This window comes from Anolis sagrei, chromosome 2, assembly GCF_037176765.1.
Source record: "Anolis sagrei isolate rAnoSag1 chromosome 2, rAnoSag1.mat, whole genome shotgun sequence".
Lineage (NCBI taxonomy): Eukaryota > Metazoa > Chordata > Lepidosauria > Squamata > Dactyloidae > Anolis > Anolis sagrei.
The window spans coordinates 75,755,179-75,899,357 of record NC_090022.1 but is presented as its reverse complement, the minus strand read 5'-3'; the positions used below and the strand labels follow the sequence as shown (position 1 = coordinate 75,899,357).

The 144,179-nt window shown below is 41.2% G+C and overlaps 1 protein-coding gene and 1 long non-coding RNA gene across 3 annotated transcripts; one reads left to right on the top strand and one right to left on the bottom strand.

Moving 5' to 3' along the window:
* Positions 1-5,344: 5,344 nt before the first annotated feature.
* LOC137096394 (uncharacterized) lies at positions 5,345-34,383 on the bottom strand. Its single transcript, XR_010909431.1, has 3 exons — positions 34,272-34,383; positions 6,696-6,825; positions 5,345-5,478 (listed from the first exon to the last, which is right to left on the bottom strand). It is a non-coding gene; the product is annotated as an uncharacterized lncRNA (long non-coding RNA).
* Positions 34,384-50,136: 15,753 nt separating this feature from the next.
* DAG1 (dystroglycan 1) lies at positions 50,137-135,798 on the top strand. Of its 2 annotated transcripts, none has more exons than XM_067463641.1 (3): positions 50,137-50,361; positions 100,261-100,663; positions 130,852-135,798. In XM_067463641.1, the coding sequence occupies exons 2-3, from the start codon at positions 100,385-100,387 to the stop codon at positions 133,234-133,236; spliced, it is 2,664 nt and encodes an 887-aa protein (XP_067319742.1). In that variant the 5' UTR covers positions 50,137-50,361; positions 100,261-100,384; the 3' UTR covers positions 133,237-135,798. The 2 variants fall into 2 exon arrangements, with proteins under 2 accessions (XP_067319742.1, XP_060621691.1); XM_060765708.2 differs by lacking the exon at positions 50,137-50,361 and adding an exon at positions 50,393-50,536.
* The last annotated feature ends 8,381 nt before the right edge of the window (positions 135,799-144,179 follow it).

Sequence of the window (144,179 nt, the reverse complement as noted above, 5' to 3'; positions counted from 1 at the left end):
AAGAAATCTTTGTTAGAATACCATATTTTCCTTGTGATTGTATCCACCCACCACTAAGGGAAAGTCCAGGAATACTTTAATTCAAAGACATTGTAAGCAAGAGTATGAATATCCAAGTATTAAATAGATTTTGTTGACTCCATTGGAAAGAACGAAACTTCTTAAAACATACAGGGTAAGCAATCATCTGAAATGTATAAAGGTATAACTACATTCTTCTGAAGGTCTTAGTGCCATAGATTTGGAAGCCATCGAGTCTGATTGAGTACAAAATACAGGATTGGCAAGGAAGGATGGGAACTCTAGTATCCCTGATTGGGAACTGCCCAACCTCTGAGGGCCTGTCCACACAGCCATATATAACCCAGAATATCAAGGCAGAAAATCCCACAATATCTGCTTTGAACTGAGTTATCGGAGTCCACACTGCCATATATTCCAGTTTAAAGTAGAAAATATGGGATTTGATTCAGCTGTGTGCGATACCTCCACTATTAAAAGGCCATGGGAGATATCATGTTGTCTTTAATGATCCAGAGACCATTGAGGGGTATATTCCACAGCATAAGTCATCTCAGTTGGAACAACATGGCTCTGCCTTACTCCAAGTTCTGCTGCTTACTCAGAAGAGAATTTTGAGCTGGCCCTTAAGATGCCGAACACCTTGAAACATACAGAAGTTTATATAGAAAGTACTGCTGTGTCAAGGAAATTAACCTTTTACAGATTGCCATAAATCTATTATTTGCTGTCACTCTGCATTGTCTAAATGACTTCTAATCAGCAAGTCAAAGAGACCCTCTATCGAAAAATCTCCCTTGCAACAAACTTGGCATGTGCTCTGGATCACAAGATTTTGCCCACATAGGCAGCGTGAAACCAAGTAAGTTGGCCTGGCTTTTTTCTTTTTGGAATTGGCATGTTCCATCATTCTTTCTGTTTCATATTTTCCCAAATAAGATGTTTTTAACACCTACTCTTTAGCTGTATTGTTTTTTTTTTTAAAAAAATAGCATTTCTCCCAAGAACATTTCTTGTGGACTGCATCCTTACAGAAATAGTGTACGTGTCTTAGGATTTCTCCCAAACAAGATTCAGCAGATGTTTGGATTTGTAGCTATGACTATTTATTATTTATTTATTTACAGCATTTATATTCTGCCCCTCTCACCCCGAAGGGGACTCAGATAGAGGTATTATGTCAGAATTTTCCTCAACTTCGACATCCTGGAGGTTGTGCTCAATTCCAGCTGCGGGAGGTGCTGTCGCTCCATCTTCTATGACAAAGAGCCTTGGTCACAAACTTCCTCCTTCCTTTGATCACTGACATTTTGTGGTATTTCTTTTATGGTGCTGTAAAATACCTCCCCGCTTAAACAGTGCCTAATTTATCTACTCTCAGCTGTTTTTGAACTGCTTAGGTGGACAGTAAGTTAGGCTGAAGGTTGGGTGCTCACCCTGACCCAGGTTTTGAATTGCCAACTTTTCAAATAATAAGATCTATTGCTGCTGGTGATTAACCAGCTGTGTTAAAGCCTTGCCTGCCATTTGACTAGTACTTGGGAGAGAGACAGACAGGGAGTGCAGGGTGCTCCAGAATAGCAAGCCACCTTATTTAAGTAATCTCTGTGAAATTAATGGGATGATTATAAGTCAACAGGTGACTTGAAAGCACTTACTCCAAACATACATTTGTTTGCTAAATGTGTATTGGCTAGTTTGTAGTGAGGTGTACCTTTCATATTTGTTGGTAAAGGTAAAAGTTTTCCCCTGACATTAAGTCCAGTCGTGTCTGACTCGGAGGGTAATGTTCATCTCAATTTCTAAGCCAAAGAGCCAGTGTTGTATGTAGACACCTCCAAGGTCATGTGGCCAGCATGACTCCATGCTGTTACCTTCCCTCCGGAGCGGTACCTATTGATCTACTCACATTTGCATGTTTTTGAACTGCTAGGTTGGCAGAAGCTGGGGCTAAGAGTGGGCGCTCACCTTGCTCCCCAGATTAGAACAGCCAACCTTTTGGTCAGCAAGTTCAGTAGTTCAGCACTTTAACCCACTGCCCTACCATGGTGGGATTAAATCTGCTCCCATCTTGGCTTGATTTCCCTACATTCTCTTGCCTGAAGATGTGTTTTTCTATCTTAGACACGGTTTGATCACCAGAAATGAACTGTTTTGTTGTGAGAGTCTTCAAACTACAAAGCACATGGGGTTAAGGCATTGGATGGGTTTCAGTCCTGTTTCCATGCCCTACTTAGTGGTAAAACAGGCCCACGATCCCCTATTCAGAAGAAGACAATGGCAAAACAGCCCTGGGTATTCTTTGCCTAAGAAAACATTGTAAAATACACGGTGTCACCCGAAGTCAATGAGTGGTACATTCTTTTTCCTCCCTAGTGCTGGCCTGAAGGGAGAGGTACTTGGCAAAGGGGCTGGAATTCCTCAGCTGGAGTTCAGGTGAGGAGTCTCCTGTAATGACAGTTTATCAGTAATTCCTTGTCAGAGGACCAGATAAAGAAAAGATCCACTAGTTGGAACAGGCGTCACTGCCTCCAGCCCCATAATAATCCTCCTTTGTGCTGGCAGGCTGGAAAGCAGTTGGTGTTATACCATTTTTGGGGAAAAAATGATCAAGGAGGTACCAGGAAATTACAAACATTTGGTTCAACTTCTGCTCTGGTAAAAATGGTATAAATCAGTTATAGAGGGAAATGCCTTGTTGAAGAAGAGTCAATCTGTTTGTAGATGTCTCCAAGTCAACAGTAACTTGTTTACATAGAGTTCAAAAATCATACTCACTTTGTAGGCACCGTGATCATGACACACAAATTCTGGGTTGTGGAGTTGTGGAGAAGAGATAGTTGTGACAGGGCAGGTTGGTAGGAGGTGACTATAGGCCAAAATGCCAAGGGGTTTCAACAGTTTACTTTTTGCTTATGATTTGCAATACCATAGTATCATATTATTCATTATACATATAGAAAAGACTACATTACATGTAAAAAAATATATCAAATTTTGTAAATAATGTCTAATACTACAGTATATACAGGAAATACATTTTAGGAAGTGATCTAGGAGCCCCCAGTGGCGCAATGGGTTAAACCCTTGGGCTGGGAGGACCGTTGACTGAAAGATCAGCCATTTTTTTGTTGTGTCAGGAGCGACTTGAGAGACTGCAAGTTGCTACTGGTGTGAGAGAATTGGCCGGCTGCAAGGACATTGCCCAGGCGATGCCCAGATGATTTGATGGTTTTTTTAAATCATCTTTGTGGGAGACTTCTCTCCTGTCCCCGCATGAGGAGCTAGAGCTGATAGAGGGAGCTCATCCGCCTCTCCCCGGATTTGAACTTGCGACCTGTTGGTGTTCAGTCCTGCTGGCACAGGGGTTTAACCCATTGCACCACCGGGGGCTCCATTCAAATCTAGGGAGCTGGGTGAATTCCCATCTGTCAGCTCCAGCTTCTCGTGCGGGACATGAGAGAAGCCTCCCACAGTATGGTAAAACATCTGGGCATCCCCTGGGCAATGTCCTTGCAGACGGCCAATTCTCTCACACCAGAAGTGACTTGCAGTTTCTCAAGTTGTTCCTTACTAACACACAAAAAAGGTAGGAGGTGATAAATTATTCTTTCCCAAGTTGAATTTTAATTTTTTTAAAAAAGGTTTGCAAGTTTGGATATTTCCATATCTGTATCAGTGTGCACCCCAACTTAAAAGAATATACATATTTTCACATGCATGACAGGTGGAAAGCATGTGTCTGAAATTAATAGAAATATATATTGTCCCCTAATAGTGAGGTGAATTTGCCAAGGGAAAATGTGTGGCTGGTTATGGCATCACACCACTATGTATGTGATGTATGGTGTGTTGGTGGGCCCACTGCAGGGTCAATGCAGACCAGGAAAATGTGCCAAACAGATTTCCCCCCAAATCAGTGTTCACGAGTTTTTACAGCCACTCTATCTTAGGGTTTTATTGGCAAGATTAGATATTGCCTTCTCCTGAGGCTTAGAGGGTGTGATTTAGTATGGAGTGTTCAGTATGGCGATTCCAAATCTGGTTTGCCCGGAATCCTAGTCCTACACTTATTAACTCCTCTGAGTGTTTGAAGAGTTTCAACAGTCATGGACAAGAATGTGAATAAGCATATAGTTTAAAATTCTTCTTAAGTAAGCTCACTAGGTTTCCAGAAGACACGAAATCAGAGGTGCAGCTACCAGAGATGGGGGCCAGGGCTTTGTGGCTATAGCTAACAATTCTGTCCCACGCATGAAATTACCACTCACTCCCCAAAATGCAGAAAATGAAGCACTGAATTGGCTCACACTCTTATATTGTCTGCCTTTATATTCCCTTGGTAGTTTTGCCTCCCCCTTTACTTTGGATGCCTCGACTATATTGATTTGGGTAACAAAATGGCATATGTGATTCGATCTAAGTAAGTGCCAAGTGAGGTACATTAGGGCAAAAATTCCTGACTGTCGATATACAATGATCTGATAGGCCAGAGCTGACCAGAAAAGAAATTTGAAGCAATTGTAAATAATATTGAGTTGAGATGGGATGGCAACCTTCCCTTGGGAGTGGTATTACTGTTGTTGTTATTATTAATATTATATATTGCTTTTTCTCTCCATACGGAGACTCAAAGCAACTCACAACTAAAAGCATTACAATACAACTTCAAATATACAAATATACAAGTATGCCCCTGTTATGCCAGCTCTACTGGATGCCAAATCTGCTGCCAATCACAATTCAAAGTGCTGGTTTGAGTCTATAAAGCCCTAGACGGTTCTGGCCTAGCTTACCTGCCCAAATGTATCTCCCTCTATGAACCACCTCGAAGGCTAAGATCTTCTGGGCTCTGCTCTCGGTCCCACCTCCTTCACAGGTGCGACTGGTGAGCACGAGGGACAGGGCCTTTTCAGGGGTGGCCCCTCGGCTGTGGTACTCCCTTTCCAGTGAAACTAGATCAGCTCCCTCCCTTCTGACCTTTAGAAAGAAACTATAAACCTGGCTCTGGAACCAAGCTTTCGGAGAGTAGCACAGTACAATAGGCAGCCATGAAATGATTGTAATATGATTGGAACGGCAGGTTCATATGGGCAGGTTCAGTCAGCCAAACAGCCTGGAACTCATCCATTTAGGGCTTTAAAGGTCTTAACCAGCACTTTGAACTGTTCCCGGTAACAGACTAGTAAAATATATATACATTGCCAAAAATGGGGCAAGTGAGAATAAAAACAAGCCCAGTTCTAGTTTTTCTGGGGAAAACACTAAGCAGCCTGGGTGGTTCAGTGATTTATTTGAAAAGCAAATATTCACTTATGGGGGCTTCCAGGACAGCAGTTCACCAGACAAAGGCCAGATCAATGGAGCCTGGGTGGATCAGGGTTTCAAAAAGAGCCTGAGGTCTTTTGTGGCTGTAGGACCACCTTTGGATTACAATGTAGACTCAGTGTGGGGCATCTGTGGAAAAAAGAGAGGCAAATTCCATGCTGAAGGTCATTTAGAAAAGGCATGAAAATAAAGTCATAAATAAAGTTAGTACTTATTTACTTAAAAACAGGAAGGGCAGCAAAGGAATTACATATTTTGCATATTTCCCATATAAGACAACAACAAAGTCTCTGCAAATACATCTCTCTGGAAGATGGAGAGCTTTAATCTGATGGGTCAAGAGGAGGCTGAGCTTGAAGGGACAAAAGGGGATCATATGTCACTGGATCACATTTCATTTCAAACCTTATACTGCAGATGCACCCTCCTTGCCTCACCCTGATCTTTGGAGACAGGAGGAGAGATAAGAGAGCATCAGACGCCTACGTAGAGAACTTTTGGGGCTTTTTGCATTTAGAAGATTATTTAGGGGAAGTAGGATTTATGTTAGGGGATTGTGAAACCTTGCCTTTGGTCATCCTTCCAGTTTGAGCAAGTAAGAGATAAGAAACCTGGGTCACCTGCAGTCAACAGACGGCCGACTGGAGTCAGTACTTGCCCTGTCTCCTTTTCAGAGGACAAAATACAGCATACACATGTTTAAAAATTTGATGGCAGCTACTTAGAAATAATAAGTACATACAATTACTAAGATGTAGCTACATTTTATTATACATGATATTATTATTGTAACTTGATGAGGAACCTTTATTGTATAATTGTAACTGATTTAGTGGTATTATAATATGCATATGAGGCCTCACCATTTCTACCACAAATTAATGATTTTGAAAAAATGATAAAGTAATTAAAATAATTAAACACTGTGTGAGAAATTGCTCCTCACACAATGACTTGGAAAGTTTGGACAATTATATGTTAAGATAAACATTGCACATCTTGGAGGAGAATGGAGCTATAGAAACACAAATGCCCTACTTAATTTTGTGATTTTTATCACATGTAATTATTCATGAAACTGTTTATGTCCTAAGAGCATAAGTAACCACCTGTGAAATGACAACACAAGTGCCACTTTGCATTCCCAAAGTATTAAAGTACAGAGTAATGAGCGACTGTGTGGCGTAATGTAAAATAAACAAGGTGTAGTTCACGTTTGATCAGCCCACACACTGCCTTGCCAGAGAAAGAAAATACGCCACGCAGATGAACAATAAAGAACAGGTAGTTTACTCTTTGTAGTTCAGAACAACATAAGTACAATGTGATCAGTTGCATCAACTCACATAATGTTCTTTCATGAGAGATTTAAAGTGGTCTTTCTTTGTCCATGTGGCTAAACGCCTTCAGCAGCTCATGAAGTGAGAGCACACTTCAAAATCTGTCTCTCTGTGCTTCTCTTTTCTTCTCCCTAGACTGAACAAAAATATAACAGTAACCAAAAGTCCCAGGCTCAGCCTGCTCCCTGGGAATTGCCTGACCAATCAGCTTCATACATCTTATTTTACACTTGACACACACACGCTCACTGATTTTGTGATCTTTATCACATGTAATTATTAATGAAACTGTTTCTATCCTAAGAGCATAAGATCTCAGTAACCACCTGTGAAATGCCAACAAAGGTGCCACTTTGCATTCTCAAAGGATTAAAGTACAGAGTAATGAGTGACTGTATACAAATCAAATTATAAATAGAGCATGGTGGGACTCCTGTAACCCATTAGCATCATGTGGCCCTGGAGGAAATTGGTCTGCCCTGCACCCCAAAGTCTCCAATACAGCACCAATTTTAGCTTACAATAGCATTCAGTTTGAGGTATTCACCCTAAACAGAAAATGCTCCTAAATGCCCTGAAAAGTCAATTTGGGGGGCAACATAGTATCATTTCTGATTGCTAAAACGGTAGCTTCAACAGTATGTCTGCAGCACAATTGAATTAAAGCAAGAACAACATGAGGATGGTGAAACCCAGCATGCCCATCTTTGAAACAGAGGCATCTGGAGGCAGTGCTGCTCTTCCACTTCCAGTGTATCCACTAAAATAGAAACAATGCATGCTCTACATAACGTACAAAGCCTTTGAAACTCCAACCAATATGTTACTGGTTAAGATGGGAGTTGTAGTCTACATCTGTCTTTGACTAGAATCGATCTGTAGAATCTTCTCATAGATTGACAGGCAAAGCTGGAGTATAGTGTGGTGTTGCAGAGAGAAGACCATGATGGAAAATCCCACTTTTGGGGAGTTTTCTCACTTCCTGAAGGATACTTCCTGGCAGATATCCAACCTAGAACAAGGGATGGCACTGTGCAGCCTTCCAAATATCTTTGGATTTGTACCTTTGTCCAGCTTTACCCAGCATAGTCAACAGCAATGAATACTGGGGGTTGTAGTCATTAGGAAGAATTTCCTGACTGTGAGAGTTGTTCAGCAGTAGAACTCTCTGCCCCGGAGTGTGGTGGAGGCTCCTTCTTTGGAGGCTTTTAAACAGAGGCTGGATGGCCATCTATCAGGGGTGCTTTGAATGCAATTTTCCTGCTTCTTGGCAGGAAGTTGGACTGGATGGCCCACAAGGTCTCTTCCAACTCTAGGATTCTATTCTAGTCCAACAGCATATGGAGGACTGCATATTTTCAGCCCTGCATTGCAGGAACAGAATTGCACAGCTTATTTCCTTCAGTCATCCAATGATTACTCCATATCGCTTGCAATTGCTTTAAATTGTATACACATTAAGGTCTTGACTGGATTGCTTGTTCCATTTTCCAAGGGATCGAGAGAGCTTTTAAGTTATAGACCGTGGAGATACGAGCTCTCAGTCAATGTCCAGGAAAAGTAATAGACTGGATGAGGACCAAGAAACTAAATGTCAATGATGGGAAGAACTATTGATGGGAATTCATCTGCCCATGCTGGTCTATATGAGATTTCAATCTGCCCAAACTACAGGATTAAAAGTTTGGGAGTGTGTCTGCTTTTAAACTCAGGTTTGCCGCAATAGACTTAGTGACCTCAGTGGTATTTTTCTTTAAGTGGGACTTCTGAATGTAGATAGTATGGCTAGGTTTATCCATGATGCGCAATCTCTATGCTAGGCTGACAGATGGAAAAATAGTATTTCCAACTTTTATGACTTTTGCATGTATAGTTGGTCTGCTGTATCATAGGCTCTGTACCTGTGGATATAACCAAGCACAAATTGAAAATATTCACAAAAACAAACCTCTGTTTTGCTGCATGTTGAGCACTATGCCAATGTGTCAGCATACCTTGCTGTAGCCTCCCCTCCATTTTACACTCGTTTGAGTGATTTGCCATTTTATATAAGGGACACAATTTATTATAGCATTGTATGGATGGAATGGGATGTGAGAATCTGTGGAGTTTGGTATCTACAGGGGGTCCTGGAATCAAACCGCAGCAGATACCAAGGCCACATTGTATACACTTACGGAAATAGGGCAGAACTGGCTTATATTATTCTGCAACATTGCTTTAAATGTGCATTTAAATGGTTGTCATAAAACATATCACCTCTAAAAAAATTCTATCACTTCATCTGTTTTTAAAATCCTGTTTTGAGCCAAGAACTGGGTCAGAACATTTGGAGACGGTGAAAGTGAGTGGATAATGTCTCAGAATGAATGCATATCAAACTCCTTAAGCACTCTGTAGCTAAACTGCTGCAACTCAGTGCATGTAAAGATCCAAAGATTCCTTAGACAATATCATTACTAGATATTATTGCTACTTGATTAGCTCAGATCAAGATAAAGAGATATTGCTCATTTCCTCCCCGTGTTGTTGCTTATGTTCAGAATCTGGCAAGTGGATACCGGCAGGAACATTTCTCTCCGTGTCAATGTACTTGCATGCCCTGATTTTCTCTGCCAGCTCTCCTCAAAGTATGCCCATCACAGAATGCCAGGCAAATGGACAGCAAGTGAAAGAGTCTGTTTTGTGGGGACAGCCTGCCTCTGGAATGGGATTTTCCTCCACATGAAGCTCTCCTCATACCCATGTGCCTTCCTCGACGGCAACTGAAAGCCTCTGTTTTTTCCCCCTGGATTTAATATCTTTGGAATTCATAATGTCAATTCTAACATTTTTGTTGGGGGTGGGGGTTAGGGTTAGGGGGGTATTGCTTTTGTTTTCCTCTCAGGTTGAGAGTGTGACTTTCCCCAAGGTCACCCAATTGCTTTCCATGGCTGAGTGTTGATTCAAACCTTTGGGTTTCAGAGTCACTGAAAGCACTACATTGGCTCTCTAAACAATTTAATGCAGTGAGACTACCCCTTATCCACTAGATATATGTTCCTGGTTGGATCATGATTCTCTAAAATTGTGGGTATGACTGAACGACATTAAATTAGCTAATTTCTGGTCCCAGTGTATCATAGAGTTGCACTGGAGGACCTAAAGATTCCTAAAGAGGTTTCCTCTCTGGGAATTTGCTATGTTCTCCAACACAATTCTATGGTAACTTACGGAAGAAATATGCTGGTCTTCTATGGTGAACTTCTCTAATAATTTCTCTTGAAAGTTTTATTAGTTTAAACTACATGCATGAGCACACACCTGCAACTGTTTATGGAATAAATGCTAGTTCTTTACATTCCCTTAATTTTGCCGATACACTGAAAGTGAGTGGAGACAAGACTAGTAAGTAATTTTTGGAGCCTGGAAGTCTGCAAAATATACTTCCATTTAAAAGTGCATAATAGGTCTGAAACTTACTTTGAATATTTAGTGTGTCCCTATGCACTCTCTCCCACGCTCTGTGATCAGTTCCCAGCGCTGTTCTCCATCAACAGATTCATTTCAAATCAAACAACATGTGCTGAGTTTAAATTCAGCTGGATTATGTAATGAGGACAAGGTATTATTTTGCAAGTACCTTTATAAATGCTTACAGGTTTATCTGTTTTGCATCCTTGGGGGCAAATTATCTACCTCTCTTTAGCTCCCAGTACCTTTCCAACTCACTACTGAACGAGGCCAGGAAGACCATAGGAAAAGCCAAGTGAACTGGACATGCTTAGGCAACACACATGTCGTCAGTGTCAGGATTTGTAAAGAGATGCCATGATGTGGTGGGTTAACTGGAAAGACATGTGTCGGCAACTGATTGGCTGAGCATGCCAGGAGCCAGAGTTCTAATTGGCTGCTGTCTCTGTCTTACTGCTGAGACAAACAGTTTTAACTGCCACTTTCACTTTGGAGATTGAAGAGAGTGCTGACTGGAGATAGCCAGGAAGGAAATGGCTGCCAACTCTCTATAGCCTGATTACTTCTAAGGCATGAAGCATATTTTAAAGACTGTTTAAAAAGGACTGTTTATTCCCTCTGTTCTCTGTGTGAATTCAGAGAGACTGCTGTATATATTGTTACTCTGTTTGATCTTTTGAACTGAAGTAAATATAATGTTACTTGTTACACAAGCCTGAGTGACACTTTATTATACTGCAGGGTATATCTTGGTTCAGAAACTGTGGTAAAGCTTCTTTTAATTTATATTTACAACCACCAACAGTCAGAACAAGTTAACTTCCGTAGGACTTATAGAGTTTTCTTCATGACCTTGCCAGTATTTCTAAAGAGGACAGATTGCCAAGGAAACAGAGGTGCCAGGGATGCTCACCATTATGAAAAAGGAGAAAGAAGAGGTTTATAGGAACTGGTGCTATACGTAATAGTGATTGAACTGAGTCAGTCAGACTTTGGGAGCCGCGAGGAAGAAGTTAAAATGCAACAAGGCCATTTCCAAATGTGTACAACTCTGAGGGTTTGGGTTTTTTTTAGTTACAAGTGTAACACTATAATTTTTGAATACTTGCATATACATAATGGGATATCTTGGGAATGGGCTCAAAGGTGCATCTACACTTTAGAATGAATGCAGTTCGACACCATTATAACTGCCATGGCTCAATGCAATGGGATCCTGGTAGTTGTAGTTTTACATGGTCTTTAGGCTTCTCCGCCAAAGAGTGCTGGTGCCTCAACAAACTGCAACACCCAGGATTCCAAAGTATTGAGCCATCCAAGTAATTAAAGTGGGGATGAACTGAATTCATTCTAAAGTGTAGATACACCCCAAGCCAAACATGGGATTTGTTTATGATTCATATACAACTTACAAACTTACATGAAGGTTATATTTGTGCATGAAACAAAGTTTGTGTCTAGTGTACACAAAAGTATCACATTCTCAGCTGTCCTTCTGGACAACTTTGACATTCGTGATAAGGAAGACCCAACCTGTACAACACATGTGTGAGTGAAATACAATGGAAATGCAAAATATGTTAGAGCAGTGATAGGTATCAATGTAACAGTGGACATAAAAATAAGTTAAAAGGACAGAGATTTCACTCGGGGTTTGCATACAAGCTGAAATAAAGAGACAAACATATACGTGCAATATGAAAACTCATAGTTTTCATATTGCAAGCATGAGGAGTATCTTATTGTGTCTGTGACTGTGCTGAAAACTAGTCTATTAATATATGTAATGTGCCAAGAACCCATTGGCTCCATTCAAACCATTGCCACTGGACTAGAATATGTGAATACAGTATATCCCAATTCACCTGTTTCTCTGTCCAATTGCCCTTTAATTTTGTTGACAATGAAGAACTAATATTTCATGACCTGAGACAGAATGTTCAAGTGCTTTGCAATTGGTTTTGCAGAGCACTTGAACTCCCATTTCTAATTTTAGTTTTGTATCTGTTTATCTTCTCGCAGAGGAATGGGCAAACTTTGGCCTTCCAGGTGTTTTGGACTTCACTTCCCACGATCCCTAATAACTGGAAAACTGTCTGGGATTTCTGAAGGTTGAAGTCCAAAACACCCGGAGGGCCAAAGTTTGCCCATGCCTGTTCTAGCAGGATGACTGTTCTGTTTGTCCGAAATAGAATGAAGAGGTACATTAATGGCATAGGATGGCATATGTGGCTATATATGGTGGGGTCTTCCAGACATTTTTGGATGGCAGCTCCCAGCAACCATGTCCAGAACAGCCAATGATTAAAAAATGCCAGGAGTTGCAGTGTCACACATGAAGAATTGCATTATTCTCACTGCTCTGGTACAAGTCAATTTAAAACTGCATTTTTAAATCTGTTGTAGAGTGGCAGCAAAATGCTTTAAGTAGCATTCATGGAATTCATCTCAGAAGAGGAGAATGGGAAAAAATGAATGCCTTCCTGACATCTTGTAAAGAATGTAAAGTACTTTGGCAGGATGGTGTGGATTCTGCTTGGGACGCAAAGGCAAGAGGCCTGTATCAAGAAGAAAAGGGGTAACAAACATCTCCTCTCCTCTAATAACACATTCCTGCACTGCTCAGGCTGAAAGGCTGGGTGACGACGACGTTAACTGGAAGCATCTCTGTGTTTGCTGGCAGGTGAGAGAAGACCGGGAAGCTCATTCTCAGCAGGTCTGGGCAAAGTTGGAGAATGCAGTTGCTTATCTCCCCTCACCCATAAACATTCCTTCAGAGCCATTCATTTGTTTGCCAGATAAAGCCATGGCATTTGAATCACAAGAAGAGCAGGAATGGACAGGAAGGACAGACACCACTGACCAGCCCTCCAATCCCAAAAGGTGGGGAAGGAGAGAGAGGGATATTTGCTCTCTTGTTGCTGGGCTCATCTTAGGAAATGAAGCTTTTTTTTTTAAAAAAAAAAAAGGTTAAGAAATGCAGGCAGTTGAGAACGTGTAAGCCCTCAGGTTTATGAAATCTTTTACCTAGGCCAGTGTTTTTCCAACCTTTCTAATGCTGTGACCCTTTAATACAGTTCCTCATGTTGCGGTGACCCCCAACTACAAAATTATTATCGTTGCTACTTCATAGCTGTAATTTCGCTACTGTTATGGATCGTGATGTAAATATCTGATATATAAACTATATTTTCATTCATTTGACCAAATCTGGCACAAATACCCGATACGCGCAAATTTGAATACTGGAGGGGTTGGATGGAGGGATTTATTTTATTTTGTCATTTGGGAGTTGTAGTTGCTGGGATTTCTAGTTGACCTATAATCAAAGAGCATTCTGAACTCCACCAATGATGGAATTGAACTTGGCACACAGAACTCCTATGACCAACAGAAAATATTGGAAGGGCATTGACCTTGAGTTTTGGAGTTGTAGTTCACCTACATCCAGAGAGCACTGTGGACTCAAACAATGATGGATCTGGACCAAACTTGGCACAGATACTCAATATGCCCAAATGTGAACACTGGTATAGTTTGGGGAAAATAGAAATTGACATTTGGGAGTTGTAGTTGCTGGGATTTATAGTTCACCTACAATCAAAGAGCATTCTGAACCCCACTTCCCACAGAGAAATCCCATGACCAACAGAAAATACTGTGTTTCCTGATGGTCTTTGGTGACCCCTCTGACACCCCCTCATGACCGCCCTAGGAGTCCCCACCCCCAGGTTGAGAAACACTGTCTTAAGTGAACCACTATCACCATCTTTCTGAACCACAAAAATAACAGGGTTCTCTCTGTGGCGACCCCTCTGACACCCCCTCGTGACCCCCCCCCCCCAAGGGTCTTGATCCCCAGGTTGAGAAAAACTGACCTAGACTATCACATTGAAGCTGTAAAAAAAGAGTAGGAGGAAGGAGGGAAAGGAGTCTTGTGACATCTTAAGAATTAATTATTTTATTTTAACATAGATTATGTCCCGTTTCTTCAGGTCCAAGCAGCATTCTTCTTTTGTACTTAGATCTCTTTCAGTTCATTTTCTCTTATAGGCCGTCAGCTTCCATGCTTATTGCACAAAATCTTTATGAGAGGATGGGAATTTGGCAAACATCCAGATGTTGCTGGACTGTTGCAACTCCCAGCATTCTTTATCATTGGACATGCTCAATAGGCCTGCTGGGACTTGCAATCCAGCAACACCTGGAAGAATGCATGGCTCTTCCTCTTGCTTTATATATATTCAAATAGGTGATTTAGATACAAATCGCTTGACAAATTGTGCATATATTCTAGAAATTTTATGGATGGAAAGATGCATATATATATATATATATATAGAGAGAGAGAGAGAGAGAGAGAGAGAGAGAGATATATTATTATGGTTTTAACAGGGACATAGGCAGCAAGATTAAATCATGAGAGAAGAAATTACCAAGACATCACTAATGTATTATTTCTGTTAACTAGAATGTCTCGAAACAGCGAACAACCTTTCAAAAGCTCCAGAATTCTGCCGTATTTCAGATGTTAAACAAAAAAAGGATACGAAAAGGAAAAATTGGGTGGGAGGTAAAAGTATACACTACCCTTTATGAACCTAAAGCATTGGATTACAGCTTTCATCATCCCCAGGCAGTGTGGATATATGGTAGATAGGTAGGTGGAAATGAAGGTAAGGCAATGGAAGGATTTCACGCCTATGTCTCCATGCCCTACTTAGTGGCAAAAACAAGCCCATCCCTAGGACCACAGGTACTTACATTTGGTTTGCTGAAAGGTCCCAAGGCAAGCATACTGAAGTGAGTCACACTGTGTTGTTACACAGATTCACAAATTGCTGCTTTTAGAGGACCAGAACCTTTTTTCTTCTTCTTCGGGTTTTAGGACAGATGGGAATAATTTTAGGCAATCTGAATTACAGTAGTTTAGAATAATAATGCACCCTCTGATATTTTATAGATTAAAATGAAGGTATATGTGGCCAAAGGGGTGTTCAAGATGACAATTGGGTTGCTATGAGTTTTCTGGGCTGGGTGGCCTTGTTCCAGAAGCACTCTCTCCTGACGTTTCACCCACATCTATGGTAGGCATCCTCAGAGGTTGAGGGATCTGTTGGAAACTTGGCAAATGAAGTTTATATATCTGTGGAATGTCTAGAGTGAGAGAAAGAAGTCTTGTCTGCTTGAGGCAAGTGTGAATGTTGCAATTGGCCACCTTGATTAGCATGTAATGACCTTGCAGCTTCAAAGCCTTTCTGGTTGCTACCTGATGGAATCCTTTGTTGGGAGGCATTAGCTGGCCCTGATTGATTCTTGTCTGGAATTTCCCTGCTTTTTGAGTGTTGCTCTTTATTTACTGCCCTGATTTTAGAGGGTTTTTTTTTTTAAAAAAAAATACTGGTAGCCAGATATTATTCATTTTCATGGTTTCTTCCTTTTTGTTGAAATTGTCTACATGCTTGTGGAGTTCAATGGCTTCTCTGTATAGCCTGACATGGTAGTTGTGAGAGTGGTCCAGCATTTCAGTGTTCTCAAATAATATGCTGTGTCTAGGTTGGTTCATCAGGTGCTCTGCTATGGCTGACTTCTCTGGTTGAAGTAGTCTGCAGTGCCTTTCATGTTCCTTGGTTCGTGTTTGGGCAATGCTGCATTTGTTGGTTCCTATGTAGACTTGTCCACAGCTGCATGGTGTACGGTAGACTCCTGCAGAAGCGAGAGGATCCCTCTTGTCCTTTGCTGAACGTAGCATTTGTTGGATTTTTTTAGTGGGTCTGAAGATCATTTTAATGTTGTGTTTCCTCATCAGCTTCCCTATGCTGTCAGTGGTTCCCTTGATGTATGGCAAGAACACTTTTCCTCTGGGTGGATCTTTGTCTTTACTCTCGTGGCTTGTTCTCGGTCTTGCAGCTCTTCTGATGTCTGAGGTGGAGTATTCATTGGCCTGTAGAGCCCAGTTTAGGTGGTTCAGTTTACCTTGAAGGAGGTGGGGTACGCAGATTCGTTTTATAGGGTCTGCCAGGGCTTTAATTGTGCTTCGTTTTTAGACTTTGGAGTTTTTATGTAATTGTTATTAATGAAGAAGAACAAACAAGCTAGAAGATGGTGCAGCAGTGTGCTTTTTCCTGAGTCCATTGGGGAGGGTAAGAGTCTGCGTCCTCTCCTCAGCTCTCTCTCTCTCTCATGTATATACACTTTAATTAATTGAGAATACTTTGAATTCAGTTCACAGCAATGGAAGTAACTGATGTGTGCCTGTGCCCTCAAGTAGTTTCCAATTTATGGGGTCCATAAAATAAATCTATTATGGGATTTTCTTGGCAATATTTGTTCAGAGTGGCTTTGTCATTGTGTTCCTTTAAGGCTGAGACCTCTTCTACGCTGCCATATAATCCAGATTATCAAAGTGGATAATCCGCATTATCACCTTTGAACTAGATAATATGACTCTACATTGCCATATAATCCAGTTCTATGCAGATAATCTGGGTTTTATATGGCAGTGTAAAAGGGGCCTGAGAAAGTTTGACCTTTCCAGTTAATTTCCAGTTAATTGTGGGTATCCACAATTAACTGGAAATTTGAATTCTGACCTCCAGAATCCTATTCCAACACTTAGGCCACTGCACCATGCTAATTCTGCCAAACTTAAATGACCCATACAAACATAAACACATCGTATAAATTTATCGCTGGGCAAAAACATCTAGAGACTAATAAATAAAACCTTATAGAGAGATTAGATGATTTGCCACAACTAGCAGGCTGAAGTTAATTCCAATATCTAGACAAGATTTAACATATCTAAGCAAGGATGTAAGTTGGGACGTGTCAATCTTCCTCTTCTCCACATTCCAGGGTGCATAGCAATTGTTGAAGGCGAGAAGAGAGAGGGCAGTTTTTAGTTCTTTTGGGAAGGAGCAATCACGGAGAAGGCCCCATCTCTCATTCCCACCAGCCGTGCTTGAAACGGGGGTGGGACCAAGAGCAGGTCCTCCTCTGCAGATTGCAACGCTCGATCTGGTTAGTATACAGAGATGCGGTTCTGCACATAGTCTGGGCCCGAGCCATTTAGGACTGCACTTTGTATTTAGCCCAGAAGAAGATCGGCAGCCAGTGGAGCTGCCGCAACATGAGAGTCGTCCTCTCATGATACGATGCTCCAGTTTATAACCTGGCCACCTGTAGGTTTGTTAATCCTTTTTCAAAAATTCTTGTTAGGAGGGCTCCAGTTGCAGAGGTCACAGAGTTGTGTCTGATCTGCCTTTGACTTATTTTTTATTTTCTATTTAATCCTTTGCTTTCCTTTAATGATACAGCGGGCAACAGCTGCCTCCAAGTGCTAACACGTTCAAGAGATCATGATCTAGAATCCAGCCTCAGGGTTCAAAATCTTGTGCATTGTGTGTGAGCCTTGCCTCGTGTGACCCTTAATGGTGCTCTCCCTTCTTTCTAGTGGAAAACCATCCTCAGATTTCATTGCAAATGCAGGACCCTGCCTGGGTTTTTATAGTGATGGATAAAAATAGAAAAGTTGAGGATAGGAATGAGGGTAACTTTGAAGAAAAACCGTGCTCGTAGTAAATGTTTCAAGTGGGATGCATTGGTGAAGGCAGCATAATACAAGCTATGGTAATGAAATTGTGGGAAATGACATTTCTCTTCAATGGTGAGGGGTCATGGCATAACAGAAGAACTCATTTTGCTTCAGACGACTCTTAGCTTCGGTCTGTGAGGTTTCCCATTAAAAGACTCTTGAGAATGCTGGCCTTGGAGAATAGCTGCCAGTCAGAGTAAACCATACTGTTCTAATACTCCTGATGACAGGATCAGAATTGAAAATGACTGTAAGAGATTAGAGAGCAGAGCTGAAAGTAATGAAATGAATTTCAATAGGGAGAACTATAAGGTACAACACCGAGGCAGAAAAAATGAAATGCACCAATATGAATGACATCTGGCTTGACAACAGTACATGCCAAAGGAATGTAGGAATGTGTTGTTGAAGGGTTGTGTTCATGTCAAAGTACATGTCAAAGGAATGTAGGAATGTGTTGTCCACAAATATATAAACCCCATTTTCCTAGTTTCCAACAGACCTACAACCTCAGAGGATGCCTGCCATAGATGCAGGCAAAACGTCAGGAGAGAATGCTTCTGGAACATGGTCATACAGCCTAAAAAAGTTACAGCAACTGAATGTATGAATCTTAGAAGACCACAAGCTGAACATGAGCCACCAGTGTGATGCAACAGCTAAAAAAGCCACTGCAAGTCTCAAATGCATCAATACAAGTAGAGCAGTGGTTCTCAACGTGTTGGTCGCCAGGTATTTTGGCCTACTACTCCTAGAAATCCCAGCCAGTTTACCAGCTGTTAGGATTTCTGGGAATTGAAGGCCAAAACATCTGGGGACCCACAGGTTGAGAACCACTGCTCTAGAACAAAGGAAGTAAAAGCACTACTCTGTTCTGTTTTCATCATACCTCGCCTGGAATATTGTATACAGTTCTGGGTTCCACAGTTCAAGAAAGTTATGAACAAGCTGGAACAAAATAGTAAAAGGTCTGGTTAAGATAACATTAAGCAGTGACATGCTAGACATGTTTAAATGTGTAAAAGGATGTCATATTGAGTAAGGGGAAAAAATTGTTTTCTACTTTTACAGAGCCTAGACCATGGAGCAATGGATTCGAAATACAGGAAAAGAGATTCCATCAAAAAATTAGGAAGAAAGCCTTTTTGACAGGGAAATATGAGACTGCAATGGAGTCTCCTTCTCTGAAGATTTTTAGGCAGGGGTTGGATAGCTATTTGTCAGGAGTGCTTTGATTTTGTTTTTCTGCATCACACGGGGTTGGATTAGATGGCCAAGATACCTATCTGACCGCATGTTGGCCTACGAGCCCACCAGGACTTTGAGATCGTCCGGGGAGGCCCTGCTCTCGATCCCGCCTGCCTCACAGGCACGCCTGGCGGGGATGGGAGACAGGGCCTTCTCGGTGGTGGCTCCTCGGCTGTGGAACACCCTTCCCGTGGACATCAGACTGGCTCCTTCCCTGATGATATTCTACAGGAAATTAAAGACTTGGCTGTTCAAGAAGGCGTTCGAACAAGAAGTGCAATAATTGGTAATGACGACAGGAATGGAACAACGGAAAATGATACTGGATTGTGGTTTAAACGATGAGACGACGCGAATGGCTTTTTGTATTTTGATATTGTTGATGTTTTTGATGATGATGTTTTTTGATTATTGCTAGATTGATATTTTAGATTGTGTTGAATTTTGAACCTTGTTCCTTCTATGTTGTACACCGCTGTGAGTCGCCCTTGGGCTGAGAACAGCGGTATATAAGCAAAATAAATAAATAAATAAATAAATTGTGGTTTCTTACAATTCTGTGATCGGGGACAAGAGCAAGTCTGACTACACTGGTCAGACTTGTTCCTGCTCTAGATAATGTGCAGGAGATCCCATACTTTACGTTGTACTGCCCATGGCATTCCCACTTGTGGCATGTTGCTATGTCGTTTTACATGTGTTGTTGAAGGCTTTCATGGCCGGAATCACTGGGTTGCTGTGAGTTTTCCGGGCTGTATGGCCATGTTCCAGAAGCATTCTCTCCTGATGTTTTGCCCACATTATGGCAGGCATCCTCAGAGGTTGTGAGGTCTGTTGGAAACTTAGGCAAATGAGGTTTATATATCTGTGGAATGTCCAGGGTGGGAGAAGGACCTCTTGTCTGGTTGAGGCATGTGTGAATGTTGCAATTGGCCACCTTGATTAGCACTGAATGGCCTTGCAGCTTCAAAACCCGGCTGCTTCCTGCCTGGGAGAATCCTTTGTTGGGAGGTGTTACTGTTTGAGAACAGAGAAATGCTGGACCACTCCTAACAATCACTACACAGAGAAGCCATTGAAATCCACAAGCAATGTGGACAATTTCAACAGAAAGAAGGAAACCATGAAAATGAACAAAATCTGGCTACCAGTATTTAAAAAACTCTAAAATTAGGACAACAAATAAAGAGCAACACCCAAAAAAAGGGGGGAATCCAGACAGGAAAAATCAGGGCCAGCTAACACCTCCCAACAAAGGATTCTCCCAGGCAGGAAGCAGCTAGGCTTTGAAGCTGCAAGGCCATTCAATGCTAATCAAGCTGACCAAATGCAATATTCACACCTTCCTTAAACAGACAAGAGTTCTTTCTCCCACCTTGGACATTCCACATATATATAAACTTCACTTGTCTAGTTTCCAACAAACCTCACAATCTCTGAGGGTGCCTGCCATAGATGTGGGCGAAACATCAGGAGAGAATGCTTCTGGAACAAGGCCATACAACTTGGAACACTCACAGCAACTTAGTTCAACGTGCATAAACCCAGAAGCCTCTATCATCACTGGAGAAGAGGTACTGTTGGAGTTGCAGTCTAAATACACTTGAAGGGCCCTAGTTCCCACCCCTGTTGGCACAACATTCTGACGCTATACCTATAGCTTCATGTTTTAAATACAGCTGCCTGTGTCCAAAGATAAGTAAAAGCCAGTGAAAGGTCAGTGTCTTTGCCTGCCATTCCCCACTGACTCAGAAAGGAGAATGAAAGGAGGGGGTTGGCTTTTCCTTTCTTCTAGGTTGCTTGGTCACTCGGTGCCCTAGTAAAAGTGGCATGGCTTCTCAGCAGCATGGGGTAAGCAGTAGAAATTGTGTGGCAGATTCTTATCCCCCATTTTCTGGAAACTACACTCATCCTATAAATATGCACACATTGCAAAAGCGGCATGTGGCCAGATGTTGCACTTCACCTCTGTGACCGGAGGCAGCAGGTACACTGTTTGAACGGTTAGACTCTTAAATGCCATGCCATTGTTCCATTACTGGGGAGCCTTTGTTAACACTCTGCCCTCTTTTGTGTGGCAGGATGTGGGGTGGGTCCTGAGCCAGGCCCGGAGATGTCTCTTAATGACTCAGAACAATGACCCTCTGAGTATAAACTGGTTGGGCCAGTTCGTGGCTGGGCTGCTGTGTGAGGGTTCAAAGGCCCCATCACATCTTAAAAGGAAATACAACCTGGCCACAAAACATATCTCAGTGCCTTCCAGCTATAACTGTGCTTTCTAAAACACAAAACAGTGTAACTTCTGGCTTCCTTTGTGTTGAGCTGGTTACATGGGGGTTTGGAGAGAAGAATCAGGTTCTCAGGTGTGCTCATTTTTTGTCCTGGAACAAAGTATGGGTCAGGGCCATTCCACAAAGCCATAAAACCCAGAATATCAAGGCAGAAAATCCCACAATATCTGCTTTGAACTGGGTTATCTGAGTGCACATTGCCATATGTTCCAGTTCAAAGCCAAAATGTGGGATTTTATTCAGCTGCGTGGAAGGGGCCTCAGTCTTAAACCCCTCTACACTGTCACATAAAATCCAGATTATCTGCCTTGCACTGGATTATATGGCAGTGTAGACTAATATAATCCAGTTCAAAGCAGATAATGTGGATTTTCTGCTTTGATAATCTGGATTTTATGGCAGTGAAGAAGGGGCCTTACATACTGAGAAGTACTGGATTTAGAAGGCTTGAAGACTGTCTGCTTATCCATAGTAGGGTATTGCTCACACAAACAAAAGCCATCTTAACATTACAGAGTTATATCACTTTGATACCAATTTAACTGCCATGGAATTCTGGGGCTTGAAATTTCTGAATGAGAGTTCGAAATATGTTTCTTTACACTGAATCTTAGGTGCCTTCTACACTGCCATATAATCCAGATTATCGAAGTAGATAAGCCACATTATCTGCTTTGAACTGGATTGCATGAGTCTGCACTGCCACAGAATTCAGTTAAAAGCAGATAATCTGGTTTTTATATAGCTGGGTAGAAGGGGCTTTAGGATTGTGTAGGATGCTGCAGTTGCAGTTAAAGTGGGATTATAGCACTAACAGTGGGTGGTTTGTACGCAACTCAAATGGCATGTTTCTTGTGCGCAGCCAGGGCCGGCCCTAGGTAATTTTCAATGGTAAGCAAACATTATTTTGGCGCCCGCCCCCCCCCCCCAAAAAAAAACCAATCACTGAAAAAAAAAGGTAGAGGTGAATAAAGAGTTACCTTAAAACCAGAAGGTTACTTACATTATGTTCATATAATTACATTACATAGAATTAACACAAATTAATGTTTTTTAAATGCAAATATTTTTGTTGTTATTTTTGATCTACAAGTACGACACAAAGGTTTCACAGAAAATACAAGATCTTTGCATTATGACAATTCCGCTGAGACAATTGAAGACAGAACAGCCCTTAATACATACACATACATATACATACACATACACACATACATGCACACAGACACACAGACACATATATTATTTTATTTGGAATTGCAAATTGCAATACATTCCATCACACACACATTTAAATAAATATTGTGTGTTTACGGAACGAACGGCTTCCTTTCTGCAAGGACTTCTTCTAGAATGCATAGCAATTCCAAAGAAAATAAAATATTTTGGACCACGACAAGTAAGTCCACTGAGATGACTAAAGATAGAATAACCTTATCTATATAAATAAAAATATAATGTTCGTTTGTGGGATTAACATAACTCAAAACCCGCTGGACAAATTGGCACCAAATTTGGCAGCAAAACACATACTAATCCAATCTATGTCTGTCAAACAAAAAAATCTCTGGCTGCTTCTCATTACTTTATTTTGCATACGACCACACTACCCCAAGGTGCTGCTGCTATTATTATTATTATTATTATTATTATTATTATTGAGAGTCTAAATGGCCATCTATCAGGAGTGTTTAATTGTGCTTTTCACTTATGCCAGAAGGAAGTTGGATTGGATGGACCTTGGAGGTATCCCTACTTTATGATTCTATTACTATTATTAATAATAGTATTATTATTAAGCAGAATCTCTATGGCCATCTGTTAGGAGTGCTTGGATTGTGTTTTTCCCTTATGGCAGAAGGAGGTTGGACTGGATGGCCCTTGGAGGTCTCTTGCAACACTAGGATCCTATTACTGTGAATTCCTCCCAAACCCCTCCAGTGTTTTCTGCTGGTCATGGAGGTTCTGTGTGCCAAGTTTGGTTCAGATCTGTCATTAATGGGACTTTTAATGGTCTGTGGAAGTCTGAGCTGAATCAGTTGAAGGTACTCCAAATCCCATCAGCTTGATTAGCATTCAATGGCCTTGCAGACTAGAGTCAATCAAGGCCAGCTAATATGTCTCAACAATGGATTCCCCCGGGCAGGAAGCAGCCAGGCTTTGAAGCTGCAAGGTTATTTGCTGCATCAGAAGCAAACCAAGGGTAAATTTGTAATATATATAGAAAACACAAAGTTTAAAAACTTGGCATCCAGCTGCAAGGTCATTCAGTGCTAATCAAGGTGGCCAATGTCAACACTCACACTTGCCTCAAGCAGGCAAGAGTTCTTCTTCCCACCCTGGACATCATTCCACAGGGATATACATAAACCCCACTTGCCTAGTTTCCAACAGAGTTCCCAACCTCTGAAGATGCCTGCCATTTATAACACATAACAATCTAATAAATATAAATAATTCATGATAAAAATAATAACGTAATAATTGTAAATAGAATAATAAATATAATCTATATATATAAATTTGTTAGGGGCATCCAACGAGGAAACAAAACTCAAAAACCCCCCAACGAAACTGTACCAAAATTGCCATACCCATAACACAACCCACAAGGTACAAACATATCTACTCAAAATGAAAAACAACACAACAACACACTCACAAAACGGCAAAACAACAAAACTCAAAAAAACCCAACGAAACTTAACCAAAATTGCCATGCCCATAACACAACCCACAAGGTACAAACATATCTACTCAAAATGAAAAACAACACAACAACACACTCACAAAACGGCAAAACAACAAAACTCAAAAAAAACCAACGAAACTTAACCAAAATTGCCATGCCCATAACACAACCCACAAGGTACAAACATATCTACTCAAAATGAAAAACAACACAACAACACACTCACAAAACGGCAAAACAACAAAACTCAAAAAAACCCAACGAAACTTAACCAAAATTGCCATGCCCATAACACAACCCACAAGGTACAAACATATCTACTCAAAATGAAAAACAACACAACAACACACTCACAAAACGGCAAATCAACAAAACTCACAAACCCCCCAACGAAACTTAACCAAAATTCCCATGCCCATAACACAACCCATAAGGTACAAACATATCTACTCAAAATGAAAAACAACACAACAACACACTCACAAAACGGCAAAACAACTGAGCATGCGCATTGGTGCCCAGCCGCAAGTTCCCTGGCGCGCGCACACAGTTCCCTCTGCGGAAGCCATGCCCACTCCAAGCCCCGCCGCGCCGCTTCCCGCACACACACACACCCGCCGCACGCACACACACACACAACCCCACGCTCCATCACTCCCCCCGCCGCACACACACACGCAACCCCACGCTCCATCACTCCCCCACCGCCACACACACACGCGCAACCCCACTCCCCCCCGCTGCCGCACACACACACGCAACCCCACGCTCCATCACTCCCCCCGCTGCCGCACACACACACACAACCTCACGCTCCATCACTTGCCTGCCCCAATCTTACCTCCTTTTACTTCACGCCACCTCCAAACCCCACCGCACCCCTTCCCGCCCTGTCAAAATCCAGGAAAGACAGGAAGGAAGGAAAGAAGGAAGAAAGAGAAAGGGAGATAAAGAAAAGGGGGAAGGAAGGAAAGTTAAAGAAGGAAGAAGAAAAGGAAAGAAAAGGAAAGATGGAAGGAAAGAAAAGAGAGACAGCAGAAGAGAAAGAAAAAGGGGGAAGGAAGGAAAGAGGTAGAGAAGGAAGAAATGAGAGACAGAGGGAGGGAAAGAAAAAGGGGGAAGGAAGGAAGGAGAGAAGGAAAGAAAAAAGGGAATGAAGGAAGGAAAGAGGGAGTGAAGGAAGGGGGAAGATGTAGAGAAAGAGGGAGGGAAGGAAAGAAGGAAAGAGAGAAGGAAGGAAAGAGGCCAGAAGAGAAAGAAAAGGGGGGAAGGAAGGAGATAGAGAAGGAAGAGGAGAAGGAAAGATGGGAGGGAAGGAAGGAAGGAGGGAAAGAAGGAGAGAAAGAGGGAAGTTTGGTCACAGCAATGCGTGGCGGGTAAAGGTTGTTATTTCTATGATTATTATGATGCTATTATTCCTATGAGACCCTTTTAGGGGGGATGGGAGAGGTGTCAGGTCCCGGAGGCAATGCATTGCATTATTGTTATTGTTATGATGGTGGTGAAATAAAAGGAAATAAAAAGCGAAAGAAGGAAGCAAACAGGGAGGGAAGAAAGGCAAAGGAAGGAAGGGGGAGGGAATGAAGGAAAGAGAGAAGGATGAAACCGAGTAGTGAAAGAAGGAAAGAAAGAAAGAGGTAGAGAAGGAAGAAAGGAGAGAAAGGGGGAAGGAATAGGTAGGTACCCCTCTTTCATAATAGTCCAGATATCTACCTCAACTTTGATAAGTTTTACTATAGGCCACAGCAACGCGTGGCAGGGCACAGCTAGTAAAATATAATAATAATAGTAATAATTCCAAAGCTGAGAAGGAAATGGGGGAGAGTCAGTTTCCAACAGACCTCCCAATCTCTGAGGATGCCTGCCACTGATGTGGGTGAAACGTCAGGAGAGAATGCTGCTGGCACATTTTGAGCCTTCCAGGCGAAGCAGAGGCTTCAAAGGGCAGAGAGAAGAGCACGGAGTGGGGCAACAGCAGCAGCGAAGTCTTCCTCCCTTCTCCTCCAGGGTCTTCCTCCTCCTCTCCATTTGGAGGTGTCTAAACGGAGAGGAGAAGGAAGAAGCGCCCAGAGGAGAAGGAGATGGCCAAGCCTCGCTGCTGCCCCACACTCCTCTCGCCGCTCTACAAGGTGCACGGGGCATGAGGGGAGGGAAAGGCGTGCACCTTTCTCTTCTCCCTCGCACACCTTTCCTGCCTCTGCCGCCAAGAAAAGCACATGCAGGGCGAGAGGGGAAGGGCAGAGGCGCGCGCCTTTCCCTTCCCCCTTGCCGCATGCATGGCTTTTCTGCTTCCTCCCGCTGCTGCCCCTGCCACCGGCGCTGCTCATGGGACGAGGCCCAATTGGAGGGAGGGGCACTTAAGGAGGCGCGTGAGCGCCCCTGGGACAAACAAAGTATTCCGCGGTCGCTTACTTCGCGTAATGGAAGAGCCGCCCCTGAGAGTAAGTATGGTATGCTGGTTTGATTATTGGACTCTGACTCTGGAAATCATGATTTCAATTCCAGCACAGCTGAGGAACCCCACTGGATGACCTTGGGTAAGTCACACTTTGGCCCCTTCTACACTGCCATATAATCCAGATTATCAAATCAGATAATCCACATTATCTGCTTTGAATTGGATTATATGAGTCCGCACTACCATATAATCCAGTTCAAAGCAGATAATCTGGATTTTATATGGCAGCATAGAAGTGGCCTTATGCTGTTTCAGAGGAGAGCAATGGTATCTTTGTGGTGCAAATCTGAATGCCTGCGGCTTTTGGGGGTCCCATAAGACATCCTGACCCTAGTAATTCCCTGGGAGCAAAAATGTGGTATCAAGTATGCCAGCCAGTCCAATGGGTTTCAAGACACAAAAAGATGTCCTAAATCAGTGTTTCTCAACCTTCCTAATGCCACGACCCCTTAATACAGTTCCTCATGTTGTGGCAACCCCCAACTATAAAATTATTCTTGTTGCTACTTCATAACTGTAATTTTGCCACTGTTATGAATTGTAATGTAAATATCTGATATGCAGGATGTATTTTAATTCACTGGCCTAAATTTGGCACAAATACCCAATATACCATGGCCATATAGCCCGAAAAAATCTACAACAACCCAATACCCGATATGCCCAAATGTGAACACTGGTGGAGTTTGGGGGAAAACAGATTTGACATTTGGGAGTTGTAGTCGCTGGGATTTATAGTTCACCTACAATCAAAGAGCATTCTGAACCCCACCAATGATAGAATTGGGCCAAACTTCCCACACAGAACCCCATGGCCAAAAAAAGGCCTGTGTTTTCTGATGGTCTTTGGTGACCCCTCTGACACCCCCTCATGACCGCCCTAGAAGTCCCAACCCCCAGATTGAGAAACACTATCCCAAGTGAACCACTATCACCATCTTTCTGAACTATAAAAATACTAGGGTTCTCCTTAAATCTGGCAGACAGTAGATGTTTCCATGTAATAAATTCATCCAATGTGTTCTCCGGCTTGTATTCCTTCTACCAGGTTTTTTATCACTGTGTTCCTTTGACTTGTAAATAACAAAATGACTTTTTCCAACTGTCCTTCTCAAAAGCAAGAACTCTGCCCATCATTCCCCCTCCATTGTCTGATGTTCTTCTCCCACTCATTCTTTTGTTACATTGTCAATTTTTAATGCTACCAATTCAGTGTAGTGCAGGAGGTGTCCACGAGGAGTACATTGTGACAAGGACTTCCTGATAATAGCATTTACCCCACAACAATTTCCTTAAGAACCTGAATGCCAATTTAGGAGCTTGAGTGTGAGTCATTTGCCCAAGTATGAGACCTAGACTCCTGAAGATTTTCAATCCAAAATGGATCTGAATTCCAGAAATATTTGATGGCAACAATTTGAGACAATGGAGGACAAAGGTGATTCCCACCACCTACACTTCTCTACACTGAGGCTTTCTTTCAACACTCTGATGTCTGTGTCAGTCTCAGAACTCAAGAAACATTGCTGTAACAACTTAAGAAAGTGTACTTCAGAGTTGACCTGGCAACTGCAGAGACTGAATGTACCACCCTCGTTGGTTGAGAGGTTTCAGACATCATTAGCTTGTTCTCTCAGCTACACTTCAACATTGCCATCTTTGTCATCTATGTTATATATTGCATTATTGTGTATTGTAAAGATCAGCAGCCCTATACAAAGACATAGACACTGGGTCAGACAGGGGAGCCCAAATCCCACTTCACCCACAATGGACCATAGCAACACTATCTGGAATCACCTTAGCTATCCCCCCCCCCCCCCAATCAACCTCGGAGAAGGATTTCACTCAAAGATCAAAATAACTTAGGTATTATTCTTCTACAGGTACCTGAGCATGTGTGCTCATGGATGGGAAGAGGGCTTACGTTTGTGGTACATTTCTCTATTGATTTCTTTTAAAACTTATTTATATATTGCAATAGCAGTGGATGTGGAAAGGAATAGACATGACAATATAGAACATGATATTTTTATTAGCAAACTGATTGCATGTGCAATAGATAGAAACACTATCAGATGGATCCAGTCATCAGCAATGCCTGTGCTTCACACTGGAGAGAAGTCTTGAGTGAGGTGCTTCTGGGTTTTGTCTTCAGTGTATTTATCAATGACTTAGATCAGGGGTTCCCAAACTAAGGCTTGCAGGATGGATGCGACCCTTCAAGGTAATTTACCTGCCCCCCGCCCTAAAACAACTTGAAGGAACACAATAACAATAATTCTAATTATCTTGACTATCTCATCAGCCAATAGGAGGCCCCACACTTCCCACTTAAATACTGGTAAGTTTATGTTGGCTAAAAATATTGTATTGTTCTCTCATGTTTTTTGCACTACATATAAGATATGTACAGTGTGTATATTAATTCATTTTTCCCCAAAATGTAGTTTGCCTCCCTCAACAGTCTGATGGACCTTGAATCACCCCTCTGCTTAAAAAGTTTGAGGACCCCTGACTTAGATGATGGATTTAGAGGGAATCCTTATGAGATTTGTGGGTGATGCAAAACTGGGAGGGCTACCTAACACATTGGGACAGAATTCACAATGACTCAGATAAACTAGAAAATGGGGCTGAAGCTCATAGAATGAAATTCAGCAGTGATAAAAGTGGAATTCAACATTTAGGCCAAAAAACTCAATGCACATTTGCTGGATGATGTATACTTAGCTTAGCAGCAATATATGTGAAAAGGACTTGGTATTATTGATGATTGTTTGAATGCTGCAGCATTAATATATCAATAGTTTTTCAAGACAAGGAAAGTGATAGTTCCCCTATACTCTGCAGTAGTCAACCCTTATCAGGAGTATGGCATTCAGTTTTGGGCGCTTCATTTTAGGAAGGATGTAGACAAGTTGAAGCAGGCGCAGAGAAAGGCAACAAGGATAATAACAGTTATGGAGAAGAAAACATGAGGAATGTCTGCAGCAGTTAGGCACGTTCAACTTAGTGAAGAGAAGACCAAGGAGTGACATGATTGCATTCTTTAAATATAAGATTGGAATTGGAACAAATTAGATGGCAAAGTCACTTTCTCTAGGTGTCTACCTGCTGGAGATGCTTAGTTGGATTTCTTTGATGACCTATGACTCCATGTTTCATTATGCTAGACCAGAATCATATCAAATGGCTATCAAATCACAGGGCTATTTTGCATCAAACTAAGGTCTTGTCTAACCAGCATTTCATGTCCACCGTGCCACTCAAGATTTTTCTGGGACCTTGAGAAGTAGGGTATCAGTGAGGTAGGTAACTGATTTTCCAAGTTGCTCAGTGGCTTCACTTTAAAAATAAACCTGTCTGGTATTATAGTTATTATTGCTATTGCTACAGGATCATGATCTAAATTTGCTTTAATGAGAAGTGAATATTAAATTGCAATACGAGGTACGTGTTTTGGTAGTTTGATTAATCAAGATAAATAAATAATAAATTCAACCATAAAATTATGTGGCCCCAAAGCATTCTGTTCCCATTACTGCCAGGTTGCATTTTTGCATTTTTGTTCAACCCCCCCCCCCCCCCAAATTTTCCAGGTTTAAAAAAAAACCTGGTTTACTCATTAATTTTAACTGGTTAACCAAATCCCCATGCTAAGTCTATGAGATGCAAAAAAATTAAGAGTCCCTCCAGAACTGCAAGCACTATCTCAAGCAAATATTGACAATTTATTCACACTGTCATTATTTGCAGCAATAGTCGATGTAGCGAAGCAACCAAGTTGGGGGGGGGGGGTGTTGAATGCTTTCATTAAGGTGGCCAGACTTGGTGGAGGTGGTTGACTGGGGCGGAGCTGCAGGCTATTGAAGGCTGCTCTGTCTCCTGCTGTGCTCTTTGCTTCAGTGTGAGCTAGGAGGCAGGTTTTAAACCCCCCGCCCTGAAATTTTTAACCCCCACCCGAAATTTTCAACCACCCACCCGATTTTTTTTTCTGGCTACGGCCCTGCTGGTAGAACAATAAGAACTGAACTCAAACACACTGAGCCTTGGGTTCATGGCCTCTCTGACAGAGATGAAGCCTTTCCTCCCAAATTATGTATGTATCCCTTTCACAACAGTGCAGTTCCATCCAGGGCAGTTCTGATACCTGTACGAAGCCTCCAATTTCATGGCGTTATTAACCCTACATCAGCCCAGTATCCACACACTGATCCATCACCTCCCCAGTACCTGTTGAGCCTGTTTACAGGGAAAAGTTGAAGGGGTGGGTGGGTTTCATCAACTTCTTCAATGTGTCTAGTCCAATAACTCACACAGCAGCTTCATGAGGAGAGATAAAATAGAACCCAAGGCAATTCACAGCTTAATAGCCATGGAATCTCCCAATATCACTTTCTAGAACTGGCCTTGTAAATAGGAGCAGAATCAGTATAAAACAGTGCCTCCTGTGCCCACCTGAGAGAAGTTTGAATACCATGATTAATGGTATAAAAGATTGCTGAGAGATTCAGGAGGATCAACAGAGCTGCATTTCTATATCTTTCATCTGGACTAAACCATGAGTCAGGGCAACAGAGGCTATTTTGTTGCTGTACCCCAGCTTGAATTCAGACTGAAATTGTTTCTGATAAGCCATTTCTGCCCAGAACACCTGAGGTTGTTTAACCATATATCTCTGAGTCCAGAACGGCCATCTTCAAGAAAGAGTGCATTTCAAGTTCCTTCGATCAGCAGGCACTCTCCCTAACACAGCAAGGCTTTCACTGCTCCCGCCCCCAGAGCCACACATTCAACCCACCCATCGTGCAAGATGGGCAAGGTTCCATCTTACATGTGGTAGGGGCAGGCTGATACAAGCGTCTTGTCTACACCATCATAAGTGCTATGAAAAGTTTCGAGTCATTCTGTTTCATGATTGGCACTCCAGTGTTTGACTAACCCCTTTCATTTCTTGTAGTGCTTCTGTACATCAAGTTGAACCAAGAACTTCAGAGCACCAGGTCAGATGCTTGGGAGCTATTGCATCAGTTGCCCTTTCTGTTTCACCATTCCATAGTGAAATGAGGCTCCTATAAAATCACCACGCCTATCAAATCACCCAGAAAATTAGCATTCAGGGATCCTGCAGATTCCATAAGTGTCCATCATATTGAAATAATACTAAGCATCAGGGTGAGCAACATCTGAGCATCTTAAAGGTATTTCCCCCTCCCTGGACCTTTATTTGCAGTACCTCCTAGTCCTGTACCCCCAAACCCATTGGCAACATTAGGGTTGGTCTCACCCCCCATACCAGACTATACCAAAATATTGTAGGTAAAATACCAGAGAAATTGACAAAACCAATGACTATTAAAAAAGAAAGGAACCAGCAGCAATGGTAACAGTGTTGGAGTATGTAAGGAATCAATGTGTGTGTGTATGTGTGTGCATGTCAACTGTAAAATAAGATACATGAAGCTGATTAGTCAGGCAATGCCTGGGGAGCAAGCTGGGACTTTTGGTTACTGTTACATTTTTGTTCAGGTTTGAGCTATGCAAGTGCAGAGGGAGAAGAAGTGAGAAGCAGAGATAGATGGTTTGGAGTGTTCTCTTACTTCATGAGCTGCTGGAGGGAGTTTCTTCACACGGAAAAGAAAGACTAATTTAAACCTCTCATAAAGGGGCATTATGTGAGTTGATGCAACTGACCACATTGTAGATATGTTGTTTTGATTTATGAAGAGTAAACTACTTGTTATTTACTGTTCACCTGCCTGGCATATTTTCTTTCTCTGGCAAGGCAGTGCGTGGGCTGATCAAATGTGAACTATAAATGGTTTATTTTACATTATGCCACAAACAGGATGTTTTTGTAGTAAGTACAGACAAAACCAAATGATTCAAAGTGTCATTTGTAATCGGGTAACAAGGACAGATCTGACCACCTAGCATTTACCTTAGAAGGTTAAAAGGTAAATCAGCATACAGTTTTTAGCCTACTAGGTCTTTTGATACAGTGTATGTAATCTGAGTTTAGGACAAAAAATATGTGTGGTTTTGTGGTGATATTTAAAATTAAAAATAACACATTTCTGCTGAAACATTGCACCAAAAAGTTATAGTCATTTTGACGTTGCCCTGTGTGGTCCGTACCCTCACATCCCTCTAGTGAGGCCACTGCCTGAACCTCCACAAAATTAGTCCTTAAAATGGCAAATTACTGGCATTTCTCAAGAAGGTGCACCAGGCTTCCCCCCTCATCCCAAAAAAGCTCTTTTTGAAGAAACAGGAAGTGACTGGCTATCTTGTAACTCTTGTTCCATGGGCTGGATAGAATGAAAAACTGATTACAAATGTGTTAAACTGGTAACACTGGTCAAATAATACTCATATTCAAAGCAAGCAGAGTAACTCTAATTTGACTACTAAAGCTGCAATTTCATAAATAATTGGGAGTTAGGTATAATTAGGTAGAACTAGAATATTTTTGATGTTCTACATTTTAATTATCTGCCCATAGTCCATGGTTAAATAGCTGAAAACCTCATGAGAATATCTACACACACCCTACTAAATGTAAACCAGCCCCAGAGTGAATGTTAAACTTGGTTCCCACATGTTGAGAGCAAAAGAGTACTGATGTCAGAGCAGATGGCGATTTCATTTTTAGCAGGAAGGGAAATTACTACAGTGAGTGGTCTGATTGTTGAACTATTATTACTGCTCAGCCATGGAAACCCACTGGGTGACCTTGGGCAAGTCTCACTTTTTTGACCTCAGAGGAAGGCATATGGAGCCCTCGGTGGTGCAATGGGTTAAACTAGTGGTTCTCAACCTGTGGGTCCCCAATTGTTTTGGCTCAACTCCCAGAAATCCTAACAGTTGTAGACTGGCTGGGATTTCTGGGAGTTGTAGGCCAAAACATCAGGGGACACACAGGTTGAGAATCACTGGATTCTCTTGTGCCGGCAATGTAGTAGAAAAAGGTCATAGGTTCAAATCCAGGGAGAGTGCAGATGAGCTCCCTCTGTCAGCTCTAGCTCCCCATGCAGGGACATGAGAGAAGCTTCCCACAAGGATGGTAAAACATCAAAACATCTGGGCATCTCCTGGGCAACGTCCTTCCAGATGGCCAATTCTCTCACATCAGAAGCAACTTGCAGTTTCTCAAGTAGCTCCTGACATGGAAAAAAAGAGAAGGCCTGGCAAATCACCTCCGAACAAATTTTGTCAAAAATTATTTGAAGGCACACAACAAAAAAAAGTGTGGATTAGTCATGTGTGTGTGGTTTTTCTACTACATTGCTGACTATTGGCAGTTAAGCAGCACATTCTGTGGCAAGGATAGGATGTAGCTCTGTGTGGGGTCAAAGAGGGCGATGCCTTCCTTTAGAAGTTGCTATGATCAGTGGCTAACAGAACAGACCAAGGATGTCTGCCAATAGAGGATGTTTTCAGTCTCTGTAATTGCCTATTTTAGCCAATTCTACAGAAGGTTTTAAAAATGAAAAATGGTTAAAGCAAGAACTTTTCCACCCTATTACTGCTGACTGAGTAAGTGTTGACATAGACAAAAACCTAAAATTGCAATGAAATCCTCATTCCTGTTGCTACACGAATCTGCATTTACTCTTCAATGTCAAGTTCAGTTTGCACAGAGTTAATATCCCTGGGCAGCTGCATGTATGATTAGTTAACCCAACCATAACATTGACTTAAAATAAAATTACTGTAGTTTTTAAAATATGATTCTTTGATGAGTGGTGGTATTCTTTGTTCTTCAGCTCCCCCTACTCTAAACTTTCTTTCTTTTTTTAAATTGACATTTCATTTAGGGAAGTAGAAATATTCTCACCTGCTCTGGCCTCAGGGCTGAAGATCCCTCCAAAGCTGCAGAAAAGTTTGCTACCTTCTGGGGGGTCCTAGTAGCCTAGTTTCTCTAAATGTGTGTGCGTGTACATTTTTTGCATGAGAACAAGAAACTCTCCAAGTTGGGTTGAGGATGCCTATTAGGCAAATATGCAGAGTTTATGGCATCTCTGTTTAGTTTAGTTAACCCCTCCCTCGGTGACTCAGGACCAAAGCACCCAAGCTCCTTTCCTTCCAAAGTGCAGCTGCACTGGACGATGGAGCACAGTTACAGCTGAACGCTGGAGAGATCCCACCCCACGCAGCCCCGCTGTTCCTGATCCACAGCACAGGCCCTTCCTTCTGTGCCTGCTTTCCCCCTGTTGCTGACAGCTCTGCATTTTGCTGCTGCCCTCAAGGTTGGCACGAATCTCCCGCACGCACATGGGATGAAAACAGAGCTGTAAGATGAGCTAAGTCCAATTCCAGAGACTGGGATTTTGGTGCCACTGAGTCAGACGAGAGGCGTGCAGGAGATCTAGGGAAGGGAGAGACTGCTAAAAATACTCCAGAGGAGCCACACACAAGGAGAAGAGCAATGAGAACACAGCAAAACAAGGACAGAGAAAGACACTCCCTGTGATATGCCGCCATTGGGCCCCTTGCTGCTAAGCCACTCAGTTCAACTTCAGGCACTTTCAATACACACTGATTTGTTGTAACTAAAAGAAATATGCCCGCTGTTCTATCTGTCCATAAAAAGCCTGTATTTACAATACCCTGCCTGACAACAATAATTATGGAGTACGTCCAGAGCCTATCTTGTCCATAGGACAATGCCACCAAACACATCTATATCTAGTTTCAGAGCTTCTGTGTGTTCTAGTCCTTGTTTTAGATTCAAATACCCAGAATTATCAAATACTCATACACCCAGCATGGCAATTATGGGACCTTCGGGTTTTTGGGATTACAAATCTCAGAACCCTTATACTTCTGGCCATTCTGGCTAAGGCTTCTGGGAATTAAAGTCCAAACAATCTGGAAAGCAAAAGGATTACTACTCCAGGGCAATGTTGTTATTTGATTCATAATGGAGACCAATGGAAGCCATATTGCAGAGCTGCTTCACAAAACATGTTTCGTAAAGTATCACCAAGAACTTCTGTGACAGAAGCCATCCTGTCCAGAAGTGCAGATATGGAAACAGTGGTTGTCTGCATCACCAGATTAAAACAACAAGGGATTGTCACAAACCTTTATTTCCAGAGAACAAGGGCAAGATTGATTCTTGCTGTACCGCCATTAGTACTTCCAGCAGAAAACTAATGCACAGTTCTGTTGTGTGAGAAAAGTGAGGCAATGGACCAATTCCAATAGCAAGATTTCTAAGACCACTGAAATGGAAAACTTTACTGCAGGCTTCTTCAGGCAGCAGATTGTGGGTGTCATGACAGGGCAGCAGACTTAGTCATTTAAAAAAATTGGGGAGGGGGGTATGTCAAGGATGGAGAGAGATGCCAGGGACATTCTCTGCTTAATTTTGCCAGAAAAGCACCTGGATTTGACATCTGGGGGTGGTGGTGAGGGGTGTCCTTTTCCGCTCTGCTTTATGGGCAACAAAATATCTGGGGTCATTGCTCATAAGCTGTTCAGTTGGAGATGTTTAGTATGAGAACTTATCTGGAGCGTTCTGCCACGCCACCCTTGATCCCTCCATGCCTGGTCCTGAGTCCTGTCCTCTCTTTTGGACTGCATACTACTCTCTGTCTTGTTGACTAGTTCTTGACCCCACCACAGGTGTTTGGAGGAAAAGAAAAGAGGGCTCCAGTGTGAAAAAGGCCATTTCAGTAGCTGTAGCTTGCCATGCTGTACTGTTAAATATGCTGGAGCCCCACCCTTCTTTTGTCCCGCTCCTACTATGGATGATCCAATATCCTAATTTTAGAAGGTTTGCTCCCGCTCAAAGTTGAAGAGTCTAGCCTGTCACCTCTTAACAAAATCAATGCAGCTTCAATTAAAAAAAAAATATTTTTTGGAAGAATGCTATCAATCTACTGATTTTTCCACACTGTTGAGCTTGGACCAGCCTGGGAAATCAGCTGAGTGTTTACTCAGCTGCTGCCAAAGGAAAAGGCATTGTTTCTTTGGGGAAAGAATGTCACAGTGTAGGAACAGGTGGTAGAGATATGAAGTCCATACTCAGGTTGTTACTGCTATATAGGCCAGTGGAGTCTCTCCTGAACCAACAATGAGGGAAACCAACCCTTTTCCTAGCAAGGCTTGTGCCACTAACATCAACATCAACATGGCCAGAGGGATATTTATCTACTTAGGAAAAATGCAAATTTCCGGGTTCTTATTCAACTTCTAAAGGCATTTGAGCCCTGATATCTTTTTTTGGGGGGCGGGGGGCGGGGAGAGAATTCAGCCAAACTGTTCCAGAGGAAAAGCCTGGAAGGTCATCTCATTCCTCTTGTTTTTCCCTGCACAATGGCTGCTATGACAGCACCATTCCTTCCTGTCTTGGTGTGAGCAATGCTGTCATGGACAGCTGTAGCCAGCCAGCCAGCTAACTCCTCTGCCCTAAACTAATAGCTATCCAGGCAGTCGCTCCAGCAGAGGGGAAAATATAAAGCTGTGGCTTATTTTATTCTCATTACTACCTACCAGACCTGTTGGCATTAGCTCTCCAGAGTTTAAGGCTTGGAGAATCCCATTGTCAGCACTGAGAAAGGGCAGAATGAAGTACCCTACATTCCTTCAGCCGTGGGCCTGTGGCTGCAAAAGCCAGGCCTGTGCCTGCATGCGTCCTTGGACAATGGCAGCATTGAGGAGGGGGCATTTAAAGAATGTGCTTGTGAGCCTCATGCACCCACAGAGATAAACATACCCTGCAATGCATTGACGTCCCTAGTACACTGTTTCCTGGGCTCCATGGCCTCCGGCCCACTCGCTTGCTCCAGGGACCCATGCCAGCAACCATTCCCCATCGGCTGTCCCCCTCATCCCTTCATGCTCCTGGTTTCCTTGACTCCTTTATTTACCCATTTTCTGGGCCCATTCTCCTAGAGGCTAGACGATCTCATGCATTTATGGCCACATGGAATGGTTAAGTCTTTCCTTCCTCTACTAATACTAATGGTGGAAGGTGGGAAGGATGGGCAAGGAAGTAACATTGTGGTGCCCTGCCAGTCACTTAGAATTTAGCAGTGCTATGTCTTGGACCAGAAATGGCATCTGTGCTCTGAGACAATTTTGCCAGAAATTTGGAAATTACCTGAAGGCATGTAACAACAGCAAGAAAATATATATTGCTCATAACCTGCTTTTCCTCAGTGTCCATATTTTTAGATGTACTAGGGCACTTTTTTCAGTTTCTCACCGCCTTTGAGCACCACCCAAATCATGTATGCCCTCCTTTGTCAGAAAAATCCTCTATCTTTTCTATTAGTTTTCATGTACTGCCATTCCTTAGGCTTCTTCTTCAGTCTCCATCTGCTATTTGTGTTCCCTTCTATCTATGTCTTCTTCTGTCTATGTGCACCTTGTTTTCCTTAGACTCTGTTTCCTATTTTATGGGCCATTGTGGCTTCAGACTGCCTCAGCAAACTCCAACTCCCAAGACTCCACCAATGCAGCTACGACAATTACAGTGCAATTGTAGTGGTAACATTGTTACATGAAAGGGGCTCTTAGTATAATGTCCTCTACTTGTTCCCCTCCTGTGTCAATGGGTTCACATGACAGGTTATTTCTAATGTAGCTGTTCTAGAACCAGCCACCCAGTCAACACTGGCTGGCTAGTCTGGAATAGCTGCAATAGGTGGTTTAGGGGAATTTGAAATGGAAGCTCCATACCTCTTCCATACAAGGTAACTGGTTAACTTAGGTAAAACAGAAATATGACATGGAGCAAAAGAGAAGCCTTGACTTTGGGCCTTGCTGGGGCAACATGAACTTTAAGATTATTTTAGTTTTATTGTTAAGAAAGGGGAGATATGCTTGTGGGATTTTTTTTTGCCCAATTTACCAAAAGAACTTGCCTGGTTTTGGGCCCTATGCATTCTGGACTGGTTACCCAATCTTCCCCTTTTCCAGATTGGTGATGTTTAATTACAATTATATTCCAAATGGTATGTTCTGGAAGCTGATTCAGAAAGTCTAGCATGAAAGCAATTTGCCCAAAGGGTAAACATTTAGCAGCCAGAATCTCAGCAATGTGTTTGAAGATAAACAAACTTCAAAGGAACGCACAGCCCGCTCTCATTCCCTTGGCATTTTTACCACACCTTCCTCCTGGAAGCTGCACCAAAGCGCCGTATGTTACACAGCTCCAGCTTTCTCAACGTGTCCCTGAAAGAGCATTTAGCCAAGCCTGTGTCAATTTGCACTGTATATCTGGACCTAACGGCAGGACAGCTGTTTCTTTGATAATGGTTACTCTAACCTTCAGTCAGCTTAGCTGGTATACTCAGGATATCTACTGATTCTGTCTATGGCAAGTTGCACTTGCAAAAACCCAAGAAGCATAGAGCTAACAAGGTTGGTAGCTGGGCTCCACTGTTCCTATTTTGTAGTGGTAAAAGCTTTGGGTTATTTTTCTTTTGGGGGTGGGGAGGGATGTATGAAGCTTCAAAAGGGTTTTCTGTTGAATTACTGCTTGGGGCAGACCTGTTAAAAGCCAAATGCCAGAAAAGTCTTGATAACTTTAAGATTATTCGTTAAGAAAGCAGATAATAAAGTTACATATGCTAGGCATATGTGTAATGCCTGCAGGCTATGAATACTACAACATTATTTACAGGGACAATGAGTATATGTTCAAAAGGTAAGAACAGAAAGGGATTATGGGCAAGAGAATCTGACTTATCTTGAGAGTGGCTTGAAACTGTTCAAAGAAGATGCAGTGTGTTGCAATAATTTAGATATGATCACAAAATTCTTCCTGATTTACTATTAGAACATTTTTAGGATAACCCATGATCCAAACTTTTAACAGCAGACTTTTGTCAGTGGGGCAAATTTCCTTAGCAGGTGGTGACTATTATTAGGGATCAAGCTTTCGGGACAGTGCAATAAAGCAGCAATAGGAAACTTTACCAGGCCAATTAGATTTGACACAGATGACCAAGACGGTCTTAAATGGTGTATTTTAATATTGAAATAAATGTTTTTAATATTTATGTATGAATAATGAATTCTTGTCCTGGCACTGAATGTTTGCAGAATATAAATGTTTTAAATAAATAAATAAATATGTACTAACTGTTGCACATTTAGCTACTGTTAAAGGAACATATGCCAGTCTCCCCATCCCACCCAGTTTGAAGATAATTCTAGAGAAGTGCGGGAGAAAGAATGGTATTATTGGCTTCCGGTTCCGGCATGGAGGTAAGCAGCGGGGAACTCAGAGCTGCTTAATACCAACAACCTAATCCGGAGGAATCCTGAACCTCCCCTTTACCAACCCATCCCAAACTAAGGGGAGAGAGACCCCCGGGTCTCAGGCTCCTGATAAAGGGGCTTAAAGCCGGGAGGGCTCCAGGAAGCCGGAATTAAGAGCTGAGGAAAGTCGGGGACAGCCGCCATTGCATCGCGGCTGGCTTACCTGGCAGGCTTGGCCGCTTGAGCCGCAGCCTTGTCGCCGTTGGGCGCCGGGCGTCAGACCCCTTGCCACGCTGGTCGCGGTCACCTCAGACCTCCGCTGGGCTGCTGGGGCGTTGGGCCATTGGGGCTACCGCCGTTGGAGCCGCCGCAGGGCCGGCGCCGTGGCCGCCATTGTTCTCATCGCTGGGCTGGACTGTAGCCGGGCGGCCGCCGAGACGCCGAGCCGAGCCGCCGCCGCTGGGCTGTTGCCTGCTGTGCCGTTGGGCCGTTGTTGCAGCCGTTGCAGAGTTATCGCCTCGGGCTGCCATCGGGCAGAGGCTGGCCTCCGGGCTGCCATCGAGCCGCGCTGCCGAGCCTGCTCCGCTTCGCTCCGCCCCGCCGCAAAAACGCTACGGGACGGGGTTGCTGCCGCAAGCTTCCACTAGGCCGCAGCCATTACATCTGCTAGGCCGCGGCGGAGCCGCGGAGCGGCGACCTCTTCTGCTGGCAAGCCATCACCACCGCCGCTGAAGCCCGCCCCCATTGTCAGGCTGCAGCCGCTGCCGCCGAGGTCGCCGCCGCCAGCTTCCACCAGGCCCGGCCACTACATCCGCCAGGCCGCTGCGGAGCTACGGAGCTGCGACCTCTTTTGCTGGCAAATTATTACCATCGCCGCTGAAGCCCGCCCCCATCGTCGGATCGCGGCTGCCGCCGGGGTTGCCGCCGCCAGTTTCCACCAGGCCGCGGCCATTACGTCCGCCGGGTCGCCGGCAAGTCATCACCACTAAGGCCCGCCTCCACCGCTGCCGCCATTTTCATCAAGCCACGGCAACTACCCCTGCTGGGCCGCTGCGGAACTGTGGAGCCACGGCCCCCTCTGCTGATGGGCATCGCCACCTGGGATTAAACCAACGCAGTCCTGGGATTAAACCAACGTAGGCCTCCGCCATCATTATTACCAGCTTGTAGCTGGGCTGCGGTCTACGGAGGGTCTGGTTATCTCCGTGCGGACCCCCGCGCAGACATCTTATGCTGACCTTCTTGTGATCTTTTGTGTGGACCCAATATTGTGTTGGCCTCCTCTGTGCAGTTCTTTGTGTAACCCCTGTACAGACCGTTGTGTAGGCCTTTTCTTTGATAGCCTGGTGTAGATCTTTAGGCTGGCCTTCGCTGTGTTAACACGGGGTGTGTAGTTTCGGTGGCTAACAAACCGTGCTGGCCCATGTCGAGTTACCATCTCCGGAAGCCCCATCCGCTTCTTTTCGACCGTCTAGAGACCCCATCTGGGTCAATTAGCATTAAGTTAATTCATCACCATCTCAGCCCCATAAGAGGGTGATTATATACCAACTTGCACATTCCGGGCTTATATCGGTCGAGATACAGCACTTTATGATGAGAGCACTTTAAGGCGCCTGCCTGTGCCGCCAACCGCATTAGCACTTTCGCCCCTTTCTAGCCCTCCGTGCCGCACCTTAGATACTGCACTTTAGCTATTGCACTTTAGCTTCTATAGCGATTGCACTTTAGATCTAGCTCTTTATTGTGCACTTTATGAACTATTCTAGTGGTGTGGCCAGAACATCCAATACCGCCTGTATCGCTGTTATCTATGTGGTCCCCCATCCCCCTCTGTGTGTTATCCCTGTTACTATTGCATAGTGTGGGGGACAGGGGAGGAGGGGGGTTGGACCCTATAAATAAATATGAGGTGGGGAGGGGGGTAGTGGGGTGGAAAGTAGATTGGCAAAGACCGGAAAGTCAAACAATGAATAAAGCTGGAAGTAAGACCTTGGCGTTAGACTGCGGCATGGAGGGGGGGAGGTGTTCCATGAGCCGAGGGGCCCCCATAGAGGTCGTGGTGGGAAGGAGGAGATGCGGGAAAAGGAGACCTCGAATTCGGCCTAATTCAGACCGCTTATCCATATTAACAACCCCCAACCGGTCTCCTAAGGTAAATTGGTGTAACCAGGTGAGCGGGCCCTCTGGTTTGAAGGTGGTGTTGTTGAACACCAGATCTGTCAACGGAAAAACAACTTGGATCCAGGATTTAATCCTGGAGGAGCGGGCAGATCTGGCGTGCATCACGGAGACCTGGCTGGATGAAGCGGGGGGCGTAAACCTCTCCCAGCTTTGTCCTCCAGGTTTCTCCGTGCAACACCAACCAAGAACCAGAGGACGGGGAGGCGGGGTCGCAGTGGTCTATAGAGATTCCATCCATCTGACCAGGAGCCCCATCCCACAGACCACAAATTTCGAATGCGTCCACCTGAGGGTGGGTGACCGGGACAGAATAGGGATTCTTGTAGTGTACCGTCCACCTCGCTGCACTACAGTCTCCCTGCCTGAGCTAGCGGGGGTGGTCTCGAGCCTGGTGGTGGAGTCCCAACGGCTTCTTGTGCTGGGGGACTTCAACATCCACGCCGAGGCGACCCTCACAGGAGCGGCTCAGGACTTCATGTCTGCCATGGCAACCATGGGGCTGTCCCAACAAATAACTGGCCCCACCCACTGTGCTGGACACACATTGGACTTGGTTTTCTGCCAGGGATGGGACCAAGGTGGCGGTGTGGAGGAGTTGTCCATCTCTCCGTTGCCATGGACCGACCACTTCCTGATCAGATTTAGGCTCACTGCGCCCCCTAACCTCCGCAAGGGTGGAGGACCCATTAAGATGGTCCGCCCCAGGAGGCTTATGGATCCGAACGGATTCCTGATGGCTCTTGGGGATTTTCCCGCCACCTCGGTAGGTGACCATGTCGAGGCCTTGGTCGCTCTCTGGAATGGGGAGATGACCAGGGCAATTGACAGGATCGCTCCGGAACGTCCCCTCTCAAGTAACCGAGCTAAACCAGCTCCTTGGTTCATTGAGGAGCTGGCAGCGATGAAGCGAAGGAAGAGGGAACTAGAGAGCGTGTGGCGCTCGGACCCAAGCGAGCCAAATCGAGCACGGTTTGTGTCCTTTTTAAGGACATATGCCGCGGCAATAAAAGCCGCAAAGAAAACTTTCTTTGCGGCCACTATTGCGTCTGCAAAAAACCGTCCGGCGGAGTTGTTTCGGATTGTCAGAGGTCTTTTAACTCCCCCTACCTCAGGCGGGAGCCCTGACAACTCGGACACGCGCTGTGAAGCATTTGCTCGGTTCTTTGCAGACAAAGTCGCTTTGATCCGTTCTGGGCTGGACGCCTCATTAAATGCAGTCTCTGTGGATGTGACACAAGCACCTGTCTGTCCTATTTTGATGGATTCTTTTCAGTTTGTGAAACCCGAGGATGTGGACAAGATACTTGGAGGAATGAGGCCTACCACATCCATCCTAGACCCCTGCCCATCCTGGCTTCTGAAAGAGGCCAGAGGGGGATTGGCCGAGTGGGTAACGGTGGTGGTTAATGCCTCCCTTCGGGAAGGCACGATTCCAGCGAGCCTAAAACAGGCTATTATAAAGCCGCTGTTGAAGAAACCATCACTGGACCCCACTAAATTTGACAACTTTCGGCCTGTTTCCAATCTTCCCTTCTTGGGCAAAGTCATGGAAAGCGTGGTGGCCTCACAACTCCAGGTATTCTTGAGAGACACGGATTATCTGGATCCGGCACAGTCTGGCTTCAGACCGGGGCATGGTACCGAGACGGTCTTGGTCGCCTTAGTGGATGATCTCCGCCGGGAGCTAGACAGGGGGAGTGTGTCCCTGTTGGTGCTCCTGGACCTCTCAGCGGCCTTCGATACCGTCGACCACGGTATTCTTCTGGGACGCCTTGCAGAGATGGGCCTTGGGGGCACTGCTTTGCGGTGGCTCCAGTCATTTCTGGAGGGTCGTACCCAGAAGGTGTCATTGGGGGACTCCTGTTCAACACCACAGCCTTTGACCTGTGGTGTTCCTCAGGGTTCCATACTGTCTCCCATGCTGTTTAACATCTACATGAAGCCGCTGGGTGAGATCATCCGGAGTTTCGGGGTGCGGTGTCACCTGTACGCAGATGACGTCCAACTCTGTCACTCCTTCCCACCTGCTACTAAGGAGGCTGTCGAAGTCCTGAACCGGTGCCTGGCTGCTGTGACGGTCTGGATGAGGGCGAACAAACTGAAATTAAATCCAGACAAGACGGAGGTACTCCTGGTCAGTCGCAAGGCCGAACAGGGTATAGGGTTACAGCCTGTGCTGGACGGGGTCGCACTCCCCTTGAAGGCGCAGGTTCGCAGCTTGGGTGTGACCCTGGACTCATCGCTGAGCCTGGATCCCCAGGTTTCAGCGGTGACCAGGGGAGCATTTGCACAGCTTCGGCTCGTGCGCCAGCTGCGCCCGTATCTTGGGAAGTCTGACTTGGCCACGGTGGTACACGCTTTGGTCACATCCCGCCTCGACTACTGCAACGCTCTCTACGTGGGGCTGCCCTTGAAGACGGCCCGGAAGCTCCAGCTAGTCCAGCGCGCGGCAGCCATGTTGTTAACCGGAGCGGGACGCAGGGAGCGCACAACGCCCTTGCTGTCCCAGCTCCACTGGCTGCCGATCAGCTACCGGGCCCAATTCAAGGTGCTGGTGCTAACCTACAAAGCCCTAAACGGTTCCGGCCCAAAATACCTTGAGTACCGCATCTCGGCCTACGAGCCCACGAGGACCTTGAGATCATCCGGGGAGGCCCTTCTCTCGGTCCCGCCTGCCTCACAGGCACGCTTGGCGGGGACTAGAGAGCGGGCCTTCTCGGTGGTGGCCCCCCGGCTGTGGAACTCCCTCCCTGCTGAAGTTAGACAGGCGCCCTCCCTCATGGCCTTCCGTAAGGGCCTGAAAACCTGGCTCTTCGAAAAAGCCTTTAATTAAGTGCTATGTTTTGGTATGACCACCGGAATGGACTATGACGACGAGATGGATTACGACCCAAACAAGACGAAGCGGATTTTTAGTTTAATTAGTTGTGTGTTAGTAAGATGTGTGTTATGCTCCTGATTACTGTAACTGTTGTCTTTATGTTCTATGTTCTGTACACCGCCACGAGTCGCCTCCGGGCTGAGAGTGGCGGTTAACAAATGCAAATAATAAATAATAAATAAATAAATTACTATTTTCCCTAGAGATGATCAGTCCTTTAAAAGTGTAGTCCTCCATGACAATTTTAGTCTTTTTCCATTTGAGGGGCTAGAAGAAGAGCTATCATATGGCAAGCCTTTGGGAATTTTAGCATTCGGAACAGGTGAAAATGCTTTTGGGTCCAAACTGGCTGAAAAGTCCAAAACAGAATTGCTTTATTTTCTTCTTTTGCAGATCTTTGACTGATAACTTTAGAGGGTGTTCTGAATCTTTGGAAATATACCTATGCTCACCAATGCACCAAAGTATGTGTGGACTGTGTAATCACTTTTGTGGACTACCACTCTCAGAATTCCCCAGCTTCTGTGTCCTTACTGGCTGAGGGATTCTGGCAGTCGTTGTTTAAAAATGATGTTATTACGTTCCAGATATATCACAAGGCATGTTTTTCTGCCAATGAAGGGGCCACCTCACAAGTGGTACATAATAAATGCAGCACCCTCTTTTCTGTTTATTAATTGTAACGCTTTGCCAGCGGCTTTTGCAGCCTGAAAAACCAGGCTCTGGAACTCTCTTTCTCTCAAACCAGTATCTCCTCTCACTTGTCCCCTCCCGCTCCAGCCATCCGGGAAGCTTTCAACGGCCTTTCTAAAATGGAGCTGCCTGAAATGAACTCTATAAAGTACTAATATATTATCAGAGCTTGTACATATTGGCTGTGTAGATCTGTGCAGTGCCCTTGGCTCATCTCTTCAAAATAGTATCAAGTTGTCTTGAAAGAAAGAGAGAGAGATGGAGAGAGAGAACTCCTTTTCAGGGACAAGGGATTTTTAAAGTTTTATCTTATTAACAAGCTCTATGATAAAACATGGAGTTCAAAGTTACAGAAAGAGAAGCAAAATAGCAGAACGGAGGAAGGGGATGGGGATAAGGGAAGCGAGAAAAGAGAGCGAGCAGAGTCTGTTTGTGTGACATTGAATTGAGTCCATAGCATTTCTATTTCAACTACTAGGCCCAGTGATTGAAGGAAGAGAAATGCCACTTTATGCCGATACTAATGTAATTATGAACAATTTGTTGTTTCTAAAGGAAAGATGTGCCAGGCGTGGCATGCTTGTAAGTAGTTCAACTGAGTGTTTTGGGGCCTCTGAAGAACACCCAACAGCAAACCTCTTTAGACTAATCTTGGGTTGCTGTAGAGCATAGTTAACTTGAAGGCACATAACAAGAAGATAGGGAGGTAGCAATCCAAGGTGCAATGCTTTATCTCCTGATATGAATGAATGACACTGACTCACTTGTTCCACAGTAGTCCCCTGGCTAGATTTGAGCGGGCAGTGGAGGAAAGGCAAACTCCCTTTGGCTTATTGTCTCATCAGTTTCTCACCAGACAGGCATCCAGTTTTGCATCCTTGACTCATCCCAGGTGGAGACAGCGAAGGGTGTGACAAAGGGAAATCAAACATCTGTAATCATGGTCCTTTCCTCTAAGTGGATGTTCCTTTTTTTGTCTTTCCTCCCCAAAATTGCTTTGCTTACCTTGGAAAGAAAGGTATCAATTGAAAGCTGAGTGGGAGGACAAGTTAACAGATCATGGCATCTGTCTTAACTGCACTTTTCCACTTACAAAGAAGGCTAGCTGTTTTACTGGAGTAATGGTTGGCTCTTCGAGGCCGTTTGGTTCTATTGTATTCTATTGACTGTGTGTGTTTCAGGAAACTGTAAGTAATCTTGGAAAGGAGCCCAAGGCCATCTAGCCCAACTGTTGACAATAGACTTCTCACAACCTCTGAGGATGCCTGCCATAGATGTGGGCGAAATGTCAGGAGATAATGCTTCAGAAACTCCTTTATGTTTTTGTACACTTTGGGACTCCAGAAACAGTATCTATCTGAGAGCTTTGGATTCAGACAAGATGTCTGTGGTGGTGGTATACATTGAGGATAGAAGTTGCATAAATCCCCATAGGGCATTTAGAGGGTCCTGAATTTTGGTATTTCTGAAGTGGGGATGAGAGAAAGTCTTAACTCTTGATAATTACAGTGAGTATCATTAAAGCCTTCACCATTAGAAACATATAATTGGAAGAGACCCCAAGGGCCATCCAGTCCAACCTTATTCGGCCTTGGAGGGACACGCCAACAAAGTGATATCGAGCTAGAATATCACTTCATCTTTGGAAGAACAGCTGGACTCCAGGTTGGGGTTTCAGAGGCAAAAAAGGTTATTCCTGGGGTGGAAGGGGCAGCGGAGTGAAACCGAGATAGCCATTAGTCTTAGAATTCTCCCAGGAGAAGAATGACACAATTTTTGAGGCGATCTGTTGACGCAGATACGGGGGGCCAGAGGGGTTTCCGTATCTGCAGTTTAAGGGAGCGCAGTTTCTGCCTCCCTGGGACGCGAAAATCACATCCCAGGAGGGCCGGCAGTCATCTGCAGCCCAGGAGACGATAGGTTTATTGAAATAGAAGTTGAGGTAGTAAAGAGACACAAATTAACACAATGGAGATGGAAAAGATTACAATTAATTGATACTTTTTTATTGGGGGGATTAGTTACAATGTTAGGAAGGGGAAAAGGCAAAGAAATGAGAAGCCTTCTGAGTTGCAGCTGCTGCTGGGGCCACATTCATGTGGTTGGCCCAAGCGGGGCAATGGAGAACTGAGGAACTCCCTGCTGTGGGTCAGACCAACTTGAAGGCAGGGAATTCTGGGTTCGGCCTCAAAAGCATTCCTGACAAATGGCCATTCAGCCTCTGTTTAAAAGCCTCCAGAGAAGGAGACTCCTCCACACTTTGAGGGAGCATATTCTCCCATTAAACAATTATTGCCTTCAGGAAGTTCTTCCTAATGTTTATGTGGAATCTTTTTTTCCTGCAATTTGAATCCATGGCTCCGTGTTCTAGTCTCTGGAGCAGCATAAAAACAAGCTTGCCCCTCCTCAATGTGACATTCTTTAAAATATTTACACATGGCTAGTTGGTGGGCTGAATGGTAGAAATCCCCCCAGTAACATCTTGGTGCCCATTCCTTGCAAGCAGAGTGTGCTCCTGGCTCTGCAGCTACATTTCAAAGCCTGCGCTGTGCTTCTGGCCACCGGGGATGCTTTCCAGCAAAACCACCTGCTGACATGGTTGTGATCTTTCCTATTAGATGAAAGCTTGGCATCTGTCACCTCTGCAGTGTTTTCCCCAAACAAGGCTAATATGACATATTTCATCTGGTGCTGCTCTCAAAAATGGTCATCTGATGGAAACTGTAGAGGATACGATCAGTGTAGTATTTCAGCCCACAAGTGTCTCACTTACTTACATTCAAATGCTCATCAATAGATTCTTTCAAATCCCCAGCTGTAATTATACTATTTATTAAAATATGTACAGCTTGACCTACATCCAAGGATCTCAGGACAGCAAACAATAACATAAATTTAAATACCTTAAAACAAGGATAATTTAAACAGACTGAAGTCATATCTAAAACTTTCACCAGTGAACAGAAACCTGTTTAAAACCAGCTACGTTTTCAAACAACACAAGTGTGCAGATTTTGATGAAATCAATTAGGATCCAAAGACTTTGCTAAAAAGCCATGTTTTTACTTGGCACCAGAAGAACGTCAGTGTTGGCACCGACCGGGCCTCTAATGAGATTCCTCTAATTCCACAACTGGGTCTGAAACAGATTAGAAGGCCGCTTCCCACACCATCACAGATCGGCAAGATTCCCCCCTTCCTCCTTCCTTCGTGTTTTCAGTTCAGACATTTAAAATGAAGCACTCGCCTGGCCGACTGCAAACCTCCTCCCACCAGAATGAATTATGAGATATTCATACAGCATACTTCTTTGAGATGCTCTCTGATCTTTGGATGGTTCACAGATGAAAACTGGGACGTGTGGCCAAACAACAAGACGGCAAAAGTTATTAATGGAAGAGAACACACAGGCCAGGCAGGAACTGTTTGCTTTAGCCTGAGCCTACTTACTGGAAAAGACAAGATTCCCCTCCCCAATCTAACAGAGTGCAAAATACCTTTGTGCTTTGAACTCAAGTTTGAAGCAACAGCAGTAAGCCGATGGTGAAGGGGGAAGTGGGAGAGGAAAAGAGACATTTGGACACTTTGATAGCAATGGAGGAAGTGGGAGGACAGAGGATTAATTTAAATTTGTCCCTTGTTAATCAGGATAGCAGGAGGTTAAGTGCTTTTTCAGGGCCTTGCAAATAAATAAATAAATAAAAAAGGTGATGCTTTGTAAATTAAGAATTGTTGTTCTTTTAAAAGAAGGCCCCAGTGGCACAGTGGGTTAAACCGCTGAGCTGCTGAACTTGCTGACCGGTTCAAATCCAAGGAATGGGGTGAGCTCCCCGTTAACCCCAGATTCTGCCAACCTAGCAGTTCGAAAACATGCAAATGTTAGATCAATAGGTACCGTTCTGGCAGAAAGGTAACAGCATTCCATGCAGTCATGCTGGCCACATGACCTTGGAGGTGTCTACGGACAACACCGGCTCTTTGGTTTAGCGATTGAGATGAGCACCAACCCTCAGAATCAGACACTGCTGGACTCAATGTCAGGGGGAAAACTTTATCAACCTTTACTAAAAACTTTAGTAGGTTTGGTTCATTTGTGTTATTCTGTGCCTTCAAGTTGTTTCAATTTGTGGTCACCATGACATGGTTGTTTTGACAAGAATGCCTTGATATTCTGAGTTATATGGCTGTGTGAAAGGGCCCTTAGATAAACAAGAGGTTGGATGGCTATCTGTTGGGAGTGCTTTGATTAGTACAAAGTACAGACTACAGCAGGGCTGGGCCAACTTGGGCCCTCTGGGTGTTTTGGACTTCAACTCCCACCATTCCTCACAGCCTCAGGCTCCTTCTTGTTCCCCCTCAGCCGCTTAAGCCTGAGGCTGTGAGGAATGGTGGGAGTTGAAGTCCAAAACACCCAGAGGGCCCAAGTTGGCCCAGGCCTGGACTACAGTATATACAGAACGGGCCTCAGGCGCCGTGGGAGGGCTCTCCCTTCCGCCCAATAGGAGGCGCGAGGACGGGCGCGGCCTCTAGGCCTCGACTCTGGACCAAAAAGGGGAAAACGCCAGAGGAGGCCGAACTACTCCCCCCCAAAAAGGGCGTGGCCTGAGGAGCGTGTATGTATATGTAGATATATGCTGAGGGGCGTGGCTTGGCTGGGCGAGGGGGCGTGCCCAACGGCCCGGAGTAGGGGGAGCCTGCGCTCGCTCGCGCGCACGCACGCACGAGGGAGAGGGCGAGAGGCGGAGCCCCGCGGGTTGGGTCGGCCTGCCTCGAGCCAAAGCGGGCAGACTCTGCCGAGCTGCGCTGTGCTGCGGCTCGGCCTGGGTGGAGGGGAGGAAAAAAAAAAGAGGAAGGTGCTGGCTGCTGTGATTGGCTACTGCTGCGGCGGCGGCGCTCGTGCCGGCGGTTGCTAGGCTCCTCGCGCGCCGCCCCTCACCCCCCCCTCCCGCAGGTACGTGTCGTGCGCGGTCGCCGCCGTTGCGCCTGCTCCCTCAGTCGCTCGGTCACTGTGCCGGTGGCGAGCCCCCGGGAGGAGGGAGCGGCCTCCGCTCGGGCCCCAACGTCGCAGTGGGAGGGATGAGAGGAAGCGAGGGAGGCCGAGAGAGAGGGAGTGAGCGCCGCAGTAGGTGAGCCCTGAGGCCTGTCGGCGTCGCCAGCGGCAGGCCCTCCTGGCAGGCCGGGCGTGGAGGGACTCCTCGGGCCTCCTCGTCCTCCTGCTCCCTCCCGAATCCCCTCCTCCCCGTGAGGGCCTCTCACCTTGGGCCCGGAGGCAGGTGGACGGGAGCTGCGGGGCCGGCAGGTGCAATGGGGGGGGGGCGGGCAAGGAGGGCTCCTAGGTGGCTGCCTGGCCTCGGAGGGATGGGCCACTGGCAGGGAGCAGAGAAACCCCCTGAGGCGCCTGTTCAGCCATGGCCTTTCGGGGGAGTTGTAGGCCCTCTCTTCCCACGCCGCTCTGCAGCTGCCTGCCATGTTGTTGAGGAATGGGAGCCCTGCCTTGGTGGGGGGCTCAGGGCGGAGAGGCGCTTCAAGACCAGGCCGGGAGTCCCAGGAATCTCCTAGGCCCCTGCCACCCAGCTGAATCAAATCCCACATTTTCATGCTTTGAACTGGAATATAGGGCAGTGTGAACTGCGATAGTAACCCAGGGCCCTTCCACATAGCCATATAACCCAGAATATATAACCACAAATACTGACCACAAAACTCAAGATGTTTTTATTGCTGCTAGTATATTGTCTGATTGTTTTAATCAGTTATAACTGTGATATTATGTGGTAAATTTGTGTATTGTATATTGCATTGTATGTTGTAATTGTTAGGCATCGAATTGTGCCTTTTGTAAGCCGCCCTGAGTCCCCCCAAGGGGGTTGAGAAGGGCGAGGTAGAAGCACCCCAAATAAATAAATAAACATCAAGGCGGAAAATCCCACATCTGAGTGTGGACTCAGATAACTCAGTTCACAGCAGATACTGTGGGATAGTCAGCCTTTAAATTCTGTGACATAGGGCTATGTGGAAGGTCCTTGGGTTACCCGAGTCCACACTGCCATATATTCCAGTTCAAAGCAGATAATGTGGGGTTTTATTCAACTGTGTGGAAGGCCCCCCAGTTCAAAGCAGATATTGTGGGGTTTTCTGCCTTGATATTCTGGATTATCTGGCTGTGTTGAAGGTCCCATAGAAGGCCTCTTTTTTTGTGCGGGAACTCAGCAGGACCTAATAGGGTCCAGATCCACTCCCCCCCCCCCCCCTTGCAGAAGAAAGGGGCAGGCAGGCAGGGTGGTTAGAGACGAGTACAGTAAGAGCGGCCATGCTCATTTTCGGAGTGTAAGATGAAATTGGCCCATAAATATTCTTCTGTCTTCATTGCAGTATCTCTATGAGATAATTATGAGCTGTTTTTGTGGTCAGTATTTTATGGCTTGTACTTTTACAACTGGAACTGCAGTGAACTTTTTAATTGCTAGATTAGAGATGTTTCTGTAAACACATGTTAATGTATTGGGGTTGCTGTAGCCCACTTAGAAGAGCAATGATTTCCACGGAATGGATGGATTCATATCTGGATAGATTAATAGGGCCCTTTCCACACAGCTGAATAAAATCCCAAATCTGCTTTGAACTGGAATATATGGCAGTATGGACTAAGATAATCTAGTTCATAGCAAATATTGTGGGAATTTCTGCCTTGATATTCTGTGTTATTTGGCTGTGTGGAAGGCCCCTAGGTTTTCCTTATGGTTGCCATAAAGTTGCAAATGACTTGTTAGCACACAACAAGATTCAGTATAGGTTAGAATAAATACCAGTTTGTTTAAAACAGATTAAATAACAGTTTGTTTAAAGTTCAGTTTATTCACCAGGGATGTTCTATAATATCTATAGTCTTGTAAAGTTATTCCTTGAAACCATTATTCTTGTACATAATGCCATCATGATACCAGTAAGTGTTCACTGTTCCACCTCATGCAGAACGAGCGCTGCATTCCAGAAGCTTAATCTAGTGCAGGCATCCAGTACAATTTATTTTAAAAAATCCCTCTATATATTTAGAAGCAACGTGTAAGGGCACGTTCTAACAGCAGCATTCTTGAACGGGTACTGTGGGCTTAATTGAAAGTGTAGTAGCAGCACTGGAAAAGGCAGATATCATATCATTACACAGCACTGATTTTGCAATAATTTGCTCTGATACCCTCTGGTCATGGGAAGCTAAGCAGGGCCAGCCCAGGTTACAGCTTGGCTGGGAAACTGCCAGTTAATGCCAGGTGCTGAAGGCGATATTTCAGAAGAAGTCAGTGGCAAAACCACCTCTGAGAATTCCTTGTCTTAAGAAAATCTTAGGAAGCTCTTGAGGTCACCATAAGTCAAAAGGTGGCTTGAAGGCACATACACAAGCTCACATATGGATGATCAGGGAACCAATGTGAACTGAAGTGGCTGATGGTTGCTTTCTGCTGGAATTAGATATATCACATTAATACTTTGAACTTCTTAATAGAGCACATCCATAGGTTTGAAGTTGCAAGCTGCCTGAGTCCCCTTAGGGGTAGAGAAAGGCGGGGTATAAATAAGGTAAATAAATAATTTCAGAAATAACCTCTGACAACATCTGAATATACACTAATCATATTTTTGCTCAGTAAATAACATAGAAAGTACTGCAGTAGTTGCTTTTGGGGTAAGAACAACATTTGGAACCTTCAATAAATGTTTTAAGATAATTCAGTGTTTTAAGGCCAGAAATATTTTCTCTTCATAGTGCAACATTATAACATTTCCCCCTACTCATAAAACTATTGGTAATCTGCATGCATGTTTTATAGAAATACATATTTCATTTTATAATCAAATGCATTATACTACAAAGAAGCTTTATGAACAAAAGGGATCGATGAGGCTAGTTTTTTCCCAATGGAGCATTTGCTTTTTTGAGAACTTGGAATGGCCTTGTCTTCATTATGCTTTGTGTTTTGTCATGTGGTGCATTGGAGCTTTAAAACTAGGTCTTGGCCCTTTGTGTGTATGAGAGAGAGCACAGCATGACTTTCTCCTGTTGCTGGGGGTTTCTCCATTTATAGTACACAGTGGGAAAGTTGTGTTGTAAACAACTTCCGCATCAATTCAAGTCACTTGCTGATTTTGAGATAGAAATATGACACAGATGTTTCAATGGTTTATGAATTTTAATATGGTTGTTTCTGGGTATTTGTATGAGTCAGCATTATGTAGTGATTTAAATGTTGGGACTATGACTCTGGAGACCAGTTTGAATCTGTGCTCAGCCTTGGAAACCAATTGGGTAACTTGTGGCAAGTGACATTCTCTCAGCCTCAGAGAACGATGAAGACAACCCCCACCCCTGAACAAATCTTGCCAAGAAAGCCCTCTGATAGCATTGGGAAGCAGGTGGGAAACAACTTGAAGGCACAACACAACAACAGTACTTGGGAGTGAGAGAGAAATGTCTTTTTCTTTACTATTGATTTGTAAAGCAATTCCCTACCTCCTTGCCCTAAAGATCCCCTGTTGATAACTGTTTAAGATTTTCAGTGGTGATACAGCGTTTGAATTGTTCTGAAGAAAAATAGGAGTATCCTTATGCACCAAGGCATGAGTGCAATGTGTAGTAAAGTAAAATATATCACTGGGGATTGCTATCTCCTCATGAAAGAGCCATTTCCAACGTGGTTCAAACTACATGGGACTCTCCTCTTTATTTTAATTTTTATAAAGTTTAGGAGCTGACTCCTGGGCCAGTGTTGGCAGTTGTCAGGGGCTTGGGGAAACAGAAGTCTGTATCCTATTTCTTCTGCACCCTCAAAAAATTTCCAGCAAAGAAACCCTTTAGCTCCTGGTTTTCATTTCCCCTGATTTAGTCCCATAGAGACTTCTCACCTCAATAGAAAATAATGAAAATGAGTCATTTGTGCACCCCCAGGCTTTGGGTAGTTTGACTGCCCAAACTGATTACTGCCAAAAAAGAAAAATATGAGAAGGCAATGTCAAAATGGCCTTAGGCCTGCTTGCCTTCTGCTCTCAGACTGCAACCTGTATTCCAGGATAGACCTTTGTAATGTGATAGAGATTTAATGAAAACAAAAGATTGAAATTGACAGTTTAAAAGTCCTAGCACCCAATTCACAGTGTACCAGTGCAATTTTAACTCAATTACGGGTCCATATAAATAGGCCAGCCTTCAAGGCTCAGGTAAAGCCTGGTGAGCAGGCTTCTACAAGTGCAGGGCTGCTACCAAGTTGGTTTTATTTGCAGCCTTATTGGGTTGCTATAGGTTTTTTTGGGCTATATGGCCATGTTCTAAAGGCATTTTCTTCTGACGTTTCACCTGCATCTATGGCAAGCATCCTCAGAGATAGTGAGGTATGTTGGAACTAGGAAAAAGGGTTTATATATCTGTGGAATGACCAGGATGGGACAAAGGACTCTTGTCTGTTGGAGCTAGGTGTGAATGTTTCAACTGATCACCTTGATTAGCATTTGATTGCCTGGCAGTGCCTGGAGCAATATTTGGTTGAGAGGTGATTAGATGTCCTTGTTTGTTTCCTCTCTGTTGTTGTGCTGTTCTAATTTTAGAGTTTTTTAGTACTGGTAGCCAGATTTTGTTCATTTTCATGGTTTTCTCCTTTCTGTTGAAATTGTCTGCACATTGTCTGAAATTGTCTGCTTTGTACTGCAGTTACAAAGCCATATTGGGCTTAATACACACTACATCCTTGATGTAGTACCATTGGATCCCCCACGTACGACTTTCTTGCTGCACAGTTAAAAAGCCATATTGGGCTCACTACACACTTTCAGTGGGACAATGAATTCTACAAACAGAAAGATGGAGTAGCTATGGGGAGCCCCCTCAGCCTGGTCATAGCTAATTTCTACATGGAACACATTGAAAAATAAGCCCTGGAAACAGCAACAAAAAAGGCCCACTATATGGTTCAGATATGTGGATGACACTTTCACCATATGGAGCCATGGAGAAGAACTAAACAGGTTCTTGGACCATCTTAACAGCATCCACCCAAACATCCAATTCACCATAGAAAAAGAAAATGAAGGAAGACTGTCTTTTCTAGATGTCCTAGTCATCCGTAAACCAGATCAGCAATTGGTTCACACAGTTTACAGAAAACGTACACACACAGATAGATATCTACATAAAAACTCCAACCATCACCCATAAAAAAGAAGCACCATTAAAGCCTTGGCAGACTGTGCTAAAACAATCTGTGAACCCCACCTCATCCAAGAGAACTGAACCACCTAAACTGGGCTCTACAGGCCAATGGATACTCCACCTCAGACATCAGAAGAGCTGCAAGACCGAGAACAAGCCATGAGAGTAAAGACAAAGATCCACCCAGAGGAAAAGTGTTCTTGCCATACATCAAGGGAACCACTGACAGCATAGGGAAGCTGATGAGGAAACACAACATACAAACTATCTACAGACTCACCAAGAAAATCCAACAAATGCTACGTTCAGCAAAGGACAAGAGGGATCCTCTCGCTTCTGCAGGAGTCTACCGTATACCATGCAGGTGTGGACAAGTCTACATAGGGACCACCAAACGCAGTGCTCAAACACGAATCAAGGAACATGAAAGGCACTGCAGACTACTTCAACCAGAGAAGTCAGCCATAGCAGAGCATCTGATGAACCAACCTGGACACAGCATATTATTTGATAACACAGAAATGCTGGACCACTCTCACAACCACCATGTCAGCCTCCACAGAGAAGCCATTGAAATCCACAATCATGTGGACAATTTCAACAGAAAGGAGGAAACCATGAAAATGAACAAAATCTGGCTACCAGTATTAAAAAAACTCTAAAATTAGAACAGCACAACAACAGAGAGGAAACAAACAAGGATATCTAATCACCTCTCAAGAAAAGATTGCTACAGGCATTGCCAGGCAATCAAATGCTAATCAAGGTGATCAGTTGAAGCATTCACACCTAACTCCAACAGACAAGAGTCCTTTGTCTCACCCTGGTCATTCCACAGATATATAAACCCTTTTTCCTAGTTCCAACAGACCTCACTACCTCTGAGGATGCTTGCCATAGATGCAGGCGAAACGTCAGGAGAAAATGCCTTTAGAACATGGCCATATAGCCCAAAAAAACCTACAACAACCCAGTGATTCCGGCCATGAAAGCCTTCTATAATACAGCTTTATTGCTCTTACTACATAGTAGGCATTTGAATAAAGCCTGTAATACTTATTCTAGAGTGTGGTCAGTGTAATATGAGTAATTTATAGAATGGCCCCATATTTTAAAGGAGAAGTGTTCAATGAGCATGCTGTTTAATGGTTCATGTAAGGAAGCGAGAAAGCGTATTTTAAGGAGAAACGAATTTCTGGTGATATATGCTTTTTGGGGTAGTTCATAAATTCCCAGTTTGTACATTATACTGGTTCACATTCTCATGCTGCAAGTGTAACATGATTAATTATTTACGTTAAATGCCGACCCATCCCCAGTGAGAACGTTTTCTGTTGCATTTCTAGATCTTTTTCTGTGGTATTCAATATCCAGTAGTGATAGGCAATTCTGTGCTGCCCCTGCATGTATTACTTGTTGCATGCCCCCATGTATCATTGTTTGAACTCATAGAGAAAAGAAAAGTGTTTCTTTGAACCTGTAGCTCTTGTATACACTGGTCAGGAGAGCCAGCAAGCCTCATGTGACTTTGCTATCTCTCTGTGCTTTTTCTGTGCCACCAAACCTGATATAATGGCTGCAATGACAGCAATCTTTCAATTTTTTTAAAAAAGTTTACCAATACATACAGCAACTCAAATCTTATTTTAGATGAGAATTTTACTCCTGGATGCTTCTAGGAACTGTGGTGCTCTTTGAAAACAAGACACATGATCTGCACATGACTTTTTAAAAAAATAATAAACTGGCCTTTTGCTTCTGTTAAATTTAAGGAGTGTGCATTGATAGCAGTACCAGAGTATGACTGTATCCTCTAGGAGGAATTGCCCTCTAGACCTGACAAAGTTGACATTTCTTTTCTGAGATAGATAGATAGATAGACATTCAAAGGGAAATTGGTACATTTTTTCAGAAAACTGGGAAGAATTATGCATCTTTTACAGAGATAGGCAAGCCCTGAAAGTCCAGGAGTTAATTTTCAACTCTCTGAATATCCAGAGGTCCAAATCCAGTTTTGTAACACTTTGGGGCCTGCCTCATGCTTTAAAAAAATCTTACTCTGAAAATGCTTTCAGTAGCTATGGTTCTCTATCTCTATCTGGACATCTCCTCTCACAGAGCAGAGCCAAACCAGCCACTGGTCAGAGGGCTATTACATACTGGTCCTCAAGGAGAAAATTCTGACCATTCAACAACCCACTGTAAAGAATTCACATGGCACTTTGCAGATAGTTGCTCAGATCTGTTCCGACTTCGATGATGTTATTGATACAGTTCCAATGAATGTAACTCTAGCTCCTGCTTGTCAAGTGTTGCTGGATACTGTTCAATTTGTGCAACCTGAGGATGTGGACAGGATCCTTGGAGAGGTGAGAGCTACCACATATATTCTAGATCCTTGCCTTTCCTATCTTATCAAACAGGCCAGAAGGGGACTGACAGAGTGGGTAAAAGTCAGTGCCTCCTTGGAACAAGGCAGAATGCCAACTTGCCTAAAGGAGGCAGTTATGAGACCTATATTAAGAAAAGCCATCCCCGAACCCCTCCAACATGGGCAGCTATTGGCCAGTGTCTAAACTTCCCTTTTTGAGCAAGGTTTTGGGGCGTGTGGTGGCCTCCCAACTGCAGGGATTTCTGGATGAAACAGATTATCTAGATCCTTTTCAATGTGGTTTCAGGCCTGGCTATGGAGCAGAGACAGCTTTGGTCACCTTGGTGAATGATTTACAGAAAGAGCTAGACAGTGGGAATGTGTTCCTGTTGGTCCTCCTGGACCTCTCAGTGGCTTTCAGTACCATTGACGATGGTATCCTCCTGGTTCGTCTCGCTGAGATGGGACTGGGAGGTACTGTTTTAAAGTAGCTCTATTCCTTCCTGGAGGACCAGGAATGTAATTATTCTGGAGCAGTGTAACTTTAGATGCTTGAACAGTACAAGTGGCTTACCTAATTTTTGCTGGCAGTTACAATTTTGGAGCTGCCTCACTCACACTGTAGATATTTTGCATCCATTTTTTTCTTACACTTGATTCCTCCTGTTCTTTGTCTAAAGTGTTGTGGCCTCATTCACTACCTTTTTCTCAGGTGTCTCAACTCTGAAAGTATTTTGGGGGAAAAGTCATTTGCCAAACTTGAAAACATTTAGGAGTACCTTAGTCTCATTAAAGCAATCTCATTAAAGTCCCTTAGTCCCCAAAACAAAAACAGAAGTGGATTTGTGACCACATCTTTCATGGATTATTTTGAATGCATTTTACACGTGATATACAGTGTATGCAAACTATGAAGCAGCCTACAATGGATTATGCTAACAGAAAATGACCCTCCAAACGTCCTGAAGTTGTCCACCTTGGTATAAAATGTGGTGGAAGCTCTGGCATCTAAGTGAATGGGGAATCCCTTCTTGTCTCTAAATATTCTAGCCTTAATATTAGAGAGAAGTCTTGGTTTGTACAACCCTTTTAAATTGTGAACTTGAGTGATAAGCCATTGAGCTTAGTAGTTTGAACATCACTATGCATAAGGGCCCATTTTTCATTTTTTCATGTCCTTTTATTAGTAACTAGTTTGGGGACTCGGCGTTGCCCAGGTTATTTGAGAAGTTTGGTAATATCAGTTTGGTAATGTCTAACACTATTTATTTGAAAAAAGCCAGTTTTTCCTTTTGCTTTTCATGAATGCTCCCAATGGAAAATGCATAAGGATGTGGGTGAACTACAATTCCCAGAATTGTGAGTCAATCCTTCCCAAACCCTGCCATTATTCAAAGTTGGCCATGTTGGGTCTGTGTGGTAGAGATCCGATATCAGCTGAGTTCAGTGATATCTAGATAAGGATGAACCACAACTCCCAGATTCCCAGGGCAATCACCCAAAACCCAAGCCAGTAATCACAGTTGCCCATGTATGCACAGTTGGCCATGTTGGGTCTGTGTGCCATGGTCCAGATCTATCGTTGGTTGGGTTTACAGTGCTCTCTGCATGTAGGTGAACTACAACTCCTATAAATCAATGTCAATTCTTCCAAACCTGGTCATGGTGTTTCTGCGTGCCAAATGTTGTCCAGGTCTATTATTAAAGGGGGTCACAGTGCTCTACCTTGATGCAGGGTGAACTACAACTTCCATGCTGTTGAGTCAGTCCTCCAAACCCCTCCGGTCTGTTTAGTTGCTGATCAATTCCTCTGTGTTTGCTGTGTGCCATAGGAAAGGGTTAAATGAGAGGCAATGGGCGGGGCCATGCAATTTCTACAAGGAACCCTGGGATGCCTGCCTGTGGTGGAGGAAACACGTCAAATCTAGGATGAACTTGTCCCTTGAATGAAAACATTCCTTGGGTGGCTTGCGTTTGTGGAGGAAAATTGGCAGCGTTTGGGCTACATGTTCATGGCGCTCGCTGTAACCTGCAATGTCAATGGAGGGAGTGCCTTTGGAGGTTTCTCAGCATTTGGAACTATAGCCTTTTTGTGGCGGCCAGAGGCTGTCTGTGTAAGTGGACACCTCCGCCACATACACACATTTTCACTTTTATTATGTGTATAGATGTAAACAGGGAAATTGTGCTGTATTTCAAATACCCTTGCTTGTTTTATGTAGTGTCCCACTATAATTATTGGATTAGCAAATTGATTTGAAGACTTGATTCTATGGCAACTGCTGTCAATAAGACAATCCCAAATGGGGGATTTTCTAAAGTAATATGTGAAGACAAAGCTACTGCTATGCCAAATTGTGACAGGATTAGTGCAGTACTTAACCACAAAACTATTTTTTTCTTGTCATCAGGTCCTTACTTTTTGTGTCTATGGTACAAGTGAAAGTGAACTGCTTTTAAAACTTGGGGTTTGGTTCTTTTTACATAAAGAAGAAACAGAAAGTAGGTAAACATATAGAAAAACAAGTATGTTAAAGCCTATAGAAGAACAAAAACTGGTGCGAACAGATCAGTCTAGGTTTTGTGAAGGGAAGTGTGGCTTCTAAGAATGCTTTAGAACCATATATGATCCATGTAAACATTGACTTCCCAAAAGAGTTTAGCAATCCCTCACTGTGGCTTCCTGATTAAACTTGGCAAGTATGGAAATAAGATCACTGCTACTCTTATGGATCATTAAAGAATAAGAATTAAAAGATAGTGATAAGTGGACAAACCTCCCAAGATAAGAACGTAAATGACTCCATGAATTTGCAGTGGAACTAGTAATATTTAATTTGTTTGGAAGCATTCTGGAGTCAGAGGTGAATAGTTGGCTAGCTGTTGCATGATTATTGAATAGTATGAAAAACGAAAGCTGTCAGAACAAGAGCTACAAACAGGCTATAAAACAGCAAATGAAATACATTGGAACCATAAAGCTATCATATAGTCATGCAATATTGTGTTCAGTTTTGATTCTTATTCTTGAGATTCTGGTAAAGGTTTCCCCTGACATTGAGTCTAATCGTATCCAACTCTGTGGGGTGGTCCTCATCTCCATTTTAAGCGGAAGAGCCGGCGTTGTCCGTAGACACCTCCAAGATCATGTGGCCAGCATGACTGCATGGAGCGTAGTTACCTTCCCACAGAAGCAGTACCGATTGATATACTCACATTTGCATGTTTTTGAACTGCTAGGTTGGCGGAAGCTGGGGCTAACAGCGGGGGCTCACTCGCTTCCTGGATTCGAACCACCAACCTTTCAGTCAGCAAGTTCAGCAGCTCAGCGGTTTTACCTGCTGAACCACCAGGGGGCCCTAGGTAGTCTGGTAGGGTGCCAAAAAGTGTAACCGAGTAGCTAGAATATCTTATTTACATAAAGTGTTCAAGCATTGGGGACTTCTAAGGAAGAGAGAGAGAGAGAGCTAGCATGGTGTAGCAGTTTGAGTGTTGGACTACGACTCTAGAGACCAGCATTTGAATCCTTTCCCAGTCATGGAAACCTACTAGGTGATCTTGAGCAGGTCATACTCTTTCATCCTCGGAGGATGATAAAGGCAATGTTCCTCTGAACAAATCTTGGCAGGAATATTTCATGATAGCTTCAATTTAGAATTGCCAGGATAGCTGTTGGTTTAGATGGTTTTAAAATGGAAATTAATTAAGGTAAAAATAGGTTTATCAGTGTCTGTTAGTCTTGATTGTGAAATGAAACCATGAGAATCAGAGGTAGGATAATGCTAAATACAATCAGCCCTTCACAGTGAAAGTGAAAAAAACATTAATTGAAAAAATACTGTTTACTGTTAAACTCTATGGTCAGCTTCCATCAGAATCACACTGGAGAACCTGAAATCTCCAGATCCTCCAGCATGAATCTGTGGCCAACGTCTGGCAGAGGATTCCTAGAGGAAACACTTTAATCAAATCTTTGGATAATTACAATATTTGTCTTATTTGTATTACTAAATATACAAATCAAGCAACCACCAGCAAAATCTAATAATAAAACTAAAGTTAAAACTTGTGTGCCAGCTGCGACCATGCCTCGAAAAGTCTGATCTGGCCACGATGGTCCACATCTTAATTCTATCCAGAATGGGCTACTACAATGCACTCTATGTGGGGCTGCCTTTGAAGACAGTTTGGAAATTACAGCTAGTGCAAGGTCGGTTGCCAGATTACTAACTGGAGCTAGCTACAGGCAACATACTACACCCCTGCTGTAGAAGCTCCACTGTCTTCCGACAAGTTTCTGGGCTTAATTCAAGGTACAGGTGATTGCCTATAAAGCCCAATACGCTTCATGCCCAACCTATCTTCATGACCGTATCTCTTTCTACAAATGGTGCGGGCTCTGAGATAGATAGGGGAGGCCCTCCTCTCAGTCCCACCACAGTCTCAAGCATGATTGGTGCGGACGAGAGAGAGGGCCTTCTCTGTGGTGGCCTCCGGCTCTGGAATACCCTCCCAAAAGAGGGAGCCCACCCTTCAATTCTTTGGTTCCAACCTGAAAACATGGATGATCAGACAGGCCTTTGACCTTGAGTAGGCTGAATGGACCCATATGAAGCTCACATTGGCACATTGATATCTAGTACCACCTCTGCATTATAGGTTAATTGTGATTATGCCTTTCACACTAGTCAACAATGGCACATCAGTCTTCTGCATCGCTAAGCAGAGATCAAATCAATTAATCACCTTACCAAATGTGGTGTCTGCAGCTAGGCCAGCAGAGAAAAGAAAGAACAAGAGGAAGGCTTTCCATCTGGCTACTGTTGACCTTTATTCCCATGGAGGTGCTACTGTCCCCCACAGAATTGGTGCTGTGCTGATGGCTACTGCAACACCAGGACTTATTCCTTATCCGGACCATATCTAGGACTTTCACTTTCCTGGCAGGTGAGGAGATGTAAAAAAGAGCCAGGGAGGTGGTTAGCCTACTGCATGAACTAGATCAGTGTTTGGTTTGATCCAGCATGGCTCTTATGTTTATTGAGTAGCTGAAGCTTGAGTAGTCTTCATGAACTGCCTCATTAAAGGAGTAATTCTTTATTCAATCCCAGAGGTTCTAGAAATATGCATCAAACGTGCATATCCCTTGTTTTAACAATGTTGTACCCCACTTCGAGCCATAGGGAGAGGCAGGTAATAAATTTACTATCATCATCATCATCATCATCATCATCATCATATCTCTTATCTGGAAAGGCTTGCTATTGAAACTCTGTTGTGAACTACTAGCACAGTCTCCAGATTTGGAGCACCCTCCTTGCTACTTCTTCCTTGCTCACTCTGCATCCAGCTTTCACCCACTCTCGCTCTATCTGAAGATGAGGGTAAAATTGCTATTGTTTTGCCTTTGTTTTCTGTCTCTCCTGCAGTGCTGATGTTCTTCCTTCCTCAGAATATAAAGTCTTTAGAGCTACAGTACTTGAGCATCCTCCAGTCAGGATGTTGGAAGTGCTGGTCTTCTTTGGACTCGGGTTAGAGTAGTAGGGAGCAAGGATTAAATTGTAAGGGGTATCTAACCTTTTTCCCCCAAGGTGGGTGGGTTAGAAACTTGGACTCTAGGTTATGTTAAAATTTAACATTAGATTGGCTGTTTTAGAGGGAGAGGGAGTTGGTAAAGAAGAAGTGCCTCAGTTCTTGTTTCTGTTGCTCTTCCTTTACCTTAGCCTCTGAGTTGCCTCTCCTCACAGTTCATTGCCTTTGTTTATGAGGGAGAAAGTTAGTTTCGCCATGAAGTTGCAGGTCATCATGGTGAAGCTAAGTTTCTTTCTCACAAGTGAGAGAAATGAGTGGTGCAGAGTTGGCGGTTTTTCCCCCCAGAGGAGGAGACAGAGGCAGCTGTTAAAATGTGTGAACCACAGTATTTTCCCCAATTAATTTCCAGATGAATTTTTTCTATCTGGGCAACTAGTCCTTGTGTTGAAGGAATCTGAATTGCACAATGAGAAACAGAATGTTGAACTTGACCTGATCCTGCAGTATATTTTGATTTTATTATTGTAGCATTTTACAAGAAGTAGGCTCTCTACTGTTAGAATTTGTTTGTGATTCTGAGTTTTTTGAAGAATTGAAAGGGAACTCAATTATCTTCTATTCCAGCCATCTGAGGCTGTGGGAAATCCATTGCTGTAGTTATAAGTGCTAGTACAAAAGGTTTTAAAAGCCAATGATCTTGAATCAGGTTTCATTTCGGCACCAAAATGTGATCAGATTGGGAGGAGCAGCAAACCCTTTTGGAAGAAGGAATTGAGTGCTAATTCCTTCACCAGCAGGAATGAGAAAACAGTAAAACACTTAACCATACATAATATGTAGTACAGTGAAATGAAAAGTTTTCTTTTATCACTTAGAAGTCTGCCTGAGCGATTAAAGAGATTTCCTGTATCTTTCCATTAAGGTTTAGTAATGGAGTATCAAAACAAAAGTATGTAAAAGAAATAATGTTAATTGTAGGTGGAGCTGATAGGATGCTTCTAATTCTACATTTAAGATAATCTCTATGAACAACAGGACCTTACTTACAATAAAATAATCCCTTTTTCAAAATGTCTCCTCTGAAAAAAAACTTATTTTTCATTTTGTGTTAATGTTTACCCCCCCCCCCATATTACTTTCAGAATGATAATTTTTTCTAGTGTTTTTTAACATGATACCATTGAGTATAATTAATGTTTCAGTAATTCCACTACATTTACACCTATATTGCAAAGTGTATGTGCAACACTCATTATTTTGTGGGGTGAAGGGATGATGCAAAGAAAGAAAAGCTAGAAAATGTTTAAGCAGACGAATACCGGCAATTCAAAATGAAGTATTTGATTCATCATTCGAGAAGGAAATTTTGCAAGCATTTTTTTCAGGCACAGAAATTTTGGGAAGCGACTTGGGAAGAGATGTCTAGATAATGCAGTATTTCCCAAATTTGCTTCCCCAGAAACTATAGCAAGCAAAGTTTATTGATTAGTCCATTGACCGCATCAACATTAAAAACAAAAACAGAAACGTGCACAAACAGACAACAATCACCATCCCAAGACCCCCACAACAGCTTGGCTAGTACTTCATCGAAGATATAATAATAATGATAAAATGATAATGATGATGATGATGATAATAATTATTATTATCTTTATTTGTATCCCACCCCCTCTCCCAAAAGGGACTCAGGGGAACTTACAACAAAAATACAATATACACAGTAATAATAGCAAGCAAAACAACACAGAACAACAAATCGTAATACAAAAACAAAAGCAGCCATAAAATATTAAATTAACATCAGAACATAATAAGTGTAAAATTTTGTGCTGGAATAAAATATATATAACAGGCAAAGAACTGGCTCCTATTAATAACCAATTAAAATGCAGTTGGTATTGGAATGAATTTAAAAGCCTCCATCACTCAAATTATAGTCAACTGTTGTCGAAGGCCTGCTTCCACATCCATGTTTTTATCTGTTTTCTGAAAGGCATTAGTGTAGGGGCCAATCTGATCTCCTTGGGAAGAGCATTCCAGAGCTGGGGGTCTACAACCTCATCCCCACCAATCTCGTCTGTGAGAGTGGTGGGACCGTGAGAAGGGCCTCCCTGGCGGACCTTAAGGTCACTGGCGGCCCTTAAGGTCCGGGTAGGTTCATGCAAATAGGCTGGACCGTTAAGGGCTTTATAGGTAATAACCTGCACTTTGAATTGGCCCTGGAAACACACAGATAGCCAGTGGAGCTGCTTTAACAAGGGAGTAGTGTGCTCCCTGTAGTCAGCTCCTGTTAGAAGTCTGGCTGCTGCTCTTTGCACTAATTGCAGTTTCCGAGCCGTCTTCACAGGCAGCCCCACATAGAGTGCACTGCAGTAATTCATCTTAGATGTAACCAAGGCATGGGCCACTGCGGCCAGATCAGGCTTTTCGAGATACGGGTACAGTTGGCTCACAAGTTTTAATTGTGTGGTCTTTCCGGCCACCACCAACACCTGAGCTTCAAGAGTCAGCGCCGAGCCCAGGAAGACGCCCAAACTGGTATCCTTAGGGGCAGTGTAACCCCTATAGTCAAATAATAGCTGGGTGCAATGTTGGGAACCATTTGACATGCAGTCAGGATTTCAACTATGACTCATTATGTATAGAGAGAGCCCATGAATAAGAAATAAGGCATTTGGGTGTGTACAAATGTACCCTTTCCTATATTCTGTGGCTTCGTTGTTTTAGAAAACTTAAAAACCTGTACGAGATTGTAACCTAACATTTTGATCTTCAGTTGTAATGTTACATTGTTGGGATCTGTTTTTCATATTTATTTGGTCTACTTATAGTTCTGTTCAGCCGAAACTTTTCTTTCCCCTGCCCTCCAGTTTGTGGTGCACATTGTTAATGTATTCATAGTAGGCCAGATATGCTGAATTGCTAACTCTTAATATTGGTTGCTCCACTTTAGTAGCCTAAGTATAGGTTAGCATGCCAGTTTGGAAAACTTCACTAGGAATTTGAAATAACTGGAATGCTACTATATTTTTGGAGAAAAACAGAAAAGATTGACTCTGTAAGTATTAATGGAAATTCTTTAAACTGTTTGTTATTGGAAAAAGAGAAACTTGGTTTTTGATTTACAAAAGAGGCTTCAAGTTGTCCAGTGTGTGATTGACCCCTCTGATAGCTAGCATCAAGTATATAGCACACAATTCTAGTTCTTACGTATCTTTTGTTCTTATTTACTTTAAAAACAGACTTCATATTCTGGGTCTCGCTATTTACAGACTCAGATTTTCTGGGAATTTTTATAAGAAGTCAGTGCTATCTTAGATTAAACAATTCTTCCATGTATATCCCCAACCATCTTTTGATCTTATTCTTTTTCAGGTGTAACTATTGCTATTTCTGAGTTTAGTGTTTTTGCCAGTGGCATTATTTATTCTATGAACCTTTCTCCAAAGGGAGATATACCTGCTGCTGTTACTGTTTTATAGGTAGAAGCTCAGATTTTTGGACTCAGAACCTGAGACTGTTTTGGTTTCTGCTACAATTTTAGTTTGTTTTTCGATAATTGCATTTGATAACTGTAACTATTTTAATTAGGTTTTTATATGTGATAGCCAAAATTTTATTTCATTTTAGAATAGCATATATGCCAGTGTAATTACAGTGGATTCCACAGTTGTGAAGCTGATTGCATAGCAGGCACCAAGGTCTTGAGCTTACCTGTTGTACAGCTTGAAATAGTCCCTTAGCCAAAACAAGAAAGAAGTCTGTTTGTTTGATTGTGGAATAATCAGCTACTCTGGGAACGAAACTTCTGCAAATTGAGAAAATGCAAGTGTTTTTGTATATTTAAAAAAAAAAAAAGGATATAACCTTATTAAGATTTTGCTATAGGAGTACCAAAGTGGAAATACTATCGAAACTATTTTATTGGAATGCATGATGGAATGCATGGACTACAGAATATCAGAAGAACTTGTAAAATTGTATTGTTATAGTTCCGCCAAGCAAACATCAGAACCACATATGAACAACAGTTCTTTCCAAATGCAGTCAGTGCTCCACATTTGCCATTTTCATTTTTGCAGATTTGATTATTCATATATTTGAGTAATATATTCTCACTAGGAATCTCTAAGGCCTCAGCATGACTCTGTGGTCAACTTCTGTCAGAGTTGTGCAGTAGGACTTAGTGATTCCTAGAGATAATACTTCACTAGCATTTGAAGATCCTCCAACATAATTTTATGTTCAACATTTGGTGGACCTAGAGATTCCTAGAGAGGTCTCCCAGGAAAAAAAGTAGCATTTTTTGGATTGCTGTGAGTTTTTCAGGCTGTACTGGCATATTCCAGCAGCATTCTCTCCTAATGTTTCGCCAGCATCTGTGGCTGGCATCTTTAGAGGTTCTGTTGGCAATGAGGCAAGTGGAGTGTCCAGAGTGGGAGAAAGAACCCTTGTCTGTTTAAAGGAAGTATGAATGTTGTAGTTAGCAAGCTTGAATTAGCATTTGAGTAGCCATGACATTTGCAGAGTCAATCAGCGAGGGTATCTGTATAGCGGTAACCTGGCCTTTGTTGCCTGGATACATCCTCTGGGGTTAACTGGCCCTTGGTTGCTTGTTGTCTGGAGTTCTCCTATTTCTGAGCGGTGTTTATTATTTACTGTCTTGATTCTGGTTATTTTCAAAATACTGGTAACCAGATTTTGTTCGTTTTCATGATTTTCTCCTTTTTGTCGAAATTGACAACATGCTTGTGGTTTTTAGTGGCTTCTCTGTGTAGTCTGACATAATGGCTGTCAAAGTGGTCCAGAATTTCTGTGTTCCCAAATAATATTCTGTGTCTAGGTTGGTTCATCAAGTGCTCTGCTATAGCTGACTTCTCTGGTTGAATTAGTCTGCAGTGACTTTCATGTTCCTTGATTCGTGTTTGAGCGCTGCGTTTGGTGGTCCCTATGTAGACTTGTCCACAGCTGCACGTCTGGGTGCTGCGTTTGGTGGTCCCTATGTAGACTTGTCCACAGCTGCACGGTATACGGTAGACTCCTGTAGTGGTTAGAGGAGCCCTCTTATCCTTTGCTGAATGTAGCATTTTTGGAATTTCTTAGAGGGTCTGTAGATTGTTTGTAAGTTATGTTTCTGCATCAGCTTCCCTATGCGTTCAGTGGTTTCTTTGATGTATGGTAAGAACACCTTTTCTTTAGGTCAGTGGCTCCCAACCTGTGGGCTATGGCCCAGCAGTGGGCTGCGAGAACAAAAATCCGGTCTGCAAACCTCCTTCCTCTTTGTTTTATTTTATTTTATTTATTTCTGCTCCTTTCCACAGGGCTGACTAGCCCTGCCCTTTTGGTACTAATGTTGGAGAGTGGTCTTTGGTCAAAGTGAGCCCTGGTCAAAGTAGTCCAGGGTCAAAAAAAGGTTGGGAACCACTGCTCTAGGTGGATCTTTGTCTTTACTTCCTTGGCTTGTTCTTGGTCTTGCAGCTCTTCTGATACCTGTTGTAGAGTACCCATTAGCCTGTAAAGCCTGGTTTAGGTGGGTCAGTTCACAATGGAAGAAGAGTAGGTTTTTTATTTGCAGCTTTTTACTTTCGTGGGAGGTCTTCTCCCCCAAATATGAAGGGCCTACTGTACATACAGCAAACTGATTATCTGTATGCAGAAGGAGATATCTTCTGCCTTTTGATTATCAGTTTGATTCATGAAAACGTCTAAGAAGTTTGTAGACCTGAAATTCTCTCAAGGAAAACTGTTTTTATTTATCCATGTCCTTCTGTTAGTTTGAAGGCCATATTAACAGTTCCAACATTATATCCACAGTGGGTTGCATACGTCTGTTAGAACAATAACATCAGTGATGGGATCCTTTTTGGAATGTTGATGTTTGGGTCTTCATTATTAGACTTAAACCATTGCAAGATAATCTGCACAGGATATACTGCTCCATCTAGGCTGTATCAGTGGCCCTGGGCTATTTCCAAACTTCATATGATAAACCTTCCTACTGCAATATACAGCTGGAAATGAAATAGCTTGCTCTACTTGTTTTTAAGTTACTATATCAGTGTGGGATGAGACTTGGGAATGTGAGGAAAAAAAGAAGCTGATATCAAAGGTTTTTTGTGCTCTCAACAGAAAACATTGGCGCAGGCTTTAAGTTTAGGCACAGTATTTTGTGTCTTCATATTGTTGTCAAAGGCTACAGATAGAGGTTCATTAACTTTCTCATGAAGAGTTAAAGGAGTAGCGTTGTTGTCAGTAGTAATTTCAAACAGGGTGTTAAAGTCAGGTATACTCACAGTTGCCTCTCCAAAGAGTTCATCAATTTTCAGTTGTTTAGAAGCCTTATGGTGTGTTGTTGACTCAGGGCTAGTCCTGTTGCATTTTCTGTTTCCCATTTCAAGGAGAGGGAGTTGTGTTTTCATATTGGTAATTGCTTCCTAAGATTGAGATGACATATTTGGCTTTAATTTGGCTCCTTGTTGCTTTGGATTTTACTGATTCACATATGGTATATAGTGTGGTTTAAGATTTTGCACTGTCAAAAAAGCTGCTTGCTACTCCTAACCATAAACTTCAGTTTGTTCTCTGATTCCGTTGTGGTATTTGACTTGGGACTATGTTCAAAAAGATACTTCAAGTAAACGTCTTGAAATTCAATAGCTGAAAACTGGTTTAATCATTTTCTCACCTCTAGAGCTCTGCCATGGACAACTGCCTTTTTTCTCTGCCATTTGTCTAAATTCTCCTTTCTTTGATATTTGCTAAGATATCAGTAGTTTTCTCTGAAGATATTTTATGCTTTGCTTCTCTATTTCTTACCCTGCATTGGGAAGCATATCTGCTTCCTAATCATTGTGCATGCATTGGCATGAAACATGATATATTGCAGTGGGCATGGCTTGGACATATGTCGGATGTCTCACATTTTCTGCTGTCTTCACTGCTGGTCCTGTGTGCTTGAACCAGGAAAGCTAGTCTTCCATGATATTTAATACTTTCTTTTAATAGACTGAAATGTTTAGCTACTAAGGTATACTTTTTAAAAAACTTTAAAAATATAATATATGGCAGGGGCCCACAAACTTTTTAAAGAGAGGGCCAGGTCACAGTCCCTCAAACTGTTGGAGGGCGGATTATAATTTGAAAAAAACATGAATGAATTCCTGTGCAGACTGCACATATCTTATTTGTACTGCAAAAAAACCCCACTTAAAAACGATACAATAATTAAAATGAAGAACAATTTAAACAAATATAAACTTATAAACTTATTAGTATTTTAATGGGAAGTGATAGGATTGTTGTTGTTGTTGTTGTTGTTGTATGCTTTCAAGTCATTTCAGACTTAGGTTGGCCCTGAGCGGGGGGCAGGTAAATGACCTTGGAGGGCCGTATACGGCCCTCGGGCTTTAGTTTGAGGACCCCTGATATAGGGAATGAGGAGTGGAGTGCTTGGCTCCATGCTCATTCACAGCTTAATGAAAATAATCTGAACCAAACAGGAGAAGACTTCTAGCTTAAATTTTTCTTTAATCTATTTTGATGTGGAGTATTTATATGTTGACTACATCCTTTGCAGCCAAAGGTGGCGGACATCCATCCAGTCGGTGAAAACAAGACCTGGGGCTGACTGTAGCTCAGATCATGAACTTCTTATTGCTCAATTTAGAATAAAACTAAAGAGATCAGGGAAAATACACAGACCAGTTAGATATGATCTCACTAACATTCCTAGCGAATATTCAGTGGAAGTGAAGAACAGATTTTGAAGGACTAGATTTAGTAAACAGAGTCCCAGAAGAACTATGGACAGAAGTCCGCAACATTGTTCAGGAGGCGGCAACAAAGTACATCCCAAAGAAAAAGAAAACCAAGAAGGCAAAATGGTTGTCTGCTGAGACACTGGAAGTAGCCCAAGAAAGGAGGAAAGCAAAAGGAAACAGTGATAAGGGGAGATATGCCCAGTTAAATGCGCAATTCCAGAGGTTAGCCAGAAGAGATAAGGAACTATTTTTAAATAAGCAATGCATGGAAGTGGAAGAAGACAACAGAATAGGAAGGACAAGAGACCTCTTCCAGAAAATTAGAAACATTGGAGGTAAATTTCAGGCAAAAATTGGCATGATAAGAAACAAAGATGGCAGGGACCTAACAGAAGCTGAAGAGATCAAGAGAAGGTGGCGAGACTATACAGAAGATCTGTATAGGAAGGATAATAATATTGAGGATAGTTTTGACGGTGTGGTGAATGAATTAGAACCAGACATCCTGAGGAGTGAGGTTGAATGGGCCTTAAGAAGCATTGCTAACAACAAGGCAGCAGGAGACGACGGGATCCCAGCTGAACTGTTTAAAATCTGAAAAGATGATGCTGTCAAAGTGATGCATGCCATATGCCAGCAAATATGGAAAACACAAGAATGGCCATCAGACTGGAAAAAATCAACTTATATCCCCATACCAAAAAAGGGAAATGCGAAAGACTGCTCCAACTTCCGTACAGTGGCCCTTATTTCTCATGCCAGTAAGGTAATGCTCAAGATCCTGCAAGGAAGACTCCAGCAATACATGGAGTGAGAGTTGCCAGATGTTCAAGCTGGGTTTAGAAAAGGCAGAGGAACGAGAGACCAGATTGCCAATATCTGCTGGATAATGGAGAAAGGTAGGGAGTTTCAGAAAAACATCTACTTCTGCTTCATTGACTATTCTAAAGCCTTTGACTGTGTGGATCATCATAAATTGTGGCAAGTTCTTGGTGGGATGGGCATACCAAGCCACCTTGTCTCTCTCCTGAGGAATCTGTACAAGGACCAAGTAGCAACAGTAAAAACTGACCACGGAAGAACAGACTGGTTCAAGATTGGGAAAGGCGTACGGCAAGGCTGCATACTCTCACCCAACCTTTTTAACTTGTATGCAGAACACATCATGCGATGTGCGGGGCTTGATGAATGCAAAGCTGGGGTAAAAATTGTTGGAAGAAACATTAACAACCTCAGATATGCAGATGACACCACTCTGATGGCCGAAAGCGAGGAGGAGCTGAGGAGCTTTTTAATCAAGGTGAAAGAAGAAAGCGCAAAAGCTGGGTTGCAGCTAAACATCAAAAAAACCAAGATTATGGCAACAAGAATGATTGACAACTGGAAAATAGAGGGAGAAAATGTGGAGGCCGTGATAGACTTTGTATTTCTAGGCGCAAAGATGACTGCAGATGCAGACTGTGGCCAGGAAATCAGAAGACGCTTACTTCTTGGGAGGAGAGCAATGTCCAGTCTTGATAAAATAGTAAAGAGTAGAGACATCAGACTGGCAACAAAGATCTGCCTAGTCAAAGCCATGGTATTCCCTGTAGTCACCTACGGATGTGAGAGCTGGACCTTAGGGAAGGCTGAGCGAAGGAAAATAGTTGCTTTTGAACTGTGGTGTTGCAGGAAAGTTCTGAGAGTGCCTTGGACTGCGAGAAGATCCAACCAGTCCATCCTCCAGGAAATAAAGCCCGGCTGCTCACTGGAGGGAAAGATACTAGAGACAAAGTTGAAGTACTTTGGCCACATCATGAGGAGACAGCAAAGCCTAGAGAAGACAATGATGCTGGGGAAAGTGGAAGGCAAAAGGAAGAGGGGCCGACCAAGGGCAAGATGGATGGATGGCATCCTTGAAGTGACTGGACTGACCTTGAAGAAGCTAGGGGTGGTGACGGCCGACAGGGAGCTCTGGCGTGGGCTGGTCCATGAGGTCACGAAGAGTCGGAGACGACTAAACAAATGAAAAACAAATTTATATGTTGTCCACATACATTCTGAAATGGTATATGTGTGAGAAATACAGATATTACGTGAAATATCTGTATTTCTCCAACAGGTTCATCACAATTAATACATTATCACAATTAGTAAAAAATAAAATTCTGTTATGAACTGTGGGAATCGCTTTTCTCCTACAAATAAGAACCTGGTTTTGAAATAGTTTTTTTTAAAAAATCCAGGAACAAAAAGATGTAGAGTTGTACGGCTGTAGTTCTTCAGCACATGAATCAGATCTACAAATGAAATTTTAAAGAATATTATTAGAATTCAGATTAATTCAAAAAAAAATTAAATGATATTCCCATTTATAATTACATTATCAAATACATGATAAATAAACAGAACATTGTTAGCCTAACATTCATTAGTTAGTCTTTCAATCTCTCTCCTCAAAACACCTTGCCATCATCTCAGTGGCTGATATTTTGCATCTGTTTTACTTTGGCACGTGGTTGATGAAATTTTGAAGAGGAATGCTATTATTCTTTCAAAAATGCCACATCTAATGCCTTGGAAGTTTCCCTTCTTCTTTTTTGTTTGTTTTGTTAATTCATTATTCTCAGCCAAGCTCCTAGATCTTATACCTGTCTTTCTGAGCTTGTACCAAAACCTTTAGTCCAAAATGCCTGGCTATCTGGCTAAGAAAACAAACTTCCAAAATAAGCATTAAACTCAATTTTTGTAGAACTCGTGACTACTACATTGTGTCTTGTGTTGAAAAATAGATGGTTCATGAATCTCGGCATGGAAAATCACTTAACTAATAAATTCAAGAGTTTGAAGGACTTGACAGATAATAGCCACTTACCACTTATCTCTTTGTATGTAATGCTCAAAAGGAAGTACTTGAAAGAATTTGAAACCAGACCTAAACTGGCTTCTCAGATATGTGTTATCTTTCTTTACCTTGTATGTTCAATTTTGTCCTAAGTAAAATGAGAGCTTACTTAGAGTAAGTGTTTTGGAGTTTTACTTGGAAGATCTAGGTTCAGATATTTGCTTAGCTGTGAAGCTTACCAAGAACTCAAGGTAACCCGTGACTCAAGATTGTTCTAACAATAAAATGGAATGTACCAACTCAAGGCTTCTAGATGTCCATGGCAAATCTATCATGAAATGTTAAAGAAAAATGGATGAGATGATTTTAGTAATCAGCAGTAACTGGGTGAACTGAATTTTCATCTTCCTTGGAAAGATAATTCCTCTAACACATTGCTCAAACAGGTTTTTAAATAATGGTTCTTAGGTCTTATTAGCATCATCAGTTGGTGGCTTAGGCCTTTGTGGCTGAGCCAGGACACATTAAGAGATTTGAATGCATATTAGCAACTTTTCATTGTAATGACTCTTAGCGCATGTAGAAGGGCCCCAGTGGTCAATACAAAGACTCCTTTTTGGGGGGCACCATACCGTAACTGAAGTGATGAAAACTTGGGGAGAGGATGAAGATCAGATCAAAGTATTCAAAATCAGGCTAATGTCTTGTTGCTTTGAAGCAATCAGTGAAGGCAGAACTGATTTGCAAAGTACATTCATAGGCAAACAATTGTTCCATTTACAGTCCCCTCTCCCTTCCTCCTTCCACCCACTCACTGGAAAGGAATTAGCCTTATTACCATGACTCTGAAAGTTACTCTGCTTGCTAGACTGAAACTTTTTAAAGACAAACTGTGAAACTCCAAGGCTTGACAAAGATTACATTTTGTCAGGCACTTCTAGAGCTCAAGTAATACTGAATCTGATCTGATTTAAATAAAAAGTTCTACTGTTGCTTGTCTGTAATTCCTTGAATTTTCCAGTTTTGGAGAAGAAAATTAGAAGCACGTTAAGTTTGCCACTTGTGGAAAAATAGCATCCTTTTTGCCTTTTGAATGATTTGGACTGCAGTTTCTGCAAACATCTGCATAATTTTAACTTTTGTTTGTACTTCATTGAATGTGTTAAAAACTTTATCAATGGGTATTATCAGGAAGCTCATAGCAAAATATATCCCCAAGATAAGAAATTTCCTAGATAGAACAATTGTTCACTACCCCATGTTTTTGTTTATTGTTTTCTAATGCTTTGTTCAACTAGATCTGTGACAACTCACTTCTGTTATGATAAAAAAAACACTTGAACTTACTTCTTTTCTTTATCTATGCAAACATGTGATTTGTCATCCTTCAAATGTTGGGATCTTTTTGCTAAATTTGTGCTAAACTGAAAAAGAGAGACCAATTTGCAGACATATGTTGCTGAAAATTGAATTTGTATTAGATTTGATGCTGCTGATGTGCCACAGATGGCTAGCTGCCTATGTGATCTTGGGGGGAGGGGGTGAACTAGCCTTTTCTGAAAGCCTCCAAGACAGGTAAATCACAGTTTAAATACCACATTTTGTTGAATGTAAGTATCAACTGTTTTTGAAGCTTCAATTTTAGAAAAAGAGATTTTAAAAGTTTTTTTCCAGAATTTCTCCTGTATGCAGAATATCTTTTTTGTTTCAATGTAGCTTTGTAGTGCAAAAATCTTTCCTGTGAGGTGAGAGGACATGTGTAGAACCCCAGAAGTCATCTTGTCAGTATGAGTCTATTTTACGAAGTCTATGAGCCCTTTGGGGAGACAGAAGAAACAGGAAGCAGCGGTTTGCTCAGCCATACCAGTAAACAGCCACCTGCCTTAGACTGAGAACAAAATGGTTGGGGGGGGGGGTGATGAAACCATTGGGGCTGGGGTCCCTCCTCCTCTTCTCTTGGAGGTAAGGGCATTTTTTTTAAAAAAAATCTCTCCAATAACCATGGAATCTAAGACACCACTGAATTGAGGGCACAGCCCATGTTTGAAGCCCCTTAGACCAGAAAAAGTTACACCTTAGATTTGATGAAATATGGTAGTTCCTCTGGTTTCTTTGTACTATTTAACATTCAGATATAAATGTTGCTCAAAATCAGAAGTGGACATCCAACTACCCTCAACTCATTAGCTGTTTTCGGCGTTTGTGAGGCCCTCACAAGGTCATGGGTCAAAAAACAGTTACTGGTTTTGCCAGCCTTAAGAAGCATTGTGGTGGGTTTCATTTTCCCCACACAATGATATAGCGGTAGGTGAAGAGAGATAGATTACAAGAACATCCTTTATCTTTTCTATTTTGCTTTGTTTTGTCATTAAATCTCTCAAAGGCCCTTCCAACTTTCCAAAATCTTACAAGGATCTTTCTTCGGTCTTTTATAACTTTTCTTGTTCTGATGTCCTGGCAGCTTGTCATTTTTGTTTCAAACTAGTTGAGTACAAGTTGGCAGCACTAGAAAACCATGAGCATATGTTAAAATCTCCTAGTGTTTTTGTTTTGTTTTTTGTTTGGTACTTCTTGCTTTACTCTTGACAGAAAAATGTGGTTGCTGCTACTGCATGGCAAGGTTGAACAGAATGATGCTGCCAACAGATCTCTAGGACACTTATCTATCTCTGACATTCGGCATATCAATTTTTGACTTGCATGTATTCCAGAAGGAAAGACTCTTCAAAGTCTCTTGGGTCTTTGTGAGGTAAAATATTACCACTGTTCTGGAAAAGGGTTGTATTCCTCTGTAGAAATATATCCTGTAGATCTTTAAAGCACCTGATCAAAACAAAGGATTCAGTTTGAGAGAACAGATGCAACACTATATTTCCCTTGCCAAGGGTTCATAAAGTTCATTGTTCCTTCACACAAAATGCCTCCTGAATATTATTCTCTGTCACATAGTGTAAGGCAGGTAAGATGAGTCGGAAAACCCTAACTAGTCACTCTTGATCTATAATTACACTGTGCATGCAGATGTATGTGCAAGTTCTGGCTTGCCTTATTAGTAGACAAGCTGTGAAATCTAAACACTATGATACATATTTTAAAAGAAGGTATCTGTTCATGGATTTCCGTCTGTGTAATTCAGGAAACAGTTCATAATTTTATTACAAGAGCAAATATTTTACAGAGCTGTGTATATTTTTGCATAAATCCAAATGTATGGAATATAAATTTTCATCTATGAGATTATTTATGGTAATATGTTGTGCAAGAAATTGTTACTAAAATACAGCATGACAAGAAGGCACTTCCAACCCTGCATAACTTTTGTTATATGAAAACTATAACCTGGGCTTTACTGTTGGGATTCTTAGCTATAAAGCCTATAAAAGCAAACTTTTGCTGTGCAAAATTATGTAATCCTCTTAGTGTAGCTCCAATATTTGTTGTTTCTTTAATGCATAAATGTGCCTCATTAAAAAGGAGGAGATAAATCTGTAATATATTTCATTTAATATTATGTGAATTTCAAAGCTTGTTCAGAGTTCTAACACTTGACTAAATAAGGTATTGTCTGTTTATACAGTATTTGAACTTTAATTACAACTTGGTTCTGATTAAAATCTTTGACATTTCATTTTTGTAAGATTTGTCGAAATACAAAATACAAAAATTTCTTCTGATAATTACTATGCAATAATATATTTGTTATGACCTTGATTGTTTAGCAAAGAAATGCTACTACTTAAATCCTTGCTCCAAATAGCTAGTTTGAACTAGGAATTTTGCCAAAGAAGGAAAGGAAAGATCAGCCAGGGCTTGATTGTTTACTTAACACTTTCTATGAGATGTCTCATTCAAAATACCCCTCTCCTTGCTTTGGGCCCACAATAGCAGTCATTAGTAAATAATAATTGTTTGGATCTCCCAACAAACATGTTCAGATGGGATCTCTTGGATTCCTGCACCTTGTGTAATGGTTAGACCTTTAGGTTGGTGGTTGTACAGTGGTTAGACTGAGGGAATGAGGATTCTGTGTTCTCAAATTCAATTAAGCATTGGTTGACTTTGAGTCAGTATAAGCTTGTATAATCTGTTTCAGCTCTTCGGGAGGAATGATGGAATATGAATGTAAATAACATTTTTACTAATAATCTAAGGAGTAATAGAATTTAGAGCTGTCTGAATGTATTATTTTCTTTTTTCTTCAAGGTAGAGAGGATAAATGAAGCAGCCCCTGTAAAGAATGCATTTGTGGATTCCTTCACAGAATGCACCAGTGTCACCTGGTGATCCATCTACTGTATGCAGTTAGAGTTCTGATCACATATTTAGTTGGGAAGTAGAATTGCTGGATAGTAGATGAAAAGCAGCAAAGATTACTACGGCTTGGATGGGAGAAATAGTGAGAAGAGTGTTCAATGCACACTCTGTCCATTGCATTCTTCCCAATTGTGGCATATGTGCCTATTAAATTTCTGTGGAAGAAGAGAGTCTGCTGGAGATGCAAAAAGTAGGGTTATTAATTTAGCCTTACCATGCCTTTCCTGTGAGGAGAATGTGGTAAGAAAAGAGTGGGTGGTTTCCTTTTCTGCACACTGCTCAAAGTTAACTGCAGAAGAAGCAAGGGATGGTTTCTTTTCTATGAGCGGGACATTTGCTTGAATTGCAAGGCTAAAAAATTAAGATTAGGCAGAAGCCTGGATTGGAACCCCACTTTAATAATATAACCTGACTGTGCAGATATCTCTGAGCTATTGGTTTAGTTGAAGGTAGAAGCCCTAACAAAGATAAGAATGAAAGATTGGAAACTTTGAAGGGAGCTTTTCTCTTCAATTAACTGGTTTTATATTGTTGTAGTACAGGTATACCTCAGTTAATGAAGTTAGGGCATTCCTGGGCACCATTTGTTTAATAGAAAATTTGGTGCCAGAAGCAGAAAGAAGTGGAAAGAATGGAAATAAGTTTCTAAGCCACAATAAAGAACAGGAATTGAATATGTTTCAGCAACCTTCTGAATTAACTGTTCATTTGTGAAATGAAACAACTAAGTCAGGTTAGCCTTGCATAAGTAAACAAAAACATTTTGTAGTTTTTATTTGAAGTTTGTTTTTCCAAAATGCACCCAAAGATTGCATTTTTCTTTTACTACCTTTCACTTTTTAAAATTTTGGCAGCCAAATTTTGAGATCTACTATATAAACTTATGTGTAAGTCAACCTCATTTATACATTGAGGATAGGTTTTAGGATTACGTTGTCAACAGGGAAGGGGGAGGGGTGGGTGTGGGGAGGGAATGAATAAAGCATGGTAATTATGGTTATGTATACATTTAAAAAAAAGAATTAAAATGTTTTAGCTAAAAAAGGGAGGATATGTTTTAGGGCTAATTTTTTGGGGATGGTTATGACCTGTGGGTAAGTTGGAGGTAGAACTTTGGATCCCATGGAGAGGGAAAATGTCAGCATCGCCTCAGCCCATTCAGTCCTGGTCATTACCACTACCATTTTCTCACCCAGGCATTCAAAAAACCTTTTGCCACTCAACTCAAAGAAAGGGGTTGATCCTTTTATATAAATATAAGAGTTAGAGTACAGTACTTTGACTTGTGGAAGGTGACTGAGCTTTTTTGGGTTGATTTTTGGATTGAAATTTCTAGATTAATATAGGAGTATTTTTACAAAATACTTTTTAAACATACTGTATCTAGTTAGAGTAGGTAGGTTTACTTGCATTCCTTTGTTTCTGTGTTTTACTGTTTGAGCTCATTCAGTAATAGCTGTTTACCTTGCATGTGGGATGAAGACACACACAACTACAGTAGGAGTAATATTATTCTTTCCCAACTAAATCATTGTTGAATTACTTACTGCAGGCACACAGTTGCACCCTGACATCAAAAGTATGTCTTTCTCTAGCCCCTCTTCACTGTTCTCCCAAAGCCTAAAAACCTCTAGCTATACAAAGGATGAGAAGGAAAAGGAAGCCTGGACAGACATAAAAATACTTTGTCAGAGGCTTTATTAACTAAGGTGTGCCTGTATATAGTTTTAATCGTGAAAAAGATAGATAGCGAATTTTACAATGTGTGGCCAAATGCAGCCTCTGAAGGAGAGAGAGTTAGACAGTGAACAAATCAATATAGTTGTTAATAGATACAGCCAATTCATTTTCAAATAACTGGCTGTATCAATGGCATTCTGCATAGGCTAAACTTTCATATAAGATACAAGTAATCTTCTGTTCCCTCTTCGGTGGGAAGGTAACAGCAATCATTCTAGCCATATGACCTTGGAGGCGTCTACGGACAACACCGGCTCTTCAGCTTAGAAATTGAGATGAGCACCACCCAGAGTCGGATGTAACTGGACTTAATGTCAATGGAAAACCTTTACCTTTTACCTTTAATCTTCTGTTCACTTTGGTTTTTCTTTTGTGTTTAAAATCTGTTGCTTTGTGTGCAAATTGGTCATTAAAAAAAATCTGAAACACATGCCTAATCTTTTAGTGGTGATAAGTAGGGGCTCTCTGACCCCTCCTTGACTTCCTGCTTAGGACTTTTATTCATTAAGATAAAAAGGACTTTAGTTGTTTGTTTTTTGTCTTTACCATATAAAAGTAAATGTGATAAATCAATGATATAATTATCACATCATATATGGTATATTGGAAAGCTATTTTGAAACTTGTAAACTACTCGTGATTTCAGTTAAGGATAACATTGAGCAACAATTTCTGCCAGTTTCACTTTAATGCCTGTGCAGAAGAAGCAAGGCATGAAAGAGTACCAGGAACACACTATATAAATGATCTTAACCTTTGAGGAGGAGTCTTAAGCAGAACCTAATCTATGGATAGAGTAGTGTGGTGGGATCCTTTATTTATTCTTTGAAGTTATATAGCAATGTTCTGCCAAAGAAGACACTTAAAAGCAACTAACAGTAGTAAAATTCAAATAAAAGTTTTAATAATAATAATAATAATAATAATAAGTAAACTGAGAATTTGTGACAACCTGGCAATAAAACCCTACATGTTAATTGACTAAATTGTAAACAGCGGAGAACTCAAAGAAGGTTTAATCATATTCTTAGAGTATTTACATCAGAAGGATTGCATATTCAGATGTATGAAATAGCCACAACTTTCTCTTGTCATTTTATATATCTTACTAGTTGGCCATGACTCACAACTAGGAAGAATCAAGCAGTAATAATGCAACTTCTGTAAGCTCACATTCAATCTCAGTCTGCAACATAAAGCTGTTTTCTTCCATCTTTTTTTTTTATTTAAAAAAAACATAGTTTAAGAATTATTGTGCTGGATTTAAAAATCTTTTCAGGAAGGTGCTTGGCTTTTATCTAGCAGCTGCTATCTCACTCCTTCCATGCAGCTGCATCGTATGTCCTTGACTTTGGACTAAAAAATGTTAAGCCACGGGATGAAAGGAAATAGAAATATGTGCAGTTATGTGAGCTTGCACGGAGAACATGAAATATATCAGACCTTTATCTTGGAAAGATAACAAACTACATGACTTTCTATTTATAATTTTTTAAAGTACAGGTTGAGCATCCCTTATATGGAATTTAAAAATCTGAAATATTACACAATCCTAAATTTTCTATTTAGGCTGCTGATGATTAATGTATAAAGCCAGTTTTTCATGAACAAAATCATTAAAATATTTTATAAGATTACCTTCAGGCTGTGGGTATTTAAGATATACAGTTGGCTCTCCTTATCCACAGATTTGCAAAGACAGCTTTGGCTGCCTGGGTGAATGGATCTGTGCAGAGAACTAGACAGGGTGTGTTTGTGTCTTTGTTAGTTCTACTGAATCACAGAGTGGCTTTCAGTACCATCAGCCATGGTACCTTTCTGGGCTGCCTTGCTGAAGTGAGACTTGAAGGCACTGTTTTAGAGCCGCCGCAAACTAGCCTCCTGCAGGAGCAAACCTTGCCGGCACGTCCCTGACGTCATGAGACTGCGCCTCTCTCCCCGCCCCTTTCTCCGCCCCTTTCTCCGTGCCAGAGTGGTTTTTCCTTTGCTAGGGCAGCATTGCCAGCGTATTCTCTCAGTTGAATTCTGCCAACTGAGAGAGTATGCTGGCAATGCTGCCCTAGCAAAGGAAAAACCACTCTGGCACGGAGAAAGAGGCTGAGAAAGGGGCGGGGCGAGAGGCGGAGTCTCATGACGTCAGGGAAGTGCTGGCAAGGCTTGCTCCCGCAGGAGGCTAGTTTGCGATGGGTCTTACAGTGGCTCCATTCCTTCCTAGAGGGGTGCGCCCAGAAGGTGGTGCCTGTGGGGTTCCTCAAATCTCTGTTTTGTCTCCCGTGCTATTTAAAACATATAGCTGTTGGGATAGGTCACCCGAAATTTTGGGCTGTGGTGCCAACTATATGCAGATTACACCCAATTCTATTCTTCCTTTCCACCTAAGTACAAGGTCCCAAACCAGTGTCTGTCATCAGTAATGGAGTGTATGAAGACAAGCATTATGTATGCGTATGCAAAAACAGATATTCCAGCATCTGAAAAAAAAAAAAAAACCTTAGGGTCCCAAGCATTTTGAATAAGGGATACTCAACTTATATAAAGGCCTCCACTATATATAAAATGTGCTAATATTCTGGAAGAAGAACATTTCTTCCAGAACTCTGCAACCTGATGTACTTGATAATAGTTTAGCAGTTGAAAAAATAGTTATAAAACAAAAAATTAAAAACAGAATCTGTCCGTAATGCCATAAAGAAAAGGAAAGTTTTATTTAGACTTAGTAAAAGCCTGAATGCAGAAAACCTAATGAATTCCACATAGCTCCCAGAAACCTTGGGTTCCCCCCCATTAATGATACCCCTTTTCCATTGCTTAATAGAAAGCCTCCCTTGAATCCCAGTTGCATGAGGAATTTTAAAAACAGCTTTCATTCTGATTTAAGGTAGGAGGGCATTCCTTAGAGGAAGCTAGAAAATCTCATACAATGTATCCAAATCTCTGCGTGTCTTTTAAAGTAACCCTTAAGATTCCAGCCAATAGATTTATTGTTCAAAAACAAAACAAATCCATATTTGCAGATATTGGAAAGCACTGTTTTGATTATTTAATAATTGATTCATATGGCAGTCTTATTGCTATATCTTAAATCTTGGCTTTTAAGAAATTTTTGAAGCATGAATTGAGTGTAACGCTGTTATTTTAAAACACACTTTCAAACTTCCACTATCTTTGGGGAACAAAAGCTGCTTCCCAGGCCCATCTTTTTTGTTCAATACTGTGATGGTAACAAATGTTATGTCCTTGATTCTTTGTATATCTTCTTTTCTGGCTACTAAAATATGAGTGTCCTAATTATAGTTAAATCTTTAAATTTAAGATTTACTAGAATTCTATATTAATAGATCTTGTCTTTATTAGAAAATGTGCAAAACAAGACCTTGCCATGCTTTGCTGTGAACATTAATTTTAACTCCCAGACAAATCTGCCTTATCATCTTAGAATTATTATATATGGAGGTATTTTCTGCACTTCATTTTGTCATTTGTTCAGAAGTGGAATTGTATCAGATAATTTAAAGTCGAATGTAAAGCTCTGAACCAGTTCTTTGGGCTATGTGCTGAAGCTGCCAGAGGCATTTTTTTGGGTGGAGTGGAAAGGCAGCCTGAGCAGCAAGTGATTTTCATCTTATGACTTGAATGATATAAGACAGTTTCCCCTTCAGCTGCATTCAGGGAATTTTTGAGTTCTGCACTGAACATGACTAATGTTTTAAGTCAAGAACACTTCAGTTCACACAGGGCTTTGATAGGTAGGAAAACTGGACCTAGACCCTTGTTAATAGAAGGTGGTCACTATAGAAGATACTCAAGAAGGGACTATCTGTTGAAGGAAACTTATTTCCTGAAAGAAATAAGTTTTGAAGCTGCAACTTTTAAAGGAATATTTCTTTTGAATAACCCCAAGAAATGTTCAGATATTGTTTGCCATGGCTGTCTTCTAGAAGGTGGGATTAACCCTTCTTCTGGAAGGCTTGGAAGGTGTGATTAGCCCAAGATCACCTACTGGATTTCTGTGGCTGAGCGGGGATTTAAATCCTGGTCTCCAAATTTGTAGTCCAAAGCTCAAACCACTATACTATGCTGGATTCAGTTAAGAAACATACAATGACTTTTGAAGTTGCCTAAACATTTTCAACATTTTTATAGTCCTAGTTAAACTGTAGGCTCGCAATCCTTTCTTTCTAAACCATCTCCTTTTTACAGCAAGTTTAATAGCATCCTGTGTTTAAAGAGGCTAAGCATAATATGACAAAAGTGGTACTAGCATTTATCTAGGAGAGTCATTCTTGCAGAGTATGAAAATCAAATGTCCAATTGAATATCTGATTCCTGAATTGGTGCTGATGCAGTTATGTCCTGTGTGGAGTGTGGGTTGCTGACATGGTGTGATATGAAGGTAATGGTAAAATTTGGCCCAGAACAGAATTACTTTTCAAAAGAGATACAAATATAGGAGGTGATCCTTGCAACTGTTTAGCAAAGTACCTTGTGTGACTCTTTGGTAGAGAAAGCATCTAGACTTCATTCTCTTGCGCTGACCTGGGCAGAAAGTCTTTTGGATGGGAGGAGAAGAGAGACAACAACAGGTTACACCTTCATATCCCATTACCTTATTTAAAATAAATCTTTCCTTCGCATTGACACCACTGGAAGGAAAAATTGTTACACCTGCTCTAGGACAAACACAGCTGTTCTGCTTTGAGAGCGGTTATTGCAGGGAGGGCCTTATAGATCCACAGCCTTGGCATTTCACCAGTCTATGCCAACAGAGCATTCGGCCAACATGTTGGTGTCTTACATGAGTCCTCCAGGAGTCTAAGTTTTACTCTGCTGTTGGAGCTCCTTGTGAGGTTGTGGGACATAGAATTGCAGCCCTAATCAATGTTTCTTTAATCTGTGCCTTTATCTGAAGCTGGACTTCAACACAGGAATGTAAGGAATGTTAGAAGGAAAGGCTGTCCTTTGTAGCAAGGCATGTCAAACAAGAAGAGTCCTGGTGCTAGTCTGTGAAATTTGTGGGTTTAGTGAGAAAACACATATGTGTTTTATAATATATGTGCCTATATTGAAATAATTATGTCTTTATATGTACCAGATCAGATATTATTTTGGGATATAGATCACTTGGTAAATTTTAATAGGGGAGTAAGACTGTGTTTCAGAGGAAGGAACTGGCAAAACAGCTTCTGAATATTCCTTACCTAAGAAAACTCTATGAAATTTATGAAATTACCATAAATTGTTGGTGGATCTGAAGGTGTATACACAAATCCACCAAACCTTTGACCTGCCTACATTTGTGAGTTGGTCAATGTTGTCTTCGTTGTACATGAGAATTTTCTGTGCTATAGTTAATTGCCTTGCTGTTTGCTTTTTCTGCCTGTAGTTGTGAGCAGTGATGTAGATGTGAGCAGTTCATGGGCTGGAGGGAGAATCTCTCCTGATGCTTAGTTGTCTAAAATAAGGATATAATCTCTTAAATTAGCAGGGCAACTGACACTGTTTGGAATTTTGCCCGGAACAGATAATTTTAAGAGGCAGCATTCTGACTTGCTGTCCCTTTCTTTAGATAAATCTCTAGATAAATATTATAAGACAGCTTACCTTTTCAGATCAACATTTAGGCATGTTATATGTATCTGTTTCTAGCACAGCTTTTAGGAAGGAAGGGAAAAATCAAACTATTTTTAATGTCACAAACAGTTTGAACATGGTTATTTTAGATTTCTGGTGTCAGTCTGGCCTCTCTCTGTGGTTTTTCTATTCTCATCTTCTGTTACAGTAATCTTATTTTGGAAAAGACAGGAAGACAGGACTAGAAAGGTCTGGATAGGATCAGGTCACTTTCTGCATTTAGTGAAAAGAGGTGGAGACAGTACAATCTTTGCTACTTAAATACTTGTTTTGTGAATCCTGCTGCTCTGTACAATAGCCAGTTTCTTTTTTGCAAATGCTGAAGCTTGTGGTTGACTTATGGCAACTTAAATCCAACTTGCTTTGCAGGCAATTTAGAGGTCCACAAAAGACTTAAATTATGAAACAGAATACTCCACACATATGTAAATACATGCTGTATCTTTTGTAAGTGTTATCATAAGAACATAGAGATTTTCACAGCAAAGTTGAGCTAATTGGATCATTCTTAAGAACAAGAACCAACTGCCTTGTTGTTTAGCTTTTAAGTAATTTCTGATGTATGGCAACCTTGTATGTGTCTGTTTACATGCCTTCAAGTTGCCTGCTATTTCATGGTGATTGTATGAATTTCATAGGGTTTTATTAGCCATGGAATGCCCAGAAGTCGTTTTGTCAGTTTCTTCCTCTGAACTTGTAGGAAGATTTATTCAGAGGAGGTTCACCATTGCTTTCCTGTTAGGCTGAGAGCGTGTGATTTTTTCCAAGATCACCTAGAGGTTTCGATGTCTTAGCAGGGGTTCAGATCCTAATCTCTTAGTCCTAGTCCAAACCACCAAGCTCTCTCAGTGTAAATCACTGTACCAGCCAGACTAATATTAATAGAAACTGGTTCTTTCTCTGTTTGTCCTTTCACTCATCTGGATTTCTATCAGGCTTTAAAAATAATTTATCTCTTACTATTGTAAAACACTCTTCTTGTATAGAAGGTGCTGAGGAAATTAATATGTATTGCTGCATAAGAGATCTGGTAAGAAGTCAGTTACTTAAACATACACATATCAAGAATTGGTACTGTGAACACTAATGACTGAAATATCCAGTGTGTTTGGGAGGTCATATGTGTTTCCCTATGTGTCTTAGTTGGGTTTCACATCAGTGTACTGACAAGTCTAATTTCTCTTCTCCCACCAACTGTGAGATTTTCCACTAATATGCATTTCTGCCACAAAATGTGAGGGTTTATATTTTATGTGTTCTCCTGTCCCATCACTATGGCCCCCGGTGACCCCGGTGGTGCAATGGGTTAAACCCTTGTGCCGGCAGGACTGAAGACTGACAGGTCACAGGTTCGAAGCTCACCACGCGGGGACATTGAAAAAAGCCTCCCACAAGGATGGTAAAACATCGAAACATCCTGCCGTCCCCTGGGAAACGTCCTTGCAGATGGCCAATTCTCTCACACCAGAAGTGACTTGCAGTTTCTCAAGTCGCTACTGACATGAAAAAAAAATCACCATGGCATCAAATATTGGGCTTTTTAGATGCCTTCATGGTTTCTGTGCAAGATTTTATTTACCTTTTTGCTCAACTGGACACCACCACTTTGTATCAGCTGCTGCCACCACAGACCCCCCTATCTAATCTTCATGTAATGTTCTAGGATGCTCAAGTGTATAATAAAATAATTATTTATGAAACAGAAATCGAACACAGCAGCATTATTTATTTATTTATTTATTTACAGCATTTATATACCGCTTTTCTCACCCCAAGGGGGAATCAAAGCGGTTTTATATATCTTAATAGTATTTAACTAGTTACAATCTTTATAACAATCCTGTTAAGTAAGCCAGTATTGGCCTGAAGATTTCAGGTGGCTGGATGAGTATGTTGCCTAGTGAGGAGGGCATGGCAGAACCAAGATTCAAACTAGGAACGTCCAGATTTATAAATTGGCCTTTTAGCTACTGCATTGTACCAGCTGGCCATTATCATGCATTAGACTGTTCCAGTCCTTGAAGCAGTATGTTTTCCTGTGAAACCATGTCTGTTACCCATTTCTTTCAGCAGTTTTTCTCAGCCAGGCAAAAGACTGCTTATCGACTGCTACAATAGAGGTTTCGGGAATGTATGGAATGCAGGCAGCAGGTGGGGACAAGCAGATGTGCTTATCAGTCACAACACATTTAACTGAGAGTATTATATATATATTTTAAAAATCTCTGACCTGCCTTCTCAAACTTTCTATATCTATCTGCAGCAGATCCAGAACTGGAAGGTGTGCATTGTCTTTGCTATGGGATTATCTACAGGTTTCTTTTCTTCTGAATTTGGATTTTAAGACCAAGCTGTTAAGCATTGCTCACTATTCTGGATGTAATCTAACCACAAATCATATAGTGAATACTACTGATTTTAAAAAATCCTGGGAAAGTGAGGAGGTGGCGGGATGTTCTTGGGATGTTGATGTTCTGTGTTCAGTTAGACTTACTAATTCACCCCTGACTGGTCTCATCAGTCTATTTACTGGAAAGCAAATAACACAGCTGCTAGTGGATGTAGGTTATGAGAAAGGTTCTCCTAGGGAGTGGAGGAGGAGGAATGGAATTTAGCTGTGAAGTACATTCAGAGGGGAGGTAATTCTGTGCACTCAAAACATTTTTCAAAGCTGTGAACTTTGTTCATCTACACTACAGTGTGCTGGCAAAATCTGGTTAAATGTTTACAGATGAAGGAGCTTTGGAACAGATTTTAATATCATGTAGGATGCTTCTGTAACTAATAAAATTTGATCAAATTCAAAGGAGACTTGGAATAAGTCCTTTGGCAGCAGTAAAACAGAGAATTGGATAGTTTAACAAAAATTATCATTAGATTTCTGGTTTTATTTAACAACTCAAAGGTCCGAATGAGTGTGCTGTTAGCCTTGAGGAATTCCATTGTTCTAGGTGGTTAGTTCTGTGTTCCACTGATTGGGGAGAAAAAGAACGATGGCTACAATTCTGCCCTACTCTGTCATCTTCCAGGGGCATCTGAGTAAACACTGTTGAAAACAGACTGGTTGTTTTGATCGACGTCAGTTTCTTCCAGGAAAGCAGCCTATAATATTACGGTATACTATCCAGCTAGAGTTCACTGCTTACCTGCTTCCAAAATCATAACATCCTGAAAGCAGCTACTCAGGTTGTCTTTAGTGTTTGAGTCCTTAGCCTTTCTGCTTGTACCCACACAATTCTGTGAGATGACAAAGTTGCTGAATAGTCAAATGGTTGGGCTGTAGGTTTTCCCATAACTGGACAGACTTTCTGTCTCTTGCACTGTTCCACCTTATGCTGACCAGTGGGAAATTATGATGCAAATAGCACACACCTCTTGTGAGTAGTGTGTTTCTACATTTGCTTGTGCAGGTTTCCTGCCATTGAGGGTATTGGCATGCCCCAAGATTCACTGGATGCTGTTACTCTTTCAGTGGCTACAAACCTGAGGATTCGTTATATCTAGTTTAGGAATATTGGCTCCTCTTGTCTTGAAATAACTTGCTCTTCACATAATTACAGTAGCAATAGGCATATCTGCTGTAGAATCTGCCTGTGCTAATTAACTCGTAACCCAAAGCTAATGGTGGGAACATAAGGGTTGTTCTGCACCCAGGGAGCTGGAAGTGGTTTATCCTGTAACCCTCAGGTTTGGAAAAAATGTTTACTCTCTTGTGCCATTGGCTTTTAAAACTGAACGTATAAAGCTGCATAGTAGCAAAAGACTCTGTAATTTAACTTTTAATGCAACATAAAGATATCACATTTGAGGATCTAATGGTAGCTTGTTTATTTCCTCCAGCACTGCAAGTTCAGAACTAGTTCCAGAAAGATAAGCTGTGCAGTTCTTTCTGTGGGGGATGTGAATAAAATTTGGAAGAAAGTGAATGAAAAATTGCTTCATATTTTTCTCTGTGGTGTCCCCTCCCAGTCTGTGGGTGGCTTTTCTTTTTGGCTTTCCATGAGCCACCTGGAGCATTCCCACTTATTTAAACATGCACCATTAAGCTATAGATATTTATTTGCATCTTTCACCCACATTGCATACTTTTGAAAACAGCACCAGCTGTATTGTGTTACCTCACCCAAACAGTAATTTAAATTAATTTGACTCTGCACGGATCTGCTTAGGAAACAATATTGTGAATGTTATTTTAAGAAAATTTTGCTGGAAATTGTATATGCTTTCTGTTGTTATAAATTGAGTATTATGATGTTATGGCTTCTAAAGTGTGTACATAAGTATTAGATGCATAGTGCTAAAAAGGAAGCAAAAATACAATAAAATAACTTTCTTTTTGAGAGCAACCACACTCAATTCTCTAAGTGAACTTCTGAGTGCAATACCATCGTAGTTTTAATCTATAAAATAAAACCCTTTTGCATGTTGGATATGGTTTAGGAGAAATCAGGTTTAGTCTGTTGAATTTTATGGCCTTTTTAAAAATGCAAGACCTGAGATTGCCTTTTTCACTCACCGATGCATTAAAATGATAATCAAGTAGCTTCCATGTGAAAAAGGTGCAGAGTAAAATAGTTCTATGGATTTTGGTTTTGTATGTGTTGTGTGTCCAAATAATTTTGCAAGTATTTTAAACTTTTTAAACTTACAGTGAGACATCGACCAGGCTCCAAAACTATTTAAAATACTTGCAGAATTATTTGGAAAGAGATATTCCTGCATAATCAAACCTGAAGCATAAGGTTGCTTTTCAGACACATGTTACTATTAAGTGGCCATTACTGTTTTTTAGTTGTATGATATGAGTCTCATATTATTTCTGATCTCTGTTGTTTGGTATGGAAACTGGATGATCCTGGAACAAATCAATCTGAACATTTACCCCTAAGATGACTAAACTGTCCTACTTTGCACATATTATGGGACCATGTGATTCGCTGGAAAATATAATAATGATTGCTAGAATGAAAGGAAGTAGTAAAATAGAACAATCACATTATAGGTGGATTGATTTAGAATCATAGAATTCTAGAGTTGGAAGAGACCACTCAGGTCATCCAGTCCAACCCCCTGTCATGCAGAAACAGCACAGAGTATCCCTGACAGATGGTCATTCAAAAAATGAACCTCCACCACACTCTGTGACAGTGGGTTCCACTATTGAATAGCTCTTACGGTCAGGAAGTTCTTTCTAATGTTCAGGTGGAATACCCTTTCCTATAATTTGAACACATTGCTCTGAGTCCTAGTGTCCAGGACAGCAGAAAACAAGACTTCTCTATCTTTCTTATGAAACCTTTTCAAATATTTAAGCATGGCGATCATGTCTCCTTTCAATCTTCTCTTCTGTAGGCTAAACATATCCAGCTCTTTAAGCCACTCCTCATAGGACATGGTTTCTTGACCTTTGATCATTTTAGTAACCCTCTTCTGGATATGTTCCAGCTTGTCAATATCCCTCTTGAATTGTGGTGCCCAGAATTCGACACAGTATTCCAGGTAAGGTCTGACCAAAGCCATAGCCCTGAGTTTGTGAGACCTAATCAGGGAAGTCTTTTGGAGGGCTCTGATTTTTATTCATCATTAAGTAAAAGTTGACTGGAAAGTAAATAACAACAGCAGCACTAATAAAGTCTTATGACATACAGTTTGGAAGGACAGTGTAATAATGATTTCATTTGTCCTGTCCACTTACTAAGCTTATTTTTGCATCTTTGTCTGAGATGAGAAAAGTTCCAAGGAGTTGCATAAATAAAAAGATTGATCTAAAATTACTTTAAGATCTTTGTCTTCTTATGCCATTGCTCAGTTTATAAACAGTTTGCTTCATACCTGTCTTTTTTATTGCTCCAGTTAACTGAGCACAGCCAGTCAAAGTACTGTGTGGAGGGACACTGATCAATGCTTCTGCTCCTCTACAGATTCTTCAATAAATATGAAAAGCTCATTTTCAAGGGCAATAAGAGAAATGCAGTAGATTTCATATATTGGTGCCAGTCAGGGGTATTGCCAAGTAGTTAATTAATGGCCCAGGCACCCAAGACATCAAATTTGCATGTGTTCATTTGTATCTGTATATGTAAATCTAGAAATAATTACTAGGATTCATTTAAATTTCAAAAAGACAAAGTCAGTCAGTTGATTTCTCAACCAAATCGCCTCAAATAAAATGAAATAATTTCTTCAATTAACTTTGCACGTTGTACTAGATAATTCCAAACTTGTCATTTCTCCAGTTAGCAATACATTTGCAATCACATGACATATCCAAAAAACAGTGTAGGCTTTTTCATGAAGCCTTCACCTCTCCCCCCTCTCCCTCCCCCCCCTCTCTCTCTGTCTCTTACACTTGTACATTCCCCTTGTCAATTTTTGTACAAGAGGTTAAAAATAATAACAACACAAAGTCAAGTGAAAAGCAACCTCTGTTCTCTCTCCTCCCCTTGTCTTTTTTCCTTCTGGAAAAAAAAAATCGCTCTCCTGGTACATTAAAGTTTAGGGAAAAAAACTTCCACACATTAAAAGTTCTTTTAACTTGAATTGTGAGATGACCACAGCATTTAGGGAGGGCTAAATTAACCATACTATCCCTCCTCCCATGACTGTTGGGAGGATCTCACTGGCACCCATGGAGGTTGTCCCCTTCCCTCATTTGTCAAATAGAAGGGGATTTTGTTGAATCCTTCACTCCCTAGCTGAACTTTTTCTTAAATATTTCTTCATGTGTAGCATTAAAGCTTGGGAAGGGTGTATCATTGGTGGGCACTGGGGCCCTCTTCCAACAACACCAGTAGATATTCAGGATTGTGTGCCTTTGTGTGCCTTCAGGTTACCTACTGACCTATGTCGACCTCATCAATTTCATAGGGTTTTCTTGGGCAAGGAATACTCAAAAGTGGCTGACTATTGCTCTCTGCTGAAATATAGCTTATAGCACCTGTTTTGCCTTGGCAGTTTCCCATCCAAGTGTTAATCAGGGTTGATCCTGCTTAGCTTCAAAATAAAACAGGATGTGGTGCCTTCAGGGTATTCAGGCCTTCTTCAGGATTCTAAGAGATATATTTGTACCTGGTGCGTCACTAGTCTTACCCTAACAAACCCTGTTATCAATTCTTTTAACATACGTACAGGCAGTCCCCAAGTTACGAACAAGTTTGGTTCTGTAGGTTTGTTCTTAAGCTTAATTTGATTGTAAATCAGAATAGGTGATTTTTTACAAGTGTAACTCTAGGCAAGTGTGGGTGCGTGTGTATGTATATGTATGTGTGTGTATATAATTATATTCACATAAAAGTGAAAAATGTGTATGTGTGTGTGGCGGAGGTATCTACTTACACAGACAACCTCCGGTCTCCACAAACAGATTATAGCTCTAAGTTCTGATAAGCCTCCAAAGGCACTCCCTCCAGTGACATTGCAGGTTATAGCGAGCACCATGAACATGTAGCCCAAACCCTGCCAGTGTCATCCCCAAACACTACAGCCCACTACCTAAGGAATGCTTTCATTTGGGGACAATTTCATCCTAGATTTTAGGTGTTTACTCCACCACAGACAAGCATCCCAGGCTTCCTTTCTCTCCTGGTGTGGAATTTGCATGACCCCAGCCATTGCCTCTCCCTTAACCCTGCATCAAGGCAGAGCACTGTGACCACGTTTGGCATGCAGAACCCCCCTGACCAGGTTTTGGGGGAATTGACCTTGTTTTATAGGAATTGTAGTTCACTTACATCCAGAGAACACTGTGAACCCAACCAACGATGGATCTGGACCAAACTTGCCATGAGTGATGAGACCTGCAGTACCTTCACTCACTTCCAGAGACCACTACGACCCCCACATATGACGGACCTGGACTAAACTTGGCACACAGACTCCCTATGGCGCACTTTATGTCCTGGTGAGGGTTATGGGAAGACGGACCACAAACAATGGATTTGCAATATCTTCACCCACTTCCACAGACCACTATGACCTCCGTAAATGACGGGCCTGGACCAAACTTGGAATATAAACCACTCACGACCAACAGAACATTGTGGAGGAGTTTTGGGAACTGACCCTCTCACATGGGAATTGTAGTTCACCCTGTACCCAGAGCACTCTGAACACCAGCAAGGATGGATCTGGATCAAACTTCGAACACAGAACCCTGGTGACTAACAGACCAAACTGGAGGTGTTTGGGGAGGGAACGACCCACCCGCATAGGAGTTATAGTTCACCCTGCACCCAGAGCACTCTGAACCCCACCAATTATGGATCTGGACCAAACTCGGCATACAGACCCAACATGCCCAATTGTGAATACAGGCTGAGTTTGGGAGTGATTGCCCGTGGAATCTGGGAATTTTAGTTCACCTGCATCCAGAGAAACTGTGACTGCCACTGACAATGGACCAGGACCAAACTCGCCACAGAGAAGCCCCATGACCAAATGAACAGATAACAGTGGTTTGTGGGAATTGACCTTGATTTTGGGAATTGTAGTTCACCTGTATCCAGAGAGCACTGAACCAAGCCAACGTTGGATCTGGGCCAAACTTGGCACACAGACCCAACATGGCCAGTTGTGCATACAAGCCTGGTTTGGGGAGGATTGACCCATGATTCTGGGAATTGTAGTTCACCCACATCGTTACGTATTTTCTAACAGGAGCATACATAAATCAAAGACTGGCTTTTTCTAATAAATAGTGTTACTAATTAACTAAATTATGTTATGTAACACCACAAAATAAACCATGTGTTTTCCAAATAATCTGGGCACCGCCGGTTATCCAAGCTAGTATATATATAAAAGCTTTGAATAACATAGGGAAGAGTTAACATTCCTGTGATGCTTGTTTTGCTGTTTCTGCCCTGTTCAGAAGATTTTGCCCCACTTTCTGTTAATTGAATTTTGAAAAATTGCGCTTGTTGTGGAAACTGAAAAAGCTTCAGTGGATACTCCTTTCTCCATGATAAATCTTTCAGGAGTAAATTTCCTTTCTGAGGGGTAGATTTTTCTCACTTCCTATTGTCTCAACCCCGTTCTTAACCATGAGTCATTTGTAAGGAGGAGGTTTGTAACTTGGGGACTGCCTGTACTTTCAGAAGGAACAGACATTTGGTAGTACAGATGAGTAGAAGAGATAGGCAATATGTTTAATGTAATTTTATTTCCCTGAGAACAGGTCACCAAGAATAAATAACAGAAGCTGTAAATACATGGTGTCAAACTATTTTCAAAGAATGCCTTAGATTCAAGAGGTGAGGAATGTTGAAGTGTGTGTACTGCATGCGAGCCAATCTACTTGTAACTACAAAATCACCCTTTCTGTTTGTAGATTTTTTAAATGAAACATGGTCTCTTAAATGCAGGACTATAAACAACATTGCAGCTTTACATTTTTGCAAAATGCTCATGGCGGAACTGTTTGAAGTACTTCAGAACATTCATTATCTTGTGTCCTTCCCTTTAGTCTACTAGATTACATACCTAAAAGTGTGATTAGCAGGGCCAATATTTGCATAGCAACCTTGTCCCTGAAGCATCTAGGGAGTTGCTGTGTAAAACCTACAGTTTGTGGAACTTTGGCCTGAAGGTCTTACATTCTTTGGTGTTGGAGTATTGAGGAAAAGAATTTAGATTAAGGAGGCATCCATGATGAAAGGATTTTCTAAGGCCAATATTTCAATGTGATTTGGATATAAAAGAATTCTAAGACTGATTCTGGGGATTCTATCTTTTTTAGTACACAACGTATCTGTTGGCTGGGGTAATTTTTTCAGATATTGATTACTTTTCTTAATTTTTAAAAAATATGTCTAGGCCTATTGTAGTTTGTGGTGGGTAGTGAGAGTGGTATTTCCTTTTCATGTAAGCAAGACCCGGGTTGACGTCAACTCCTCAGTTTTCCTGGAGACTTTAAGACTATAAAACAGACAGAGAGATCATTGTCTGTGATATGTTTCATACAGGTTGACCAATAACTAGCACACAGTTAATTTCTGCCACCATTACAGCGGCATCTGTTGGAACTTTTCTAGGTTATGTGGGGTTTCTTCCTATACCAAACATCTGTAGCACTCAGGACGCCCTTGGAAGTATGCTGTTTCTCCCATGTACCAACCAAATATACTTGTGATCATGGTGACCAAGAAAGCCCTCCCCCAAGGATTTTAAAACTCAGACAAGTCCGTATGACTGTTTCTGAAGAAAATTGTGGTTGACTATGAGACTGAATATTTTCAGCTGGTTACTTACGGAAAAGTATTTGACTATGTGGTAGCCAATTAATTCCAAGGACACTTGAGTGTTTTGATACATTTCATTTGAGTTTCAGGAGATGAACTGATATCAAAGCTCCCTGGTTCATTCCAATGATAACATGCTGAGATGGAAGGGACAATGAAATCTGAATAAGTCTCGTAGACCTCTCAGCAGCTTTCAGTATTACTATATTTTCCACAATATCTTCCTGGATCGACTCCCTTGTTTAGGGATGGCACTGTATTCAAATGGTTACACTCTTTTCTTGATGACTGATTTGGGAACATGGTGTTTGGGCTTCCTACATCAACACTCTGGGGCCCTTCAGTATTCCATCTTGTCAGCCTTGTGTTGAAAATTGAACTAAAATTGATAATGGAGGTCAACCAGGAGTTAGAAGTAGGGCATGAATACCCTGAAGGCACCAGATCTGTCTGATCTTGGAAGTTAAGCAGAGTCAACCCTGGTTAATACTTGCATGGAAAACTGCCAAATAATATCAGATGATTACTATTATTTATATCTTGCATTATCTCTCCTGCAGGAGACTCAAAGTGGCTTAACAAAAAAAATCAGCATACAAATTAAAATATACAAATATACAAATATTAAAACAGATGCTGTAATCTAAAATTTAGAGGAAGGAATACAACACAATCTCTGAGTATTCCTTGCACAAGAAAGCACTGGAATTCATTGTGTCACTGTAAGTTGACAGATGACTTGAAGGCACATACAAAACACATACAGGGGTTAGGGATAAGCTATCGATGTGCAGCTCTCATCTTTGTCATCCCATTTGGGAGAGGCACTGCTGGTTTTAGTTAGTAAGTCTTCTAATTTTTTTAATGATTTGAAAACTATGTAAGATATATTGGAGCATTTATGTCACTGACTTGATGGGTATTCTAGTTTACATATGCCTCCATATGTTTCATTGACTGCCTTTCATGTTCCTGTGTTCAGGAAAGTTGTTTCCATTTCCTGACCTAAATCTTTTGCATGAGCTAGTTGTAGATATATTCTTACTTTCAACCTTGGTAGCCGTGCCTGCCTGCAACTAGTCCAGCCAGGGCACTGTTAGAACAAGGGAGCTAAAAGGGCTTCTGTTCACTAATATGTGACATCCAGCATATATATGGCTCAGCCAAAAGTTCTTGGTGAAACACCACATTAATTTAGAAGTTCTGATTCCTTTCTTGGTCTGACTGTTTTCTTCTTTTTGCTTTTTCTCTTGCAGAAAGAGTAACTTTAATCTACACAGAATGTTAGGCAAGGGGAATGTATAGTGATTTAGAGCTATCAGTTGAGGTTCTCAATAAAAGGTAAGAGTTGAAATAACTCTCTGCCTCTCTTTCTGGAGTGGGTTTTTAGCTGTCATAGCTATTTTTCTTTCTAGATTGCTCCTAGGAGCCATATTTTCCTATTGGTGGTAATAGATATGTTGGAGACTGAAATGCACACCATAAGATTTGATCAGTGAGATGATTGTGAAAAAAGCACCTTGTTATCTGAGTGTATCTCCTAAATCAGTATCAGGGTTTTTTTTAAAAAAAAAACTTGACCAGCACTACAGAGCTGATAAAATTTTGAGACAACTCTGATTTTGTTTAGAATAATATAAAAACAACAACTCCTAAGAGCATATGTATATAGTTCTGTTCTATTGTGGGAGAGGCTGTAAATTCCATAAAAATATATGCACATAAACAGCAGCCCCCTATGGATTCTGTATAGCCATTCATGGCTTGAAAATATACTTATTTAAAGCAAACATTTATTTTGTCATTTTATATAAGACACACTATTTGTATATAATGAGACATAGGCATCCACAGATTTTGGTATCCATGTGGGGTCCTGACGCCAAACCCCAACAGATACCAAGAACCCACCATATACATTTTTATTGTTATTATTCTCTCCTGTTTACCAGCTTATATCAGTGTGGGTATTTGTTCACAGTGTACAGATATGCCTACAAACATATTTATACAGAATTAGCAGTGTTTATATTTCCAGAATGCCTTGTTGTTCTTAGATGGATGGATTGCTTGGTCTGTGAGCGTGAGAATGGAGTGTTTTAATTAATGGTAGACATTTGACTGTTTACATGGTTTTCTTGGCTTATCATAAGCTGTGCCAGCAGTGATCTACAAAAATATTTGTTCTTAGTTCTTAGATAGAAATTCAGCAAAGCTTGCCTGAAGTTGAGTAATTTAATTTGAATCATGTGCTTTAAAGAATGAGAATTCCTCAGCTCAGCTCTAACTATACTTAAATATAAGCAATTGGTCCTTCTGGGACCAGGTACTATTATGCTTCAAATACATAATTCTCTTGTGTCATGGACAGAACCCAGAATATATTCCTGGAATGCATTGTACAAACTGCTAGAATCTTTCCCACTTGAGTCTGTCTCTCTTGCTTTTGTACTATTGACTTAACAAAAGAAAAGTTTTCAGAAGTATTAATTTCTATATGTGAAATAATATAGAACAAGATCTACTTTTTACTTCCAATTTGTTAGAACTTAGAATTTTCTCTTTTTCACTAGAGAGAAGACACCATAAATTAGGATGACTTCCCCACCAAATTCGGAATCTTGTAATAACAATTAACACATTTACAAACTGAAATGTGTCCACCGAAGACCAACCAAGATTATCAAAAGTCTGAAACTCAGCTTTGGGGGGCAGGGGGTGGGGGAATTGGGGAAGTTGGATATGTCTAGTTTGGAAAAGACTGAAAAGTGAAGGGACCTCATGTAGAAGATGGAACCAGCTTGCTTTCTGTATTCTCCCAGATTTTTGTTGTTGTTGAAACATTGTCTTTTTATTGAGTCCATGAGTATGGGAGAAAAATATTTAACTAATGTCCTTAGATTATGTAGTAAAGTGCTAAAATGTTTTTGTGAGAAATCCTATTCAGGAGACTGCCTGTTACCTTGTTTTTGAAAGACTTGCTTGTAATGCTATATCCAAATAACTGCTAGTCTAGTTTATGATTTACTTAAAGCTGTTTTGAGGTGTAATTAAAAATATACATGGAGAAACTGGCTCATATAAAGTATGTTTAGACAACTAGATAATGCAGATACTTTTCACTTAGTGAAAGGGGTGCGACTGCTTTGCATTTGTATTTTTAAAAAGCTATGAGATTCGAACGCATTATTTCTGAAAGCCTTAATGAAATGCTAGCTTTGGTACCTTTGCTATAACATAATCTGAATATTAAAGCATGCCTTCATGTATGTAAAGGAACATGAACTCAATTTATTGTTTGTTGACCTTATCATATATACTTCTTTCTTGTGGCAGCTAAACATATATTTGAAATAACCTTAGGACATAAATTAGAAATGACAGCATAACCTGCTTTAAGAGGGACATGGGATTACCTAGATAAAGCCAATGCCTAGTTAGTAAACCAAATTTATGTAAGGAGGTTCTTGGCCTTCCAAGTTTGAAATAACAAGTCAACTCAGATCACAAGTAGGGATGTACTATAGTTTGGGGTGTTCATTGTAGTAGGAATAAAATGTCTGTTCTTCCCTTAATGTTGCAGTAAATTTCTCGCATGAACTTCCTACTGTTTGTTGGTTAGTTTGGTGTATTATTGTTTTGAAAGGCCACCTGGTCCCATGATTTGTCTCACCACTTACCTTGTTCTGATACTATTTCACTTCAATTGGACCAGGAGATGTTGGAGAGGTGCATTATGAGGCTAGGGAACATTTTATCCTGTAGTATTGTTGAAGCTTAGGAGGTATAAATATCAATAATCCGTATGGGAGACCCTTGATAGCTCCATGTAGGGTATAGAGCAGGCCTGCACAACCTGCAGCCCTTCAACTGCTTTGGCTTCCAATTCCCAGAAACCTTAGCCAGCTTGTCCAATGGCCAGGAATTCTGGGAGTTGGAGGCTAAAACAGCTGGAGGGACGCAGGTTGTGCAAGCCTGATATAGAGTTTAGATTCTGAAGGATACATAGAGAATAGAGGACATTATGACTGTGAGTGACAAAGGTTGCACAATGTCCTGGATGGGACCACACTTATCCATCTGGAGCAAGTGCTGCAGAATGTGATAAGCATGGGCACAAGGCTTGACTTCAGCTGCTAAACAGCTTAATGTGTTAAGCCAGCTGACATACATTAATCAGAGAATGTCATAATGATGTTTGTCTTCACTTACTGATTGATTTTGCATATGTTCCCCTTTCAGGTATCAAGGCAGGCAACAATGAATCTTGTGTGAAGAACGCGTGGACTGCATAGCTCTGTACAGCTTGCTAGATTTTGGATCTCCTTTTCTGACAAGAAGAGTGTGCTTGGTACGTGCAGAAAGAATGACTCTTGGATTTGTACAGCTATCCCCAGTGCTGGGGAGGACTTTACTAGTCCTGATGGTGACTACATCTGTTAAGTGCCATTGGCCTAGTGAAGCCTCAGAAGTTGTACGGGACTGGGAGAACCAGTTAGAGGCCTCCATGCATTCAGTGCTTTCCGACCTCCGAGAGAGTGTGCCAGCTGTGGTGGGAATTCCAGACAGCTCTGCTGTAGTGGGGCGCTCCTTCAGAGTCACCATCCCAACAGACCTAATAGCTTCCAATGGAGAGGTTATCCAGGTGAGAAATTGAGACTAATATTCTTGTGCCGTATCTTGCATTTGGACTGCTTTTCTCTCTCTAATCTTTCATGGTGGCGGCATGTAGAAAAGTCAAGATTTGATGGTCTGCATTCCCCACATTTCAGTGGAGAGGAAAATAATGTAGCACAGTGTATCCATGGGGAATATTTTCCTGAATTTACTGTGGAAACAGAAACCATGGATAATAGTGAACCATACTGAAATGAAATGATTTCTGCTAGAAGTTATCATAGATATCCTCCCTGAGAATTTTCTTGGTCCTCCATGGCTATTCTGAAGGAAGCATAGAATTGCCTGGAAAATTCCTAAGGGTAACATTTTGTCACATTTGGGTAGGGGAAACAACAGTTATTGCTCCCATGGGTTACTTTATTTTTCAAGTTACCTAAAGTGAAATCTTCACTCCCCCCACTTACCCACCCAGACATGCAGCGATCTGGCCTAGGTCCAACAGGCTGAATGTTTCTGATCTTTGCAGATAGGAGTGAGCAGCCATTATGTCCTTCTTATGTCTGGTTTCTTTACTGGCAGGCTAAATAAGCTATCATTCAGCTTTAAAATACCAGCTACCTAACCGAAAGAATACTTGTGTTGTTTCACTCACTTTGAGGGAATGTATGTGAGGAAATGTTTCAATGTCCCAAAAAAATAGTTCTGCTACTGGTTAGCTCACCCCAGTGGATTTTGTACTCTCTGGCAGTTGCCAGCCTAACAGCAATTTTGCCAGTTGTTCTTTGGGCAAAAGGTCAAGTTTGCAGCTGAGTGAATGTGGAATAATTTGCGGGATAGAAATGGTTTTCCAAACCATAAATAATCAGGAAGGGCTTGCTCAACTTGAAATACATTTTCCTTCCTGCTCAACTCCTTTAATGAAAGGACAATTTTCATTTGGTGGAAGGAAACAAGATGCATATGAGCAAATGGTCACACCAGAATATTGGAGATTAGTTATTTGTGACTCTTTCAGTATCAAGGTTTATTAAAATTTTGTAAAGTGCCCATAAAGCGTGGTCCATGAGGTCACAAAGAGTTGGAAGCGACTGAACGAATAAACAACAACAACAAAGTGTCCATTACTGCTAGAACATTTTTGTACAGCATGATTCCCATATCTGTAGGGGAAGACACTAAAGGTAACATATTTTTTTCAAAGACAGTTAAGTGAAATTTTGGGTACCGGTCCTGCAGGTACTGAGGTCATATTGTACTGTGAAAAATCAGAAATGATCATTATTTTAGTTTGTCAGATAAATGTTAAAACTTTTTCGATATGATAAGCAACTGTTTACTAATCCCTCAGTGGTAGCTAGTAAGGGGAGATTTTGTACCCATATCTATTAATTTATACCCATGCAGAAGACCTATTTATACCCATGCCCATCCTTATTATTTTGTAACTTAAAATATGTTAAAATCATAGTCTCTGAAGCTTTATCTTTTGTTCTTACGTAAGTGTTAATTGAGTACCCAGTGTTCAAACTGTTGCTTTGCTAGCAACACTGTCTACATAGCACGTTCATAGAAAGCCAGATGGGTTTTGCTTTACAGTCTGAAGGTCAAGAGAAAGTGATAGGTACTGATAACTACAGTAGTGGGAAGGAATCTGCTTGTAATCTCTTAAGTGGTTCCTAAGCTGTAAAAGAAGTGGCAGTTCTCCTTCCCTTTTAGGCCATTTAGGTTTACTCACTGAGATGTTCTTGGATCTTCAGATGGAGTGAATTGCAGGCAAATAGGAGTAGTGTTAATCCTAGGCAACCTTAAACAGTTTTCAAAGACTAAATGTTGATGTAGGATAAGAATTCACTAATAGGCTTTGCATGTGAGCCTGATTTTTAAGTAACCCTTTTTTCAAGAGAGAAAAGTCACACTCTGCTCTTTGCTGTATACCAGTTAGACCAGTGGTCCTCAAACTAAGGCCCAGGGGCCGGATATGGCCCTCCAAGGTCATTTACCCGGCCCTCACTTAGGGTCAACCTAAGTCTGAAACGGCTTGAAAGCACACAACAACAACAACAACAACAACAATTCTATCTCATTAGCCAAAAGTGGGCCCACACTTCCCATTGAAATACTAGTAAGTTTATATTTGTTTACATTTTTCTTCATTTTAATTATTGTATTGTTTTAAGTGTTGTTTTTTTTGCACTACAAATAAGATATGTGTGCATAGGAATTCATTCATGTTTTTATCAAATTATAATCCGTCCTCCCAACAGTTTGAGGGACTGTGACCCAGCCCTCTGTTTAAAAAGTTTGAGGACCCCTGAGTTAGACCTTTGAAAAATTTTTAATAGTTTACATTGACAATATTTATGGGATTTTAAAAGTCTCCTAACTGAAGTTTAATAACAGTTATCTTCTTGGAATTGACCCCGTGGGACTGGCCCCTGAATATTATTCCGTAATTTGATTAGAAATTATTTATTTATTTATTTACATCATTTATATCCCATCTCAACCCCGAAGGGGATTCAGAGTTGCCTTTAAACTTAGGAACAATTTGATGCCAGAAATAACATATAATAAAATATTTACATTTTGGTCTTTTATTTTTTCTATTTTACAAAGTATGTTTTATAACATTAAAAAACCTTATTCTTAAAAACAGCTTTTATCTTAAAGATTTAAGGCGTAACAGATTGATCACTCTCTTTCACTAATTAAAAAGCCACCCCTCACCAAAGTTTATTCCTTATTTTAAAGTCGTATATCTGGAAGCCATGTCTTGAAACATGTCTTTACTATGTTAGATATTTACTATTAGCTGCTTTGAGCAAATGAATATGCACAATCCTCATACTGATGTGCCATTTTAACCCTTTAGAAAAGATCTCTGGCATGTCCTGAAATCCTCACATTTTTGTCAGTAGAATTTTTGTTAATAAAGAAATGTGAACATTACAATTAAATTAATAATTCCAGCTTTGCAGTCAAGTCTAAAAAAGTGATAATTGTCTAAAACATATCTAACATATCCTTCCCCCTCTCAGTATACCTTTTACGATTTTATATTATATCAATGGCATGAAAAAATAGAAAAAAATCTTCCTTCTATCAACAGAGGTCATTGTGAAAAACCAAAAGTGATCATTATTTTACTTTGTCAGATAAATGTTAAAGCTTTTTCGGTATGATAAGCAACTGCTTCCTTATCATCCCTCAGTGGTAACTATTTGTTTGCATTATTTTGGCATCACACTCACAGAGCTACTTTAAATGGTTTATTTTGTGCATGCATTTTTAAGAACTGCATTAGCCTTTCTGCCAAAAGGATGCTGTGTAAATACTAAAGTGCCAACAATAATCTAGCAAATAATTACTGACCACATCAGAAAGCTGATGAAGAAACACAACCTACAAACAATCTACAGACCCCACCCACCAAGAAAATTCAACAAATGCTACATTTAGCAAAAGGATAAGAGGGATCCTCTAATTTAGTGGTCCCCAAATGTTTTGGCCTTCAATTCCCAGAAATTCTAGCAGCTGGTAAACTGACCACTGCTAACCACTGCAAGAGTCTACTTATACTGTGTAGCTGTGGACAAGTCTTCATAGGGACCACCAAATGTAGTGCCCAGACAAGAATCAAAGAACAAGAAAGGCACTGCAGATTCATTCAACCAGAGAACACAGAGATTCTACACCACTCTTACAACCATCATGTCAGACTACACAGAGAAGCTATTGGAATCCACAAGCACATGGACAATTTTAACAAAAAAGGAGGAAACCATGAAAATGAACAAAATCTGACTACCAGTATTAAAAAAACACCAGAATCAAGACAGTAATTAAAGAACACCACTCAGAAATAGCAATCTCAAATTCAAAAAGAACTCCAAACATCAAACAATCAAGTGCCAGGTAACACCTCTCAAACAAAGGATGCCTCCAGGATACTTTTATGCAGATATTCTCACTGATTGACTTTGCAGCTTCATGGCTACTCAATGCTATTCCAACTCGCTAATTACAAGATTCACACTTGCTTCAACAGGCAAGGGTTCTTTCTCTCAACCTGGACATTCCACAGATATATGTACACTCCACTTGCTTAATTACCAACAGAACCTCTTGAAGATACCCACCACAGATGCAGGTGAAACGTCAGGAGGGAATGCTACTGAAACATGCCCATACAGACTAGAAAACTCACAGCAACCCAATTACATTATCTTTCTCAGGTGTCACACTGCTGATTGAAATCTTGCAGGGATTATTCTGCTGAGTAAAATGGAAGGTGAGGGGATTTAATAAATATTATAGTTTCAAAAACCAGCCTTGTTTCAGCAAAGGCCTCAGTAAATTGTGCAGGGCACAGTTTCAGTGTGAATGAAATGATGGAACAGTCCAAATGTTCTATGAAAGTGAGGAGATATTCACTTGGAGATTGTGGTAACTATAAAATAAACATGTGAATATGCATTTTCATGGGAGCTGGATTCCTATGTTGCATATCTTTTTGACCTTCTGTAGCACAAGGGGTGAAGGTGCTGACCAGATGGCACTGTATCAGTGAATGGCCCAGGGCAAAATTAAATCCCATTTGCTTAGTAGGTTCACTTAGTATGATGACTCTATTTAAATGGTGATTTCTGTGACTGATGGGCCAGTTGACAGTCAATCTGGGAAAAGCTGCTTTGTCTGCTCAAACGGGAAACTCCTTTTTCACAAGTCTGATAACTCTCACCATCTGCTGGAGAGGCTTTTATTTAACAGGTTTATTCTTATCAGATAGTAAGGAGCTTTCATCCTACAAACAGGATCTGAAGAGTTTGTTAGTACAAACCAAACAGGCTCATTATCAGCTGTGTGAATGTGATCACATGTTTGGTACTCCAGTCTGCCTTGATTAACACTGGAGCTGCCCTGCTACAGGAGAGCCATTCTTCTAGAGCATTCAGATGTGACAGAGAATTGCCACTGATGTTGAGTTTTTCTCTTCTGCCCCCCTCTAAAGGAGATTAACGCATGAATTTCTAACTGAACATGCATGAACTCAAGATTAGGGTCAATCTGGTGCAAAGAGCACTTTTTGCAAAAGCTTCGAGCTAATACAGTGGGAGCGGTTGGCAGACTGCCAGCTAACTAATGGCTTTAGAAATGTGCATGTCCAAGTCTGTGGGAACCTGATGCTGCTTGTCACATGCTGTAGTGCTTCGGTAACACCTGGAGGCTCCTGGGATAAAAAAAGGATCTTATCCCAGAAGGCCCTGCTAAAGGACACAAAGAATATTTGATTTAGTCTTTCACTGGCATGCTTATGTATGCCTTCCATTGTCAAACATTTTGGCCTTTTAATAGTTGCTTCCAGACTTGGAAGATATGACTCAGTCTAATTACAAACCAACTTTCTGAGGTTGACAATTCTGCGTTTCAGCCCTGCTGCTCATGAATACCTTCCTCTGGCATAGCATTTTGAAGGCTGAGAAGGTAACCAGTGAGTAATACTATACATTTGTGCATGAACTGAATGAAGGTCACTAGCTAAAGTTTTAGTCCTATTGCCAATTCAGACATCAAGGTATCTGCTGACTATAGGAAATAGTGATGATAAGTGGGGAGTCTTAAAAACATCAATAAGCACCTAGCATCTGGTGCACATTTTTCTCTTTGACCTTTCACTTATGAAAAGGTCATGTGTAGAGATGTGCTATCTTTCAGAGTTTGACTCCCTAGTCTGGGCTCTCATTATCAAATGGAGGCAGGGTTTAGACAACAGGTTTCAGTCCCTGACCCATAATACACAGCGAGAATAGACCAAATCAGTTGTTTTCAACGTGGCAGCATTTCCTGATGAAAGGAGTGTTTCATTTGGACAGTTAATGTTTTTCAGTAACTGCCCATTGAAATTATTGGCATGCCCTCTTGTCCTGCAAGAGAGAAAATCTTTGTCCTCTGAATAGTTTCTTTGTAGTAAATATGGGCACATCTGCGAATGAAGACATGACAGTGGGAGTGGTAAAATGGTACTGGCTGGAACATCTGTTCAGGCCTTTGCTGGATTATGAACAATGCCCTCTTATAGAGAAGCTGTTTATAATGGTTACCAAAGACAGTGTCTCTGCAAATATGGATCATTTCCACATGGGTCTGGTATGGGTTTTGGTATGCATGGTGGAGATATTTTTTAAGTGTTCATTATTCAGGGTTTCCATTCTCTTTAAGCACTAAGGCTTAATCACACTAGAGCTTAGTTTTGTGAGGACCTCTCTGGCTAATCATTTTAAAGGCCCCATCCCCTAAATTACAAGCCCCAAAATTCTGCAGAGGCAGCTACAGGATTTAATGTGTACCAATGTGTACCAATGATGGGATGCATACTCTTTGCCTACTCTTTAAGCTCTGATGCAGTCAATATATTGACTTTTGTTGATTTGAAACTATAAACCTGCTTCTTAAATTTAGCATTTGGGATGAGCAAAATACTATTTTTGACTGTAAATAGTCAGGCGCCTTCAGGCTTCAATTGTAACACAACTAGTGGTATGTGCTATAGAATATGCTGTGTGTGAGCATTATAGCTCCCTCTAGTGGCTACTACATCTGACTCAAATGACTTACTGGTAGTCTTGGGTGGTCCCAGAAGATACACCAGAGAACAAAACATCACCAGCTTCAGTACATATCAAAATATTTTTCTCAAAATCAGTGTGTAGTTTTATGTTCCTTTCATACTTTTTTCCAGGGTAACAATCTGCCCTGCATCTTTTCCCCTTAGATTTTTAACCTTTGAATTCGGCTCTGTTGGAATCTACAATCAGTAGTAAAATCCAGCAGTGACTAATGGGTCCCAGATCGCTCTCGGGTGTATTGACTTAGGTCTTTTTTGGATAGATGCAAGGGAATTCTCATACAAAGTATATTGAATTGCTGCAAAATGTGGTGATTGATACTTAGATTTATTTAAAAGGAGAATAGATGATAGATCAATATTAGAGATGCCATGTTACCAATTGATTCAGCTTGCCCATTTTTGATTGCCAAATATAAGAGTAGTGGTATTCAAGTCAGTATTCAAGAAGGGGTGTTAGAATCCAGCGAAGTAATTTTATACTCCCAAATCAAAAGAGCGTCTAAATTTGAGATTTTTCAGTCCTGTCAAAAGTTCAGCCAAGTGTTGCCAGTTTTAACCTAGGTTTAAGTATAAGGTGAAAATGTCTCCAGATAATCAGAGTACCTTCTTTGTTTGGAGGAAACATAACATTGCTGTGTATAAATTTCTTAAGACTAGGAAAAATATTCTTTCATGAGCAAGTTTGGAAAAGTCAGGTCTTTGTCATGAGCTCAATGAATCATTGAAGCTTATAGCTATCTGTTGGAGACCTCCCTGACACCATTTCAGCTAATGCCCAAGCAGCTTGAAGACTCAAACTCAATTCAACATGGTATCAAAAAGCTCCAGCCACATGTTCAAATTAATACCAAGACTTATAGGTAATCCAAAGGACTCTCACTATTGTCTAGATGAACTGATTCCAAAAGATATTTTAACCTATGCTATCTTAGCCAAGGGATCATTCCAAATTGGTACCAAAAATGTGTCATAGGGATTGAGTGACTTTTATCAGATCATTTCTTTGCTGGGCCTAAAGTCTTAAAGATTAAAGTACAGAGATTGTCAGCACATCATCTGAGGAGCCAAGGTGCAGGGAGAACTGGTAAGTAAAAGAAACGCCACCCAATTCTCCTTTGCTATCAGCAGTTTTCTCCACCTCTGTCTCTTAACATTGAAAGTGTAAAGATACAAGAATTTCCAAGAACAGGCAATCCCCAAGTTATGAACAGGATTGGTTCTGTAGGTTTGTTCTTAAGTCAAATTTTTTTGTAAGTCAGAACAGGTACACTTTCAAGTGTAACCCCAGCCAACAATATGTATTTCTTAGTTTTGGATCGCTTTTCGATCTCCAGAACTGATCTTGAACAACATGCAGCCTAGGCTACATCCATCAGTGCTGGATGTAATATGCTCTGCTCCAGTAAGAGGAGTAGGCAGTGGTGAAGCCTATGGCTTCTTCAATTCTGGACAGCATATAGATTTCCCTTGTGATCAAGGGCATGGGCAGTATCCAGGAACTGAAGTTTGTATTGCTTCAGTTTTGAAACATCATTTCTGGGAACTTATTTGCAGAGTGACATATATGAACTCAGGATTACTTTCCTGTCCTTGGAATCCTTATGCATAGGAAGGACATTCTCCTGATTGAAGAATGAGATCTTGTCACAGATGCATAGCTACAGATGCTGCAAACATGATTGGGAGAAAAATAGTTGCCATGAAAGTTATTTGTTCTCTTCTCAGTACTGAGCCTACATTCACAATCACTAGACTACTTCAGGTTGTACATTTATCTGTTACACTGATGAATCAGCAGTAAATTGTTATGACAGTGGTTACCATTGTCTCAATGCAGTTTCAGGTGCAAGTTATTCACCCTTCTGCTCTCACAGTCTACTATCCATGCTGTATGAGAGCAGCGTCTAGTTACTTTGGTGTCAGTAATAATAGTAACCTCATCAGTAACATCTTGGAAAAGGGCAGAATTTTAAAGGATTCTTAACTAATAAGAATGGCTGTTACACTAGAATTAGAAATGCAGAAACCAAAAGAAATGCAGAAACCAACAGACCACAGCTCTGTTTTCTATTCCTATGGTATTGTGTTTGGTGGGATACTCATGGTAGCCACCCTCATTTCTCCTTACTATACTGAGGAAGACTAATATTCTTTTAAAATGCAGGGAAACTGTTAGGAGTTTTTTCCCATTCTTCTCTACAAAATTCTGACATAGTAGTTGTGGCTCAGTGGCAGGGTGAACTGAATTCTGCTGTTTCTGACAAAGAAGGAATGGTGTAGGATACACTGCAGATAGATAGATAGATTGATTGATTGATTGATAGACACACACACACATTCCACCTAATCAGAAAGAGTTGGCCTTGTTTTATAGGACTGGAACTAATCATTTTTAGACCCAGAAATTAACACAATTCTTCAGTTTGCTGATAGAAAAGCAAACAGTTTAGCAGAACAATATAGCCCTGTGTTTGCGTTTTCGTCAAGGTTAACACCCAGCATATCATCATTTATCAAAGATTTCATTATGATGAAAAAAGTTTATTTGGTGCCAAAAATCCAATGCCAAGATTTATAATAGAGCCAGGTGACTTGGTACCAAATCATATGCTAAGTCCCAGTACACTGCATTGGATCTTGTCCTAGGGGAAAGGGAGAATATACATTTAAATAAAGTAAACTGTGTAAATGAAAAATGCTTTCACTCCCATTAATCTACTCAGCATTGTATGTTTCAGTCTTACAAATCTTCTCATCCATCTTTTGAAGCAGCAATATTGATTTGCTGATCTTACAATCAGAAAAGATTCTCTCTTTGTCATGAAAGCTTCAAATTGTAATGGTGGCTTTGACTGTCCTTTTTGTCGCACCTTTCTGTCTTTGCTCCTTTTCTTAGTAACAGGTTTCGTCCTTGTTTCCATCATTGGCAAGCCATAACATCAGATACACTCTGCTTGTTCAGCATAACTGTGCAATTGGGCTTCATACTCATCTGTCATTAGGGGTTCTCTGTTGCACCATTTGTATTCCAGACCTTCAAGATAAGACAGTCACCTTGCTGAATAAGGGTGCTGTAAAACCCCTCCATCACTGACATGAACTGAGATGGTTCTACTATATATATGTCTTAGGACCCAGGAAATATAGTTAGGTGTGACCAATGTTAGACCTACCAGATCTCAAGCAATTCAATGTGGAAATTTTTTGTATGACTTCTATTTAAGCTATGCTCCCACTTCTTTCGAAAGGAGGCTGGTTCACTACTACTGACCTTCAAGACATTTGTTTTCATATTGCCTTGCTATTTTAAGTTTCTGAGATTTGCGGTTAAAGACAAACTTTTCCCAAGATTTCATGTCTAACATTTCCACAAACTTACATCTTTTTCCCCCAATGTAAACACTGAATGTTTACATATATCCCTACATAGCCAACTGGTTGACATTGTCCATGCCTGTCCATCCTCCCTACAAAGAAGCATCTGGATCACCCATATCCAACTTGCACCTCTATCTGTGTGCTAATGTGAAGAAGTTTTATCTAACCTTCATCAAGTTACAATTAAACTATCAAATTCCTTGGAGCACATCATGTCTATGTAATCAATCCACAACCATTTTGTTGCACCTGTGAATTTATTTCACTCAGCTGGCTCTTCAACCTGATAGGGCTGGGACCTGAGTAGGTCAGGACACTCAACCTCTTAGAGCAAGGCAGGGGATTTGACCTGAAGTCCTGTCAATGTCGAAAACATCGGTTCTGAATGTGTGTAAGCCTTCAACAAAACCCATATTGGTTTGGGTTCCACAACCTTTCAAATTTTAGCAAATTTAATCTTAAAAAATGTTTTTACAAAATGTTATGCAGTGTAACAATGCACTGTAAGGTTCTCCATTACATATTGTGATATTCTAGCACTGTAGCAATAAGGAATAAAAACATGGCCACATCATGAGAAGAAAGGAAAGCTTAGAGAAGACAATGATGCTGGGGAAAATGGAAGGAAAAAGGAAGAGGGGCCAACCAAGGGCAAGATAGATGGATGGTATCCTTGAAGTGACTGGATTGACCTTGAAGGAGCAGGGGGTGGTGACGACCGACAGGGAGCTGGCGTGGACCGGTCCATGAAGTCACAAAGAGTCGGAAACGACTGAACGAATGAACAACAACAGCACTGTAGCAATAAGGAATAAAAACACACACAAAATAGCTACCTATCAGTTTCAATAAAAGCAGTCAAATAGCACAATGTAAGTCCATTAGTAATTTATATGTTTATTGATTTTAATGATGGATTGTGTTTATTGTATAACTGTGGCATTGAATTTTTGCCAAAATTCGTAAGCCTCTCTGAGTCCCCCTCGGGGTGAGAAGAGCGAGGTAGAAATAAAGTAAATAAATCTTGCAAATTTGAAAAGGATAATTTCCAATTCAACTTAAATTGATTTTATAAGTTTCATAGCTTTCCCTTTGTCAGTAATCCTTTGTGTCAAACTGCACATAAAGAGTCCTCTAGAAACATTTCATAGATATTTCCACCCTAGAGGTTGATGATACTGTTAACAGCTTCTGAGTTATCTTTCTTAAAAACAGTCCACTAGTAATGATAAGACACCAGACTCCTGTTGAAGGAAGTTGCATTCAAAACATAACAGTCATCTGTTAATTGTAATGACAGATGTCTCACTGACTGGACATGGAGTTCCCTTAAGCACTCATATCATCACAAGGAACTGAATTTTCACTTAAATGTTTGAAAGTTATTGGAAGTTGTGGACTGTAGGGGAATTTTGACAAACATTCAATAGCAAACATTCAGTAGCACCATAATCATTGATGTACTGTATCAACAAACAGGATGGCACTTGATTGCGTTCTCCTTTTCACACTGCCTTTTTGGTACTAGGGCTTTGCCACACAGATCCAGCTCAACACAGCCCATCTTCCAGGAGAAGACAGTGTAACCAAAACATACGCAGATACTCCACCTCAGCATCTCAAAGTGTACTTTGTAAGGCATCACATACAAAGGGGCTTGGACATAATACCTGCCTATACAAAGCAAAGATAAAGTGTTATACTTTGAGGAGTAAATACAGGAAATACTGTACTCCTTAAGCAATGCTAACAAATCAGGGGGATAATTGTTGCACCATTTAAATTCAGATCAAAGAAACCAAGTATTTTCTATGCCACTTCCAAGTTTCCACTTATTCTTCTGTCCCACTTGTTTGAAAACACCGGGTTTACCGTGCTGCCCAACACCCCACCTCTAAAATTGAGGATTTACTTCATAAATATTCTCCAGGTCTTGAACTACTGTCCAAAGTTGGCCACAGAAAAACATGGACTCACACTGTCTTCTAACAAGTCCTTGCACATTTAAAAAGACGGGTTTGGGTTGTTTTTGTTTTTGCATTAAGTGAGCACTGCTTAAATATATTGCTTTTTGTTAGTAGTAGTTTTTTTCTTCTCAGCTATTTAGTTGTGATAAATCCAGGGTGTGGCATCTCCGGTCCTTGCTTCAAAGCCAAAATGTTGAAAGACTCAGGATTATAAAGATGGAAGGAGAAAACATGAATTATTCATATTCTCTATATTAAATTTTACAACTTCCCTTCATCCATATTAATATTAGGGCAGTATACAAAAGTAATTAAAACAATTACAACTGCAAATAAGATAAGTCAGAAATGGCTAAAAAATAAAATAGGTGGTGTCACCTAATCTAACAAAGCCTAGGCACACAAAAAGTTTTGATGTGCTGAAATGATATTCATGGCAACCACAACTCTTAAAAGTAAAGCATCCCTATAATATATGAAGGAGGTTGTAGATCAGATTTGGCATAGCTGCAAAGCCTGGGACTTGATCTTCATCTGTGTTCTTCCCAATGTTGTTGAATTTTATTTCCTATCTAGCCAGTCTAGCCAAGAGAAAAACAAAATGGGAGGAATAGTTCTTCAGCATATAGAGTAGACATGGACAAACTTCGGCCCTCCAGGTCTTTTGTATTTCAACTCCCAGAAATCCCAGCCAGATTATAAGCTGTTAGGAATTGTGGGAGCTGAAATCCAAACGCCTGGAGGGCCGAAGTTTGCCCATGCCTAATATAGAGGGTGGAAGGTGTCTTAATCCTACTCCAAGAATTATGCTTGACTCTGTATTTTAAACAATTTACCCAAAGTAAGTAACAGATAATTGAATGGTTCAACTCCATCTAGCTTTAAGAAGATCGAAGATGGGCTGTACAATTAGGAGATCTGTCAATAGATGTTAAGGTGCTTTCAGATTTTTATTGACAATTTTCTTGTGTCCCAAAAAGGCTGTAATGTCATCAATCCAGTTTTTCTTTTGTTTCTACCATTGACTCCTGTATGGAAGACTTTTTCTGTCATGAGTCTCAGAAAAACCATCTTCTTTGAAAACTCTTGGAGATATGCTTGTTTCTAGTTGTACCAAAACAATTAGAAGCAAAAGTTGGCTTTCTCTTAGAATTTGGAGAGCTACTTCCATCCTGCATGAAACAGAAGAGTTCAGAGACTTGCTTGTAATAGTGAGAGGCAACACTGAATATGACTTCTTCTCAAATTGAAATATGGGACTTTAGGGTTCCAAATTCAGCAGCATATTTGCATGCAATAACTGAGAAATGCTTCACTTACTACAGGTAGTATAATATACACACTTGAAATTATTTGTATTATTCCTACTGCAGTATTTATACAGTGGTGTTACTGTGTTTTGGTTCACATAGCACACGTGGCAATTTTTCCTCGGTCCATTTCCATTTTCTGCTCTTGTGACGACAACTATTAGAATCTGACAACAGGCACCTCCCTCAAGCTGTACTGTTTGTTGCACAGTAACATGCAAGAACATGTCTAGAATGAGATACAACTTTGGCAGTACTTGAAGCAAGACTCCTTCCTGTTCTTTTGGATCACATTCACAAATTCCAGCAGCAAGTGAAGCTAATTTTGGAACTGGAAAAAATATATCTGGTAATACTTATTTTGCTAACATTCTGCTTCTTTTCAGGAAAATGAAGTATTCTGATAGTAGATAGGCTAAACTTAAATCCTCTGTTGTAATGTTTGACAGACCCCTTATTTTTAAAAACTCTGTTATGTTGTTGTTCCGCCCATGCCTTATGATCATATGGAGACAGAGCAAGGCACTGTGCGCGGGCCTGCTTTCATGTCACTTGCTGTTCTCACACTGCCAATTCATTGGGGGCTAACATGAAAAATGAGACCAGTTACACGTGTATTGTGAGCTAAGATCGCACAGATGTCCTGTACACTGAGAGAACCCACATATGTCCCAACATACTACCCCTTTACAAGGAAACCCTCAACATAAAACTATGTGGGGGAAGAGTAGAGCCAACAGGGTGTGAGTCAGTTAAAATGCATGTCTCTCCCAATGATTAGGTGGCAGGAAGAAATGCTTTGGCTTCATACACCGAAGAAAGAACTGAATAATTTACTCCTGTTCTGTTGTCTAGAACCAGAAACAAAGCTGGCAACGAGGCAAACTTCTCAGTGAAGGAAGTTGAATAAACATGATTCAAAAGTGGTGTCCACTACTTGTTCTTTTTCTAGGTTTGGAGGGGCATAGAATGGTGGCCTTTGAGCCAAGCTTGATTTTCAGGTGGATAATGTAGAAGGCAATCTTTGAGGTGCTTAGCTTTGATGAGGATGGACTGGCAGGCAGCATAGCTGTTTCCAAACTGTCTGTCATATCATACAAGGGTAAGGGGCTTGTATATTATGGGAAGAGGGCTTCTTTTCAAAGAAGCCCTCTTCCCATAATATATCTTCAAATCAAGTGGGGGAGGGAAAATATCCTTTCTTTTATATCTCTCACCAATTCAGGCCAGTAACTTATACCGTTCTCTTCTGAAATCTGCTGGGACTCCTCTGGGTTTTTCTTTAAATCTTATTCAATGTTTTGTGACACAGTCTTCATACACAACTCTACATTAACTGAGTTTATTTATAGATGTCTTGCACAAAAGCTTGCTGGTAACATTTGTATATTAGTGTCTTAGTTAAATATAACATTGTTTCAGGACAACTCTCATCCTTATGACTTTTTACACCTAGAAAGATTCACTTGTTAACCATATAATAGCAAACTCAACGGTTCTCCACTCACTATCTTGATTATTTCCTTAAATACTCTTACTTAACTTATTATCTGACCTATATTCATGTCCCCTAACTTATCCTCAGCTAACGGCTTTTCTTCTCTCTCTCTAACTGACTTCTTTTCTCTCTCGGAATGTTCAGGTTTTTTTTTTCCAACTGTCATCCTTAACTCCCTCCTTTTTAAAATTCTGGCATCTGCTTATTTAAATATGACCAATCAGATTCCCTTATGTAAATTAGCTCCGCCCCTACTGCTACTACCCCTTTAAGAATCACAGAATGGCTGGTCCCATTCCAACCCTGCAATATAGGCCATGTTCTAACATTAACTTTTACTTTTAAATTCTACCCCATAACCAGTAGTTCGCTACAGGGGCTGCAGAAAAAGCTAAGGTTTTTTATGCAATCGGAAATGGTGTTTGTTAGAGGTAAAGGACAGTCTTGCATGGGTGTCACAGTTCATGAATTAAACAGTATTTCACAGGGAGGAAGATGGCAGATTGGATGACTTAACTAGATTGCAGAAGGAATGAAAGCAGGATGGTGGCTGAAAGGATTAAGAAGCTTGACTCCCTTTTTGTGATTGATTTAAGATGGTTTTCTTGTAGTGTAAACATTGGCAGCTTTCTTTAGCTAATTCCTATATGACTTCTAAATATGTATATAAAGATTTCCAAAAAATCTGTTTCCGTTTTCTTGTTTTGGAAGGCTTGTATCCTTCAAAAATCCTTATTATTGGCTTATGCTCGGAGCTGTATTTTTCAAAGAAATAGTAGGGTGCTTTTAATGAATTCTTAAAGGCAGGAAGTAGAAAGAACTGATGCATGCAATATCTAAGAACCTTACAATCTTGGTGTGAAGAGGCTTGACCCTCCCCTTTGAGCCACTTTCCCTTTTCTGCCCCCTTTCATCTATCTCTGTGCAGCTAAGGCTCATACAGCTTTCTACTCTACAGTGACAATGAAGCGATATGAAAACACAGTGCATCTTTTTATTAATTTGTACGGGCAGTTATCTGTGAAAGTTGAAATGAAGCTTTAACCTTGAAATTGATTTTGAATTTCACTTCCAAGTGAACATAGTACTTCCTTGCTATGTTCCAAAATGTTTCTGATTTTGTATTTGTACCTGAAACAAATCTTGGCCAAATTTATGAAGCTGCCGCTTCATGTTGGATTACTAGCAAAACTTCCTGTGTGTTATTGAATATTCAAATCTGAAATGTACTCTTAGAATGATGAGCACTAACAAAACATACAACCACATTGCAACATCAGTGTGATTTAGTAGGAGTCACTTCATTTAAGTTTTTTTTTATTATTGGAAATAGTTCATTTTCATCTCCACAAATACTGAAGTATCTCTAAAAGACTATAGGTTTATTTTTTAAAATGAAATCACCATGATACCATATTTAGTGGAATTCAGAACTGCTTATAGTTGTCCAGAAGCCAGTGAAAAAAGCAGGTTTTAAAAATAAATGAATAGGGAAAAAAACAGCCCTTGAGCCGCTTGTGGGTTGTACTTTTTTGCCGCCAAGTTCCCTTTAAGGGCATGAAATTAATATTGCCCTGCTTGGAGGTTGTGGGGGGGGGGGGGAGGGCGGGGGGGGGGGGGTTCTAGGCCATTTGTGCCCCCCAGGCGATTTTATATCCAAGAGAGGCCCATTTCCTAACAAAGAGTGACATGGAGGTCTCCTGTGAGACAGACGTGAATGCAGTTCCTATGCTGACAGTGATCCATTCTGACCCTAAAATATGCTTGTGCTGAGACTTCATTTATTACAGAGAGGTATGATATTATGGAATGGGAAACCTTGCAGACAAGGCCTGCCTTTGTTTTGCTACTAAGCAAGACTCTAAGCCAGGGGTCCTCAAACTTTTTAAACAGAGGGCCAGGTCCCAGTCCCTCAAACTGTTGGAGGGCTGGATTATAATTTGAAAAAAGCATGAATTAATTCCTATGCACACTGCACATATCTTATTTGTCATGCAAAAAACACTTTAAAACAATACAGTAATTAAAATTAAGAACAATTTTAACAAATATAAACGTATTAATATTTCAGTGTGAAGTGTGAGCCTGCTTTTGGGTGATGAGATAGGATTGTTGTTGTTGCTGTGTGCTTTCAAGTCATTTCAGGCTTAGGTTGACCCTGAGCGAGGGCCAGGTAAATGACCTTGGAGGGCCGCATTCGGCCCTCGGGCCTTAGTTTGAGGAGCCCTGCTCTAAGCTGTGACATGGAAATAGGGCCATTGAAGATTTTGCAGTGGTTTGGAAGTTTTTATATAAGGAAGGCATGGGTAGGTCCTGCATTTCCAGTGGCCAACTATCCTGTACACTGCTGTTGGCTGTGAACTGTACTCCTTTTGGAGAAAAGGGATTAAAAGAGAATTGCTACTCTTGTAAGCCTTTAGGAATGGTCGAGGCTTGTATTTGTTTGTTTTGTCAAACAAAATCAGGTGGAAAGAGGGCAAGGAAGGGTTAGGGGATGCAAAAAAAAATAGAGGTGAACATAGTGCCCACCTTCTCGTAACTGGTCCCCAAATTGTATTGTGACTTATATTTTAATACCTAAATCTGAAACCTAGTTAAAAACACACTGGCACTCAGCCTGAGTCGTTTAGCATAGGTATATTATATGTGTGACAAGGCATGCCAGACAGTAATGAAACCACAGGACTCCACATTCAATAAACTAATTATATCTGTATTGAAAAGCTTCTTAGCTTTGGTCTTATCTGCTGTTCTGTGGTGGTAGGCTGAAGAAGAAATATTTAGGCTCTTTTGGTTTACATTGTCAAATATATGCACCTTAAATTGCCTATCACTCTTAGGATAAGAATGAATTGCACAAAATTATTTTGAAAAGATCACCAGTCCCATACAGCTGCTGTTGCATTAGCCTTGCTTGGCATTCTTGATTTCAGTCAGTCTGAGGAGCTCTGCCACATCAGATGCAGGAGCTCTGGTTATATTGGGTCCAACTTCCTTTTTGAGGAAATTAAGTCTATTCATGTTCATTTGGAAGTTCCAGCAGAGAATTTTGTTTTGTTGTAAGCAGGAGTTTTAAGTGTTAGACACTTGAACTGTACTCCTCCTTTATGGGGTTCTGCTAGAAGGGATCCACTGAAGCTGGGGTTGATTTAGGCCCCTTCCACACTGCCCCTATATCCCAGAATTTGATTTCAGATGGTCTGCTTTTCCCAAATTATTTGGCAGTGGAGACACATATAATCAAGTTTAAAGCGGATAATCTGGGATCAGATCCTGGGATATAGGGCAGTGTAGAAGAGACTTTAATTTCTTTGCAAGGAGGATGACTAAAGCTACAAGTAACTCTGCTTTGATTTCACTGGTGTAGCAATATACTCCTGCCAGATTTCTGTTTTGGCATCATAAGAGAACCATATCTCAGTGTTGTCCCTCAGATCTGAACATTGTTTAAGATATAGCTACAAATGCCATCTAGTTGATTTACTGAGAGGTCTAATTGCAGATTGATACTGGGATGGGTGACAAAAGGACCAATGAAGATATATAACATGAGATACCTTCAGGCTGCAATTAGCACAACCAGACCCAGCCTCTGACATCACTCTTTCCTTTCTTTTCTGGCCATTGTAAACACTATCTTTTCTTTGTCAGACCTCACTATGGTTTAGTGTCTTGTTGGGCAAATGCCAAAATATCACAGATAGTTATGCGAGTCTGTTTCATTATACAGAAGAAGCCTTTGGCACCTTAAGAGTTAGACTGTTCATTTCAGCGTAAGCTTTTGTGCTCTACAGCCCACTATAGCATGATGCCTCTGAAGAAGATTGTGTTAAAATAAATTTAAGGTGCCACAACTAGACTCTGGTTTTTTTCTTAACCAAGTACCCTAGCTGTAATTTCTATCTTTGAAATGTTAAGAGTTGAATGATTGGAAACGGTTAGGGCTTAATGTTATCATAAGTGTTTAATGTTAAAGAGGCACAGTGCCAGCTCTGCACTGCCTGCATTCCTCTCTCAAAGTCTCACCTTCAGAAAAGGAGTGTGGGTGGCAAGTAGAGGAGGGATTTTATAAAAGCCGCCCTCTAGCTTTGAGTGTTTTTCTCCACTGGAGATCCTTCAGGCCTCCTCCTTTATAACAGGATCTATCCTAAACCGGCTTGTTGTCTCATAGCCTCTATTCAGTTTTTAGAAGGGTAAAAGTGACCTTCCTTAAAGGCCCATTATAAAGATGACTGCAATAAAATATGCAATGCTGTCTGGATGCCCCAAGGTATTATAAACATGCAAAGCATTAAATCCATTTGATAGCACCTAAAGACTACACCATATGCTTTTGATCATGAACCTGGCTCACTGAATCAATTTTTGTACACCTTGCCATCGGCTATGGAATGCCCTACCCATAGATATCAGATAGGCCCCTTCGCTGCTGGCGTTTCGGAAGAAGGTTAAGACCTGGCTCTACGAGCAAGCGTTTGGCTAAATAGTGCAACTGAACATAGGAAGACGGTAAAATTGAACATAGGAATGGCACAAGGATTATGAGAATAGATTTTGCTCTGTTATCGAGGCGACATGAATTGATAATAATTGTTGATTTTGTTATTGTGTATGATGTGTTTTAATTGTCTATTGTTGTGATAACTTGCACTGTGTAAACCACATTGAGTCGCCTAATTAGGCTGAAAAACGCGGTATAGAAATAAAGCAAATAATAATAATAATAATTTAAAATCTGTGCAGTGCTGTATGCTTTCACTATCCCAGCAAGGTTTAAAATGAGTATTATCGGAAATCAACAATATTATGTAATTGCTTTTGCATGTGGACTTTGTCGTCTTTTGAATATCACTTCAAGAGTCTTAGATGCAGGGTGTCCTTTGACCTATCTAACAGCTCATCCATTTGCTACCACCCTACCTGGACAGAGCCACTCTTGTTGAAGGATGTAAGATGACAATTCTTTGTTATATTCTTCCTTTTGTTAAACTGCTGAATAATTCAGCTCACACAGTAGACAAAAGAAGAAAGCAAATGGTTAAACTATTCCTAGGAGTGGAGTTTACCTGGACAAAAAATTCAGGATGACAAATACTGTAGATGAGCATTTTAAACAAGTTTTTAAACATGTTTAATCTCAAAAAACAAACTCATCTCTTGCTTCTAGAACATTCTGGATGGCAGTTTCAGACAGATCTTGTGCATGTGCACCTGAAAGTAAAACCTTTGTTCAGTATGGTTGGCTACCAAATAGATGCGCTTAGTCTGCAGAGAATTGATCTTGCTTAGTATGTTTATGTATATGCAAAAAGTCAAATAGAAATCTGGCTAGTGACTTGAACAGATGTAATTATGCAGCTCAAATGGTTACTAAAGGTTATGGATGTCATAAATATGGACAAACTGACCAATCTAGTAACGAAGATCCAAAGCAATAAAAAGAAAACAATGAATTGGATGCTGTTCAAAGATTATATGTTAAAGAATAAAGAGAACATGTTAATTTGCAATAAACTATCCAGAAGAACAATTGTCCCAAACTAAACTAGAATGAAGAGGAGGAGCAATTCTTGAGAAACAAATTCTAAGAAAACTACAAACCACAATGAAGATGATTGGAAGTACATTATTCCCACCCCCCTTTTTTCTACTCTCCGTCTTTTTCTCCCTCCCCACAGTCCTTTCCCATATACTATATCCAATTTCTCCTCCTTTTTATTATTTATGGAAAATATTTCAAAACTAGTACATAAAAAGAAGAAAAAAGTGAGGCATGAAACTCTTAAAAGCTATAAATTAGTGCATCTTCAATTGGCATTCAGTATTTCACTGATAAATGTATGGTTGTCTGGAGCATGGAATATCTGCCATGAGAATAATAACAAAAATGAATTTGCTGCAAGTGTGCACATACACTGGACATCCTTTCCCCAAAGAAGTTCATCTCACCAGAAACAGAGGCAGGAGAACAAAGCTATAATGGTTGAATGAAAAACATATTACAGGCTCATGGAAATCTGTGCTTTGGCAAATCAGATTTCTACATATCTTCTGAGAAATGAAAATGTCCTTACCAAGCAGAGCTTAATCACAGCTGTTCACTAGACAGCAACAAAGTCCTTTAAAACTTAACCTAGAAATTTGCATGTGCTACTCATGTTAGGAATATCCTGAGATTCTATAAAATGAATATAGTAATCCCTCATAATTTTAAAGCTGTTTTAAAGTCCTGATTTGTCCCCTTCTGACTTTTAACTGTTTGGGTGTCTGAAAGACAACCTACATGGTTTCAGACTCAACGACTTGAATGACGTTAAAACAGTTTTAAAATCATGAGTTGGAAGCAAACCCCTGAAATTTTCTAAAATGGTTTTAATGCCTGAGTTAAACAATGGTGCAAATGTGTACAAATTGATGATTACTATGTTGAATGGTAGGTAGAGGATAGTTCATGCTATGATCTGTAGCAACTTCTGCTGTTATATTTCATTTATAATGTTTTTATGACACACAAGGCAAAACTTTTGACCCACCCGCATATAAGCGATCATCTCCTAGTTAGTGCTAAAAATCTATTCAAAAGTCAACCATACTGCTTGTTTTAAAAGTTTGCATGTGATGTTTAGAGTCTGCCAGGTGGTATACAGGTTATAGACAGTTTTGCTAACTGAAATGGACTGGAAGTGGTACCACTTTCTTTCACTAAAACCATCCTTTAAAGGGAAAAATGATTGCTTCTTTAGACACCAAGCCATGGCCTTTCCAGATTTATAGCAGTAGGTTGTTGGTTTATAAATTTAGCTACTTTGTTTGTTTGTTTGTTTATTTATTTCCCACCTTTTCCTGATACATGAATGGAAATTAAAACAATGTAAATGAATTAATTTATAACTATACAATTAGAATTAACCTTAATCACATTCTGTGAATGTTGTTTTAATTTGTGGAACAGACTCGCCCATTTTGAGGCCAAAAAGGACTGTGAGCAAGTTTGAATTGTGTTTCAGTTACCAAGTCTCACTCAAATGAGAGTGATCTGATGATGATGTTATATTTAACCCCCCCCCCCTTTGATTGGTACTTTGTTAATTTAATATCATAATGGAAGGTGTTTTCTTATAATGATAGATGGAGATATTTGGTGGTATACTATTGGTTAGTCCCAGCTAAAGTTGATGTTTCTCCTCATAATTCTCAACACTGGAGAGTACACCATTCCCCTTATTATGCCACTCTCTGTCAGATAGCTAGCTGCTCACAATTGTGCATGTCTTCCTGCACTGGCTCCCTGCTTTCCTGTCAAGAAATCCTTATCTACATAGTCCATTATGGAATCTCTTCTCATAAAGGGTTTGTGAGATCTATGTTCCTTAATATGACTGTACAGAATAACACCCTCCCTTATCACTCCATAGGAAATAAGACAATAACCAACCCAATCAATATGCGGGAGACATCCCAGATTCTCTTCCTCTGGGTTTACTCTTGTCTGATGAAGTTCTTATAAAATTACTTATTTCATGGCTTGTAGATGTTTTTTTCTTCTGTTGGATACCTATGTCTGGAAAATCCAGATAAATAATTTCCATCGCAGAAATTTACAATAGAAACCAGGCTTCCAAATGAACTTTCAAAAACCCACAGCATTGTGCCTAAACTTATTATTCATGCAACAGAAATGCTGGCAGTACCTTACCAATCTACCACACTAACCATCCAGTGTAATAGTGAGGAAAGGAATACTTCAAACAAAAGGAATACTTCAAACAGTTGTAACTCTGGCTCCACATGGCTGATGAACAAAATAAAATTTTGTTTTTAAAACTTTCCATCCTAGGACAAATCGCCATAGTTAAAATGCTTTTGTTCCCCTATTTATTCTTTCATTTCCAAAACAATCCTTTGCCCCCTACCTTATCAAAATTTAAAAAATGGCAAGTAGTCTTTCCCCATAAGACCTTTCTTCCTGCATAATTGCTTTCAGGTGACAGATAAAAACTTTCAATTTAAGAAATGGAAGTATTGTAGGATTTACCACTTCCTGGATCTTTTTACTCAAGGGAAGCCTAAATCCAAGAACCTTTTAAGAACCCATTTGTAGACCGATCTGAATTAATAGACTGATCTGATTTGCTTCCAAATGAGTCATATCACATCTTTCACATTACATCTGGTCTCGTGGGAGATGATCTATGACTGCTAACTTTTTATAAAAATCTTTATATATAAGACAAGTTATACGAAATTGGCATTATGGTGACCATTTATAAATGTTTCCCTAAGCATACATATGGTTTGGGGCAGTTTGTTCCAATGTCATGGTGATCAGACATATAGGGAGTGAGATATCAGGTGCAGGCTGGTCTCACAAGTTGTCTGCTTATAAATCTTGTTTAATTCGCATAAGAGATTCTAAAAATCACTATAAAGTTGGTATCTAATGCCCTTTCAGCTATCCGGAAAGGTGAATACTGTTCCACCAGATTGTTGGAGAGGCTATAATAATGTGGACTCATATCATCACATGTGGTTTGAATGTTCTAAAATAAACGTTTTTTGGAATGCCATTTGGACCAAATCTGACAAATTACTTGTCAGACGTTTCACTTTTGTCCTGCTTTCCTATTGCTTTCTTTTTATGTAAAAAAAATAGCTGCCTAAAGCACAGAAAATGGATTGCATCCTTTATTATAATTATTTATTATTTATTTTATTATTTATACCACACCTTTCTCTGCCCCAAAGGGAATTAAGGCAACTTACATAGAGGCAATTATTCAATGCCTTAAAAACACATACAAAACACATAGTTGCTTGATTAGAAGTGACCAAGTGTTGGAAAACTGGAGATCTTAAGATGGACTATCTTAGGAGAAGAGTGTGGGACACTTGGTTATTAGAAAAACTCTTCTTGCAGTGTATGAAAGAAAGACATGGGGATTGATAAATGTTTACTGACTACATCAATGATCACTCACAAAAATTGTAGCTCTGGCTAGTCAAATGGACCTTTGAAGAATATTTCATGTCTGGATTTCTCTTCACCACACACTGAACATCCAGAAAACAAGTAAACTATCAGACAGCATTATACATGAGAATGAACAACTTCGCAAACACCAACCTGTCTCTTGCCTATGTTTACTAGTTTTATGTCACTGTTTTATATACCTTTATAAATTACTGCATGTTTTCTTTCATAAATTAAAAAAACTATACTGAAAACAAGAATTCAAGCTATCAAGATTAAAATTGTTTGAACCTGCTAACTGCGACCGTACCTCGCAAAGGCTGATCTGGTCGGGGTGGTCCATGCCTTGGTCGCCTCTAGATTGGACTACTGTAATGCGCTCTACGTGGGGCTGCCCTTGAAAACGGCTCAGAAATTCCAACTGGTCCAACGAGCAGCGGCCATGATGTTAACTGGTGCTCCTTACAGAGAGAGGTCAACCCTTCTGTTCAAGGAGCTCCACTGGCTGCCATTTATTTTCCGAGCCCAATTTAAGGTGCAGGTGCTTACCTACAAAGCCCTAAACGGTTTGGGACCATCCTGCCTGCGTGACCGCATCTCCGTTTATGAACCCACACGCTCACTTCATTCATCCGGAGAGGCCCTGCTTGTGATTCTGCCTGCGTCGCAGGCGCAGTTGGTGGGGACGCGAGACAGGGCCTTTTCTGTGGTGGCCCCTGACTCTGGAACACCCTCCCCAAAGATCTTAGACAGGCCCCTACATTGGCAGTCTTCAGAAAGAACTTGAAGACCTGGCTGTTCCGATGTGCCTTCCCAGAATAGGAAAACTCCAATAACATGTCCCAGAAGCACTTTATTAGAATTAAGATTGCTGCACACTGCACTTACCCTATAATCCTTACATATCACCTGTCACATCAGCACTTTTAATTCTGTACCCATTACTCTGGCCCGGCCTAGTTTTATTGTGTCTTGGTGTATCGTTTATTGCTCGTTGTTTAATATTGCTTTAATTGTTTTTAATTTGCTTTAGGTATGTATTGTTATGTTGTGTTTTGAGGTCTTGGCCTTGGTAAGCCGCATCGAGTCCTTCGGGAGATGCTAGTGGGGTACAAATAAAGATAATAATAATAATAATAATAATAATAATAATAATAATAACTGTGAGAGGCCCTCCCTCCTCCATCTGTGTTAGAGGGATTTGCACTTAGGCATGGTTTCAAACTGTCCCTTGCTCTAATGACTAATGGGTGTGGAAAAAAGGAAATGCTACATAACTTCGAGTGATTGACAAACAGGTATACAGTCTGCTGGTTGACATTTCAGGCAACCAACAAAACTGTTAATGAATGTGTATGAAATCAGCATACCTATATCACACCTTTCCTGCTCAGGACACATATACAGAGGTATAATGTTGGAGATATTTAACTAAATGTTATATAGTTCAGAGATTTGATTAGGAGAAGTGGAAGACATAAACAGGAATTGAAGAGTAAGAATGAGGTTCAGTGATATCTTCCTTGAATGTGAATATGCCTTTTTTTGCTTACCTTTTTACTCCCTTCTCAAAATTAGAGTATATTTTCATATTAGCCATTGAACTCTTGAGAACCAACAATTACCATATGACATGCAAGATAGCTACTTTAAAGGAAAGTATGTAATCAGATGTTCCTTCTTTGAGTACAAATGGTGGGACTCATAGTACTTTTGCTAAGTAGAGGTAAATCCTTCAGAGAAAGGGTGTTAGGTTTCTTAAAAGTTTTTAATTGTTATTTTATTTTCTAGGAGACATTAATGTTGGCCCTTTGATGCAAAAAAGGTTGGTCCAACATAATCATCACATTACCTTTAAAACAGACAAACGAAGGAGTTGTGTTAAACAGACATTCCTTCATGATCTTTTCACCCTCTGGCATTCCTGCTTCTCTTGAAGAACTTCCTGTTCTCAGCTCTTCTTGCCCTGATTAAATGCCTTAGCAAGCCGCCAAGTGTCAGAGCAAAATCTGGACCCTCCCGTCTACACTGGAACATATTGGAAAAGCAGAATGTGAATATCTTAAATTAACAGTCAAACAGTTTCAGGATTTGTTTTGCTTTTATTAACAGAAGTGGCAAGCAGTATTTTTTCTGGGCTGTAAAATACTCTATAATTACACAGATATCTATATGTACAATGTCAATACACAAATGTCCTGTTGCTACTTCAGCAAACATACTAATTGCAATAATGAGGAAAATACCAAACTAACTCGTATAGCACAATTCTTAGACTATCATTTAAAACCTTTTGTACCCCTCTCACAGTCTTACATAAAAGATACAAAACATTTTATAAAAATCATAGAATCGCTAACAATACCACCACAAGCTGTTCTTTTGACATTGGATATTATATCACTATATACAAACATACCACTGGATGAAGCCAGGACAGTTATTAAAGAACTAGATACATGTGAATCTACAATACCACCAACCCATTTTCTTATTGACCTTTTGGATATAGTTTTGGACTATAATTATTTTAGTTTTCAAACACAGTTCTACTTACAAACATTTGGTATAGCAATGGGAAGCCCTTTGGCCCCCTCCTTGTTTCAAATTTAGAAAAAAAAGTGGATTTTAAATCAAACTCAAAACAGATTACTGCAGGATATAATATATTACAGGAGATTCAATGATGACATCTTTTTAATTTGTAAAACGGAGGAGTCACCGATTCAACTTAGCAAATGGTTTAACATAATACATGAAAATATAAAATTTACAAGTACCCATAGTCACACTAGTATTAATTTCTTAGATGTCACAGTATTCAAAAGGAACAGATTAGCAGTTAAGAACTGTAGAAAACCAACAGACAAAATTCCATATTACATTATTCTAGCTTCCGCCACCATAAATTGAAGTCCAATTCACCTTTTTCACAATTCCTGAGGTTGAAATGTAATACCAGTACTCCCAAGGATTTCACAACAGAAATGTCCATCTTTAAGAAACAGTTTAGTGAGAGAGGTTATCCAACTAGAATCATCAACACAGCTATCAAAAAAGTAAGCTCCGGATGATCTCCCCCAGCAGCTTCGTGTAGATGTTAAATAACATCGTGGACAGTACTGAGCCCTGAGGGACTCCACAAAACAACGGTTGTGGAGCCGAACAGGTGTCACCCAATAACACCTTCTGGGACCGTCCCTCCAGGAAGGACCAGAGCCATTACAAAGCAGTACCTCCAAGTCCCATTTCTGCGAGGTGTCTCAGAAGGATACCGTGGTCAACGGTATCGAAGGCCACTGAGAGGTCCAGCAAACTAACAGGGACACACTCCCCTTGTCTAGCTCCTGGCATAGATCATCTACCAAGGCGACCAAGGCTGTTTCAGTACCATGACCAACCTAAAGCCAGACTGTGCCGGATCAAGATCATCAGTGTCTACCAGGAACCCCTGGAGTTGTGAAGCCACCACACGTTCCATGACTTTGCCCAAGTAGGGGAGATTGGATACTGGCCGATAGTTAACTAATTGAGTGGGGTCCAGTGATGGTTTTTTTCAATAGCGGTTTTATAACAACCTGTTTTAGGCTGGCTGGAATCTTGCCTTCCTGTAGGGAGGCATTAACCACCACCTTAACTCATTCTGCCAAACCCCCTCTGGCTTCTTTCAACAGCCAGGGTGGGCAGGGGTCTAGGATGCATGTGGTTGGCCTCGCCTCTCTAAGGATCCTGTCCACATCCTCAAGCTAATCTAATTGAAATGAATCCATCAAAACTGGACAAGCAGGTGCTCTTGTTACATCCTCAGAGACTGCTGTTAACGTGGTGTCCAAGTCTTAGAGGCCACTTTAACTGTGGACATTGCATTTGTTGCATGCAGTCACTCAAAATTAAACATTTCACACATCCTACCTTGAAATTCAACGTACAACTACGAACTTTTACCACAGGTAACACAGACTGAGTCGTTTACTTAATCCAATGTCCCTGTGAGCTCCTCTATGTAAGTATGACAAACAGACCTTTAAAAATCAGAATCCTTGAACACCGCTCCTGTGTTAAAAATAAAGCTTCAGATTCCACCCTCTACTCGCATTTCATTGAAAAATCTCCTTCCTATACCAGCTTTAGGTTTTCTGCTCTAGAAAGGATCATCACAAAACCTCATGGAGGCATAAAAAGAATTTTACTACAGAGGGAAGCCTTTTGGGTATCGAAGCTACAGATAGTACACCCGCATGATTTAAACGACATGGTTTAAATGACAGATTTTATCTTACTTGTTTTCTGTAATTGCCTGTAATTAGCTGATAATCTTTAGAAGGGAGTAGCATCTTTGACCTAATCACTAGCTAATGGAAGTCAGTAGTACTCTACCCTTTTTGAAATCTCGCAGCAGAGCCATTCATTCAGCAAGTGGAAGTAAGTATGTTATTGTGTTAAATTGTTTATATAAGGATTATCATATTGTAACTGGGTGCTGGTTAGCATATCTATTATTTTGTCCTTTTAAAATTTAGTCTATAAAGTCTCAGAAGATATTATTTCAAACGAATGAAGAAACCTTTGAAAGAAACCTGAAGAAGGGATACTCCTCCTGAAACAAGAATTATGAACACCTGGGAACCTTGTATTCCCAAGACTTTTTATCACATTTTGAATTCACATGGGACAATATTGGATATGTTGAAGTTTGTCCACACGATCTTTGAAAAATCGGATTAATTATTTTGGAAAACATGAATATTACATTTGTTACACTGTTTTAAATAGTCCCTATGTGTTTGTTTTCCATGCTTGTGTACTATACGAGTTAGTTTGGTATTTTCCTCATTATTCCAATTGATATGTTTGCTGAAGTTTATAGCAATAGGACATTTGTGTATTGGCATTGTAAAATACGGTATTGTTTTGGTTTGCTTATATAAATGATATAGAGTCACATATTATTACTGGTATCGCATGTATGTAGAAAATACCAAACAGATTATTAGTTTCTATAAACAGGGCAAAACTATGGAACTGTTACAGAAATGAACTTGGGTGGATGATCTTCTATGTCAGCGTTTCTCAACCTGGGGTTGGGACCCGAGTGGATCGCCAGGGGTATGTTAGAGGGGCCACCAACTACCATCAGAAAACACAGTATTTTCTGTTAGTCATGGGGGCTCTATATGGGAATTTTGGCCCAAATCTTGTTGGTGGGGTTCAGAATGCTCTTTGATTGTAGGTGAATTATACATCCTAGCAACTACAACTCCCAAATGTCAAGGTCTACTTTCCCCAAACTCCACTGTTGCTCAGACTTGGACATATTGAGTATTCGTGCCAAGTTTGGTCCAGATCCATCATTGTTTGAGTCCACAGTGCTCTCTGGATGTAGGTGAACTACAACTCCAAAACTCAAACCCTTCCAATATTTGCTGTTGGTCATGGGAGATTTGTGTGCCAAGTTTGGTTCAATTCCATCATTGGTGGAGTTCAGAATGCTCTTTGATTCTAAGTAAACTATAAATCCCAGCAACGTCAACTCCCACCAGTATTCAAATCTGGGCGTATCAGGTATTTGTGCCAAATTTGGTCCAGGTCAATGAAAACGCATTTTGCATATTAGATACTTACATTACGATTTGTAACAGTAGCAAAATTACAGTTATGAAGTAGCAACGAAAATAATTTTATGGTTGGGGGTCACTGCGACAAGAGGAACTGTATTAAGGGGTTGTGGCATTAGGAGGGTTGAGAACCACTGTTGTGTGTTTTACAAATACAGATACACTTGAAAAATGCAAAGGTACAAATTATTTTCCCTTAGCAGAGACTTTTTAATGTTATCTGTGCTGCACAATGATGGACTTACCACGTTCTTTTTCTTTAATCCACTCTCTATTATGTTGAGACACTTCTTGTATTGTCCACATATTTTCAGCCAGGTTTGCAGTACTTCAGAAAAGTGAAGTGGTTCCCAAATTTCCCTGATTACCTTATCTAAAAAACCCTGATTTATCAAAAAGGTTTGTCCTTCAAAAATTGCAGTGGTATAGAAAGGTTTATGTTACATTGATCAATTTAGACTCAATTTTCCAAAAGTGGCAGTGAAAGTTATCAGTCTCCTCCCCCCCCCCCCCATTAACAATTTAGTGGACACACATCCCTGCATTTTTGTCATCTATGGCACATCAGTGGCTCCAGAAAAGAAAACAGTGTTTCGTTTCATAAAACCTTCTTTTCTTAGCTCTGCCAGTAATCTTGGAAGTGTTCGTTTACAAACTTGTTTACTCTTTAGGTTCATTCTCCTATAAAGTTAGGCTTATCTTACGCTACTCCAAGTTTATATTTCTGATCTTCTTGCTATTGAGATTTTAAATGTTAGTTGCATAAATAATAGCAAAAACAGTTTATTAGCTACTTGCTGTTTCAAGGACATTGTCACTACCTATGATTTTTTTTCTTTTTAATAGATCATGGAAGCTGGAAAAGAATCCTTGCCGCCTTGGCTGCATTGGGAATCGGAGAGTAGCACTTTGGAAGGTCTCCCACTTGATACAGATAAAGGCATTCATTACATCTCAGTCAATGCAATGCATCTGTTTTCTAATGGAAGCTATGTACCCCAAACCACCAATGTGTTTTCCATTGAGGTTCACCCTGAAGATCATAATGAACCTCAGTCCGTACGGGTGGCTTCACAAGATGCAAATGAAGCAGCACCATTTGTGTGTAGTGCAGAGGAACCAGTCACTATCTTGACTGTAATATTGGATGCTGACTTAACAAAAATGACACCAAAGCAGAGGATTGAACTATTAAATCGAATGAGAACCTTCTCAGAAGTGGAACTTTATAACATGAAATTAGTTCCTGTTGTAAATAATAGACTCTTTGACATGTCAGCTTTTATGGCTGGACCAGGGAATGCAAAGAAGGTAGTGGAAAACGGAGCCTTACTGTCATGGAAATTGGGCTGTTCTTTGAGCCAAAATAGTGTTCCAAACATAAGCAATGTTGAATCTCCAGCAAAAGAAGGAACAATGTCTGCTCATCTTGGCTACCCTGTAGTTGGTTGGCACATTGCTAATAAAAAACCTAATCTTCCAAAGAGAATAAGGCGACAAATTAATGCTACACCAACACCTGTGACTGCTGTTGGACCTCCAACAACTGCCCTCCAAGAACCACCAATTCGGATTGTTCCAACACCCACCTCCCCAGCCATTGCCCCTCCCACAGAAACAACCGCTCCTCCAGTGAGGGAGCCTGTACCATTGCCTAAGAAACCCACAGTTACTATTAGAACAAGAGGTGCTATTGTCCAGACCCCAACTCTTGGACCAATTCAACCAACCAGAGTGGTAGAAGGAACTAGTACTACCCCTGGCCAGATCCGACCAACAATGACTGGGCAGTTAGAGGCAACTGCAGCAATTACACCACCCACAACAAAGAAACCCAAAGGAACTCCTCCAAAACCAGCCACACCATCAACTACTGATACTGGTACAACACGAAGACCAAGACCTACCAAAACTCCTCGACCTCCAAAGCCGCCTCGGACTACCAAACCATCCCTTATTGACCAGAAAGCAGTTTCACCACCAACTCGCATTCGCACCACTACAGTTGGCGTTCCCCGTGTTCCCAATGATCCACCAGAGTTGAAAAACCACATTGACAGGGTAGATGCTTGGGTGGGCACTTACTTTGAGCTCAAAATACCATCAGACACTTTCTATGATAAGGAAGATACCACCACTGATAAATTACAACTGACCATGAAGCTAGAAAATGAGAAACCACTGGAAGAAAACTTTTGGGTGCAGTTCAATAGCACTAGTCAGTTAATGTATGGATTACCACATGAAAACCATTCAGGCAGGCATGAGTTTTTCATGCACGCCACAGATAAGGGTGGCCTTTCAACTGTGGATGCTTTTGAAATATTTGTCCATCGTCTTGCACCTGGTGAGGTGGCTCCAGTTAAATTCAAAGCCCGATTCCAGGGCGATTATAATACAGTTGTCAATGATGTTAATAAGAAAATCATGTTGGTAAAGAAGTTGGCCTTTGCCCTTGGAGACAGAAACAGCAGTACTCTTACAATTCAGAGTATTGGCAAAGGCTCTATTGTAGTTGAGTGGACAAACAATACCCTACCTTTGAGACCGTGCCCCAAAGAGGATATTCGTACTATGAGTAAGAAAATTGCTGATGATTCTGGTGGCCCAAGTCCAGCCTTCACAAATGCCTTAGAGCCAGAGTTTAAGCCCATGAACATTTCTGTAGTTGGTGCTGGTAGCTGCAGACACATTCAGTTTATTCCTGTGATGAGAGAGGGACTCCCTACAACTGCACCACCTACCGTTGTGGCTCCACCGGATCCAGAAAAAACAAGCGAAGACGATGTCTACCTACACACAGTGATCCCTGCAGTAGTGGTGGCGGCCATTCTGCTTATTGCTGGAATCATTGCTATGATCTGCTATCGCAAGAAGAGAAAGGGCAAGCTCACCATTGAAGACCAAGCCACCTTTATCAAGAAGGGAGTACCAATCATTTTTGCTGATGAGCTTGATGACTCCAAGCCTCCCCCTTCCTCCAGCATGCCGCTGATTTTGCAAGAAGAAAAGGCCCCACTCCCACCTCCCGAGTATCCCAATCAGAACATGCCAGAAACCACCCCACTCAACCAAGACACCATAGGGGAGTACACACCGCTGCGAGATGAGGACCCCAATGCACCTCCCTACCAGCCTCCCCCTCCCTTCACAGCACCCATGGAGGGGAAAGGCTCCCGCCCGAAGAACATGACCCCATACAGGTCTCCACCTCCCTACGTCCCTCCTTAATGAACATGAAACGCTGGCGGAGATGGGGCCTCTAGTTCCACACCGGTGTTGTCTGTAGGGATCAGTGGCCTGCAAACCCATTACCAACTAGAACACCAACACAGAGAGTCTGAAAACATTGCCTGGTCCCGGCAGGTCCTCTCCGAATGCGTTTGCTACACCAGAGTGCTTGTGGAACTTTCGGGACACTGATTTTATTTTTGCCTAACAGCTTATGTTTTGTTTATTCATAGAAAAGAAATTCTTGGCTCAAAAAGTATTTCTGACAGCAGGCGTCTCAAAGCATCTTGTGCAAAGGGAGACTGGCTGGACATGCAGGCAGCACTGGGGTGGCACACTGAGTCTCTGCTGTTTGCCTTTAAAACTAACTGTACTGTTTTTTCTATTCACGTGTGTCTAGCTACAGGGCATAACATGAAACGTAGCCTAAAAATTAAAATCAGAGGACTTTCTGAGGTCAACATTACGTTTTTACATATAATTGCTGTTACCTAAACTTGTATGTATAGATTTGGGGAAAGGGAGGGGAAATACTTTACTACAAATAAGCTCAAGGGGTGTTTCCAATGCCAATCAGGCTGAGGGACTGTCTTTTTTATCAAAGGAATCCTATTTTTTCACACATTATACAGTGAGTCATCAGTGGGGGGTCCTTTTTGCAAACTGTAGATGAGCTCTTGTCGCTCTTGCCTCCCGTAGCTCAATGGATGCCACAGGTTTCTTTCAGAAACAAGTCTGGAGAGCTCTTTGCAACTACCAAAAAAAAAGGAAGAAGAAGAAGCAGCAGAATGACCTTTTGGAAATGGGGAGGCCCAACCGTGGTATCTGCAGGCTGCAAGGGTCATGATGCTGCACTGAGATTTTTCATCCGGAAGGCATGCTCTCTGGCTTTTGAAACACTCTTTGAGGTATTTTGGTGAAGATGCAATATTTTTTATGTAGTGTAATGCAGTTTTCTCCCATCCAGACTCCTCCTGGACCACAGTATTGGAACAGCCCCTCTCCCTCCCCGGTTCTGCCTGGCTGTCCCAGCCCACTCCCTCATACCGCTCTCCTCCGCACACACACAGACGCAATAGTAGCTGTCTGGCGGCCGGCAAAATAAAAAAACGCCAGAAATAGTTCATAGTCAAAATCAGTGAACTCTCAGCTCTAATTTTATACTAAATTTTTGATACAGCCTCAAATTGTTTTATTAAAAATAATTAAAAATGGTAACGCTGCCAGCAGTTTGTATGAGCTTAGCTTCTTAGTATCAATTCATGGGACTGACTGCTTTGCTCATTTTGGACTTTTTCCCCTTTCTTTTTGGTCTCATAATCATTGTTTTTAAATATTAGAGCCATGTCTAGGTTTCTTGCCTTTTTAAAAAGTGAACTTCCACACATTTCTCCTGGGAAGTTGGAGCTGCCCTCAAGGTCGCTCCCATGCCTTTTTTCTTTGAGACAAAGTCTTTTTACGCATGGATTTTTCTCTCATCCACATGAGACTATTTTTGGTATATTAGAGGGAGGAAAAAACCCTTTGCAATAATGAGTCCATCCCCTGGCTGGGGGCTGGGCAGCCTCTGGCTGACTTTGCACACAAAGCAGACACTTTTAAGCCATATTGACTGTTTTTGCAAAGTATGTTTGTGTGCTGACATGGCCAGTTAACACACTAGTGGATGAATGGCTAAAACGACCTCCACCTCTTGACCTTGCTAGGGTGGCATTTTCCCATCAAGCCTTTTTTTAACTACTTGAACAGGATTTTGCCTATCAAAACAAAGCTTCATTTGGCTGTGGCTCCACAAGACTTCTGCACTTTTCTTCAGCCCACCTGGCAGAGGAGTATGTGTTGAAGTGAGGGTGACTGTAAAGAAGGCTTTGGGATTTGCCTTTATCTAGTGTAGAGGAGTGTAGGCCTGCCCTACGGAGCCCCCCCCCCCCCATTCACGGTGCTTGGATGCTGGTACAGGTCTGAAATGGGGAGAGACCATGGATTCTTCTCACTCAGGAGAACCCGGAAGAGGGAACAGGATGAACCAGTACCCCTTGGGGCACACTGCTTTTGAACAGATGCTAGAAACACAGTCCTAAGTTGGCCCTCTCCCCTAGCGAGCAACCATGGCAGCAGAGTGCCAAAACCTATTCTGACAGGCCTGCCTTTCCGATGTCTCCAACTTAACAACACGCAGAGCCTCCTAAGCCCAAATGCTGCAAGTTCGAAGGGCCTTCCAAACAGTGCCGTTGTCCCTAGCAACCGATACCACTTTATACTGGTCATGCGCAAGCGCAAACGGTTTCAGGCCTGGGCCTACCTGTCACCATAGAAACTGGAGGCGAAGGGGCAGTGAACGGAATAATAACAATGACATTCTCATCAGCCGCCTTCCCCCTAAGCACCAGTGCTGTTTGTTTATGCCACTAGACACTGTAACGGTGGGAGAGAATCTTGTATTAAAAGTGTTCACCAACCACTGAGTGTTTTTATGTCCTTATATAATTATTTTAAAAATGTGTTTTCTGCATTCTGTAAAGAAACATATCAACTAAATAAACCAGTGTACTTTACTACAAACGCAGAAGGCTGATGCGCTCTTCCATTAGATCTCTCTGGATCCCCTCCAGCACATAGCATCCCTCCACTCCACCCACCCCTATTGCATGGGAAGTCTGCAAAAAAAGTGCAAGCAAACAGCCCCACTGAGTCTTGGGCTACTCAGATGGTGCATCCCATTCTTTTTTGTGTAATTCCAGGCTGTAAAGTATTGGCTTAAAGGGTTCTGCAAAATTGGAGATGTGCAAAATAAAGCAGCCTGCCAGACACAAAACAATACTGTTTGCCTTAAATCCTCCCTGGTGAGCAGAGGAAAAAGAAATGTTCTTAAAAGGTCAGAGTGAAGTTGAAAGAACATAGTGTGCATTACTGCAAGTCATTTCATTGTTTACAATATACTAAGGAAAAGGGTACTGGTGCCTCAGACGTCAAAGACCTGAGGTGCTTTTCTCTATACTGCTTACAAATCATTTGTTTATAATGAATAAGATTATAATCATCCATTTTCATAAAAACCTGATGAAGACTTTGAAGTCCTGTTTTACAGAAGGAGAGTGGTGTAGTTTTTTGTATCATTAACATAACAATTGTAACACTTGATAGCACTTCAACAGCAGCGACTGCATCCTACAGAATCCTGGGGTTTCTAGTTTTATGGGGTGTTTAAATTTTGCTTTCTAGTGCCTTTGGCATTGTTGTTTGCCTTCAAATTCCTTCTGACTTACAGTGATGTTCAGGCAAGCTTCCTAGACTACAAATCTCAACCTTGTGTAGAATGCAGCCAGTCATTGTCATAGCCTGAAAGTGCTACAATTGTGTTGTTTGGAACCACCCTTAATCATGCCTACCAGTATGTTCATGATTGAGCACAACTTCAATTATTTATCTATTAAGTCTAAGGTGTTATTTCTTGGTACTTCAGCAGCTGTCCAGTAAAATCCTCGATTACTTAAGAATATCTATGCCTGTATATAAAAAACCACTGGCTTTTAAAAATTCTGTCCTTATGCCTTCACTGATTTTTAATGTTTCTCATCAGCAGAGGATTACCTTTCTTTCTACCTCTGGCTTTGTTTTAGTGGAGCACTGGAATATGCTGACTCCAGACAAATGGGAGAAGCTGGGAGATAACTGAACCTCTTGGTAACCACTGATTAAATTGTCACTCCTTTGATTCCAGGTTTAATTTTTTCCAAGTTTTGAATTTTCCCAATTATAGTTGGGTACAACCAGTTTTTAATACCTGAAATTCCTAATAATTGATATAGATTGTAAATGTCAATAAGTATAACCTTTGATTGGGTGCAGTCTGTTTAAATCTTTTGGGAAAGAAGAGGGGTACAGTGTCTTGGAAAACCTTTGGTTGAGGTACTATCAGGCTGAAAAAGCAAGTTTGAAGTGTCACATTTGTTATTTAACAAATCCCTAGCAGTTATGAGATAGCAAGTTCAGTTTCCAATCTTGTAACTGTTGAAATGGATGTCGGCCACAATTCATGGATTTAAGAACATGGGTTTAATATGTGCTCTTCTGGATCAGAATCTATTGTAGCATTCTTTTGCACAGTGGTCATCCAGATGCCTATACAAAACCTATATCAGGACATGAATTCAACAGCCTACTATTCATGTTCCTCAACAAGTGACATATTGGAGACATACCGGCTTTCATACTGATTAAAAATACAGTAATTCCGACTAGCAATTTAAAAGGTTTTGTCCAATCCCCCTTTAGAATGGTCCAAGGTGGCAGCCATCACTACATCTTGTTACACAGTTTGTCATTTAATGATGTCCTTGAAGATAGGCCTCAGTCTGTAGATATAACATCCTTCATTGGGTGAACTTTGGCTGTGGTGTTAGGAGAGAACAAAAATGTATCCATATCTTCAATACTGTAAATTATTTTATTTTATTTGGATGAATAATTTTATCCACCTCAGTCACACCCCCAACTTGATAGTCCTTTTTTGTAAGTTAAGAAGCATATGTTGTTACCTTTCCTCATAAAGAGATCTTTATTCATGTCGGTTGCCATTTTCTGCATTTTTTCTAGTTTTTTACAATTCCTTTCTTTTCAGGTCTAATTACTAAAATGGCATACTGCTTTCCCAATATGGCCACACTTCAGATTGATCAAGGGACAATATAGATCTAAATCCTGTTACTCGTCTGGGCAGACCCACTGAATCAATTATTGAATGTTAAAGTCAACATCTTCTTAAATTCCACAGATTTACGGAAGGTCTACTCTTGTTGAAGTTAGCAGCTCTATAGATGACGCACATACCTTGATAATCTGCAACACATATTTCTCTTTTTCAGAAGCAGCTGCATTGTGGGTTGACAACTTGTTCTTAATTCCGTATGTGTCCTGCTAGAAGTTACCAAAGAAAGATATTACCATACATCAACGAAAATGTGGGCTGGGTTTGCATGTGAGCCACCTAAATCCCCCCTCTCCCCCCCCCCCCCCCCGGTGGTGGAAAATTCACATAAACAAGCCCATAAATTAATTGATTACTGAGAAGTAAATGTGTAACTGGAAAATAATTTAGTATTTACAAAAAGGTCCTTCATGTGATGCGATTCACAGTAACACCTGGCCTTAATGTAGATACGTTTTCTAGTGCACATTAATAACTATAGTCATAGGAAAGTCTAAATCCAGTATAATGCTAGTGTTAAGATCTTTGGCCCCTTTCCTTCTCCCCTGTAGCCTTCTCTGGCAGGTTTCCTAGCTCCTTTTTAAGAGTACTGCAGGAAGAAGGTGAAATTATGTCTCTCCCGCTTGCATTATTTTCCTCAGGAACAGCGTGGGATACTAGCCAAGCACTTCTCAAGATACCCTCCTTGTGCCTGGTCTCCTTTGGGCAGGAATTCATTATATTTTATATTGTTTTTAAAACTCTGGCGAAAGCTGTCAAGACGAGCCAGGTACAGAGAACTGGCAAAACATTTTACCCCCAGGAGTTAATCAGTTTGTAATAATGCCAGGAAAAAGCAAGCAGGGTCTGTTGAAACATCTAATCCATTTTCTTTACTGCTTTGCACACAGTGCAAGTTGAATCAGTTTCAGGAGATCTTTGTGACATTTAGCCCAGTTGGCTCATGCTCACAGATACAAAATTCATACAAATTTCCCCATTGCTCATCTTCAGAGAAACCTGAAACACCATCATGTGGCCAGAATTCCACTTTTGGGTCCCAGATTTTAAATGCTCAGCTGGAGAGAGAATTTTAAAATATGAGGTACTCATCATGTTTAATTAGTAATGGTAATTGAATTAACTAACATAAAATACACCAATCTGATTATGCTACTGTAAAGTCTGGATATTGGTATTAGCATATCATTTAAAATCCTGCCAAACTGGATGGCATTGATGCAAGGGATGCTCCAAAGGTCCACATCTTTCAGACATGTTTTTAGTGGTTTCCTAACCTGTTGCTGGTGTAGTTTCCAAGTACTATGCTTAATTTGCTATTTTTAAAATTAAAAAATGTTTAACTCTTTTCTTGCTGTACCTTATTAGCCAGTCACCCCCTTGTCATCATAAAAAGTAAAGGGGTGTCTTAATTGGTCAAAGTGCTACCCTACGGAAGTTGAAGGTATGATGATTTCTTACCTGCATCTCCCTATGGATTGAGGCAGAGAACAACTAACTAAAATACAGCCATAAATAGACACATAAAACAATTTAAATACACAATCAGTTAAAAGATCACAGCATGAGTTTAAAAAAGCATTCATACGAAACCAATTCATAATTTTAAAACACTGGAATTTCTATTTTAAATTAATACCTATGGGATGGACGAACACACACACACATACAGATAGATAGAATTACAGCTGAAATTTCATGGAATAGAGCCTGTTTCATCAGATGCATAAAATCTTATGTTGGCAGACAGGTGTGCACATGTGTAGAAATGTACACTTACAGTAGTAAGCAATAAGGCCAAACTAATCAAAAGTCTAAGGGCTGTCATCTGTAAGAACTTGATGGATAGCTTTTTTAGTTGCCTAGGTGGGTTCCTGTTGGCCTCAAATCCAGATCTATGTGTTTAGGCTTCAATCAAGACAATGGTTCCTTCTCTACCATTATTGGTATCATTAGTGCTGTTGTGAATGGTGTAACGTAAAAGTTTACACTAGATGACCACAAACAACCTCTTGAGCATCTCCTTTAAAGACTATTAGGTCCTGCTGTTTCCCTTTCCACTGACATATTTATCTGCCAGCTAACAGTAATACTCCTTGTATCTTAAGAAGTGAGCTCCATTCTATAAAAGCTGATGCTGCGATAAACCTACTGATCTTTTCTTTAAGTTCCACAAGACAAGACTGCTGTTGAAACTTCATCCACAGATAGGCCTTGTCTGACAAAAAGTGGAGCATACACAGGTATCTGAATCTTTTGGGTGGCTGAATGAAGAAAGCATGCAAGTGAGCCAGTGGCTCTTCAGATTTGGGTAATTTGGGAACGTGGCAGTTGCCTCTTGCGTTCAGCAACTGCAAGTTTGGCTCTTCTTGCTCCTATTTTTGGTGTGTGTTCCTGCTGCATCCTAAGGCTATGAATTGGATTGCTCAGCCGTGTGTTAATCAGGCTGCGTTCAGGAGGAGTGTGGAAAGAATAAGAAAATGGATGATCAAAAGACTTTTGAGCATCTCCTTTAAAGAGGCTGAGTGGCAGACATGTACAGGTTTGACTGCCAGCCGTACCCAATGCCATCAGTTTAGCTCCCCATTTTCTTGTTTGGAAAGCCACGATGCTAGCTAGCTATGTGTGAGCAGGAACCAAGTGCATGGGCACCGCTGATAAGAATCCACAGCCCAGGGTTTTTGTTTTTGTTTTTGTTAACTTTTGCTGCAGAGGTCAAGGCAGGATTTAGAAAGCAAGGCTGGGCTCAAACAGTCCCTCATAGTTCTCCTGAGCTCTCAGCCTCCTTGCTTTGGCAGGCTTACAAGCAGCCATTAAGCCCATCCCATCTATTTTAAACTCATGCCAGGATAGGAGAAGGGAAAGTTCTGTAACAGGCCTTCCCTATTTATGGCTCCCTTGTTGCACAAGTTTACCAGCAGTGGGCGGCCCCTCCTTTCTCCAGACCCATCTACATTAAAAGAGAAGCTTAGTTTGGGAGCCTTCAAAACAAAACAAAACACAATACTAAGGAAATAAGGAAGCTTATTTGGTCAAAGAAGCCCACCCCCCATAATCCTTCCTGGCACAAACAGCTAGGAATAAACAAGTAATTTTTAGCTCCTGTAGGTGGAGCTTATTTTATACTTTGAAACCTGACTCCATCAGAACTGGCCATAATTCAAGGGCAAGGCAGGGAGGCCCGAGGGCTGTTTTTCACTCAGCTGCTCCTACTGTGGCTCAGAGCTTCACCTCCCATGCGAGAAATGCACTTCACTGAGAAATGCACTTCACCGGATGTTCAAGCAGAGCCCTTGGAAGCTTTGTCCAGAAGGCCAAGCCCTGAGCAGCTATCAGCCAAGGCTCTCCTGAGCAAGGATGGGAGAGACATCGCAGCCTCCCTGGGATCCTCTGTGGCTACCGTTGCTTCCTTTCCCTGCAGTGCCTTCCACTGTGTGCTTGTCACTCCCAAATTGTGTCTCTGCCGCCAGTGACAGCTTCCACTAACCTATTTCCTTGATGTGATTATCCTCTGAATACTGGGAGAACACTCAGCTGGGCCTGTCTCTCACCATCAAGCAATGAGAGAGAGGGGGAAATGGCTGTCCCTTTCAAGCATCTTGCGCAGGGTTCACCCACAGCAACTTAACTACCTGCCTGCCCATCACAGCTCTTGTTGGGGCTTTTCCCAGTTTGCTTCAGCCTGATCTTCTGTCTCTGTTCCTCACATCCAGTGGCATGAGCTGTAAAATCTCAGCCTGCTGAAGGGATGACAAGGACACCGAGGAACAGCACAAGCTGCTTTGCCGAGAATGGCCCAGAGCAGCTAAGCAAAAGCATTCTTTCTTAACCCCTCACCCAGCCCCGTTTTTCACACTGGCTTCCTTCAAGAGCTGAAGAGTCTTCCTCTGCCCAATAGAAACACTTGTCTTTGAACCACATTACCGAAATACAGCAAGCCTGACTCTGTTCTGGACCCACTGCTATTCAACATCTTTATTTGGATAATGGAATACAGAGCACACTCACATTTCTAGATGACACCAAATTGGGAAGGATCGCTATTATCCAGAGAACAAGATCAGAATCCAAAATGACTTTAATGGATTAGAAATGTGAGCCACATGAATCTCAATTGGAAAAAATAAAATACTACACCTAGACAGAAGAAATGAAATGCACACAGGGTGGGTGACACCAGACTGAATAACTGTACACATGAAACAGATCTAGGAATCTTTAATAGACCACAAGTTGAACATGATGGTACAACTAAAAAGCCAGTGCAATCTTAGCTTCATCAATAGAAACATAGTGCCTAGATTGCAGAAAGTAATAGTCCCACTTTACCCTGCTTTGGTCAGACCTCACCTGGAATAACACTGTCCAATTCTGGGCACCACAATTTAAGAAGGATTATGACAAACTGGAATGTGTCCTGAGAAGGGCAACCAAAATGATTAAGTCAAGCCTGATGAGGAGTGACTGAGGGAGCTAGGTACATTTAGCTTGGAGACGAGACATCTGAGAGGGGACATGAAACCCATGTTTGAAAGGATGGTATATTGAGGAAGAGACAAGCTTGTTTTCTACTAATCTAGAGAATGGGACATGGAGCAATGGATTCAAAAGAGAAAAAAAGATTTCACCTAAATTTTAGGAAACTTTTAATAACAGAGCTGTTTGGTAATGGAATAGGCAGCCTTGGATTTTGGTGGTCCTCCTTTCAAGGCTTTTAAACAAAGACTGGATGACCTAAGGCCAACAGGAACTGGACCTGTTGGCCTTAGGGTCTCTACCAACTCTCTGCTTCGATGAGCTGCCTTTTGCCTTCCCCACCTGACCTCCCTGTTTTTTAGTCCATCGCGATAATGAGGCACAAGCCAGGCAAAAATTTGTCAAGCTGAAGCCTTGATCATAGGTACACAAGCAAGGATAAGGGCAGGTACACACAAGGAAATCCCCACATGCCAAAAGCTAAAGTGGGAACTTTGGAAGAAGGAGTGCACAGTATTGCTGCCAGCAAAACAAAGTGCAGCTAATGGGCAAGTCATCTGCCGACATTGTTGACTGTTTGTTCAAGAACACCAATGCTGGGCAGCTTTTTAAAAAGTAACAAGCATATTCATAAGTGGGATGGTTCTCCCATTAGATTTTCAAGCTAAGACGGATCCTCCATAATGGAAATCAGTATATGTTTTGACCATTAGGTGCTTGGCTGTACTATACAGGATGTCTCTCCCCTTCAAGGCTCCCTTGTCAGCTTTCCAGGGGCACTACTTAAGCCAGAGTGCTGGACTAAAAGGAGCATTGCTTTTTATGGGTCAAGCTGTGAAGAAGCTGGCTTCGATAGAGCTGTCAAGCTCAGAAGAAAAAGTTGAAGCAGGGCTTGGGAAAGTGTTTGAACTGCTCAAATTCCTCAGACAACATGGCCACTGACTGGGGATTTCGGGGAACTGCAAGCCAATAAAGTAATTTCCCAAACTTCAGAATTAAGGGTTGCTGCCAACTGTTCCATATGCTGTCCAAATTATGGACATTTATTTGGCAGTAAATCCTACTGAGATCCACGGAGCCTAATTCACATATAAACGTGAATTAAAAAATTGGAAATGAATCTGTGATCAACAAAATCTTGAATTACTATGGGATCCAACTCATGTGTCTTCAGAGGTAAACCCCACATGCATGCCTCGGATTAGTGTCTACAGAATGGCAGTCACAAACCATCACTTGGGGCAAAAACTTCTCATTGTCAAGCCCCAAGTGTTTAGTAGGGCAAGATATGACTGTGTTAGAGAGACAATCCCAACATAAAGTTAGAAGTTCTTGAAATCTAGGTGTCACTGCTGAAGACGACTTCTCTACTTACATTATTCTGATGTACGCAAGAACCCCATTCTTGAAAAGGTAGAACTTGTTTTCTGTAGTTACAGCAGATCTCCAGTGAGATGTCAGTCACATTTACTCCCAACCACCAAGTCTCAAGTGATTTCCTGCTCCAGCTCTAATTTGTATTAAATAATTTCTGGGGAGTTTTGATGTTTTTAAAGTCTTTCGTGCAATGCTTCCTCAAACTATTTTGAAACAATTCTACATTGTTTAACCTAGCCTATGGATAATACAGAGTTGACGATACACTGAGCTGACAGGACACGGGCACATGCCCTCCCTGCCCTTACAACCTCAATTTTGTTCCATAAGAACTGACAGCAGCACAACTTGACTGACAACAGGGGAGAAGCCATACTGAAAC

Coding starts and splice junctions, on each gene's coding strand:
- DAG1 (XM_067463641.1), top strand. CDS start 100,385: ATGACTCTTGGATTTGTACAGCTATCCCCAGTGCTGGGGAGGACTTTA. Junction 100,664..130,851: donor CCAATGGAGAGGTTATCCAG/GTGAGAAATTGA, acceptor TCTTTTTAATAG/ATCATGGAAGCTGGAAAAGA.